A 144,179-nucleotide genomic window follows, 5' to 3' on the forward strand; every position below is an offset into this window, starting at 1 on the left:
GTATAGAATTCCAAGATCTTTCAAATGATACCTTGCAAAAAGGGCTGGCCCCTTAAATTAGGGGCTGAGAGGGGCGGAATGTTTTTCCTTTATATCTCAAAAAGTATTTAGAATTTGTAATACGTCAAAGAAGCAAAGTTGTTCAAAATGTCAAGCTTAATCTATTGGAGTCGTCAAAATACGTCCGGCGTCGTCATTTCCGGCCAAACCGGAAGTGGTCGGAAAACGCGTTTTTTGCCGTTCTTGACAGGTTTTTGGGTTACATATGTCTCTGTGAGCATCAAAAGTAGTTTTTCCGTCCGTTGTCGTCACTTCCGGTCAAACCGGAAGTAGCAAAAATGGCTTATTTTGAAGGTTTTGATGCAAAATTGAAATTAAAAAGTCACTGGAGACTACTTAGCTCATTGCTTTCTTTTGTTCCGTCACTTCCGGCACTTCTGGTCAAAACCGGACGGAAGACCTACTCGTTGCTTTGCAACGAGCTTTGCTCTAGTTATTATTATTATTCCTGGGAAAATTTTGTCCACGAGTAATCTTGTAAACTACACATCCGACTAAGGTAAATGTTTTTAGGGTCAGTAGACATGTTATGTAGATTTGCCGAACGAAGGTCATTTTGCGCGCACGTGCTTGCAAGAGTGCACACGTGCAACACGTGAAATGACCAATATAATGGATATTGCTGTAACTTTTCTTTTTTTCGATGAATTTTTTTGAAACTCATAATGTAAGGATACATTGGTAGTATAGACAAGATGGCATGGTCAGAATAGCAAGATCTCACGCGCATGCACGTGCTCTTCGCTCTGATTGGCTGAAACTAAAGTCTCAATATCTTTCTAGTTTCTTGTCATAATCTTTTGAAATTTTGAACATCGTCCTACATTATAAAGGTCTACAGCATGATATATAAAAAATTTCATGAAAGCATGCGCATGCGCGCGTGCTGCAATCTGATTGGCTGAAACTTTAAATGACTATATCTCCTTTGTATTTTGACCAAATGCTTTGAAATTTAAAATATAGTCATGCCTTTGGATATCATAAAATATGATATAGGAAAAAAATTCATGAAAGCATGCGCATGCACGTGTGCTGCAATCTGATTGGCTGAAACTTTAGATGGCTATATCTCCTTTGTTTTTGACGAAATGCTTTGAAATTTAAAATATATTCATGCATTTGGATATCATAAAATATGATATAGAAAAAAAAAATTCATGAACTCACGCGCATGCACGAGTGCTGCAATCTGATTGGCTGAAACTTGGTATGGCTATATCTCCTTTGTTTTTTGACGAAATGTTTGGAATTTTAAAATATAGTCATTCATTTAGATATCCTTCGATACGATAAAGATAAAAATTATGAAATCCCACGCATGCATGTGTGCTGCAATCTGATTGTCTGAAACTTGAAATGGCTATAACTCCCTTGCTTTTCAACCAAACAGGATGGGATTTAGAACATAGATCAATATAAGGGACTCCTACAAGAAGGTGTAGTCATTATGCACGTGCTTTCACGTGCGTGCACGTGAAATGAGTGAAATTAAAAATACACTCGAATGAGTGTATCTTAAAATACTTTTGGATTAAATGCTTTGATATTAAGAATATTAAAATTTTAGATAGTGTAGACAAGATAAAATGGTCGTTATGCACATGAACACGCGTGCAATGCCTATTTTTAAATATATTTTGTATTTTTCTGGGAAGACCTTGATTAAGTCTAGATTCCATAAAGTATTTCTTATTTAATAGAGATTACAGGGAATATGGCACAAAAAGGGAGTTGGGGAGCGTTTGGGGAACATCCGTAACGGTCCCCGTTACAATTAGCACTAGTTTTTTATGGAATTGTACTAATTGTTTTAATGACACTTTTAAATACACGTGCGCATATTAAATCTTTTTACGGTACTTGTATTAACTTTTTCGAATTACACTGCAGAAATAAGATTTGTTTCATAATTGATGTTTGTCAGTACTAATTAATATGCACAATATTGTTCAGAGATAAGAACCGCCATTATCCACAAACGCAGGATTTTCGAACATACGAAAGTTAATATCGACTGTACTAATTAACACCTATTATGATAACTCCTACACTAAAGTAGCTGACAGAGGGTCGGGGATTTCCGGTTGTATATTTTAGACGACTCGGATAACACTTTGCATCTCGCGACATGCTGTATATACCAGTACACTGACTGAAGGAATTTTCTTTATCTAAACGTAAAATCCGACACATTCAATTTTCGCATGCTTTTTCACATATTAGTCATACATTTCATGCATATGATTGTGTAAAAGAATTAACATTTTACAGGTAGACGAGATGTGTTTTCAAAACGATTGAGTATGTAGCATTAAACTACGCGTAAGTTTACTAGCAACTGTGGTACTGAACGCAGCCCTGGTATAAATCGCCGGTAGAGGTCATTGATTAAAAGTCTGAAGACACCCGAGTAAGCGCTTGCGCATGCGCGCTTAGCGCTTAATAAAAATTTGATCTTTTATTGTGTCCCTACCCCCCCCCCCCCCCCCAAGCCACCCGGTCATGATTTGAACAAACTTGAATCTAAACTACCTGAGGATGCTTTCGTTTAAATATGACAAATTGTGGTTTTGCTATTCTCCAGAAGATTATTTTTAGGATTTTTTTCTCTATATATTCCTATGTAAAACTTTCATTTTCCGTTTTAGCCCCGCCCTACCCTTAGGGGTCATATGTTTTTGAACTAGAAATATGTCTTTAGGACATGAATGTCCCGCCGAGGGAATATTAGTATTGCAACATAAAAGGAAACGTCAAGTTCAAAAAATGTTGACGCAGTTGAATAGCTATTATCAGTATGTATCAACATACAAAGTTTGATAAAAATATATTTAATGGTTCCTTAAAGACTGAGCTAAACAATAAATTAAGAAAAGTGAAGTCAAGGCCAAAGTAGAGGTCAAAGTAAAAAAAGATATTGACTCAGTTGAATAGCTCTCATCAGACATCAGTAATGAGTATGTATCCGCATGCAAAGTTTGATAAAATATCTTGTATGATTTCTTTAAAACTGAACTAAACACTTATTTAAGAAAAGTGGGGTTAAAGTCAAAGGAAAGTCCAAGGTCAAAAAGGTGATTCAGTTGAATAGTTATCATCAGTATACATCAACATGTGAAGTTTGATAACATAATCTAAAAGAGTATGTTTAAAACTGAGCTAAACACTTTTAAAAAAGTGAGGTCAAGATCAATACGAAAGGTCAAGATCAGAAAATATTGCTGCAGTTTCACAGCTCTTAGCAATACCTATCAGCATATAAACTTTGATGAAAAAATCTTGGATAGTTTACTAGCATGTGAAACTGAGCTTTTGAACTGAGCTAAACGCAAAGTTTACAGAAGGACAGGGGGGCGGAAGACGGACATGACAAACACTATATGCCCTGGATATTCATGGTTGGTCATAATAAACTTGATTTTACACTTATTGAGGATACTTCCACATAAGTTATATCTTTCCTGGCACAGTGCTTCTTGAGAAGATTTTCAAGATTTTTCCTATATATTCCTAATATGTAAAACTTTTCTATTCCTTTATGGCACCACTCTACCCTACATGGGTCATGATTTGAACAAACTTGATTCTTCACAACCTGATCCACATAAGGTTTATCTTTGCTGGCGCAGTTGCACTTGAGAAGAATACTTTGAAAGATTTTTCCTATATATTCCTATGTAAAACATTGATTTTCTGTTTTGGCCCCGCTCTGATTTGAGCAAACTTAATTTTACACTAACTGAGGATGCTTTTGTTTAAGTTTTATCTTTCCTGTTCCAGTGAGATTACTCTTAGATTTCATATTTTTTTTTTTAATTATCAATAACCTCCCCTTGGATTTGGTCCTTTAACAAACTTGCATTCTCATCACCCAATGATAATTTGTGGCAAGTTTGGTTGAAATTGACCAAGTGGTTCTTGAGAAGAATTCGAAAATGTAAAACGTTTACAGATGGACAGACTGAGGCCGGACAAAATGTGACCAGAAAAGCTCACTTGAGCCTTTGGCTCATCTACAGAAAATTTTATCAACACCTGACTATTAGACTAGACAAGACAACACTAGACTAGAATTTTTATTTTCATTCATTCTAGAATTATAACTCCACAATGGCGGCAGACAATCACCTGATAGTGGCAGCTATCGATTTTGGAACCACATTTTCTGGTTATGCCTTTTCGTTCTTGCATGAATACAAGAAGGATCCTACTAAGTGTTCCACCTTTACCTGGTCAGCGGGAAGCGGGGGCCTCCAATCACTGAAGACCTCCAGCTGTGTCCTGTTTGACAAGCATGGAAATTTCCATTCTTGTGGATTCACGGCTGAGGACAAATATTCCGATCTTGCTCTGGAGGACAAGCATCATGATTGGCTGTTCTTTAAGCGATTCAAGATGAATCTTTACAAACAAATTGTTTGAAAAAGTTTTGAATAAAATGTATTTTAAAAAAACTCACGCAGACCAAACTATAAATATGTCATATTTTTTTCACCATTGCTATGAAAGTGAAATGTATCATTTTTTGGGGAGGGGGGGGGGGGTAATGATATGAAACTGTTTTCCTTTCATGTTACATTCGTTTCCTATCATTTATTTCTATCAACGTTGGTAATGGAAATCGTAAAGGAAAGGGAAAAGATTGACTATAACGTTACAAACACAAACAAAATAAACAGAACTTACAAGCTGTACATTATATGTATGGTAAATGACGCACTATTCAACTGACTGGTAATACTGGGTACAAAAATTACAAATACTTCATGTCATTACCTAGTAATGCATCATGGTGTTGAATAATGTAAGTGAATAGAAATTTATATATGGCACTAATATCTAACCTTTAAGAATGCTAATTCACATCAGGGTTAGCGTTTATAGCGTTTCTCTATATAATCTACTGTGATGGCGGAATAGAGAACACACTATGATAAAATGATCCGCTATTTATTAGTGCCCGCAGTTATAATATATAAAATACAATAATGACGGAGCTAACAGAGACACGTCCGTTCTCTGCAGCTTGTAACACAAAAGAGAGAGAGGATAGGTACACGTCACGACAGGTGCTGTGACGTATACCATGTGATCGGAGGTAGCTGGGCAATTCGTGCCCAGTACCTCCAGGACCACCACATTCCTCCCCATTTTGAAAAAAAGGCGTCCCTGCCCGTTACAACAGGACAAACTATAATATACATCAAAATACACAATTAAATCTTAGCGGGGCTTAACATATTTAAAATCAATTATACATAATCACTAAACACATATACACAGATAAACAAACAAGCATATAATCATACAATGTCAATATTAGTTAAGCATTAATGTCCATAATAAAATCATAAAATATAAGAAATTTACAGTTAATATCACAGTTCACAGAATCTCACGTCCGTCCCTGGTCCTGGGCGCCTCTCGTCCGAGTCTTCTCGGGTCCACCACTGGGTCCTTCGGAGTCGTCCTTGTCAGATGGTTCCACGGTGACTTCTCCGGTCGGCATGTCTAGATCCGGACATCCGGGCCCAGGACAGACATGAGCTCTAGCGTGACATCACGTCCACGACTCCGTCGCGAACGCTCAATCCCGGAACTGGCTCCAATGGATCCTCTTTGGAACATCAATGTTAATTAAGGAATCAGGAACATCAAGGATCGATCATAAGATCAGGGAAATATCCCTGAATAATTTAGGAATCTGCTTCCCTAGCAGTAAGAACTAATATGTACAATCCAGCTAAAAATAGCTGCACATGACTCCGCATCCCTGCGGGGACATAATCCTCCAAACTAGTCGCGACCAACATCGACGGGACTGCATTCGGGGCAGATATATTGAGGTACTGATTTAGCATAATCCTCACTAATACCCACACACCCAGGATGAAACCAATCCCGACAGCTGTCGCACTACACCATTAGCCCATTAGGATTTAACTGTAAACAGACACAATACTGCCGGGTCTTAGTCCCCTTAGTGGCTTTAGGTCGATTAGGTGATTTGGGCTTCTCTGATTGCTCTGCCCTTTCCCGTACCCGTTTCCGGGTTCCCATGTAAGGACCTACTGTTTCCGCTGGTTTAGGGCTGACTTTAGGTTTATTCCCATTTCCAGGATCCGCAGGACTTAATCCTGAGTCCGCGGTCCCCAGCGGCCTGACCACGTCGCGTACAAGAGAACTATCCCCATCTCGGTCTACTGACTGTCCATGCAACTTATTCTGATAGTTGAATAACCATATAGGGAGTTGCCTGGCCTCGCACTTCTTAAGCTTGTCATGGTGCATAACCTTGACCTCGCGCCGAGATTTGACTACAAATATTGTGTCCGACTTCGCTTCAATTATTACCCCAGGACCCTTCCAAACTGATTCTACCTTTTTTCCCGCATTGCTGGGCCAGTATACCAAATCTCCGACTTTGAACTTGCTGGTACGGACCTTAATGTCATGCGACCTTTTCATTGCCTTTTGCGCGGCTTTCAGTTTGCGGGAAATGTTGTGCGCGCTCTGAACATTCTCTTCTAGTACGTATCTGTCCACCTCACCCTCCTCCCCATTTTTAAAAGACGTGGAAGGCGGTGGGGCGAAAATCAAGGTTGCTGGTATATTAACTTCACGGCCCAGCATTAAACGATTTGGGGTATAACCGGTATGGCGATTAACCGCCGACCGCAATGCTCCAGCCAACGGGCCTAGGTATTTATCCCATGACTTGGGCTGGCCATCGACGGAACAGCGAACTGCATCCATTAGAGTGCGGTCATAGCGCTCTACCTGGCCATTCCCTGACGGACGGTAGGGTGTGGTCCTGGCTTTATGTATCCCTAACATGGCGCAAATCTTACAGAACAGCTCGCTCTCGAAATTACGGCCCTGATCTGTAAAGACTTCGTAAGGATAGCCAAATCGAGAAAAGAAGTCATTGATAGCGGAGTGGGCAGTAACTTCCGCTGTTTGAGACGGAAGCGGAATACACACTACCCACTTGGTAAAATTATTGGGCGACTTCGATTCATACCCGAGTATTAACTCTTGGTTGACGTCACATGACCGGATGTTTACACAAACATGTGCTTTTCAAGCGAACTCATATGAGTTTGAAGGGTAGCGAAAATAAAATAAATTTCCTCTTTGAGTTTTAAAAGGCGGTCGAATAGGTCCATTTTGACATCATCTGTTGAGTTAATTTTTTCTATAGCTTTTGCTGCAGTTGAAGTGTTTTTCTTTTTCAGCTCTGAACTTTTTTGGTTTCGAATTTGAATTTATGTCTCTGCTGTTATATCGGGCAGTATGCCTGAAAAATCTAATCAAATAAACATATATTCATATAAATTATAAAGCGTTCATGTAGAAAGTGCGTTTCGAAGTTTGCTTTTAAGGATAAGCGATGCTAAACATAATATTTAGTAAAAAATAATTCCTACGTTCGGGTTTTTTTTTCGACGCCGCCATAACGAAACTCTAGTAATCCTACTGTATGGCTGGGTTAGCTTGGGTAGAGTTCATAAGGTCATATGACGTATTTTGAGTAGTAACTATGGTCGTTCGATTGAAACTCAAGTAACTCGAGTACGTACTCGGGTACGAATCGAAGTCGCCCATTGTCTACCATCATAAGAATGTATTCATTTCCGCTATCAGTTTTGGGGAGTGGCCCGAGAAAGTCCAGATATACCCTGTCCATCGGGCTTCCGGCTTGATAACTCTTAAGCTCGGATCTGTTCGGCAACGAACCTCGCTTGTTTCTCGCACATACGTCGCAAGTTTTGACATATAACTTAATGTCCTTAGTCATGCGCCACCAGTAGAACTGTTGCTTAAGACGTTCTTTAGTTCTCTGGATTCCCTGGTGACCAGAGGACGGAATGTCATGACATAAGTGCATGACCTCGGATCGAAGCCTCCTGGCACGAGCAGCCGACGGGACGCATCCGAGTCATCGGGCTCTCGCCAAACGACTCCTGACACGTCGAGATAGAAACAGTCTCGTTCCAGAAGATAGCACTTCTCTTCAGGACTGCAAATAATTAAGTCGCTTTCGGAAGGTAAAGCCCTAGACTCTAAGTACTGTCTCAGGTATACTATAGCTTCGTCATTCTTGTTTCTGAGCTGAATCTGCGGAACTGTAAGAAGATAGCGAAATTCCCGCAGTTCCTGCTAGCGCTCGTGGGCTCGGCGGCAATACCGGCATCCACCGCACGGCAAGTCTTCGACCCTAATTCTCGTCGAGTACCCCTGGCATGAGTCGGGTATGTCCAGGGACAGCGCGTCAGCATTGACGTTTCTTTCCCGGGCGGTGTACGATCCGCATATTTTACTGGCTCAGTTCTTCGAGCCATCGTGCGATTTGGTTCTGCGGATGCTTGAAGTTCATTAGCCGGACCAGGCTATGGTGATCGGTCCTGACCGTGAACTCGCGACCCAGCAGGTAGTGGCCGAATTGTCTTGTAAACTTAATAACCGCCAATAGCTCTTTTCGAGTAGTACAATACCTGCGCTGTTCTGCGGATAGCACAGCACTCCCATACCCTATTGTTCTTTCTTTCCCACCCTGGACTTGGCTTAATTCCCCGCCTACGGCATGATCCGAGACATCAGTATCCAGGATGAAATTACCTGTACTGTTCGGTATCGCTAGAACTGGAGGTTTAGTTATTAACTGAATTAGATCCTCGAAAGCATTATGCTGCTCGTCGCCCCACCGGAAAACGCTTTTTCCGGTAACCGCATAGATGCTTCACAATACAACTCCGGTCTGTCAAGTTCAAGATGCACAGCTTGGCTTTATTCCCTGCAGCGTTGTATGTCCGCGAAGCTACTATACCATGCGGAAATATGCTAGCTGGTTCCAGCATAAACTCTGGCATATCGGAACTAAGGGTACCCTCGATAACTTGGGCAGTGTGCGGGGGAATCCGCACACTGCGGACTGAAACCGCATCGAGTACTGGTACTGACTCATCAACACTCAATGCCCTTAAAGTACCGGCTTCACATGGAATTTCTACACCATGCATGCGCAGGAAATCAATTCCCAGGAGCATATCATCTTGCAGAGGACCAACATATATCGGGTGAGCAAAATCATAATCCCCGATTCTTAAGTTAAGACTCCCGAGGTACTGAGCGGTCATACCAGCTCCCTCGCCAGCTAGCCTAGCATAAGTATCGCCTACAACTTCGGGCTACGGCCTCAAAGACTTTTAAACTTCGCTCGATATTATCGTTATGTCGGCTGCTGTACGTCGATTGTTGCCCTCACTTGTTGGCCTCCTACTCTTATCGGAATACACCACGCCCCTGAAGCGATGGTTTGACTACCGGACCTAACAGACTGAATTACATAGGTTGCGTTCACATTTGGCTCATAGAACTTGACTTTGGTCTCATGGTCTGACGCACTATGTTTGTCTGTAGTTTTATTACTCGTCGACTTAAGACCAGGCTTAGGGGTCCCCGATTTACGCCTACGCTGGCGGATCGGGCAGTCGCGACGCAAGTGCCCTGGTTCTTGGCATTCGAAACATATAATAGGCATCGGCGCACGAGAACGTCCCCTATTTGATGACGGATCCCTCGAGGACCCTCGCTCGGGACTTGATCCTCGGGTGCTGTCCTCCGAGACGCTGGAATAGTATGTTCTATACGAGCCCCGATCCGGCGACTCGGAACGCCGATCGGAACGGTCCCTGCTGGCACGTCGATCCTTCATAGAGGTGCTTTTGTCATAACTTTTCGACGGTCTCATAGGGGAACTCCATGCGACGCAAAGGTCCCTCGGATCAGGTCCATCTCTGTGTGCGACGCAAAATCGGTCCCTTGACTCTTGGCACCCCCTGCGTGCGACGCAAAGATCTTGAGACTCAGAATCTGATCTGGCACAATAATGGCCCGGATTGGGCGACTGACTTCGGTCATTTTGACGGTCTGTAGATAGGGATCTTACCGCTCTCGGCCGGCGGGCTAAAGCTCTGCGACTAAGTTGATAAGTTTTGACTCGCTTAATCGCTTCTTCTAGAGTCCCCGAGGGATTATTAATTAACTGCTGCCCCGCCTCGCCGTTATTACACCCCAGAGCAAAACGGACGACTATTTGCTCTTAAAAAAACTTCCGGCGAAGTTCCGCTGCCAAACGCTTTCTGGGTAATGTCCATTACTCGGTCCCCCCATTGCTCTATAGCTTCGTCCGCTCGCTGGCAGATAGAATTAAATTCCAGCTGTGAGGCGGCTCTAAGGGAAGTTTTACCGAATCTCTCCTCCATCAGGAGAACGACTTCTCGGAAACTTAACAGCGCGCCTCGTCGTCTGAGGATATCAAAGTACTTAAGAGCTGCCCCCTCTACCGTAAGACTTAGGGCAAACAGAGAGTCGGGATCGCTCCTCTGATGATATTCGGCGATAGTGGAGAATTTTGCATAGAACGGGCCCATTCAACATCCCCATTATATCTCACCCTTTTGACCTTGGCCGGAATATTCTTACTGACACAGCTACGGGTACCGGCGGGAAGTAATCTTGGCAATTGACTCTGGTTCGCGGTGGTCATTAGCGAATGACCCTGTATGGCACCAGGCAAACCCCCATGACTAGGTACGAGCGACGGACTACCCCTTAATGTAGCTGACTGCCCAACCAACCCACTTTAGTGGCCAGCGGCCTGACCACTCGAGTAAGCAACACTAGGATGCGCGGACGCTAAGGGCACGGTCGCGGAAGTACCCACTCGGGTGCACCATGCAACATGACCCGAGACCGGTGGGCCCGTGCTGGGAAGCACTGGGTAATCGACCCCCCCCCCCTTACGCGAATGAACCCAAAGTAATAGTGCTTGGAAGTCCCGAGGCTAAACTGTCATTGCCAAACGATGATATGGAATGACCTTGAGACATGTTTACACTGTGTCCCCCAACAGAAACAGACATAGACTCTCCGCCAGGTGCGGTCACTACTGGGGTCACTGTAGGCATCTGATGTCCGGGTTGTGCGCTAGGGACCCAAGGACTCCCTTTGCTACTAGTCACTACTGGCTGACTAACTTTAATTTCCTACGTGGGTGGGGGTGACTGGAGCTGACTAGCCTTCATCATGCCAGCCAACATCTGCGTAATATTACTTAATTGGCCCCCATAGTTGTATCCATAGACCCAATGTTGGATCCCATAGACCCCAGCTGCGCTGACACACTGGTCCCCAGGGCATCAATATCCCCTCTCAGGGCCCCCATATCCTGACCTAGGGTATCCACCCTTCTGTTCACTGTACCAAGGTCACCCTGAACTTGGGAAATATTACCCTGAATCTGACCAATATCCCCTCGGAACTGACCCATTTCCCCTTGGATACGGTCAACCGCTCCCTCCAGTATATGCTGTCGTTCCTGGAGGGAATAAAATGCGGACCATCCGGGTGTGTCACCTGGGCCCTCTGAAATAGCTCCCTGAGTGAGTGACATGTCCCCCTCCCCATACTGAATGACATCCGGGGCACTCCCCCCCCCCCTGGGGCATCGGTGTGCTAGCAACAATCGGGGCAAACTTGACACTCTTGACAGGCCGGCAGCCCGCTGCCCAGACAAAAAACCCTGCTCGCAGCGCCAATATAGCGTTTCTCTATATTATCTACTGTGATGGCGGAATAGAGAACACACTATGATAAAATGATCCGGTATTTATTAGTGCCCGCAGTTATAATTAAAAAATATAATAATGACGGAGCTATCAGAGACACGTCCGTTCTCTGCAGCTTGTAGCACAAAAGAGAGAGAGGATAGGTACACGTCACGACGTGCTGTGACGAATACCATGTGATCGGAGGTAGCTGGGCAATTCGTGCCCAGTACCTCCAGGACCACCACACGTTAATCATACTGAATATTAACCTTGTTTACTTCAAAAGTACAGTCTACAAAATGATATGAAGTTAACACTGCATTCACCGTGATTGAGTATTTTCCACTCGTCCAAAAATATAAGGTAAAACAGCTCAAACTCACTACAGCTTTGGGTAAACATAGAAAAATCGTGCAAACATGGCAGGTTAACACGTCATGATTTGAAATTTCTATTCAGACAAAATGGGAAAAATAAATGAATCCGGATAAATTTTGACAATAATACAGAATCAATCTTAAACCGGCCCCTAAACTATGGTCCTAAACAGAACATATTTTTCAAATTTTGTAAGGAGCAATTAACGTCATTTAAACATGTGAAAATATTCATTCTCTGTCATCCAACTCCAACACAAGACACAGTTTTGTCATTGGACGTGTAAGAATATAAGACACAGTTTTCACTTTCACAACACGCACAATTTCATGTCTGTCCGGTTCAACCTCCCGTACTCGTCCAAGATTCCCATGATTATATTCTCCCTCACTTCGTTCGTCCGAATATAAATTAAATATACTCTTTATTCTGTATTGAAAAAATAATCAACTCATATGTATGGAATGCTGCTCGTCAGAACGTTTATTACAAATTTAACACATTTGTATTCATTTCAACACACGTTATTTTTAATCATTAAATAATACTTATATACATACATATATATATATGTGTGTGTGTGTGTGTGTGTGTGCCTAATTTACTGGTTTCCATTCCTTACACGTTCTGTACGAGCGGTAGAATAACTTTTAAAGCACGCACCTGTTATTTATATGACCATGTCACGTGACATAAAAACCACATAGATCCACTCTGTTCACACAGGAAATACCCAAAACGACAATAATAATAATTATATTCTCCCTCACTTCGTTCGTCCGAATATAAATTAATTATACTCTTTATTCTGTATTGAAAAAATAATCAACTCATATGTATGGAATGCTGCTCGTCAGAACGTAGAACAATCAAAGAGAAAAGTGTAAATAATAATAATACCTGTCTACACACACACTATATATGCATATATATTTATTAATATATATTCATTTATATTTACACAAAAAGACTATTAGACACTTTCAATTTGTTATCTATACAATCTTTAATATAATTGTCTCTGGAATAGTCAGATTTCCAACGTCCATGTATTTTAATCAGACGCTCCGACACATTTTTCTCGGCTGCAGTCGTTGCCCCTCCACTTCGCAGACTGTGCAAACCAAAGCCTTTTGAATCTATTCCCACTTTTTCCAAAGCTTCTAACAATAACTCTCGGGCTCTTGTATATGAAATCGGCTTGTTAATACCGCACAACATATATTTTCCACATGACTTGTAAAATCTAATTGCTCTGAATACATATTCCTCTGGTTTATCCTGAATTTCGGCTAGATTTAAATAATGCTTAATCCAAGATACAGGACACAGCTTCCCTCCTGCCTCTGCCAATGTCACTTCGTTACCACGCCTGTTTACGTCAGTTTTGCTGGATTCGATGCAAACATTCATGTATAAATTCTTGAAAATTATATTTTTCACTTTAATATTAGATAATTCACTAAATCGCAAAAAACCTGCGAAACTCAACAACAACATAGCCACTGTTCTTACACTTCGTAAATCACAATTTTGCTCCCGTTCCCCATATACATTTATAATCTTCTCTAACACATCTGGCGAAATTGGTTCCTTCTTCTTTATGGGCTTTGATAAAATTCGTTTTCCCCCCTCCATTAAACTATGAATAACACTGTCGTCACAGGGATTAGAAAACGCACAATGAAGATCATGATACCACTTTATACTATAGAAAAATGAACACAGAACTGCTTCAGAAACTCCTTGTTGAATTAATCCAATTAAGAAAATGGCAATCACACTAGATTTCGCGGGAAAACTTGCGACATCTTTGGAAATACACCACTGCGTAAATTTCTTGAAATACATTTCATACTGCGTGACTGTGTTTTTACTTTTTGCACTTTTCATGATGTGGAATATTGAGGAATCTGCTGATTTAAACTGCTCTTTCGTTGACATGTCTTTAATTTCCGCCCAAGTATCACTAAAAATCTGTGAATAAACAGCAAAAACATAACAACACACTCACTTCCATATTTAAACTGCTATTATATTTTTCTGAAGTCAATTCTAACAACCAAAACGTTGCTCAAAAACATATCTTGAGCAAATATACTTGACTTGTCTGAACCTGACATAAAAAAGTTTCTTGGGTTCTTATATTCAACATATTCTTTTATATAAGATTTGCAAGATGTTGTACTTTTATCCCATATCATTGGCCAAAATAAAGAAGACAACCATTTAGGAATGATTAAAGTTCCATATGCATTACACAAACGCATATGTTTTATCACTTTGTCTATAAGGAAAGGAGGAGGTACTATCCAACAATTTTCACCTGACCAATCATAAGCGAAAGCGTCAACTCCTGTAGTGCCTGGATTCCAATATTTCAAATAAAACATTTTAACTTTGTTATTCTTACAATTTGCAAAAAGATCAATTGTAAAAGGACCCCATATTCTATCAAAATATCGGAAAATGTGATCAGACACACTCCAATCATCACTGTCAAATATGCGACTGTAACTATCTGCATCCATGTGTATTCTCTTGATATCCACTGTACTTCAAGTAAAATACTGTATTGCACACAGACACCAAATATACTCAATGCCAGCTGATGCAGCTCGTCAACCATAGTACCTTTACATGCGATGCGCACGACATTTTGATTATCTGTAAATATTTTCACAAACCTTCCACTCAACACATCTGCCAGACTTGATAAAATTATTTGTACTGACTTTAATTCTCTCCAAGTTGAACTTTTACTTTTTTCACACTGATACCACATGTAATGAACTATTTTCTTATTTCTTTCACATGTAAACCCTGCGCCTGCATGAGAACTTGCATCTGAAAAAATAATTTTCTCTGGTGTCTTATTAATACATGTAAAATATTTGCAAGGGAGCTTACTAATATTGTAATGCCAAAACTCTAACTCTTGAATATTCCCATTGTCTATATACAAAATTTCATCCCAGCCAGTCTTAGAGCAAATTGTAATACTGAGACGTCTAGTCATTAACTAACATATATTTCCCAAAGATGGTTTTAATGCGATAATTTTTCCCACAATAGAAGATAATTTTCTCGCCGAAATATTGTTTTTATTCTCTAAAAGTTCTTTTAATAAAGATTTAATATTTTAATTTACTATTTTTTTAAAGGAATTTCTAGCGTCCCGCTTTTCAAATTCCACAAAAACCCTAACCACACCATACTCTGAGTAGGGTCAAGTACTGACTTCTTAGTATTTATAACAAAACCTGATCTCTGTAACGTGTCTTGTATTATGTCTGATGCAGACTTGCACTTCTCGTACGTATCACAAACCCAACCATCGTCCAAGTATACTACCACAGGTATACCGCATGATCTCCAATATTTCACTAAAACTCTCACTACTTTTATAAAATTTTGTCCTGCTGAAGATAAAACAAAAGGTAACACATTAAATTCGAAAAATCTGAATTTGTCACCATATTTCCAAGAAAAACCTAAATATTTGTGAAAATCTGGATGTATATCAATATGGTGATAACCTGATTTTAAATCAAACTTAATCATGTGCATTCCCTGTTTTGCATATTGTAAAGCCTCACTCACCCCTTCGAACTTAACCTTTTGTTTTTCTGCAAATTGATTTACATGTCGAAGATCTAACACCAACCTTTTCTTACCTGTGCTGTTCACGTAAGTGGATTAACAACATGTATTTTTTCTTCAGATATTTCGTGAATACAACCAGAATTTAAAAGATCATTGATGGCTGTACAAACAAAATCACTGTGAATATTAAAACGACCTTAGGCGGCGATTGAATAAATGGAATTACATAACCGAACTGAATAGTATTTTTAACAAATACGTTTGAAGACAATTCACCCTTCCAAAATTGTAAACAATTTTTTAACCGAAACTTTACTGAAATCATCGAACACATGTTTAACTCATATTCATAAGAATCACTCATACAGCCTTCATTTTCACTATACTCAACTTGTTCTCTACTACTGCTTGTTGGCGTTGTTGCTAGAGGCCGATGCGACCGTGGAAGCTGACACTGGAAGTTGTTGTCCTCTTGCAAATGGGCAGTCCCTGACGTAATGTCCGACCTGTCTGCAGAAAAAGCACTTCCGTTCAAAGTTCTGTTGACCTGCGCTGTATTCGATTGGTTTGGCGAATTGCTTGTACCCCCCTATAGCAAACGTTTGGCCGAAAGTGCGAAAAAAATCGTTGGGAGCAAATGCATTCTGTCTGCGGTTTTGCATGGGATATGTATACGGCTTCCCTCTGTAATTACGCTTACGAACAGCACGGCTAACAGCGCCCCGTAACTTAACAGCGTCGTCATTGTTGTCTGCTAATGGATCGTCTAAATATTCGTTGACAGTATCCCACCCGTGCCTGTCTGCTATTTTTAGAATCTTGTTTCGTTTTTGCAACTCGCCGATTTCTTTCTCAATAGTCAGTGCCGCATTCTCCAAATCTTTCTTCTCTATAAAGTTTTTTGTTTCATTCAACTTCTCTATTCTCTCTGTATTGAAGATATATTGAATGCGGTGTCCCTCGTGTTTGAAATCGAATGAGTTATGTTTAGTATCCTCCCGTGCGCTATCCTCGTGCCCGGTATTCGTGGCAGGATTATTAGGTTTACTGTTAATTTGCTTCACAATAGAACTCACAATGACCTCATTCTGCTGTTGCAAAGCTTTTCTCAATGAACTATTAAACAAAGATACTGCATCCTCGTTAGACAATTGTTCATTAGACTCGCCCAATAAAACTTCTTCAGAATATTGCACATCTGAACTAGCTGTACTGGTTTCCATTCCTTACACGTTCTGTACGAGCGGTAGAATAACTTTTAAGGTTTCGTCAAAGGCCAACATGTCCAAAAGTTTATTTTTACAGTAGCCCCAAAACTATGCGAGGTATAAAGTTAAAACTTTTACAGTTTATAAATTTTTCATTGATTAACAGATAGAAAGTATCACTTGATAAAAAAAATACTTGGAAAAAATATAAATTGAGAAAAATTCTTCTTAAAAATGCATATATTTTCAAAAAATACACCTAATTAATTTAGCGATCTTAGTGAAAACCATTATTGCAGAAACAAAATATGTTTATCAATGAAGGGCAAGTTGGACTTGGATAGCCTCTGGAAAGTTGTTTTCCCTGTTTATTTTGTCCAAATGTTAAGACTTGAAAGTGAAAGTACAATGCAAATGGCGGATTTTATAGGGGTCTTGTCTTTATACTTGTCATGCTTTCAATAACAGCCTTTCAGAGACCATTTACGTCGAACTTGCCCTTCAATGATAAACACATATTATTTCTGCAATGATGGTTTTCACAAAAAAGACAGAATAAAGCAGGTGCATTTTTCTTAAAATATGCACATTTCCTGATACAATTTTTCTCAAAAAATATCTTTTTAAAAATATTTGTTATCAAGTGATACTTTCTATCTATTAATCAATGATATATTTATAAACTGTAAACGTTTTGACTTTATACCACACATAGTTTTGGAGCTATTATAAAAATAATTTTTTAGACATGTTGACCTTTGACGAAACCTTAAAGTACGCACCTGTTATTTATATGACCATGTCACGTGACATAAAAACCACATAGATCCACCACTCTGTTCACACAGGAAATACCCATAACGACAATAATAATAATTCCTTGGGCTATTCTCAACAATAAGAACCAAATTACCTTTGCGTCCTTCCTTCAACCACTTCTGTTGATATATTGAATCTGGCATCATTTACGTCGAACATAGTTGTCCGTCTGTGAAAAAGTTCCAGGTGGGCTAGTTTCTAGAAGTAGTAGATGGTTTGGTGTCAGAGCGCTTAAAGATCACAAGGGTTATCTAACGTGGGTGTCAAAGGTCTTCCATTGAGTATATAATCGCCTCAACTACAATGAACAAAGTTGTGAGTCCTTCATCGTTCAGATGAATAGTTTGATCATGTAAGACAGAAAATATCACCTTTCTTACAGATCTGATAATTCGTTCCCAGACACCTCCAATATGTGAGGCTGATTGTGGGTTAAACGTCCAATCTATCCCTGACTTCAACAAGATGGTATGACTTTGGTTAACGTCCCACATCTTGATAGCTTCAATTAATTCCCTCTCTGCACCCACTTGATTTGTACCATTGCCTGATCGAATAAAATTTAGGTTTTCCTCTCTTTGCGATAAATCTACGAATAGCATGAATACATGAATCCATATCAAAAGAGGATGACACTTCGATATGGACTGCTCTTGTATAAAGAAAGGTAAATACCGGTGTTACACCATATTGTTTCACCATATCCCTTCCTCTCTTCAATTCAAATGGCCCAAAGTAGTCCATAATTAGGCCTTTTTTGGTGCATTGGAGGAGACTAGTACTAATATCGTCTGCATATAACACATTTCGAGATAAGCGATTTCAAAACGGATGAGATACCAGGTATTTAAAACTTCTCCTGAATGACTGCCAAAGTAGAATTCTTGCCCATTTGTCCTGTAGATCTGTGGGCATCTGTAGCAATTGTCCTAGCCAGTATGGAATTGGGGAATGCCCATCTTATACTTAGTCGTAAAAGGTGCATTTAGCTTTTATAGTCTGCCCCCCCCCCCCCACTTTGATGACTCTTTCGTGTAAAAAGTAGTTCTAGTCTATAAAGTTTTTGACAGAGCTGAAAGACTTGTGGCATATGCGCCAAGGCAGTATTATGCTCATGAATTAAAAATTCTTGGAGACAAACATGGATATGTCAAAAATAAAAATTGAATCTAGTCTTTTGTTAGCAATGTAGCGAAGTACTGTTGTACTGTCTATCAAAAATATATTTTCCCTATAGGATAATCTAACTGCTCGTCTACCAGTCTGTTTAACTTGACGGCTAAGGTCGCAGCTACGAGCCCAATCCTAGGAATTGTCATTGTTTTCAATTGTGGCACTCCTGGTTTGCTTATGACGAAGGAACAATGTACATTTCCATGCTCATCAGATATGCACAAATATATGACAACTACCATGCCAAGTGTATTTGCGTCCGCAAAACAATGTAACTGGTATAAAACAGAATGTCCAATATTCCATGACTTGCACAAGCCAGTTGTTCCATTTCTTCAATATTGTTCCATCAATTTCCTCATCCCACTTACACCATCTTGACACAACTGTTGGAGTAGGGATTTAGCTGTCAAAAGGATTAGTGCTATAATGTCGAGTGTAACGTGGTTGAGACTTCTTCAAAAAACACTTACGACCTTTCCAATTAATAGAAATTTATTTACAAAAGAAAAATAATATATTTCCATATCACACTAACATTCACACGCACTTGCACTGACCTCTCTTTCGCATATACTTATACGAGAAAATCAATAAACCTTATAACTTGACAGACAGACAAAATGTTTCTTTATAAAATTATATCTGATAATCATTTATTTTGTTGCCCTGTAACTGTTCAATTGCACAGTTTTGTTTATCTAGGTTTGCCACAATTGCGGGCGCTAAATTCTAACTCCTTTCAGATCGACTTATCTGAATCTGAACTCGAAAATTTTCAGCTTAGGTACTTCAATCGTCCAATCGCTTCTAAGGCTGTGGTCCCGGACTTATGGAAAGGCTATGATAACACTCAAAAAGCTTGTACATGTATTTGTCACATCTGGGTCCCATGCTCACTCAGCTACGTACTCGTACTTCACCAACGTCAACGTTACAATTTACAAGACTCATAAGTTTTCCAATAAGGCAACATTATATAATGGCAACACTTAATTATATTATATTTAGTAAAATAATGATATATTATTATATATCAATATATTATAATATATTATCATTTAGTATAAATGAAATATGTCGGTAATACAAAGAATTAGCAAAAAATATCGAACACAAAAAATACACCTAAAGAAACACTCAAAAGTGACACAAAATAAAGTCATTCAATATTCTATAGACAGTAAAAGAACTGGGTATTTAAAACTGAACACTACTCGTAACAAAGGCTTAGTCCGCCTATTTCCCGTTCATTAACGTTCTCCCTACAACCCTATATAATTAAGGAACCGATCTCTTAACAGTCAAAGGTATTTCGCTGTAGTGGTCAGACATATTAATCTGCCGTGCTACTCTGTCGCGATGAAATTATCAAATTTTACGCATTTTTTCCTAAGCAGGACAAAAGTATCATGAAAATACAGGTCAATACATTACTTACAAACAGAAAATGCACATAAAAACAAGGAATAAACGCAAAAAATTTGAGACCACGAATGGACTGCCACGATTTTCAAGTGTGCAATCGGGTGTTAAGAGATCGAAGGGTTTATATACCCGTCTGACGGTGCCTATTTATGAGAAGTGTTCAGCTTTAAACTCCCCACCCTACTATTGTTATTGTGATTTAAATTCAGGACACGTGGTCTAGGTTTACTTATTCAAAGGTTATAGGGTATATCCGGTTTTATAAACAAAATTGTCAGTAAACAGGAAATTGCTATAGTCGGTTTAATTCTTTTGAAAGCATGTCCTGTCAAAAATGTGTTTCCAGACCTTTCTGAAAGACTTTCATGATTTTCAACAGAAAAGGATGGCTAAAGGGGGGGGGGGGTGAAAATAAAAATATATCTTATCATAGTTGTGGCACTCATCTTTTTAGGGAAGCATTCCGTTAAATTTTTATTTTTAAATGTCAAATATAGACTGTTTTTATTTATTTATTTATTTATTTATTTATGTTTCAAGATTTCTGACTATAAATATTTGGTTATTTTTAATCTTCTGAAATTTCTTATGCTCTATTGTATGCAGTTTTCTCTTTCCGTGTTTTGATATCGTTTAATCATCATTTCGCAAAAATATTTTTAATTTTTAAAATTGTTATCAATACTAAATTTTATTTTCTTATGCTATTCAACAAAATTTTTATTCTTGATGTTGTATTTATGAATGTATTTTAACTATGTTGTACAGCGCTCAAGAGTAATTGTGTTTATTATATAAGGCGCTCTATAAATTTTGTTTAATAATAATATAATAATAGTGTGTAGTGCATTTGACAGTGTGAGACTGCATGCAATGACTTAATCTGTGATATTTATCTTTACCAGCTGGTGAGTTACATGCATGTTTAAAAACTGTAGATATTAGAACTTGGTGCACCATAAGAGTTAATTTTGTGTATAATTATATATTTTTTTTTTCTTATGTAAAGTTTCAATTATTTACTATCAATCAGTGGTGTAAATATTTTTGAAAGGCCTCTAATTAGCTAGCTAGCAATATTTATAGATCAAATTTGATCATTGTCTGTCTGAGTCCGTCATAACTGGATTTATTATTATTTTTACTGTGCACATATTGGTATTAGAACTTTAAAATGTAAGAAGAACTGCAGTGAGAGTGACTCAGTGAGAGCCTGGTAAGTTGTGTAATTAACAGTGCACATATTTCCCTCATTCCATTCCCAGTATTAGTTAGTATTTAACTGCTATCTCTTTCAACTGACATTTTACAGACGAGACAGTAAGACTGCAATAGTTGAATTTACAAGTTTATATTGGTTGTGTTCAAGTTGGTTGATTTGAGTTTGTCGTGATATTTTGTGAGGTCATAGTTGCTTCAGTGTTTATCAGTGGTTTTTGAATTGTCTGGTAGTTAATTCCAAACCTCCTATATTACCCCAAATCCCATTTGTACCTATTATTTACATTTAGATTAGAGTTAGTATTATTTCATACGTATCAATTTAGATCGGGTTCGGTTTCATCTCCGTATTTCAATCGAGTTCGGTTTTGTTTTGCGAATTCCGATCGAGCTCGAAATCCGTTCATTCATAAACCGGAAGTTTACAAAACGTGATTCAGTTTTTCTGAATTTTTTGTTTTCAGCACTTTAATTTTATTTTAAAACTTCAACAGTAATCTTTGCATTTAGAATTTGTGTTTCTGTGTTATAATCTTACAGAGTCCAAGTTTCCAGGTAAATATCTCTGCTTAGAACCTCGTATTTATCTTATTATTTGCACCTTATTCCATCGAAGTAAAATCAGCTGATTTGAATCGAAAAGTAAGTTCATATTGACAAAGTTCTTGTTTGTTTTCAGTATTGAAATTATTTGCTGATAATTTAGGCCTGTTTTTGAATCGTTTTACGTCTACCAAACTTACTCTATATAGTACAAAAGATTGAAAGTCTTCTTTATTGCAGGTGGTAAACAGTATTTTGTTTTTCAGCAATAAGATAAAATATTTTGAGTGCATTTATTAACTGGAAGTGCAGCACTTAGCGGAAGTGCATCCTACTTTCATTTTCTATTTATATTCTGACTTTGTTTATATTTTCCCAAAGATTATTAGTTCATTCTGAACTACCCTCCTGGAATTAATTCAATTTTATTTCAGCATGAGATAAATTAAACATACAAACAATTGCTTATTTTTGAATATTGGGTATTACTTTGTAGTTTTGTAAATATTTTGTAATATTATTTGTTCCTACCAAACAATTGTTCAACAATGAATCCTGAGGAAGCAGCGATGACGCAGCAGGAAGTGAAGAACATGCTCATAGCCTGGAAAGCCATGAAGTTGAAGCCCAAGGCTGATAGCCCGCAGGACTTCATAGACTGGATGACGTCTACATTCATAAAGGAAGAACCCAAAGAGACAACTGCATCTCCAAGCAAAACAACTTCCAGTAACACAGCTCAACCGCCACCATCTTCTGGGAAACTTACGCCTTATACTCCGTTCCCACGGATATCTACCTTCTCAGGAGATAGTAAGAGTGACGTTACTTATGATGTTTGGAAATATGAAGTGGAATGTCTCATCAACGAATCATATCATCCAGATACTATCCATCATGCTATCAGACGCTCGTTGAAGGGAGAAGCAAGTCGTGTGATAGTGCATCTTGGACCAGGGGCATCTACTGCAGTTATCATCCAGAAACTAGATAGCATCTATGGTACGGTAGCTGAGAAAGAGGACATCTTGTCTGAGTTTTATAGTGCTAGACAAAAGGATGATGAGGAATGTGCAAGATGGAGTTGCAGATTAGAGGACATTCTAAGCAAAGCCATACAGAAAGGACTTATTGCACAGTCACAGTCCAATGAGATGCTACGGACAATGTTCTTCAAGGGATTAAGGCCATCACTTAAAGATATTTGTGGACATCTCTTTGACAAGATTCCTGACTTTGATGAGCTCAGATCAGCAGTGAGAAAAGTTGAGATGGAGCATCAACCTCAAATCAAAGAGAAGAAATCAGCAACTGCAAAAGCCGCAACACCTGCTGAACACTCAGTTGATAGACTTGATGATCTTGAGGCAAAGATTAATCAACTGACCACTGCAATGCAAGGATTTAATGATCGTCAGTACACTTACAACAGACGACTACCACAAACATTCAGTGCACCCAGACCATCCTTTCAAAGAGGTAGACAAGGAAGAGGTTACAGAGGAGGATACAAACAGAATCCCAGGATTCCTATATCTCAAGTCACACATGATGAAGTGCTGGAACCTCCAAGATTTAGAAAAAAGGAACCACCTACCTGCTACAGATGTGGACAAGTGGGACACATTGCTGTCGGGTGCAGGGTAATGGTGGATCACAGAGGCCAAGCTTTAAACTACAACAAGTCAACCCCTGGGGACGAGGAGTTGGCTCGAGGACCAAGAGTCCCAGGACGGAAATCATAGGAACACCAAATGAGATTACAGTTGCCATCAACGACATTCAGTGTACAGCTCTACTAGATACCGGTGCCACCGTATCTACGATTAGCCAGTCCTTTTATGACCAGTATCTTCAAGATGTAGAGTTACATCCCATTGAAGAGGCCATTAATATAGAATGTGCTGATGGACAACTGATGCCATATAGTGGCTATGTGTGTGTCAACCTATCACCATTTGGTATTCCAACATTAGGGGACGACCATTTGATTCTGAGGTGGGGGCCTGGCAGATTTTGGAAATAAATAATCTGTCCCTGAAAATGGAGAAAATAAATAATCTGTCCTCCTCTGCAAAGAAAATAAATAATCTGACCTTGACTTATGATATTTAAACATTGTGAAAATAACTTTTTATTTCCATGTAATTCAACCTCAGAATCTTCAATTCAGCATTTTTTTGGGCTCGCTTCGCTCGCCATTTTAGAACCAAATAATATTTAAAATCAGATTACCAGACTGGATACTTGTAGTCAGTTGATCAACATGACAATGTGCACTCAGTAGATGTGATGAATCACTTTAAATACAAGCCAATTCTTAAACTCCACGAAAGAAGAATTTTCTTGTCAAAGAATTATACTTCCCGATAAATTAATACGAAGTATACAGTGGCGGATTTAAGGAAGGCATACATGTGTATAACCCCTCCCCTAAAATTTCAAAGTATGAAATGAATTATATTAATATTGCCATACTTTAGTACAAAACTAATATTTTTTGCCTAGTTTTACTCTTAAAATACGCAAAAACCCAAGACATTCAGGGGGCTTCACTCCCTGGGCCCCCTTCATTCAAAGTAAGATATGAGTAGGATTAATTATGTCATACTTTGGAACTTCACTAACCAATTGCTACATAATTGTGCCTGGTTTTACTCTTAAAATACACAAAAACTTCGCCCCCTGGACCCCCTTCATTCAAAGTATGATATGACCAATATGTATAATGTCATACTTTGCTACATAATAACCAATACCACTATAATTGTCCTGATTTCACTCTTAAAATACCCGAAAACCCAAGAGCTTCTGGGGAACTTCCCTACCTTGGCCTCCACCAGTACTTCGCCAAGGACCCACTGGGGGCCTTAAGGCGGCCCCAGACCTCTTGCCTGAACGAAGTTATACACGCCCCCCATCCTGAATCCGCCTTTGGTATATAAATGATTAGTCTTTTTAGAATCAATCGATCAAGGTACCGTAAGACAAAGAAGAAAATAAATAATCTGTCCTCGATAATCTTGAAAATAAATAATCTGTCCTTGACAGGCATGAAAATAAATAATCCGTCTCAAAAAAATTTGCCAGGCCCCCCCTCAGAATCAAATGGTCATCCCCTTAGAAAGACTCCAGGATTGTTTATTCCTCGTTGTTCCGAATAGCAACTACAACCTGCATGTTCCTGTGCTTATCGGAACCAACATAATACAGAGTTTGATAGATGTTACAAAGGAGGAATATGGATCTAGATTTCTTCAAGAAGCAGCCTTGACGACACCCTGGTACTTAGCTTTTCGCTGTATTACTATTAGAGAGAAAGACTTAAGTAGGAATGGGTATGCGCTAGGCTTAGTAAAAAGTGCAGAGACATCCAGAGTGATCATCCCTCCTAATAGTAATATTACCATCAATGGATACATTGACAAGAAGATTCCTTACCACAGATGTATTGTTATGATGCATGAGTCCAACAAATCCTGTATTCCAAGGGATGTCGACATTGAGGCAACTCTCCATCCTTATTTGTTTGAGGATCATCAGATAATGCCTGTAACCATCAACAATGTCACAACTAGAACCATCTCAGTTTCACCAAAGAGCATCATTTGTGAGATTCAACCAGTCGAAATACAGGATACAGGACCAACACCCAGTGAATCTTCATCAGTGTCACCAGAACTAGAGGATATTCTATCCAAGATCCACCTGCCTGAGGATATATCAGATGAAGAACGACATGCATTCAGAGAATTAGTGGAGTCGTACCAGGATATATTTTCAACAGGTGCCACCGACATTGGAACAACAGACAAAGTGAAGCACAGAATTGAACTTGCTGACTCAACACCATTTAAGCAAAAGTACCGAAGAATTCCACCTGCTATGATAGATGAAGTCCGGTCGCACATCAAGGAGTTACTGGCAGCAGGAATTATCAGACCTTCACACTCACCTTTCTCCTCCAATGTTGTACTGGTTAGGAAGAGTGATGGATCTCTGCAACTCTGCATCGATTATCGACAGTTGAACTCCAGAACTGTGAAAGACAACTATGCTTTGCCCAGAATTGAGGAGATACTAGACTCTTTATCAGGAAACACCTATTTCAGCGTTCTCGATATGAAATCAGGATACCATCAAATAGAGATTGATGAGCGGCATAAAGAACGAACAGCATTTACAGTCGGCCCTCTCGGATTTTATGAGTTTAATAAAATGAGTTTTGGCTTAGCTAATGCACCTGCAACTTACCAACGTTTACAAGAGCAGTGTTTAGGTGATTTACATCTCAAAATTTGTTTCATTTATTTAGACGACTTAATTATATTTTCTAAATCTTTCAGAGAACATATTCAGAGATTACAAAAAGTATTCCAGCGAATAAGAGAATATGGGCTTAAACTTTCTCCCAAGAAGTGTTCCCTTTTCATGAAGAAAGTTAGGTATGTAGGACACATTGTGTCTGAACATGGGGTTGAGCCAGACCCTGACAAGTTATCTAAAGTTAAAAGCTGGCCAGTTCCAACAAACGCAGAGGAAGTAAGGCAATTTTTAGGCTTTGCAGGTTACTACCGCAAGTTTATTCAGGATTTTGCAAAAATTGCCAGACCATTAATTGATATTATGGCTGTAGGAAAAAAGTCTAAAGGAAAACAGAAACCAGACCCTAAATGGAAATGGGAAAAAGAACAACAAGAAGCATTTAATTTACTTAAGGACAAACTTACATCTCCACCTGTCTTAGGTTATCCCGATTTCGACATACCATTCAAGTTACACACGGATGCTTGCCAGACAGGTCTTGGTGCAGTCTTATACCAAGAGCAGGAAGGGAAAGATAGAGTCATTGCCTATGCCAGCAGAGGCTTGAGCAAGTCGGAAAAGAATTATCCAACACACAAACTGGAATTTTTGGCTTTGAAATGGGCGATTACTGAAAAATTTTCTGATTATCTACAAGGCAAGGAATTTACAGTCTATACCGACAACAACCCTCTAACCTATGTTTTAAGTACCGCTAAATTAGATTCTACTGGACATCGTTGGATTTCTGCTTTGGCCTCATTCAACTTCAAAATTTTATACAGACCAGGAAAATCAAACACAGATGCGGATAGACTTTCCAGACTCGACAACAACACTGAAACCATCAACAGCGACTCTATCAAAGCCATATGCCAAATTGGACAGCCATATGCAGAGACCTTAGCCATAGATGATGCTATTTGCCAGATTATGCAGCCAACTTTAGAAATAGCAGATCATCTGGACATATCAACCATTCAAGATAAGGACCCTACCATATCATTCTGGAAAACTCAAGTGGAATTAGGAACCAGACCAGATAGGGATTCCTTGAACACCGAAGTCGACCTAATTTATTACAGAAATTTTTCCAAATTAAAGATCAAAGATGACATCCTACTTCGAGAAGTGAAAACAGAGAACAGCATCATCTACCAGTCAGTTATACCCATGTCCACCATACCAACTGTGTTACACTACCTACACAATAAGATGGGACATTTGGGCAGAGATAAGACCATTTCATTGGTGCGCAAAAGATTCTATTGGCCAAAGATGCAGCAAGATGTTATCAACTGGATTGATGGTTGTGATAGATGCATGAAGACAAAGACAAGTGACCAGAAAGCAGAATTAGTCAACATAAGAACATCACAACCACTAGAACTTGTATGCATGGACTTTCTAACATTGGAGCCAGCAAAGGGAGGAATACAAAATATATTAGTAATCACAGACCATTTTACCCGATTTGCCGTGGCAGTACCAACACGTAACCAAACAGCCAAAACAGCTGCAGAAGCCATCTTTAATCATTTCATTCTTCACTATGACATTCCAGAGAAACTCCATTCAGATCAAGGGACCAACTTCTGCAGCAACATCATCAAAGAACTATGTACACTTTTAGAAATTTCCAAATCGAGAACAACCCCCTACCATCCAATGGGTAATGGACTTACAGAACGTTTTAACCGAACTTTACTTTCTATGCTTAGGACTTTGGAAAACTCACAGAAAGCTGACTGGAAAAGCCACATCAACTCCTTAGTGCATGCATACAATTCCACAACCAACGATACTACAGGATACTCGCCATTTTATTTAATGTTTGGCAGAGAGCCTAAACTACCAATTGATGTCATCTTTGGGTTTAAGCATTCTGATGAGGAAGGTTGCAACACCAAATATGTTGACAGATTGAAGCAGCGACTACAAGAGGCATACAGACTAGCTAACACCGCAGTCAAGCATTCCCAACAACGACAGAAGGATCACTACAATTTAAGAGCAAGAGCAGCTACTTTACAGGTCGGAGACCGTGTACTGGTTAAGATTGTAGCATATGATGGGAAACATAAGATCGCCGACAAGTGGGAAGATGAGCCATATGTAGTCGTTGCCCAAGCTAATGAAGACATCCCTGTCTATAAAGTCAGAAGAGAGGATGGTGAAGGAAGATTTAAAGTTCTACACAGAAATCTTTTACTTCCAATTGGTTCCAAATTACAGAAACCTACACCTCCTCCATCAAAACCACCAAGAGATAGAAGGAAGCAGTGAGAAAAGAGGTACCAGTAGAAACAGTTTCTATTGAGAATTCTTTTTCAGATACTGATAGTGAATTTTCTTTTGTAGGTTACCCTACAATGCAGACAGAAGATTCCCATACAGATATTCCCAGTCAAGATGGTGACGACCATTCCTTGACTGAGGAAGCTTCAGTGATTGGTTCAGGAGAGGACGCTCTTCAACAGGATGAACCTGTGGACCATGCTGAAGAAGATGCTGATGTTGATGAAGACACTCAGCCTGATGTTGATGAAGATGCTCAGCCTGATGCTGGGAAGATGCTCAGTCTGATGTTGATGAAGATGCTGATGATGTTGATATGCCTTCACATTCTGATCATACTGATCACCAGGAGGATGAGCCTTCTACCCAAGTACCAATACCAGCACCAAGAAGATCAACAAGAGCCAAGAATAAGCCACCATGGACAAAGGATTTCGTAATGATGAACCAGAGTGTGAGGCAACCAGACTGGCTACAGAGAGCGAACTACATCACAGCTTTGATGAAACGAGGAACTTTACAGAGTGTGGACTCTAGTGTTTGCCAGTTGGCTTTATTAAATCTGGTTTCATCATCATCCAAGTAATGTTTTAATTGTATATTGTTTATTTTTAAGCTTTATATTTCAGGATTGTAGTTTCCCTTTTGAATGACGTGGACGTCATTCCGCGACCGGGGGGAGAGTGTAATAGTATTAGATTTGTATAATAAAGTTATAGAACTTGCCAGAATATTTATTTTAACTTTTATTTTAACTTATTAAAAACTTAGATCCACTCCTTAGTTCTCCCTTGCCTGTATTACCTGTACATATGTGTAAGTACCCCAGGGCATTGATCAGGTATTTTGGAAGTGGACATTGTTATTTTGGGTTTTATTGGTTATTGATTTGAAAGGTCGGATTCGATTGGTTTTCTTGGTTGGTCTGGATTTTTCCCGCTTTGTTATGACCATTCTTTGTTCTGTGGGTTGATCAGACCAGACTTTTATTTAGACCTATATACATAGACTTGAGACTGAAGATTTTCCTTCTCTGGTAAGTTACCAATATTTTCTTATTTTAAATGTTCATCCTATAGAATGCAAAAGTTATTTCCATTTGCACTTACTAAAGTGAATGAATGATTTTGAGAGAAAGTTATTTTATGATGTAAATTTATTATTGGTTACAAGATCAATATGACGTATTTTCTAGAAGTAATTTGATGCTAATCAGATTATGTGTTTTTATGATGATCAAAGATATTTTTGATTATATTGTTCAGAGTGAGCAATTGATATATTTTTAAGAGATTATATTTTTAAGTATTATTGTATTAAATTACAGATCACCATTAATTTCATATACAGACATACATTTTGTCAGTCAGACAATTTATTGGGAAAGCCTGTTCCCACAGAATGGTGAGATTTATATGTTTTATCTTGGATATCTTTTTATGATTATTTTGGGAGAAGTATGTAAAGGTTTATATATTCAAGAGTTATCTCCCTTTGACGATAATTGTGTAAACTTGGGATGATAATCTATTATCTTTATGTTACATGTAAAAGTAATGATTGAACATGATGTGTGTGATATTTACATTATATTTATTATTGTTTTATGATATTTACAGGGCTATATTAAAATTGATGTATATGCCATGTCACTCCACTGTGAATAAATACAAAGAACCCTGACAGGAGTTGTCGATCATTTCCATACCCCTGTTACAATAATAGTTTACGGCAAAAATTAGAGTTCACTAGCGACCGATACGCTGGTAAAAAAATATGTGTAATATCATCTACACTGACAAACCTTTGTTTGCCTTATATGACTATTGTTATTAATGCTCACAGTGGATCTAACCACGTGCACCTGACCATTTGGTGATTGAATACGTTTACGCCAAATGTATATTTACATTTCACTTCGAACACGTGGTTCATGTCAATCTATGATCATGTCAATGGAGTGCAAAATAAAAAAAATGTTCTTATGAACAAAATGCAAACATTAGAAACCATGAAGATATCACAGACGTTGTTGTTAACTAGAAAAAATATGTCTAATAAAATGTATATGTAGTAAGTGTCAAGTTTAGAACACCCGCACTTCAAGGGTAAGGAAAACGAGCAGCTTCTCGTATGCATTTAAATGGACAAAACATTTTTAATAACTATACTCATGGTCACGTGTTTTAGCCAGAGAATCCACCTGACAATTGTATTTACCGATAGTACAATAAAGGAATTTATCAAGCGCAAAATTCCTGTAGTATTCGTATAGTAACCCATGATGCAATTCTCCTTCAGCTTATTGGTCAGTTAAAGTCACATTTGTGTCTTAATTGCTAATCTGGGGTCAAAAAATATAGTCCCGGTTCCCATGCAAAAAACATTTGTCAAACAAGAAATTTTAATTCACGATAGCAGAAAATTGTATCATAGATAATACTTATAATTTAAATTTGAATGAATTCAAGAGAGATCAATTGAAGTACATTTCTACAGAATGATATAGGGTGGTGAAAACTAAACCGCAGCATAACTTTTCTGTTTACCATGTCTCCACGTGCTAGTCACTTCCTTGCTACATTTCCGTGAATAATTTACCCTATCTCGATGTAGTCTCGCGAACTCTCGCCATTGCCACTGCCAGAGCTACTCTGAATTCATCGGGTTTTATAATTTGTAGAACACCGAAAAATAAGAGGTTCCGAACACATTATTAGGGGTACTCTCGCTTCCGATCAATTGACTGCTCACACAGGTAAGTTAGACGAGTGAATATAAGCCAAGGTTATATTTAGGTCACTCGATAAACAAGAATACTCACAAAATACACTCTAAGACTTAGTCCAAATAATCCACCCTAAGCGCGTCCTTGTAGCTTGAGGAGATCCGCATACTACTTCAAATACACCCCTAACCATTTATTTTTCGGTGTTTTTCAAATTATAAAACCCGATGAGTTCAGAGTAGCTCTGGCAGTGGCTATGGCGAGAGCTAGCGAGACTACTGCGAGATAGGGTAAATTATTCACGGAAATGTGGCTAGGAAGTGACTAGCACGTGGAGACGTGGTAAACATAAAAGTTATGTTGCGTTTCAGTTTTTACCACCGTATAATATCTGTAGAAATGCACTTCATTCGATCTCTCGTACATTCATTCAACCTTAAATAAGAATATTATAGTTTTCTGCAGTCATGAATTAAAATTTCTTTTTTAAACAAATATTTTACATGGGAACCGGGACTATATTTTTTGGCGTCAGATTTGCAAATGAGGCACCAGCATGATTTTGACTGACAAATCAGCTGAATGAGTATTGCATTATGGGTTACTACGACTATAACAGGAATTTTACGGTTTAAAAAAAGGAAAACTTACGGCAAACGAAAGGCATTTTTATATTATTTTCATGCTCAAATGACAAACAATTCATTTGTTAAATAAACGGTGGAAGTCGAGGTTTCTCAGTCATACTGCAAAGCGTCTGTATTAATTCCATTGTTCAATTCTTGTACTATCGGTTAACACAATTGTCAGGTGGATTCCCTGGCCAAAACACGTGATTACGAGTATAGTTATGTAAAAAAAAGTTTTGCTGCTCGTTTTCCTTATCCTTGGAGTGCTGGTTTTCTAAACTAGAGAACGACTACATTTTATTACACATATTTTTTTTCTAGTTAACAACAAATCTTTCATAGTCTCTAATATTTCAGATTGACCTGAAACACGTGTTCGAAGTAGACTGTAAACATGTATTTAGCGTTAACGTTGCTATTCATTCAACGATTGGTCAGTTGCTCGTGGTAAGATCCTCTGTGCGCATTTATAACAATAGCCATATAAGGCAAACAAAGGTTTGTCAGTGTAGATGATATTATACTCTTTTTTTACCAGCGTATCTTTCGCTAGTGAGCTATAATTTTCGCCGTAAAGCGTGATAAGATATATAATTTGTTATTTTAACCACCCCCCCCTTTAGCCACCCTTTTTCTGTTTCAACTCATGAAAGTCTTTCAAAAAGGTCTGGAAACACATTATTACAGGACATACAGACTATAGCAATTTTCTGTTTACGGCCAATTTTATAAATAATACCGGTTCTACCCTATAACCGTTGAATAGGTCAACCTAAACCACGTACCTAATGTTAAATCACAATAACATTAGTATGGGTGAAATAGAGTATAAGCGTTTTCTGGGACATTGGTGCCAATAAGAACGCAAATTTCAGCAGCAACGTTTGGGATTGTTATATTCGATAAATGATGCCACTTTGAAATTTTCTCCCTTTTTGGAATATGTTCATGGGTGACAGGCATCTTGTCTTTTGTATAAATTTTCGGAAAATATATGAATTCCATCATGTTCATATCACAGAGTTGTAGGCCTTTGACAGACTGGGACGCCAACTGATATGGTTCTCCAAATGTGTTCAAAGTGAAATTACATTTCTTTCCACTGACGCCTAGTTGTCGCATAAAGTTTTCAGAACAGGAAGTAACGCTGCTTCCCGAGTCAAAGAAGGCGTGTGTAATGACGCTGTGGTTCTTGTTTTTTCAACTTAATTCTCACAGGAATTATCGCCATTGCTGATGTTTGCTCTCCGGCCCCAGTATCACAGCAAGCACCGACATCAGAACTCCCTGTGTGGATGACAGATTGATCAGCTTTACAACCTGATAAAACTGAGTTGATGTGTTCTTCCCTATTGATTGGAGAATTCAGTGTTGATCTTCATAAATCATGAAGAATGGTAGGGTGTTGTCGCCCATATAAAATGCATTTTAGTCTGTTTCTACATTTCTTGGTTACATGTCCCTTTTTCAGGCAAAGTCCATTATTTTTCATAAAGTTATATCTCTCTTGGATACCGATTCTTTGAAATCTGTAACAGTCCATCAACACATGGCAAGCACTACCGCAAAATTCAAATTTCAATACTAATTTGAGTTGATTCCTTTTCACTACTTAGACCTCCTGATGCAACTGTTCTTTTCTGGTGCTTATCAGGTTGTGAACGTACATTTTCACTCAACGATGAAACTCCATATATATATAGGATCATTAAATTTCCTTGCCTCAGTTTTCGCAAAGGTCAAAAAGTCACAAAATCCTATTCTTCTGTTAGTCTCCTTAATTTTCAAAGCTGCTGTTCTCCATCGATCGTGTAGATATATCGGAAGTCTCTTAATCTTATTACTTACAGCATAGTCCAAAACTGACACACAGTCTATGCTTTTGACGCGTTTTGAAATTCTACCAAGAGCAATGCAAAGTCATCCAACATTTTGGCATCTTTGATCACAGGCCAATCAAGAGCTTTCTTGATGAGGGACGTCACTATCAGTTAACTGAAAATTAACTTAACGAAAGTTAACTTAAAAAAGATGTCTCCGTATCTTTTTTCCTATTGCTTCACTGAAGTTTAATATTCTTTGTCTCCAGACATGTGTGTGAATTCAGATACGACACGGTTTGCTTCACCTTGCGTCATATGTTCCAAATAATTGAGACGTTGATCATCAGTATTGGTGTTCATCACTACCTTTAATTTAATCAATATTTTATTTTATTATATGATGAAATAATTTCCCCATCTCTGATTGGCTGAGATCCAATAATGTTAGAAAAATACGGGAGATACTAAAGACCTGACCTACTAAAGACCTGATTGACCTGACCAACATAAAATTCGTCAAAAATCACTATTTTAAGACCAGTTATCATATTTTTTAGGATATTTTCTTGATAATAATATGAAATTAAGCTAAATAAATATTAATATACACATTTTTACCAAATTTATTGTTATTTATCTGTTCATTTCATGGAAATGTAATGACCTGACCAAATATGACTCGACCGATTATTTCTACTTAATCGTTAAAGGCCCGACTATTTTGAAAATAACTTTATATATTTCTCTAAACTAAAAACGTAAATTGTTATCAACTGAAATGAAATTATTCTTTTTTATAGAGGTGTTAAAGCAATTGTCCTGAATTAACGTAGATTTACTGTATAATGTCCTGACTGATCATATTTCATATTTGAATCAGTGCATTTATAATAAGATATTTAAAAGGTTATAATAATAATAAAAATGTATAATTTTACAATATTATATTTTAAATTCTAGTCTATAAAACATGGCTTGAACGGCGTTAAGTCCTGACCAGTTTAACACGAGTCTTTAAATATTGAATATCTTACAAAGATCTTGATCTGACTGATATAACAAACTAGCCTAAAGAAAGAATTCATTAGCTTAAAAAGTTGTGCTCTGATTTTTATTTATTAAGGTGGGGGGGGGGGGTCAATATATGTCAAATGATGATTTTTCTGATTTGAACTGAATTTTTTACTTTAAATAAATATACTTTAACCTACTTTTATATAGATCTCTGATCATGAAATTTTTATTTGAATAAGCTTTTTGAAAGCTTGATGTATAATCATGATAATTGTTTATCATCACATTTAACATTTTCAACAATGAACACTTGTTTAAATCGACAATTTCTTTATAAACTTAGTCAATTTTTATTTATTTTGTTATATTCTGCTTTATTTGTTTGATTTCATTAATAACTTATTTTTTCCTCAAGCCATGTGGCTTTTCAAATCACATCATCTACATTGAACAGATCTATATGCTCTTACGAAAAAGAAAATGTATTTCAAAATTTAGTTGAATTTGCATAACCCCATTTTAATCAGTATAATGAAGTTTAATGTTTACTAGTATTATACAAGCAGTATACACGAGGGATATTGAAGAGTAATGGTTAAACAAACAACATAGGTCAGTGCCCCTTTTGACACTTCTTTCACAGTAACATTGGAATCAACAATGTAAACTGGGAAACAGTAGTTAATCCATTTCATTTTATCAATTTTTAAAAAAAGATTTCAGCATGAATATTATATTTAAATTATATTAAATAAAATACCCAAGAATTGTGAAAGAAAGGAAGATTAAATTAAATACTTTTACCATAGAAATTGTAAAATTTAACAGTTTTAATGTCATCATTTTTAATCTGAATTTTGAAAAAAAAATTATAATATTTAACTATTTTTGTTTCTTTCATAAATTTAAAAAACATAAATACACAGATATCACAGCCTATTACATGTAACATAAATGTGTGTTTTCATGTCTGAAGTGTTTAATTGATTAAGTATTATGCTTAATATGATATCATATATCATACAATTGATTATGATATAACATAAAGTAAGAAATATTAAAAGAACGATAAAGATTTTAAGTGATTTTTATTTGGTCAGGTCATTTCATATTAGGTCAGGACATTAAAATTCCATGATATAAACTAAAAATTGAGGTAAAAAATGTTTCTAAAACCATTTTATCGAAAGTATTAACCATTATAATGAAGAAAATCTTATAAAACATTTCAAATATTTAAAAAATATAACTATTATTGATGATTTTGGTTTTGGTCAGGTCAATTCATATTTGGTCAGGTCATTACATTTCCATGAAATGAACAGATAAATAACAATTAATTTGGTAAAAATGTGTATATCAATATACAATTAATTACCCCTTGTGAGGTCGACATGGTGAAATAAGGACCCGAGACCTGGCCCTAGAGGTGACCTGACCTGACCGAGGCCGCCTAGCGGCCGAGGTCAGGGTAGGTCATCGAGTGGGCCAGGTCGAGGGTCCTTATTTCACCATGTTGAACTCAAAAGGTGTAATTAATTGTTTTATTATACCGGTGTATATTGAAAAGTATGAATTTCTAACCGTTATCAATTCTTTCTTTGATCGGGATCGGGATTCGCTACAGACCGGATAGCGAAGTTGTTTACATTGACGTCTGCAAATCGTGTAAGTTTTTGCATCATGATTTGCTGATTAAAACAATATTTAGTTGATAGCGACAAACATTGTTATAGCTAACGATTACTTTTCCTCTACACAGTCAAAATCTAACACATAATTCAACTCTTTAAAGAGCCGCCTCTACATTCTATTGAACTGAACTGTAACGATATATTGAAACGATATATTCATAATATTGTAACGATAAAATTTTACCGTATTCTGTATGGTAATGCAAAACAGACCATGCACAATTTTAAAAACATGGTTTTTTTTCGAATAATTATTATTTTATGCATTAACTTTACTCAAAATCGAATTTTTGATTAAGCGGTAATTTTTAGCGGTCATTAAAAATAATGACCGGGTCATTATTTCCCACGTGCAATGATTCCTAGGTCAGCATTGCTGTAAACAGTACCATTTGGAGTCATTGTTGTGTTTTAAAGTTTTCTTACCAGGCAATCATATTCGAGTATTATCAATAGAGGTATATAATATTTATTTAACTTAATTTCATATTATTATCAAGAAAATATCTTTAAAAATATGATAATTGGTCTTATAATAGTGATTTTCGACAAATTTTATGTTGGTCAGGTCAATCAGGTCTTTAGTAGGTCAGGTCTTTAGTATCTCTCGAAAAAAACTACGTTATATTGACCTGCACGTGGCCTCCCAGGTCAATACAAGGAATTATTGCAGGTCAATAATATGATTGATTGTTTGTTGTTTAACGTCCCTCTCGAGAATTGTTCACTCATATGGAGACGCCACCTTTTGCCGGTGGAGAGCTGCAAATTTTGTCCTATACTCGGCACTCAGGGCCATTGAGCAGGGAGGGATCTTTTTCGTGCCAGCACCTACTGCGACACGGGGCCTCGCTTTATACGTCTCATCCGAAGGACCGGTCTCCACGTCCCGCAGTGGGATTCGAACCCGCGACGTAAGGATTGACTCTTTACTTCGCGACTCTAGAGCAGACGCTCTAACCACTGCGCCACGCGGGCGACGTCAATATTATGAATCATGTGACATTTCAGGTCAATTCAAGGAATTATTCCAGTTCCATATTTCCTGTAACAATGCGTTTTGTTGAAATTTCTCGTCAAAACTTTCAATTAAAGCAAAAACAGTCTTGTAGGAGTTTGCTATCATTTAATCATATAATAAAACAGTTATTGTTGTTTGAGGCCAAAACGATGATTTAGCCACCATCAAAGTACAATATTCACTTCGCCATTCGGGCTCAGTGAATATTGTACTCCTCAGGTGTCTAAGTCATTGTATTGACCTCAAACAACAGCAATAATTGAATAATGTAAAGTAAGATTACATAACTGGATTGGACATCAGGCATGACCTATATAAGTCCTCTCCAAGAACTACCTTTGCGTGAAACTGTCTCATGAATCGCCGATATTCCAATGGATTTTCACTTATTTTTTTTAATTTCTGGTAATGGTCTTCTAAGGTAGTTCACAACATCCTGCATTGCATTTTGTTTTTTTTGTTGTTTTTTTTTTTTTTCTTTTTTTTTCGTTTTTTTTTTAATTTTGTTTCCATTGTAATGTTCAGCACAAAAACATCGGCATTCAGATTGAGCTGTTTTTCTGACACAGATAACTGGGTATCAAGTTCTGCATCCTTCAGTATGTTTCTGCTACACGGTGATGGCTTACGTATATTTTTTGTAAGTGTAATTTCTTCTTCACAAAATTTATCACTGTCCGTATGTTCACTTTCTAGCTCGTACTTTTGCAAAATTTCATTCTTTGCTTTAGAAATTGCGGTATCTGTTTCTATATTAAATTCGTGTTCTTTAATTGCAAGTTCTAACCTGGCCAATTTCAATTCCTTTCGTTTCTTTAAAAGCTAGTTCTGCTAGCTTTTGTTTTTCCTCAAGTTTTTCGAGGGAAGCAGAAGAAGATTTCGATGTTCTAGACTTTCCACTTGTGCTTTGTTTTCACTATTCACAATCTTTGCTTCAATTTTCACAGTATATTGAAACGAAAAGAATGCCTCTACTTCTTTCTTAAAATTTGTCAAGAATATTTCATAATATTGATGATCTAACAGCAGATTGCTTTTTTCTTGCTCAACCTATGTCTGGATTTTAGAACATCAAATAAGTTTAAAAAGTGTTCATAATTATCCAACCAGAGCCTAAACCTCTTCCTTAAAAGACTTCCTTACAAGTTTAGTGTCTCTATTCTTCATTATCAAGTTCTTTAATTGTGTTACTGATGATTTTAATTTTCTAAAACTGTCATAAAATTCTTGTAATTTGTATGATCTGCCGTTTCCTGTACGTTTTTTTGTTTTCATTGCTTGGTCGTGAGTCTCCGGCCTCCACCTTCGGTAGTGTACGATCCTCTTTCATGACTGCCATCCGTTTCCGATACTAGAATAATCACGTCAAGGATGTAATGATATGAAGCTGTTTTCCATTTATGTTTCTCATAAATAACTGTCATATTCGTTTCCCATCATTTTTATTCATCAATGTCGGTAAAGAAAATCGTAAAGGAACCCTAAAGTTTGACTACAACAAGCAAACTAAACAGAACGTACAATGCTGTACATTGCTGACAGGTTAACACGTCACGATACTGGTGATACATAACGTTACGCTTATAACGTCACAAAAACGTAAAATGATGCAACAAGTGCAACGTTATATTTTTACAATGTAACCTTTTGATTAATTTTTATTCTTCCATCAAACAACTATGTTTAATTTTTAAAAAATATAAAAGGGGGGTAATACATGTTCACATTGTACCATTACAAGTAAACTTGTACATATTTACAATTAATTTATGTGATTAAAAAACAAATACTTTCAATTTTGTCTACATGATGCAAAGAAATTGGCGCCCAGGAAAAAAATTCAACACACAAAAGTCTGAAATCGTATTCCGGGCTTTTTGTGATTTGGATATTTTACACGCTAGGAAATCCAATAACAGAAAATAATATCTATACCATAAAAATTTAAATATTTTTGTTTAGCTTTATGTGTATGCTACATGTAGTTTGCTAGTAGTTCTGCGTCATATTTGACGAGAATTGAGACATGCTCAGATCTAGCAGGGGTCAAGAACAACCCCTCCCCAATTCTTCAATACACACAATTAATTTATACATGTATAATAAAGTAACCAATATGACCATGGAGCGCCATTAGAAAATAAGTACACTGTACACCATCATTATAAAATGGTAAGGAAAGTCCTATTTATGACGGAAAGTTATTTATTCTTTGCCCTTATACCCCGCACTCAACAAGCTTAAGTTATGTTTTTCTATAATGCACACATAGACAATTTTGTAACTTTGAAAAGTGTTTTGATATACATTTCACATGTATACCTTTATTGCTCAGGAATCTTTAGATATTCAATGACACTGTATAATAAGACTACAGATTTTGTTTCAATAAGTTTTACAACATAGTACATGTACATTTATATTAATATCACCCTCATAATTATGGGTACATTTAAATTGTTCGTTGAGAAACAAGTTGATCAGTGCCCGAAAAAAACTTCTGTAATTCATTTTTTTTCAAACAATCACATTTAAAATTTCCAAATGGAAGAATATTTAATAATAACTACTTGAAGTTTTTCTTTGTACTATAAACTTAAAATTTTCCTGTATGTTCATTTTTTTTTTTTTTTTTTTTTTTTTTTTGCGAATGGCGATTTTACAATCGCCTAATGGTATACGTCTATAAGTATATGACAATCCAAGTGGTAACTTTAAGTAAAAAAAATAAATTTTGTCTTCGGCAAACATATTGTTTGAAATCAAGCATCGCACATTTTTATTGATTATCCCCAGGGGGCAAGTGGGGGGGGGGGGTGCCCCATCCCCACTTCTTTTCCCAACAATACATATACTATAGAAAATGTTCATTGGAAGGTTGCCCCCCACCCCCAACTTTTAGTGATGTAAGGAAAATGTAGTTTAAAAATTGGTACTGAAAAAGATTGGCATTGAAAAAAGTTGGCCTCTACCACCCCCACCCCCCACCCCCGTAGGATTTTTTTTTTTGCTTGTCAACTTTTTTTCAGGTACGCAAGTAAACCTTTTTTTCTCTCTGGTTGCCCCCCCCCCCACTTTCAAAACGATGCTACGTGACCACTATGGTGTACGTAAGTGAGGGTATGTATGTGTGTTTGTGAGTTCAGTCGTGCGAAACACAAATGAAATAATTTGCATCGGTATCAATGATGAATGTTCTTTTCAAGGGGAGGTAAAAATAAGTAAGGATCGAAGCCTTGTACAACTACGTACGAAACAAAGTGCCTGTGCTCTCAACTCTTGGATCATCCTTGCTTGTGAGAAATATTTGATAGTACTTTGATAGGACTCTGTTTTATACTTTATTTCAGCTACTTTGATAGTACTCTGTTTTATACTTTATTTTAGCTTTTTATCTTCCTTGATGACTTATCCAATTTCTATATTTTAATATCTAGTGTTTCATATTCATATCATTGAACTGGTATAGATTTAAATTGGACTACAAATGAACTTAATTTTCAACTATACATGCACATCCAGTAATATTTTTTTCTAGAATGACTCGAATGTGGGCAGTATAAATTTCTTCGAGAAAACAAATGTTTAATTAAAAGCAATGTTGCTCTCATATAATTTCATTTCACATACTTGAACTTTCTTAAAAATTTGCGGATTCAGGGATTTTAAAACGGTTTTTCTATGAAAATATCTTCCAAAGATTATTGTGTCTAGGTGTCATCCAATGAGATAACTAAAGAGCAAAACTTAATATATCAAAACATGTTCAATATTTGTGAAAAAAAGTTAACGGTATTTAAGGCATGTGAATTGATGTGTAAAGATGTTTTGGGTTTCATTGAAAAAAATATTAGTATAACTGCAATTTTAGAAATTTTATAGATTTTATAGATAACTGCAATTCTAGATGAAAATTTAACGATTTCCCCATAAAAAGATAGTACATAGTTTTATTGAAAAATAATTTTAGCTATTTCACGGGCGTCGGAAGCAAATTGAAAGGGGGGGGGGCTAATCCGACAAAAAAGGTAAAAGGTAAATCTCAATTTTCAATGCCTATATAATGTCTATTTTTGCAAAAAATGGGGGAGGGCTAAGCCCCTTCCCTTGATCCTCGGTTCAGACGCCTATATGTATGTTTAAATGCTCACTTAAGAAGTTACGAAAATTTGGAAAACACGCAACTGATTGTTAGAAGTATTCAATTTTTACCAATCTCAGCACCCTCTTTAATTATGCCAAAATTAAATCGCTAAAAATTCCGCTCATGCGGGTATATCCAAGATTCATGCAAGTAGTAGTTTTACAAACCGATACATGCGCCATTCAGCGGTGTCGTAAGTGTCTTTGCTCGAGAAGGGGGGGGGGGGGGGCTCTTCTTTATAGTCAATAATTTTAATAAAATTGAGGGGGAGGTTTGAATGTACATGTACTTCAATAAAAATTGCATGAATTGAGGGCTGCATGAATTGAAAAATATTCCATACGGTTTCAGAATATTATCTTGAATGAAAGGAGGGGGGTTACAAGCATTGGTAAGTGCACATAAAGACAAGATATGGGGTAGTTTAATTATTTTTATTTATGTTAAAATACAGAAGCACTAGTATTAGGTACTAGTATTTCCAAAAAACATGTGACAGTAGTTTGATTAAAACTTCAAGATTTCTGACAGTGAAGTGCAGATAAACTGATTAGAATGAGCCCTCGACTATCGCTCGACAAATGACCTGTTCTTCGACTACAAGGCTATCCGAGTAAAATTGATATCTCTAGTACTTACAACAATATGTGAATTTGATGCTAGTTTTACCTCTTATGATATTAATTACTACATGTAAAGAATGGAGTATATGGTATTTGTGGACGCGGAAAAGACTGCGATATAGCTTTTGGTATTCACAAAAGTAGCGTATATTTTAATTTTAAAAGACTCTCACATTAAACATATACTTCTACTGCTTAGATGTAAAATACATAGTATATAAATGTATTTTTCATTTGGTTCTTTTAAGTGCCTGTCCTTTTTGTCCCCCGCTTGAAAAGTGGGGGATATTAATTTGGGTTTGTCCGTCCGTTCGTCCGTCTTTCTTTCTGTCTGTCTGTAACGCTTTCGTTTCCACACGATATCTCGAGAACCCTTTGAGCTTTTGCAACGAAATTTAGCATAGCAACTCCCTATGGACTAAAGAAGACCGCTATTGATTTTGAGGTCAAAAGGTCAAAGGTCAAGGTCATCAATAAGCAAATTCTGTCTGTTAAAACACTTTCGTTTCCATAAGATATCTCTAGAACCATTTGAGCTATTGCAATGAAATTTTATATAACAACTCCCTGTGGCCTAATGAAGACCCCTATTGATTTTGAGGTCAAAAGGTCAAAGTTCAAGGTCGTAAATTTATACATTCTGTCTCTGTGTAATACTATCACTTCCGGGCGATATTTCAAGAAGATTTTGAGCTTATGCAATGTAATTTTATACCAAAACTCCCTAGGACGTCTCTCGCCCCTCTCAAAGTGTCCCGCCCCGTTTGTTTTATTAATATTTATAGTATTACATGTCGCTATTTTTAGCGCAGGGGCATGAGGAGAGTTATTGCGTATAAAACAGGTTCTCGGCGGACTTTATGTTCTTATTATATCTATTAGAACTGTTTAATAAAGGCTAAATAAATCAAACACCATGGATTGTGTAAAATTTTGAGAATACCGAACATGAAAACATGAATATATACATGTATGTGACTTCAGTTCTGCATATACTTCACGCTCATGGAAAGCGATTCCGTGGTCTCGTGGTTAGTGGTCTAGTGGTGTCTCTCGCTTTAAATGTGAGAGGTCTCGGGATCGAACCTCGGTCGGTCCTTTCTTTTTTTTTTTTTTTTTTTTTTTAAATACTTTTTTTTTACTAAATGATAGTATTCAGCATGTGAAATGAAAAATTTATGAGGTTATAAAATCATCATTACAGTGTGATAAACATTCCACATAAAAAAATCTTCTATACACATAATAAAGAATAAGCAATCAAATCTTTATATGCATATTGACATACATGTATTTTATTTGCTTCAGTATACATGTATACATTTAATAATTCTACAAATTCAGTCAGGGGGAGCCGACTTTTTCCCTAAGCGGGGGACACGAATTCTCTGAATTAGCTTGTTAGATTTGGTATTGAATCAGGATCGACTCAGGATACATGTAACTATGATGTCTAATCTGTGCTACATGTACGATACTTTACTTATATTTTATGTTGTTTGTTTCAGTTTTCGAAACATACATGTGGGCCCTATATATCACTGTGCTGGAGCCCGATTTCAATTTGAAATTATTTTTCTCAGAAAAGAATGTTAAAGACCCAGGTTATATTTGTTACATAATAATTTATATTGTTTTAGAATTAACAAAGGTGAGCTAGGGGACCATGCAAATTTTGACGAGTAGCCTATTGCACATGTATGTTACGTCACGTCACGTTACGGCGCGTCAAGCGAACCTGGGACAATTCTTTGGACATTAAACTTCTCTTACCTTGTAAAAGTTGATGCGGGATAACCTGAAAATTTGTATATTCTCTGCCGTAAATTTTATGTACTTTTTGTAGGTTATACGTTTTTAAGTATTCATGTTGGTATGTTACTCGAAATTATAAGATAAAATGATATAATTGCTAAAAAGGCGCGATATTTTTATAGATGGGACATTCCACTGGACACAGAAAAAATCGACCCGCTTAATGGATATTATCGGAATTATATTATATTGGTAATTGCCGTGTTCTACAATGCATGTACATTATAACTATACCAGAATTTATCATCTAACCCATATGTTAGGCGTGGTACTCATGACTTAAAGTTTCGTTCCACCTAAGTCTACAAATAATGGGACACGTGGGTCTACGACATTTCTTGTGTCGAAATATCATTTTTGTCCTCCGAGAATTTAAATTATTTATCACATCCTTTTTGGATACAAGTGATATAATCATATACCAATGTATATTTCATTAAGCATAGGATTTAATTATTATTTTAACAACTTTTTAATAAAGCGCATGGACATTTTATGTAACGCTGGGACATCATAAAAATGACAACATCGTGGTATATCTAGCTATATTTTTACAAATAAAAACATCTAAAATATATTTTAAGTATGATATTGACATTATTCATATATTTTCCTTGCCATTGATATATAATACTTGATATCTTTAAGCAAAACTATCTCTACACACCCACACAAATGAATTTTCCAATGCTCTGTATGAAAGTAACACCAGTATCGTGCGCAAAATGGGAGAAATAAATGAATCCGATACTGTCCTCGTATCTTTCTATCATGTATCGTAGTCTTTTCTTCATTATTTACGCACAATTTGGCTAGATATGTTATGACTTCACCTGCTTTCCTCTATATCCCCTGAATTTTGGATAACTTTGAAAATTTTCACTGCGATGAATATTTTGGGATCTGCGTCTTGTGTCATTCTTTTGAAATCCCGTGCCATTCATATAGACTTCCTATAATCTATACACATTCTCAACTCGTTCTTCTTCTTTCTAACCAGTAAAATATCGCTGGAGAATGGGGATTTCGATGGTCAGTCAAAAGCTCATTAGAGCTTGTGTTACTTTTTAACTACCATACTGACTTTAAATAAAGCTTATCTTATCTTACTTGCCTAAAAGTTGCTGCAAATGATCTTTAGCTGGTGGACTTTTTCTAGCTCACTGTTCAAATGTTTGACTATCTTAACACAGTCAATATCAGTAGGACTCCGTGTTTTGTTTCTGGTAAATTCCAAGTTTCTTTGGCTTGTTCCCTTGTTAAATTCTCTGGTGAGATATTCAATGCAATTATATATAGTTGTAGATTGTTTTCTCTTTCCTTTCCATATAGTCTTTCAAAAGAAACTGTCTGAATTTCCGCTATTGTTGATTTCTTGGTTGTGATAATGCTAATTATGAGAGTCTCTGTTTTTGGAAGTCATGCATGATGGCATTTGGTGAAATGTCTAGGTCAGGTATTGTTCTGGAATTGTTGATCTGTTAAATAATGGCAATGGTGTTATCATCCATAAACCTTTCAATATTCACTTTTGTATTTGGTGAAACATATGTAACATATATATGAAACATGTAAAAGTTGACAATTGTATAGTTAAAGTCATCACGTTTATTATAGAGCTTAGTTGTTAGATTACCATTACCGTCTTTTTCAAGTAAAATATCAAAATATAAAACAGATGTGTCTGACTCTGTGGTCTTATTTATCTCAAGATCACCGAGATATATATCGTAAGGGGATGACCATTTGATTCTGAGGTGGGGGGGGGGGGGCTGGCAAATTTTTTTTTGAGACGGATTATTTATTTTCATGCCTGTCAAGGACAGATTATTTATTTTCAAGATTATCGAGGACAGATTATTTATTTTCTTCTTTGTCTTACGGTACCTTGATCGATTGATTCTAAAAGACTAATCATTTATATACCAAAGGCGGATTCAGGATGGGGGGCGTGTATAACCTCGTTCAGGCAAGAGGTCTGGGGCCGCCTTAAGGCCCCCAGTGGGTCCTTGGCGAAGTACTGGTGGAGGCCAAGGTAGGGAAGTTCCCCAGAAGCTCTTGGGTTTTCGGGTATTTTAAGAGTGAAATCAGGACAATTATAGTGGTATTGGTTATTATGTAGCAAAGTATGACATTATACATATTGGTCATATCATACTTTGAATGAAGGGGGTCCAGGGGGCGAAGTTTTTGTGTATTTTAAGAGTAAAACCAGGCACAATTATGTAGCAATTGGTTAGTTAAGTTCCAAAGTATGACATAATTAATCCTACTCATATCTTACTTTGAATGAAGGGGGCCCAGGGAGTGAAGCCCCCTGAATGTCTTGGGTTTTTGCGTATTTTAAGAGTAAAACTAGGCAAAAAATATTAGTTTTGTACTAAAGTATGGCAATATTAATATAATTCATTTCATACTTTGAAATTTTAGGGGAGGGGTTATACACATGTATGCCTTCCTTAAATCCGCCACTGTATACTTCGTATTAATTTATCGGGAAGTATAATTCTTTGACAAGAAAATTCTTCTTTCGTGGTGTTTAAGAATTGGCTTGTATTTAAAGTGATTCATCACATCTACTGAGTGCACATTGTCATGTTGATCAACTGACTACAAGTATCCAGTCTGGTAATCTGATTTTAAATATTATTTGGTTCTAAAATGGCGAGCGAAGCGAGCCCAAAAAAATGCTGAATTGAAGATTCTGAGGTTGAATTACATGGAAATAAAAAGTTATTTTCACAATGTTTAAATATCATAAGTCAAGGTCAGATTATTTATTTTCTTTGCAGAGGAGGACAGATTATTTATTTTCTCCATTTTCAGGGACAGATTATTTATTTCCAAAATCTGCCAGGCCCCCACCTCAGAATCAAATGGTCGTCCCCTAAAGACATAGGAATGGGACTTTTGAACATATTCTTCTTCATTTGAATACAAAAAAATATCTGCTAATAACGGGGCACAATTGGTACCTACGGGAATACCAATAGATTATTGGAAACCTTGTCTCCAGAAACCACATAGATATTGTCAATAAGATACTCAGGCATCTTTTTGATGTCAACTTCAGAGTACTTGTATGTAAAATCAGAATGCTTTTAACAAAATAATTTTGCAAATGACCAATGACAAGATAAGTAAATTTAAGAGTTCCATTTTTATTGAAAAAGCAGCTGTCAATGATATCTAAAATCCTGGACTTTAATCAATCGTACGGAATGGTTGTGTGTCAAGTTTAAAAGTCGTAAGTTCTCAAGCTGTTGATTTTAGCAAAATGTTGTGATTTCAAATTATCCAAAAGTTCCTTACAATTTTTAAGTATCCACATCTGATTTTCAAAATCCGTCGACAATCTAGTGTGTAAATATAATGGTGTCACAATTAGTATGAAAAAACGTCAGTCAGCATATAACATAATGATGGAGTGTATTTGCTGATATGGTCATAATTGTATCAACCACAAAATGACGAAACTGGGGTTTTTTTTGTTTCAGGAACTTGTTTGTCAATAACTGATTTCGGTTTAGAAATTGTTCATACATAGAGCATCCAGCGTATCGAATCAACTGAAAGATTAAAAAACCGTATGCAGGGGATGGAGGTAGATTGCTGCATAAGTAAGCAAAAGTCATCAAGTTTATCACAAAGGTTTTTGGCGTCTTTTTCTAGTAAAATATCCAACTTCATAAGCAGAACTAATGACATATTTTGAAATAACGAATAGTATTCAGGTTCAAAAAATCAATTAAATAATACAAACTATGAGCAGAGCAAACTGAAGTGTATAATATAGATTGTATTAAGTAATCTGGAAATTATATGTTTTTCCGCGTTCTAGAAATCCGGATAGAATACTTTTGTGCATGTTTTCTCTGTTAGTTAAGTAAACGATGTAAATACAACACGTGTCTTTCCTGTCTCAACGACATTCTGCAATTTCCCACATAGATCCTGCACCTATTTACAATTACAACAACGTAACAACTGGCGACGGAGAGTAAGTACGTGATTTCATTAGTTTATAATGCCACACATCGGTAAAATTGAACAATTTGACGACTCGGGAATCGTACGAGGAGAGATTACAGGCATTTTTAAATGACATTGATAATAACCACAAAGTACCTGCCTTGAGAAGCTTAATTGGTCCAAAGACTTACACACTTCTGAGGAACTTAATTGCTCTGGCCAAGGCTACAGATAAAAGCATTAAGGACATTTTGAAGGCATTGCGTGAGCACTTGAGCCCTAAACTATCGGTCATTGCCGAGCGGTTCCGATTCCATAAGCGCAATTAACGCCCAGATGAGTTGGTTGTGTTGTATATGACAGAGCTCCGTGATTTTCCAACCCATTGTCAGTTTGAGGCAGCCTTGAGCGACACATAAGGTGACAGACTAATGGTTGGTTTACGCCAAAAACTATGCAGAACAGGCTACTCTCAGAGAAAGACCTTGATCTTAAAAAAGCTATCAACCTTGCGGTAGCCATGGAAACAGAAGCGAGAGATGCAGCTGAAGTATAGGGTGTAAAGAGTGAGAATGTTAACAAGATCAGCACACGTCCTAAACCCCAACAATTCAAAAAGAAGCCTAGATGATAAACGTAAACCCTCCATCTCACGCACGATCAACACACAGAAACAATCATGCTATTGTTGTGATGGTGATCATCCAGCATCATAGACACATTGAGCGAGCCTGTATGAAGAAGACACATGACAGAAATAAGGGACGCAACACTTCCCTATCCTATAATGAGGAGGACTTTCACTCCGAAGACCACTATAAGGAGGGTAATTGATAACCACTTTTACATATCGCAAGCACTTTCCACGTGAAATCACATCATAAACCATCAATAACTGTGCAACCAATTATTGAAGGAAATGTCATCAAGATGGAGCTCGACACAGGAACAGCTGTTTCCGTGATTTCTAAGAGTACCTAGAGCAAGGTAAACTTGAATAAACAAGTGTATTACTACATGCATATTCAGGAGACACAATTTAATCCATAGACAAAATGAGGGTGTCGTGAACTTTCACTTTGCTCACCTTGAATTACTTGTTGTTCCACATGATGGACCAGCTTTTCAAGGAAGAGACTGGCTTAAAAAGCTACAGCTCAACTGGCAGGAGATCAAGACTTTACTCTCAATGATGCAACACCCATTATCCTTGAAGGATCTACTTGACTCGCATAAGGAGTTATTATCACCTGGAGTAAAAACTCTTGAGCACATTAAGGGAACATTTACAGTTGATATAGAAACCAAACCTGTGTTATTTAAAATCATAACCGTTCCTTACTCATGATGTGCGTCGACAAATACCATCTTCCCAAAATTGAAAACATCTTCGCAACCCTAGCTGGAGGAAAGAATTTCTCAAAACTGGACTTAACACAAGCATATCAACACATGGAACTAGATGAAGATTCGCAGGATTTCCTCGTCATAAATACTCATGAGGGCCTGTTTAAATACAAGCAACTTCCGCACGGATCTGCATCCGCTCCAGCTCTAAGGCAATGCGGAATTGAGCAAGTACTACAGAATATACGCAAGTGATCATTGGTGACATTATTGTTACTGGTGATGACGAACACTTACACAACTTAAAATTCGTACTGGACTGTCTACAATCCTATGGACTACATCTAAACCTTCAGAAATGTGATTTTTCCAAAGCTAAAGTGATCCATGTTGGACATGAAATCGATGCTAGTTGCCTACGATGCTAGTGGCCTACACAATTCACCTGACAAAACTGAGGCTGTCAAAGATGCCCAACGCCCCGGGAATGTTTCGCAACTTAGGTCATTTCTAGGCCTTGTGAATAATTACCACCGATTCTTAGACAAACTCTCTAGTAAAGCAGGACCATTACATGAACTCCTTAAAATGATTAAGTGGGAAAGGTGTCCTAGGCGATATAGGGCCTTCAATGAAATAAAGGAGTCGATTTGCTATGACAAAGTTCTGTACCACTATGATGTAAAGCTACCTATGAAACTACCTGCAAATGCTTCAACTTATGGAATCGGGTCTGCACTTTCCCATATGTTTCCAGATGGCTCCGAACGACACATAGCATTTGCGTAATGCACATTGAACCAGGCAGAGAAGGCTTATTCACAAACTAACAAAAAGGCTTATTCACAAACTAAAAAAGAGGCGCTTGCACACTACTGGGGTGTGATAAAGTTCAATTCATACCTTTTTGGATATAATTTTACACTTGTCACAGACCACAAACCTTTGCTGAGAATTTTCAATCCGAAGAAGTCCCTTCCTGTGATGACAGCAGCACGTCTCCAGCGCTACTCTGTATTCTTATCAGGATACCAGTACGACATTGAATTTCGTGGTACCAAATCTCATGGTAATGCTGACGCATTGTCGCGTGTACCACTACCCAGGGTTAATCAATCACAGAATGTAAAGGAACCTATTGATTTGTTCTACAACAGACATTTTGTTGACTTACCTGTTACCTGTGTGCAAATTCGTAGGGAAACACAGCGTGACCCAGTTTTGAGTCAAATTTTAGACTTCGAGGTACGAAATATTTTTTATAACTGTGATGAACAATTAGAGCCCTACTACACTCGCAGAGATGAACTCAATGTTTACCAAGGATGTACTACCTGGGGAAATCGTGTGATCATCCCAGAAATTCTACCTGAAAAAGAAATAACAGAGCTTCATTCTGGCCACAATGGTATTGTCAAAATGAAGACAGAAGCCAGATCTAATGTTTAGGCCCAATGTTGATAAAGCCATTAAAAAATCTACAAAGCTTCCGCTGCACCTGTGCACTCATAGAATTTCCTGCCAAAGGCATGGTATCGCTTACACATTTTTTTCGCCGGACCTTTTGACAACGCCATGTTCCTCATAGTTGTGAATGCGTACTCGAAATGGCCAGAAGTTTTTGAAATGAGAAGTATCAGAACCAATGCGACAATTAACACCTTAAAGACCTCATTCGCACGACAGGGAATACCGGCAGTAATAGTGTTCAATAATGGACATCAGTTTCGTTCGGAGGAATTCCATCAGTTCATGCAGTCGAATGCCATGAAACATATAACCTCTTCTCCGTTCAATCGCGTACGAATGGCCAAACTGAAAGGTTCGGTCAGTCCTTTAAAGGGTAATCAAATCCGCATCAGGAGATTCTGCGTGCATCAACAAGAAACTGATCTCATTCCTACGTAAATACAGAATCACACTACAAAAAACTACTAATGAATCACCATCCATCCTGTTGTATGGTCGAATTATCCATACCAGGCTTGACATCATGAACTAGATCTAGCCACTACAGTACTGCACAAACAATATGGTTCTACGGCAAAACACTGCTGAAATGTGATTGGATAATTCACAGATGAGGACTCTGTAAACACACGTGATTATCGCACCAACTCGGACAAATGGGCAAATGGACGATTCGCGAACTGGACCGTTATCGTACAAGGTGGATGTTAACGAAACTCTATGGGAGAGACACGTTGACCCGATTGTCCGTACCTCGGATACCGCACATCCAGCTCCAGTGGATATTCTTTTTGTGCCATCCGTGATAGCTCACTGCCTCACCGACAAATCTCAGGAAAACTTGAAGGGTTCAGAAACCAGTACACCAGTACCAGAGCCGCGCCGAAATCCGCTGCGAACTCGTTACAATGCGGATAAACTGAATTTGTGAGATTATAATTGTGAACCGAGATTAACCAAACTGTAAAGTTCATTTTGTGTTAAGTTATTCTTAATTTTATTTGATTGAACTGTTTGTTGCAATAAAAATTTCATTTTTGTTTTCATTTGTGATTTTTATACTGGTCAGGGAGGAGTGTAGTGTATGTAGGTTGAATTAAGTAATCCGGAAATTATATCTCCGTGCTCTAGAAATCCGGATATTATGCTTAAGTGCATGTATTGTTTTCTCTGTTAGTTAAAAAAAACAGGTAAATACAACATGTGTTTTTCCTGTCTCAACGAAAGTCTGCAATTTCCCAGATCTATCTACCATTACAACAACGTTACACAAACACAGACCTCCAAAACATCAGAAATGAGATCAGGTGCAAATATTTCAGTGTAGGTTCAATATGGTTCAAATTATACCCATCTCCCTTTAAGGGGTAGGTTGGGACCACTTATCAATTTAAGCTTTTCAATACTTGTGCTTGCTTATTTCAAAGCCACAGTGCTCAGGTGAGCAATGTGGACCATGGGCCTCTGCCTTCTTCTAATAGTTGTCAAAGACGCACTATTAAATGACTATTACTACAGTAAAACTCGATTATAACGAAGACATTGGGACCTGTGAAATTACTTCGCTATATCTTTAATGGTAACCTAACAACCAAGTCATATGATAAACGTGACGACTTTAAATTTTCTATCGATAATTTCCCTTACTTATGCAGCAATAAACCTTCATCACCTGCATACGGAGTGTATATATCTCAGTTGATTCGATACGCAAGAGCATGCTCTACGTATGAACAATTTCTAAAACGAGGTAAATTATTGACAAGCAAGTTGATGAAACAAGAATATCAACAGTCTCGTTTAAAGTCATCATTTCGTAAGTTCTATATAATGGTCGATACAATGACCTTGTCAATGCAATTTATCATTAATTCAAATGCGGACTGACGTTTTTCATACCAATTGTTAGTCCATTATTTATAACTGAATTGACGACGGAATTCTTCCGTTATTTCACGCTCATGATAATGAGCACACAGCGGGTGTGACTGGTCAGCAGGGGATGCTCACTCCTCCATGGCACCTGATCCCACCACTGATGTTTCGTAGGTCCGTGTTTACACTGCTCCTATTTTGTATTGTTTTATGGACTTTGATATTGAATACTGTTCGTTATCTCCATATCCGTAATTTGTTATATCCGTATAAGGATTCATTAGATTTATATAACTGGGGATCCAAGATAACTTCGCTATATCCGTAAATTTGCAATATCCGTGTTTGTACTAAAGGCCTGTTACTGTACTAAGTTTGTGGAGCTGAAGGGTCATGTTTACACATGAAAATTTTTGTGTAACAATGTGCAAGCAAGCGTTATGGCGTCGTTGTCCAATATATTATTAACATATTATCGAACAGCTCTAGCAGTTTTGCTCTTAAATTAAGTTTGCCTTTAATTATACATTCAAACTTTTTATAAGCTAACCCCCCCCCCCCCCTGACAACTTATATCTAATGTGGTGTGTGCTTTTATAAAATATAAAGTAATGATTACTTATAATTTTTTTGCACCGAATTTAAGTTTGACTATAAACATTAATTTCAAAATTAATTTAAATACAATTTGTAGATTGAAATAATAGTTTTGGAGTTTTGTTGTAGGGAATCAAGAGAGATTTCAAGCTGGAAGCTGATAATGGTAAACAAATGGATGCCATGAAAGTTTTTTCCAAAGTTATTGAACATTTAAAAGATCACCTTGTAGAGAAATGTAAGAGTCAGCAAACCTCCCTGGACGTAGACGACATTCTCTTTGTGATAACTGTTCCCGCCATTTGGACTGACCCTGCCAAGCAGTTTATGAGGGAAGCAGCCGAGATGGTAAACCTCATTATTTACTCCTCACTAAAATATTAATAGCAGTACTTTTGAATGAGAAACTTCAGGAGTACTTATACAGCAATATATATTTAACAACACGTTTTTTAGCAAAAAGTGGAGTAAACCAAATATAGAATTAAAGGAAACGTCGGGTCTAGAATCACTTTTCGATATTTCATTCATTTCATGGTCATTAATGAATTTTACCTGATACTGCCATTTGTTTTACTTAATTATAAAGTAATAAGACACCAAAGTTATTAGTGAACTGGCTGCTGGAGACTGCCATGTTGAGAGATAAAGTTATCGCGCTTGCTAAATATTTCCCACAATCCTCAAATTTGAAATTACAAAATTTTACTAAAATCATTAGCATCAAAATATACAACTTCTCAACCATTTTCCATGATAAATGAAAGTCAAGGCTTTTTGACATCAACGACAAATGCTTTAACAATTAAGATATACTTCTTTTTAAATAAACTTGCCTTTTCATTGGTCATTTGCGAACAAATTGCATGATTATACACAGAAGTTCGTGCTTTGAAGATCTTAAAAAGATATTTACATTCTGATTGATAATATATATGTAGTTCTTGGAGATCAGGTCCTCAAAGATTGATTGCACATTATTTAAAGTCCCTCTCGAGAATTTTTCACTCATATGGAGACGCCACCACTTGCCGTTGGAGAACTGCAATTTTTTTCAATACTAGGCACTGAGGGCCACTGAACAGGAAGGGATTTTTTCGTGTCAACACCTACTGCGACACAGGACATCAGTTTATACAGTCTCATCCGAAGGACCGGTCTCCACGTCCCACAGTGGGATTCAAACCCGCGACGTAAGGATCAACTCCTTACTTTGCGACTCTAGAGCAGACGCTCAAAAATGGAGACACTTGGTGTTGCCTTCAACTCGACATTTTGATATAGCAATGACGAATTATAATCTAACTATTTGGTCGATACAACGACCTTGTCAGCAAATACGATCTATCATGAAGTCAAATGCAGATGTTTCTTATATTACTTGTTAGGTAATTATTTACGAGGACTGTTCAATAAATGATTTCCTCTGTGACATACAGCACAGATATCATATTGAAAGATTAAGTCTTTAATGAATTGATATCAGTTTATGTGACTACTTTTCATCTCATATTTTCATTGTGAGAAGCTGAAAAACGGACTATTCGAGATACTGCACTAAAATTGAATGGTAAAGAATCAGTAAACTAGAGTGAAAATGAAACGCTTCTCTAAACATTTCTTAAGTATCCCAAAGAAATATTCACCAAAATTTGTTATACATGTATTTACAGCAACCATTATCTGTTTTATAGTCATATGAGCAGGTGGATTTCAATGACAATAATGATATAATGGGCATCAAAAATGGGTACCGTCCATGTTGACAAGGTTTTACAGCAACCAATGTTAAGTTTGCCAAAATTCAACAAATTATCACTTACGATGTTTTATTGACTTTAAGACATATAGCAAAGAAGAAGGTATGGTTTTAGCTTTATTGCGCCCTAAAATGTAATGACATCAAAAAGTTTTGAAACTGGTTTAAATATTAGTTAAACAAATGACTCTGATAAATCAGGAAAGAATATGGCATGAAGGTATACCATTCTGCAAATATGACGTCATTAATGTGAAGCATTTCTCTATTTTCAACAGAAAAAGCCTCAAAATGGCACATTTCAAGGGTGATTTTCCTTTAGAAAACAGTGTCCACAGCCGTCGCCCACGTTAATTTTTTGATATTTTGTGCAAAATTCAATAACAAATCACATATCTAAAAATCTTTGTGGGCGATGCCTGTGGACAATGTTATCTGAAAGAAAATTCCATTGAAAATTGGTGTCTTCTGCAACTTTTTAAGAAAATACGGGAAAATGCACATGTTTATGACGTCATAATTAGCATTTAAAAACAAATGTGAGAAAAATGACTTGTATGATTTTTCTGCATTGAATTTCAAATATTTAAAAAGCATGGATTTTCAACTTTTACACCAGTTTCATTTTTTAAAATCACAGGGCAAAATTTGTATGGAAACCATACCTTCTTCTTTGATGGGCATCATTTTGGAGGTAGTTCACATTATTTTAAAGAAACATTTTACAGTAGAAAAGCTTAGTACACAATCGTCACCCTATGTTTTGAAAAAAAAGTTAAAAGAACAGTGTGAAAGAATTATATATAAAAAATTAATTTAAAAAATCAGAAATTATACTTATCCACGTTTGTCTGAAATTCAATTAGATAATGAAACTTGAATCTATTGCTTTTTATAAACCCTCAAAACATATTTACAATAAGATACACTTGACAAAAACAGGAAAGGTCTGAAAAGAGCAAAGAACTGCACGAGGACATAGACAGTTTTATATGCATTTTCTTAAATATTAGTAGTCTTGCTGTTCAAATTCTTATTCGGGGAGGCAGTTCAATTTCCGGAGGAGTCTAGAAAGCAAAATTTTTGCAAAAAATATCAAAAGGTTTAAGAGAGGAAGGAACCAGAATCAGGAATCTTCTATATTAAATTTCTTTATGACAGCGTCCAAACCCACACTTCCTGAAGAGTAAAGGTGTTCGGGGGATAAACAGAAAATTGATGTTTTGTCACGCCAACAATGTTCACCAAATCTGTTACCCTCTGACTTGGTTAATTTTCCAAACTTGAAAAAACATCTTTCAGAAAGAAGAAACAAGTAAAATCATAGGATCTGCCATTTTCCAGTATTTGAAGCGTCATACTAAAAAATGAGTTCTAAAAAATCAGGAATTGGATAAAATTTTAAAATGTAAATGTAAAAAAAAATGTTTCAAACATATGTTTCAATTAAAAGAGAATATTTAATTTAAATCATGACGACTAAATCGTTGAATAGCGTCTTTTGCTTCTTTTCAAGCACCAAGGACATTATTTATTGAACAGACCTCATAAACACTGGATTCTCCACATTTTCCCGTTAACCCGATCATAACAATGAGCACGCATGCAACGGGTGTGACCGATGGAAGGGATGCTTACTCTTCCATGGCCCCTGATGTTTTAGAGGTGTTTGCTCTACTCCTGATTTGTATATTTTCATTGGATTTTCGAGTTTGATTATTGTTCATTATATCGCTATTTCAATTCTGTTAACTGATCAATACAGAGGGCTCACAGGAGATGTTTACTCCTCCGAGACACTTGATCCCACCTCTGGAATTTCCAGGGGTCCATGTTTTATGTAATCTTCAGATATTTGCATTGTTTATACATGTAGATTTTTAGATTGATCACTGTTCGTTATCTTCATGTTGTACATTTATGAGTTTGATAGCTGTTCGTTAACTTGATGTTTTACATTTAGGCTGGAATCGTTGAAAATAATTTGATGATAGCACTGGAGCCAGAGGCTGCTTCCCTCTTTTGTAAACATGTCCCCATTGAGATGATGACAGGATCTTCTGGGAAAGGATTCAACGCTTTCTCTCCGGGTTCGGCATATATTGTACTTGATGCTGGAGGTATATCAAACATGTCTAGTCTTTATCTTTCTTTGTTTCGTCTGACAAAGTGCATTTTGTACAGTAAACAAGTTAGTATGTATATTCCAATGCTTGTTGTAGGCGGAACCATTGATATAACAGTACATCAGGTGCAGCAAAATGGCACCCTGAAAGAAATTCATAAGGCAAATGGGGGAGACTGGGGTGGAACAAAAGTTGATGAAGCTTTCACAGCACTGCTAGAGGACATTGTTGGAAAGAAAGTTATGGAAAAATTTTGTAGGGATCATAAATACGACATGCTGGAACTTTATAGAACTTTTGAAGTAAAAAAGCGCACGATTACCCCAGACTCGGACGAAAAGATAACATTTAAGGTGCCAATTTCTTTGAATGAAACTTTTATGGCTGCAAACAAGTGTGAAATCAAGTATTTTTTGAAGAGAAATCCAAAATACAAAGATCAAATAAATTGGCTGGGAGACAAACTCAGAATGAGTGCAAACATCGCTAAAGGTCTTTTCAGCAATTCGGTGGATCAAATCGTTGAGCATCTGAAAAATCTTACACAGATTCCGGCAGTCAAAAAAGCAAAGTATATTTTAATGGTAGGCGGTTACTCGGAATCGCCAATTCTCCGTGATGCAGTAATTGCAACTTTCAAAAATAAAAAAGTCATCGTTCCAAACGAGGCTGGATTATCGGTTTTAAAGGGTGCTGTAATATTCGGTCACCAACCGTCCACCATTCGATACAGAGTAAGCAAATACACGTATGGTATCAATTCATTGATTGATTTTGACGAGAACGAGCATGATTGGTCCAGAAGAATTGAGACTAGTACTGGAGATGTGTTGTGCAGGGGAATATTTAGTAAACACGTGGAAATCAACCAACAAATAGAAGTTGGAATCCCGCAAGTAGAAAAAAAATATTCTGTAATGGAGCCAGACCAAACAAAAATTACAATCCAAGTTTATATTTCAAAAGATCCAGATCCAATGTTCGTCGATGAAAAACGTAACGATGACAGCAGCGATGGCGAGGATTGGTTTGACAAAGAAGAAAAATGCATTCACCTTGGTGAACTGGAAGTCAACATCCCAGGCCATGGCTTAGGGCGATCAGCAACAGTTGCAATGACATTTAGCGGCACAGAACTCAAGGTCGAGGCCAAAAATGAAGACGGGGAATATACTGAAGCGTCATTCAATTTGTTGGAGTAAAGAGATTGGAAGACAACAAGAAAGTACCTAATGTTTTTGTCAACAACGAAAACACCAAAACAGTTTAAACTTTGTTCTCCTTTTGTGCGAATATTTTGAAATTTGAATGGTTTGAAATTTTTATGATTCTCGGTGATAACTTCTTGTATTTGCAAATTATCATTTATTATCTTATCTTAATTAAATATATTAGGAAATAAATAATCCTCATCATAAGATTTTTCTGTTCTGTGAATTAACTAACCGCTACTAAGAGGTTGAAAGTCCTGAATACGGAAGTTTTCCGTCAAACAGGCCGATAATCTATCAAAGTGAGTACATTTTTAATTTCTTATCTTGTTATAAAGTCATCTAACTAGTGTCAAACGGATCATTCGAAGACAATATGTCCATGACTCTACGACGCTTTATCTTAACAGCAGGTTTGTTTTGTCTGGGAACCCAAATTTGGCTTTCCAATAAATTCCGATTTTATTTAATATGTTTATAAACCAGCAGCCTCTCCTCCTAATCAATTTAATGTCTATTTGCAGGATTCCTGGTATCCTGTTGTAGTTCATCTTTAATAGAAAAGAGGGGTGAGTGATCAGTTTAACACTTAATGGAAATTTCTAGAAAAAATCAGTTCGACCTATTTGTTTAAGATGGTCACTTTGGTTCAATCAATCATAATAAGCCAGTAAAGGACGGAAATAATTTTTAAAGTTTTTATTTCTTTTAGCCTCAAAATCCTGTTATGAATGTAACAATATAGCCGATCCTTCCCAGTGTACCCGAGTGGTGACATGTCAGGCTAACGAAGTAAGAAAACAAAGGTCTTCAAAATAAAGACTGGTTTATACTTCATATAAAAAGAGAAATACTCTGTAGTATATCAGGCATTTGCTTTTCAATAGATGATATGATAACCTTACCAATTTATTTAAATATTTCTCGAAATATAGTTTTTTATTGAATAAAGATACACAAGGTTTTAGATGAAAGATATAAAGATAAAAAACAATATTCAATATCAAAGTCGGTAGAACAATACAAAGTAGGAGCAGAGCAAACACGTTTCTTAAAACATCAAATGTGGGATCAAGTGCCATGCAGGAATAAGCATCCCCTGCCGACCGGTATCACCCGTCGTGTGCTCAATGGTATGATCTGGAAGTAACAGAAAAATCTGTCGTCAATTCAGTATATAAATTAATGACTAACAATTAGCATAAAAAACGTCAGCATTAGACTCAGCGATAAATTGTATTTGCTGACAAGGTCATTGTAATGACCATAAAACTTACGAAATGATGACTTTAAACAAGACCGCTGATATTCTCCTTTCATCGACGGGTTTGTCAATAATTTACAACATTTTAAAAATTGTTCATACGTAGACTGAGCATAATCTTGCGTATTGAATCAACTGAGACATATAAACTCCGCATGCAGGTGATGAAGGTATATTGCTGAGTAAGTAGGGAAGTTGGGCAATATAAAAAGTCGTCACGTTTTTCATAGAGCTTCGTTTTTAAATTACTATTAACGTCTTTTTAAAGTAAAATATCCAAGTAAGAAACAGATGTGTCTTACTTGGTTGTATTTTCTTTCTCAAACTCACCAGGATATATCGTATCGACATAAGAAAGGAATTACTATTGCTAATTGAAAATACGTCTGTTACAACGCACTTTGAAAAATTACGCACTTTGAAAAATTTTTTCAAAGTGCGTTAAAATTTGGGACCAAGCTAACGCACTTTGAAAAAAATAATTTTTTTTCAAAGTGCGTTAATATCGACCATATTAACGCACTTTGAAAAAAATGTTAAGATTGATCAATATTCCTTCGAAAAATCGGTATGATAAATAACAGATCCTGGTTTGATAACTTTTTTATGATAAAGTCACTGTAGGACCTGAGATATTGACGTTTTAAATTTTAAGGTTTTGATAAAATAAAAGGGAAAATTAAAGGGTCTTATAAAAAGAGTGACGATTGTTTAAGTTCAGTAATTCGTTTCTTTTTTTTTTAATTCTAGTTCTAAATAGATGTAAAGGTGTATATGGGGCACTAACAGAGGACAGCTTCAAGCAACTTAGCATTTATCATAATAAAAAGGGGCCAATTTGATGGTTCAATTTGATTGTTGTTGTTATAAAAACTCTTTCTCTCTCATATGTTTTACTGTACTTTAAAATTTCTAGTTTTTCATCTGTTTTAATTAACTCATTTATTATTGAAAGTTTTCAACGTTATACCAGTTAGGTAAATACATAATTTTATGAATGCTTTGAGTATAGCATAGACATCGAGACTGGGCGAAGGGCCAGGGGAGGGGACAGGGGGCTAAGTCTCCCACTTATTTTGGAAAGAGATATACATCGTATAAGCATTGGAAATGCAGCGTACCCTTTTTAGGTTTATTGCTCCCCTCCGCCATTTGTTACCGACACCTATGTATTGGAAAGATAAAGATTTGGGGATCTTATACCCGTCTTCTCCTCTTTTCGACGGGAGTAAAAATCAATTTATTTTAGGCTTAGGATTAGGGTTAGGCTTAGTTTTTTGAAAGATAAATAACAAAAAAAATCTTTCCATGACTAAAATATGATTTTTTTTTTCAAAGTGCGTTAAGTGTCTCCATGGTAAAATATATTGATGTAGACTCTTAACGCACTTTGAAAAAAATTTTCAAAGTGCGTTGAGTAGGTCCTAAATTTAACGCACTTTGAAAATTTTTTTCAAAGTGCGTTGATTTTTTCCTAATTTTAACGCACTTTGAAAAATTTTTTCAAAGTGCGTTGCCACATACGTCGTTATCAATCCAAAACTGTATTATTGATTAGCTTCGATATCTCAAAACGAAAAACTGTAGCTAAATTCATGAGTAGTCATATCTACGGTATTTCTTCATTAATCTGAGGTAACTCGATTTTGTAGGAATGTTATACGCAGTCTCATTCAACATCCTCTATATTTCAATCTACTGTGTATTCTATGGGATGTCGATCTACATCGGTAAGTGTATTCTTATTCCTTTGGCCTAAAGACTATAAATTGAGAACAACCTTACGTCAAAATTTTAAATCAATATAATTTTTGGAATAATTTTGATAACAGAGCAGTTTTTTACCATATGTATAAATTGGAATATGTGTAAATCCTGCATTTTTATAACGTATGTATTATAAATGACAAGGTATTCAAAATCGAAAATTTGAATTAAGTCTGTTCTCAGTGTATGGTCTCCAGGCTTAATATCTTGATCAATATTTAATTAACCAAGTCCTTTTACATAAACGTTGATTCTGCTGCAGTTATGTAACGCCCTGTCAGGAGGCGGACCTGTGGGAAGAAGAAATACTCGTCAACTGAATACAAATTGTAACCAGTGCTGTAGAACAAATAATTGTAACAGGAATCTATGTGGAGGTAAGTAACAAATACAGTGGACCTTCAGATATCCGGATGCCAGATATCCGGATGCTTTTGACTAGAAACTAAAGCGTCCGGATAAATGAGGCTCCACTATAACTGTAACAAGAATCTATGTGGGGGTAAGTAACAAATAACTGTAACAAGAATCTAGGTGGAGGTATCAAATAACTGTAACAGGAATCAATGTTAACAGGAATCTATGTGGGGTAAGTGACAAATAACTGTAACAGGAATCTATGTGGAGGTTGGTATCAAATAACTGTAACAGAATCTTTCTGTGGTTAAGTATAGAATGAAATATATGGAGATAACGAACAGTATTCAATCTCAAAGTCCATTAAACAATACAAAAAAGGAGCAACCATGGACCTCTAAAACATCAGAAGTGGGATCAGGTGCCATGGAGGAGTGAGAATCCCCTGTAGACCGGTCACACCTGCCGTGTGCTCCCTGTCCTGATTGGAAAATGATTTTTAAAAATCCGTCTACAATTCAGTGGAATATGTGTATTGGTAAAAAGCCAAAATTTGCAATGGTTTGATTGGCATAAAGATTTATCGAAATGTCAGAAGTCGTTCGTTTGCATTACAAGGACATGGATTTAGTGCAGTGTCTATGACCTTGGTGGTTAAAGTACACTTCTACGATTCCTTAGCTTATCTATGTAATGTAATTCAAAATACATTGTTCTATTATGCAAGAATTATGTGAGACCAAAACCTACAGTAAAACCATTTCGGGTAAATAAACATTTTTTCAAACCGGAGTTCCTTTATGTGCTGAGTGTTTTGATAGTTGAAAAGGTAAGGAAAGAGGACGAAAAAAATTACCAGTGTTAATGGAGTAGCCGAGGATTGGTAGGATCAAGTGTCTAGGATGAGTAAGCATCCCCGTCAAAAGCCAACGAATATTATTATTATTCTTTCTTTATCTTGCAAAACTAATTATTAATTTAGATATTTACAAAATTAAGCTTCGGATCATGAAATAATCAAATTCATTGCGGATCCTGACAAACCATCAATAAATCAATATGGTCATTATAAAATCATTTTAATATCTCATAGGGTCAGGAACCACCAATCCAACCGTGTCATCCTCTAGTCCCACTTACGTTCGTTTGATCGGGGGATCCAATGCTTATGAGGGGAGAGTTGAAGTTTTCCATAATGGAATATTCGGTTCAATTTGCGATGACGGGTGGGGTGGAAGCGAAGCCCAGGTTATCTGTGGTATGCTGGGATATAGCAGGTACCTTATGACAAAGTTGATTAATTTCTGTAGTTAATTCCCAAGTTCCCAAAGAAAAACTATTACAATGCTCAATTTTGGCTAAAATTGCTCTTAGTCTGTAGAAAGGTGTTTTGATTTCTAGAAGCGGATCTGGTGGCGCACAAGGCACAGTATTCGGTGGAGCCCCACTGTATGCTAAGATATTCATGGACGAAGTGAATTGTACAGGGACAGAAGCAAGCATTGACCAGTGTCACTTCAATGGCTGGGGAGTGCACGACTGTGGGCATGACGAAGACGCAGGAGTTATCTGCAACTCAGGTAAGACACAGGAGTTATGTGTAACTCAGGTAAGACACACAGAGTTATCTGTAACTCAGGTATCTGTCACTCAGATATAAGTATATCAATTCCGACTTCTATGTGGGGACTTCACAATATGTCCTTTATACAGATTATTATGCTACGCTACCTCGTAAGAATTACAATAAATATGATTTTTTTTTCCCTTTTAATCCAATTGTGCTGAAGACCATTATATAACATTTTAAATCCGAAGATATTTCCCTGGTTTGTTTCGTTTTTAGCAAGTCAAGAGGATAACATCATCTTTCTTCTGGATACTGGTCTTGGTGGAGTGATTTTCAGAATGGATCTGAACACCCAGAGTTATGTGCCCATTCCTATGAACAGTCTGTACACCCCCACAGCTTTTGATTATGACCCCACAGACGGAAGGATCTATTTTGTGGATTACAAACTTAGACAGCTGATGAGCGTACATTTCAGCGGAACTGATGTCAGAGAACTCAAACAATTAGATGCAAGTACGTACCTGATTCATAAAAAGTATAAGTTACAAATGAAACAGTTGTTTAAAAGAAAGATTAGAGTGGGATATGATATTGTTCTGAATTAATCATTTCAAAACTATTTTTATTACCTATACTCATTTTTATTTTTTGTAAAGTGCATAGATTTCTTAAAAAGCTGAGTTGAACAAGCATGGCATCATCTCGGGTAGATTTAAGAATTGTGTTTTTTGGTATCAGATGGTTTGAAGTTTGTAAACTTCAACTGAAATAATTTTATTCCATAGTTATTGTCCTTTTCAGATGCTGATTTAGAGAAAATTCAGGTGGACCCAATCAACCGAAGGCTTTTCTACGCAGACACCGGTAATAATCTTATTGGTACCATTAATTTAGACGGCACCGGATACAAGGTTATCGTGAACCAGGGTCTGGATGAACCACGTGACTTGGCTCTTGTTCCCGCCACACAGTAAGATTGATGACTCTACATTTATTTCAATGTCTGCCAAATCTGTTTATTTTACTAAAGAGACATTAATGGTAAAGTGATTTCCTAGTTGTATAAAGACGATCAAATCACTTTGGATAAAAATAATGAATTAATTTAAAACAATTGATTAGTTATATTACAAAATCAAGGAGCTCTGGAAATCATGGCCTGCACCCAGCTTGGCGGAAACGCGGGAAGAGAGAGATCGATGGGCTCCCGAGCCCGATCCCAATTACAAATTAAAAACACCCCCCAAATACACTACAATGGTAACCTAACAACGAAACTTTATGATACCTCATTGTTTGACTTAATTTTTCAATCCTCAACTTCCCTTACATATTAAGCAATATATCTTTATCTCCTTCCTATGGGGTCTATTTTTCTGAGTTAATTAGATACGGAAGTACATGTTCTACGTATGAACAATTTTTAAATTAGATACATATAACCTGTAAAATGACCTCGTTAGCAAATAAAACCTATCATTAAAAAATTCTGACCGACGTTTTTCATGCTAATTTATAGGTCATAATTTGCACACTGAATTGCCTACGGATTTCCCGTTTTTTCCCTAATCATGACGAGGCACACGGCGAGAGTAAACATCGGCAGGGCATGCTCACTCCTTCAGAGCCTCTGATTCCACCTCAGTCTGTTTTTGGAGATCCGTGTTCACTCTGCTTCTGACTTTTTTTTTGTTTATATGGATTATGAGCTCAAATATTGTCCGTTATTTCCATTTTACACTTAAATAATTTAATTATGTCTGTATTTAGCCTCTGATTGGTTAATATCCAAAAGGAACACAAATTATATTTGTAAAACCTGGTTTGGGATGTGGACATACCCCCTGACATGCAACCAGCTGTATTCTGTATTCATGCAATTCTCTTCATGCAATCTTCTAATTTCTACTCCTCGAGATCCATGAAACATTCCACATTTAATAAATTCAAACCGAAAAATCTCATTGTGTTACCACATGTAAACATACATCATGGCTGCAATGTATAAATATCAGTTTCTAGATCCCCTCACTTCCCCTTGCTTTCGGCTACTAGAGTTGTATTATTGAGCAGCAACATTCTACAACCACAGCTGTTTAATCATTTTATTATTACATTATAAGGAATGACTGTAATTCTTGGCAAATTATTCGAGTTTAACCTGGTTCTACGCTGTTTTTTTACGAATTGCAGATTGTAAAGCGTAAGCCGACTCATACCAAGTTATATTCGAGTACTAGAATCATTCCCGAAGTGAAACGGTCGATGTCATTAACTTTTGCAAAACACATTCCAGATTTTTTTTTCGAGCTTGGCTGAATGATTAAAGAAATTACATGTAGGGAAGAAAAGCCAAGGTCTTCAAAATGTACAGTCTTGGAAGTGAAGAGCTGAAGTTACTGGCAATATTGGTACAATTTAGACGAGAAAACAACTTCAGAGGAGTCGGTTGTGAAGTCAATGTTATTTTAATATTACCCTACTGAAATTGGGAATTCGCATACAAGAAAACAAGCTACTAATATCGTAATATTGCTAGCGTTCAAGAATTGCAGGGGGAATTCGATCAGAAATGCAAGTTTGAACATGTGCTTGCTTCTCTAAATTTCACTTCTATTATATTTAGAACAATATACTGGACAGACTGGGGGTCAAGTCCAAAGATCGAGAAAGCCAACTATGATGGAGGAAGCAGACAAACTCTGGCATCCACCAATCTAAAATGGCCAAATGGTCTAGCATACGATTATGAAGGTAGATATCCATGTAAATGGTTTATTTTATTTAGTTTTATTAATCAGAGATGTGATGGCATCTATTTTAATCACTTTTATTTACAGAGAATAGGCTTTATTTCGTGGATGCCGGTACGCATAAAATCGAAGCTATGCAGCCGGACGGAAGTGCCCGCACCACCATTTTAACCGACACAACCGCCCACTTTTTCGCTTTGTCGCCTTACAAACAGTACCTTTATTACACCGACTGGAATCAACAGTAAGTATATCTACTTATATATTGTCTTTTATATCTTAGCGAAGAAGTAGGCCTCGTGTTTATTAATTTTAAATTCGCTCTTCAGTACGGTGATGAGAGTAAATAAGGACGGTACTGGTAAGACCAATGTCGGACCTACCGGTTTCCGGCAGTTAGCGGACATTAGGGTCCACAAGTATGGATACGGAATGCCAGGTAAAATTATTTTAAAGAGCTATATGCGGTATATTGCATATATTTGCCCCCACAAAAGTCATATTTTTAAAACTTCCTTAAATGTTCTGAATTCAATAAATTGTATGAGAAATATAAATTAACAGAAAATATTATAGTGTCAAAGCAGTGTATTCACAATTTTTGTTTTTATGACGTCACAAACTAGTCCGATTTAATATCCTTTTTCAGAAAGAGGACAAAATGGACAAAATTTCAACAATTTTAGCTTTAAAATTTATAGAGCGCAAGTTTGTTCAGGAACAATATTGACATATTTCATTGATATTATCATTCTACACATTACATCAAAATATTGATCCTGAACACACATGCGCTCGGTGACTTTTGCTCAAAATATCGACGGAATATGTACATTTATCTGTAAAATTCATAAAAAACTAAAATTTACGTCATGTTTGTGACGTCATTACGTACATATGGCGTCATTACTTATAAAAATATTCAGTGCTTTGAAGTCAGCATAAAAATACTCCCCTGTTTAAGAACTTAATAAAATATATCTCCATCAAAGTTTGATTTGGGGGGGGGGGGGCAAATATTTTTTATTACCGAATAAAGTTCTTTAGCATTTTTTCAGAAAAAAATGGTTAACATATATAAAAGCAGTTGTCAATCATGCAATGGTGGCTTATTTCTAGGTGTGGTTACTCCCTCACCTATTGTGGTAGACGAGAGCCATATTTTTGTTCGTCTCGTGGGTAAGGGGGAGCATTACGAAGGTCTAGTTGAGGTTTACATTAATGGAGAATGGGGGACCATTTGTGACGACATGTGGGACGAAAGAGAGGCTAAGGTCGTCTGCGAAATGTTGGGATTTGGAAAGTATGCCCCGGTTTAACTAATTAATTATGTGCGCTTTGATGAGCTACTATACTATATTTTTGAATGAATACTTGGAAATTTTACCAGGACCGGAGCGAAGGCCGTTTCTCGGGCGTACTACGGGACAGACAGTTCTGTTATCATCTTCCTGGATGACGTGAATTGTACAGGTGAAGAGTCTCACATCGCTCAGTGCACGAAGATTGGAGACTGGGGGCTCCATAACTGCCGACATAATGAGGACGCGGGGGTCAACTGTACATTCAGTACGTCTTTACTGGTTAAGCTTTTGTATCCTTTTTGCTTGATATTCTAGTGACATTTTTGCATGATATTCTAATGACTTTTCTGCATGATATTCTAGAGACCATTGAGGCCAAATGGCTTCTTGTAAAAAACTTATCTTAATTAACAAGAGTAAAATTAAGCTCTACATCTTTAAATTTAATATGTTCTGAAACGATTGTATTTACTTCAATGGAACACAACTTCCGTATTATATCTTGTACTGAATAACTCTGTTATTCGGCGTTTTAGATGCAGCCACTATTCGTGACTTTGTGTTGGTGGCCGATTCCTATGTTCAGGAGATTTACAGAATGGACCTGGAGAGTGGTAGTTACTCCGCTATCCCCCAGTACTCTGTGAACACCCCTATAGCTATAGACTATAACCCCCTCACTCATACCGTCTTCTACACAGACGTAGCTCTTCACCGTATCAAAAGCACCAGTTTAGACGGAACCAACGAAAAAATCCTGAAACAGCTCAACGCTGGTGGGTTATTTAACAAATATACTAATTTTTGTCCAGACACAAAATTATAATTTTTAGTTCACAAATCAGAGTAAAATTCTTTTATTTTAAAGTCCTTATGAAACAACTTAACATTATTAAGGAATGTTGATAGTAATTGACTTGAAGACTTGAAGGTACTTGAAAAGGCATACCAGGCTTTAGATTTTGTTTGTGGACTGAAAAGAAATTTAGATCTGTTGAATTATAGTTACATAAATTGTAAAAAAAAAAAAAAAAAAAGAAACGATGTAAGTCCAAGTGCAACTTTGTTATAAAATCAGATCGTAATATACAGTAGTTATGAAATAAGAAACCTGATTGAAAATCAAATTTTGATATCTTTTCTTGCAGTTTCTGTACCAGATGGTCTAACTATTGACGTACAGAACCAATTGTTGTTCTATACTGACACCGGAAATGACGTCATAGTGAAAATGAATTTGGATGGATCAAATGTGGTTAATGTTACCAATGCAAACTTGGATGAACCTCGAGCTGTGACTCTGGATGTTGCTAATCAGTGAGGAGTTTTTGTTTTATTGAGAATGGCATGTATGGGCTGCGTGACCCGAGGCAACCCTTCACTAGAGGGTGCACTATGCAAGCTTTTCTCTGTTTATAACAAAGTTTATTGGTTACCTAGTACCTTCAACGCAAGGTTTTCTGCTCACAGTTGAAGATATATTTCGCCTCTTTCCAGCATTGATCAATTAACTACATGTATCTTACATTCCCTTATTTTAAAAATATTCTAAAATCTACCTGTACATTTAATTCAATTATGTATCTTTTAAAGTCGTCTCCACAGATCAATCAAATTTTGCTCGTTATATCCGACAACAGATTCACAACAAGAAGGTTCACTGGTTACTTAGTACCTTCTTAGCTACTTATTTTGTATCTAGATTAAAATTACTATATCAAAAACAAAGGCTGCATGACGCAAACTTAACATCGTTTAATTTCAAGTTTAATTTTAACTAGAGTTGTATACTGGACGGATTGGGGAGCCCATCCGAAGATTGAGAAGGCTAATTACGACGGCACTAACCGACAGACTCTGGTCGACAGCGGATTGAAATATCCTAACGGACTAGTTTATGACGGAACAAGTGAGTGTTTTCATCAAGAATGTGAAAAAAGAACGATCGTGTATTTTTTTCTGAGTTTTTCCCTATAAATTCTTGGCATTCATCAAGAATGTGAAAAAAGAACGAATGTGTACATATTTTTTCAGCCAACAAGTTATTTTTGTGTGATGCGGGCACAAATAAGATAGAGAAGATGGACACGAATGGCCAGAACCGACAACTCGTTTTCCAGGACGCTGGGGCACATTTCTTCGGAATCGACGTGGACTCTCAGTATATTTATGTCTCCGACTGGACTAAAGAGTGAGTGTGACACAAAACATTGTGAGACAGAGGAAAGGTTATATTTTTGAAAATCAAATATGTCAAGTTGCAAGATTAACAGAAACATTGAATTGAGGAAATTTTAGGCATGTACTTTTTGCAGATCCACCTTACATTGTACTGTTATAAGGCGGTATCTATGAAAACATGTTGTTGTTTTTTCTATTTCAGTGGGGTTGTGCGATTGTTAAAGGATGGAACAGGCGAGACCCCTGTCGGACCCCCATCCTTTGGTAAACTGAATGGTGTCGCACTCTATCATCAGGGAGGTTAATCAAGCTTTCCAGCCCTTGTTCTGTTAAATAAATGGATTTTTTTCCAAGAAATATAACTATTTTAAAACAAATGTGTATTGCTGTTTTTATTAAACATTAAAATTGAATTTACAATGTCAACATATTTTGCATATATAAAAGTCTATACATTCAGTTTCCAGTTGTTTATTTACAAACATATAAATTTTCAGTTCTTGTTATCGCAAAGATTATAAAATACAGAAAATGAGTATTTTGTATTCCAAACAGCTGGCAGTTTTAGCGATCTTATAGTGAAAGTGTAAACATAAAATTCTTCAAAATTATTTTCCATGCAGAATAATTTTTTAAGAAATTAAAGTAGGCAAATATACCCCGGGTAATGTAAGAAAAACTTAATTTTGGCAAAAATAGTTGCAAGCGAAACTTGAACAAAAAATGTTGCTGCAATAATTTAATTTTAATGCTAAAGTTAATAGATTCGGGAGGGGAATGTATTTGATACTTTTTCGAACAGCCGTGCTGTTTTCAATTCGTTAAAAGAGCCAGTTGTTTGGTAATTGTACGGGTATAATTATGCGGTGTTTCAAGGCATTGAGATCACCAGCACCCCGATTGTAAGGTTTTATGATAAGGTAAATTCTGAGTATTTAATCCTAAACTCTCGGCGTATTTAATGGCGGCGTTCTCCTCGTCAGGGGTGAGGGTGGGGTTTCGAGACAGGATGTGGATGCAGTAGTTCGTAATGAGGCCCAGAAAGGAGCTGCAGTCATACTCAATTGCTACATTATCTGTTAGGTAGATTATAGTGTAATCTGCCTGAAACAAAGAAAACAATGCATTTGAACTTTAATGAATTCCCCATTTTTTTTCCAATTTCCATAATTCGAGAAAGAATACAATGAAGGTAAATTAACAAGATGTGTAAACTGAGAACAACTTTTGTCCAAAACGGATATAAACAGATTTCTAATTAGATTGTATATTTTATGCTTTTTCTAAACGCTTTTGAAAATTTCGCGCTTTGATTTGAAAGCAACAAAAGTCGATAAAGCTTACTTTAGGTGCTCCAGGGAAGAAGCCTTCTTTCCAGTGACCCAGCGGACCCTCGTTTGTTAGTGATCCTACAACAATTGATAGATTCAAATAATTTTAGAGCGAATCAGACTAACGGAAACAAGAAGAGACATTTTAAAAAGTAAAAAAATGAAGCATTCCCTGATGTGCTGTCATTGAATATGAAAGGCTAAATCTTTAACATGTTAATAAAAGATGTAAACCTGTGGCGTTCATAAAATCTCCACTTGGCGCCAGTTTCCTGCAGCTGTTGATGGCCTTGGAGTCCCCGGATGTTGAGGAGGGATCTGGTTGGACGTCTATCGTCGTACACACGCAGTCTTTCTCGAAGAACCCTCCGCCAGCGGTCTGTGCTTTAGACACTTCGTACCATAGTCCGTTATATCTCTCATTCCGAAATCCAGAGGCCACAGGTGGGGACTTGCAGGAATTGGCACCTAATATAAACGCATTGCTAATCCCCAGTAGGAAAACCTTTAAAGTAAACAGTTAAATTTTCCTCCTTAAGAGAAATGGAACATGTGATGAATTTCTTTCATTTCAACTTTTAAAACATTTATTCATATTGTCGTGTTCATTTAGAACTCTTTGGAAAGCAACTGACTGATTTTTTATACAATCATGTATTTGCATAAAAAATTATTAATTAAATTTGCTATGTCTTAATTGCAGTTTTTTTCTTTTTTGTAAAATGGTGATAAAATATCTCTGAAACAATGCATAAGAATAATCTTTTACCAATTACCAGCGTTTATGATTACGAAACTTTTTATCATTAGCATTAATTTACCATAGCATAAAGATCCATCCTATCCAGAAACCAGTTTAAATTTCTTTTAACCGATTAATTGTAATAAATGGTATTTATATTAAAAAATAATCTACCTGCAATAGAAATACCGCTTCCATATTTGTTCTGTGTATAGGAATAATTATTTGATGCCTATTTATATACTGCGTACTTCTCACATGTACGATCACGTTACTTAGGAGTTCGTTATCAGTGTTTCATAAGAAAATTTATGTGCAAAGGTCTTTGTTGTCTTAGAATTTAAAAAAAAATTTAGAATGAAATACATGGAGAAAACGAACAGTACTTAAGCTCAAAACAATAAAACAATACAAAATGGGAACAGAGCAAACACGATCTCCGAAACATCAGAGGTGGGATCAGGTGCAATGGAGGAGTGAGCATCCCTTGCCGACCGGTCACGCCATGTGCTGCTTGTCATGATCGGGAAAAACAGAAAAATCCGTCGTCCATTCTGTGTGTAAATAATGGACAAACAATTGGTATGAAAAACGTCAGCATTTGACACAATGATAAATTGTATTTGCTGACAAGGTCATGTGTCGACCACAGTACTTACCAAATGATGACATAAAACGAGACGGCTGATAATCTTGTTGATTCAACTTGTTTGTCAATAATTTACCTCGTTTCAGAAATTATTCATACTTAGAACATTCTCTTGCGTATTGAATCAACTGAGAGGTATGACCCAGTTTGCAGGTGATGAAGGTATATTGCTGCATATGTAAAGGAGGTAACTGTTGTTAATTTACATCGTCGATATATGTTGAAGTTTAGCTGAGGTAATTGCAAATTATGCAGCAATATACCTTCGTCACCTGCATATTGTAAATTACGCAAATTTGAAATTGACTTTCAAAGTTTTCAGATTTCCATAACCTAAATTTAAGTGGAAATACTTTATCTCCCTCTAAAGAAGAGTTTGAGTATCACACGGACATTTGGGGGGGGGGGGGTCTGAAAATTTACAAATTCAAGATGTGTAAATTTTTAAGATTATTTGTAAACTATTTAATTTATAAAAATTTACACATTAATCTGTATATTTTACAAATTAATATGTATATTTTATAATTAATCTCAATTGGTGAAATCAATACTTGATTAAATCTATTCATTTCAACATTAAATCTGTAAATTTTACGCTGAAATATGTAAAATGTTCATTATCTATCTGTTAGTTTTACACTTTAATTTGTATAATTTACACTTTAACCAGTAAGATTTCCTTTTTTATTTTGAAAAAATTTACATTTTTGTTTTAAAATATACAATTATACATTTTATTTTCTAAATTTTACACAATTATTTGTGTAATTTGTAAAGAATAATTCCCGTGAATATTCTAAATTCCATTTGTTGAAAACATGATTATAACTATTTAAAAATTCCATTTATTGAATTGTGAATAATGCACTCATTGAATTTTTTTTTTTTTACAAGTGTCATTTTATCATTTTGTTGCATTGATAAAACTCTAATATACACGAATCCATTGTTCTGTACAACTGTGAAATATACTTCAGCCATGTAACAGGAAATCACTTTATATGAACGCACACAATACACAGGTAATCAACAGAGAGAAGTGATTTGATATATAAAGCAGTACAATGTAGTCAATTTCAACAGAAAACTGCATAGTTACGGTGCTGCTTAATATATAAAATGCATGTTTTTTTTTTAATTAAAATTTGAATAAACTATTATATAGGGTTTTTTATTTGTTTTAAAAATTAAATCAGTTATTAATACATTTTTATTTACATCATATTGACAGTATACTCAAGTAAATTGAACAGCACTAATTAGGAATTCTGAAAAGAATCCAATGTTTGATTTTTTTGAAAGTGTTTAAAATTGCACATCAGTTGTATCTTAGAAGTGCAGCTTGACTAAATTAGTTGAAAATGCATTTAAAAGACAACTTGAAGTCAACTGCTTGTATTCCTAAAATTGTCAGATGTAAACATTTTTTAAAGCAAAGTCTAAAGTCTTGTGTTAAAGTTAAATTACATGTAATTTGAAACAGTTTATTTATCTAAATTCTTAAATATTTGTGATGATTGGTCTTTAAAAAAGCTACATAAAGTACAAGAAATGCTGGAAAATGCACCATTTTAGAACTATTTAAAACAATTTTTTTTTGGGGGGGGGGGGAAGAAGCCCCCCCCCCCCCACTTCATTTTTTTAAACAAGGTCTAAAGTCTTGTGTTAAAGTTAAATCAAATTGAAACATTTTATTTTTCTGGATTCTTAAAAATTTGTGATGATTGGTCTTTAAAAAAGCTACAAAAAGTACAAAAGAATGCTGGAAAATGCACCATTTAGAACCATTTAAAACAAAATTTTCTCGGGGGAGGCCCCCCGAACCCCCACCTATGGGAGTGGGACACCCCCTCCCATGCCCTCCCCCTTCGGCCCTTTGGGCCTCAAAACCCCCCCACATGAACTTCTGGATCCGCCACTGATTGTGAATAATGCATGTAATATTTTTTGGAAAAAGATGTCAAAGGTAACATAACAGCAACACTTTTTTTACAATCGTCACTTATATTGCAATAAAGTATTATCACCTTTATATAAAGTTTGCCTCCAAAGTGATTTGATACTATATATCACTTTTATTTCGCGAGAACTTTATTTTCGCGTAATTACGCGAGACAGTGTGCTCGCGAAAATTTAATTCTCGCGTATAATAGTATTCCTTAAGATTATATAGAGCAATAACCGCAATTCGCGAAAATTTTGTCTCGATAATCAAGAGTCAATTACTATCTCGCGAAAATAAGGTGTCGCGAAAATTTAATGATCTACATTATACTAAAGCATGTTCCACGAAAGAACAATTTCTTGAGGGAGGCAATTTATTAAGAATATAAATGCTTTCTTTTAAAGTTAAAATATTGCAGATTATATGGTTGAAACAATGACCTTGTAATCAAGTACAATTTACTAGTATCTCTTAGCCGATTGTTGACTGTCATATTTCATAAATATTGTTAGGCCATTATTTCTTATCATAACCGGTTTGACCGGTGGAGAGGAAACCTTACTCCTTCATGGAACCTCATCCTGTCTCTGATGTTTTCAGAGAGATCTTCTTGTTTGTTCAGAAGTGAAAAAAGAGTTAGATAGATTACATGATCAGTACGTAAAGCAGGTAACAACATTGTCTTCGTTTGTAAGGCCCATTATATAAATTGTATTTTAAAAGAAGTTGGATTAAATTCTACAAGTGGAAATCCTACTTGTACTCATACTTCCCTTTCTAAGGAAGAAATTCTTCAAAATCATATGTCAGTTTTAAATATTTCTAATATTCCAGAGAGCCAAAATGAATCTGAACTACCCTATATATATTGGATTCCGAAACTTCATAAAACTCCTTACAAACAGATACATTGCGGGTTCTAGTAAATGTTCAACCAAGCCTCTTTCGTTACTCCTCACTAAGATATTGACAGTAGTGAAGGAAAATCTTCAAGAGTACTGTGCAACAAAATATTCAAGAAGTGGTGTGAATCAGATGTGAATACTTAAAAATTCCAAAGAACTTTTGGACAATTTGAAATCACAAGATTTTACCAAAATCAACAGCTTAAAAACTTACAACTTTTCAACTTTATACACAACCATTCCGCATGATTAATTAAAGTCCAGGTTTTTCGATATAATTGACAGCTGCTTTTTCAATAAAAATGGAACTCGTAAATATACTTACCTCGTCATTGGTCATTTGCAAAATTATTTTGTTAAAAAACATTCTGATTGCACACACAAGTACTCTGAAGTTGACATCAAAGAGATGCTTGAGTTTCTGATTGACAATATCTATGTGGTTTTTAGAGACCAGGTATTCCAACAATTTATTGGAATTTCCATGGGTACCAATTGCGCTCCGTTATTAGCAGGCGTATTTTTATATTCATATGAAGCAGAATTTGTGCAAAACCTTAAAAGAAGAAAACACTTGCTGTGGCCTTCAACTCGACATTTAGATATATCGACGACGTATTGTCAATTAACAATGGTAATTTCCATTCCTACGTCGATATAATATATCCTGGTGAGCTTGAGATAAAAGATACCACAGAGTCTGACAGATCTGTTTCATACTTGGATATTTTACTTGAAAAAGACGTTAATGGTAATCTAACAACCAAGCTATATGATTCGTGATGACTTTAACTTTTCTATCGTCAGCTTCCCTTACTTATGCAGCAACCTTCATCACCTGCATACGGAGTGTATATATCTCAGTTGATTCGATACGTAAGGGCATGCTCTACGTATAAACAATTTCTAAAACGAGGTAAATTATTGACAAGCAAGTTGATGAAATAAGAATAGCAGCAGCCTCGTTTAAAGTCATCATTTCTTAAGTTCTATGGTCGATACAATGACCTTGTCAGCAAATACAATTTATCGTTGAGTCAAATGCTGACTGACGTTTTCCATACTAATTGTTAGTCCATTATTTATACACTGAAATGACGACGGATTTTTCCGTTATTTCCCGATCATGACAAGGAGCACACGGCGGGTGTGACCGGTCAGCAGGGAATGCTCACTCCTCCATGGCACCTGATCCCGACTCTGATGTTTTGGAGGTCCGTGTTTGCTCTGCTCCTAATTTCTATTGTTTTTATGTACTTTGAGATTGAATACTGATTATCTCCATATTCTTCTTCTGCTCCAAATTTGTATTGTTTAAGTGGACTATTGAGCGTATTGCATCTATTTGCGTTCTGGTGCTACATAGCTCTTGGGTTGCTCAATCGCCTTTTTGGTATGATATACAGACCGGGTATTCTTTTTATTAAAACAGAAAAAGTCGCAGACCTGTCTCAACTCAAGACATAAGAAAGCCAGATCTAAGAGTTTTTTTTTAAATGGTAGCTTAAAAATAGGATGTAAATACAACTCGATAATTACGCACATAAACATGTATCTATGACTTTACTTTAGATATTTCTCTAAAGAATCACTATTAATATTTCATTGTTTCGGTAACAACAAGCATAAGAGTTTTCAATGATCTATTTGAAAGCAGATTATGTTGTAAAATATTTATTAAATAAAGCATTTATCCGACAAGCCCGCCAGGAGAGAGTGTAGAGGGAATAAGCACGTGAGAAATAATGTGGACCACTCCATCCTCGGCTTCGATATCAGCCTGCAAAACTGTGGCTACGTTGTTCAAAAGCGTATTGTTGTTGGCTGGAAATATGGGAAAAAAACCTTCGTAAACAAATTGTTCAAAAGCCGTAAAGCTTACCTGACTCGCCTGTCTTGAATGAATGTATACTTCACATATTTTGCACGTAAAACTTAATATAAAATAAGGGCCGAATATTTCATTAATGTTTTTCTTTGCAAAGTTTAAAAAAAACATATCAAATACCAAAGCAAGGTCACATTTTAATTTTTTCAGCTGTTGACTTATAGTTCTCATCTTTAAAACTGTTTTATTAGGCGGATATCTCTATGTATATGATTGAAAATTTCTCAAAAGGGAATAATAAAAATAAATTTAAAAAAAGATAACAACATACAACTATTTGAAATATGCATATCTTTAAAATTAAGTATTTCGACTTGAAGTTTTATTACAAAGCTGAACAGCAATTTTATTTCATAAATCTGCATGCGGTCTTTTTTGAATCCTTATTTCGCAAGTTTTTTGTTCATTACAATGACCTTGTCAGCAAATACAACCTATCATTCAGTCAAATGCCGACTGAATTTATCATAGTAATTTTGGTATATTATTCACACTCTGAATTTCTGAACGTCTACTTGGTTTTGTTTTTCCCGATCATGATAGGGAGCAAACACGTCGTGTGACCGTTGGACAGACGATACTCACTCCTCATGGCACGTGCACATGTTCCCATCTCTGGTTTTGAAGAGTTACGCGTTTCCTTTGCTACAGAAATGTATTGTTTGAATGGAAAACTGTTCGTTATCTCCATATTCTTAATGTAAATGAATTTAGAGACTGGATGTTTTCTTCCTTTCATATAGGTGCATATATAATAAGCTTCAATTTTCTCATCTACAAATCTTCATTGCAAATCACGGATTTTGTGTACTTTTTATATTCATAAATCAGCATTGAAGTTCTATGAAGTAAAATATGAAATGGAAACAAGAAGGTGTAATTTGCAACCGTGGTTTGATTAACAAAAAATAACTTTAAGATAATAGTTGGTTTAGTTTTAATGTTTTAACATTCGTTTATGGTATCTCTTTCAATTTATAATGACTTTTATAAAAGGTCAGCTGAAGAAAAATTCCGGTCTGAAATATTTTTATAAATATAAGAAAATGCAGCCTCTATGTATTGGTAGGGTAGGAAGAGGGTATTTGTACTAACCGTCTTGTGAGAGATTAATATAATGTCCCCTGTACATTGTGGATAGACGCCCGGGGCCGTGAATACTCTTGGCGTGCAGAGTTCCAGGATGAACGTGGTAGTCAACTAAGCCTGCAGATAAGGAAGATATCATATCATTCGATGAACAATTAGAAAATTTATTTCATTGAAACCCATGTCAACAGAGCATTGAACTTACGGCGAGCGTTTGAGTAACTGCTCTTAATCTGAGCCAGGAATCCTGGGTCCAGAGAAGCCAGGGCTTGATTACTGGGAACAAACATTGTGTACCTATTACCTGAAAAAATATTTATATATATGTAATGAAAAAATGTAGCCGCAGAACTGCATCGTTATAATTTTATGATATAGGCTTTGACAAAAGACATAACGCTAAAAATAGACAGCTAGAAAAAAATGGATCTTTATTATAAATAATCAAAATTTATCGTTTTAGAAATAATCTCTCTCTCTCTCTCTCACCAACAGTCCTGTTGAATACAGTGGTTAGTCTGGCTTCCTTGATGAAGTCCATGAATTGGTCAATGTTGTAGTCGGGGTTCAGGATGATATCGTCAATGGTCCCCTCCGGCATGTTAAGAACTTCGTCAATCAGGTAAAGCACGCCATTGGATGCTTGTAACTCTGACACTATAACTTTTGCTTGGTTGAAATAAGTTCTCTGAGGAAGAAAAAAACACAAAGATTAAATTTTATTCGATAATAACACCAGTAAGCAGTTCTTTATTTTGTTAACGCTGGAAAACAAAGCACGAAAAGGCAGCAAAACAAAGCGACACGCATGTTGAGTTGTTTTGTTGCTGTCTCACAATCCTTTCAGTGTGGGCATACCTGGGCATTTGAACTTGATGCGACATAAACACGAATTGAGTGTCCATTCAAACTTGGAATGACTTCGTGGTTCACAAGATCCCACTCGAAAATCTCCCCTTTCATCACGTGGTATTTCAGTACTTCCTGTAGTTGCGCATTGTCTGCCTTCAATGCCTGAAAATCAGCGGCTGGAACTCTGGCAAAGGCGGCATCAGAAGGCGCTAGCAGAGTGAACGGACCTGTGGCATTGAAGGAAGTATATTAACATTTACGTTATATTTTCTCTGGATCCTGATTTTTTCCCCAAACAATATTGCTTCATCATGGTTTGAAACACTTGAAGGAACAGGGATACATGTAAGTGGGGTGGCATTGGAGCGCTACGGTACCATGCATGTAAATATGTGGAATAACTATCCTTTTTTATAGTTTTAAGATGCTAATCAAACATTTAACTCCCTTGATTATTTATGCGTAAGTTGTTAATAATGCTATTTATCATACAAGCAAATTGCTTGATTATTGCATAAAACCAACAATCTAGAGACAGTTATTCCTTTCATACACAAGCCATGTAGATATAATTAGCCTCTAAACCAGCTATAGCCGGTTTTTGAAGTTATCTGTATGAAATGTCATAGGTCATCATGTTTCATATGGTAACGATAAAATATTTCAGATTCTCAACCCACTTTATATGAATAGTTTTTAAAGGTTTTTCTTGGTTTATCTATGCTGGACATGGAAGAAAAAAATATGCAAACCAAATACGTCAGACATATTAACAAAGACAGCTTTTAAAAGTCAAATATATGACACCGTTAGTTAACGAAAGCACGTGTAATAACAGTATTCCTTGATACATACAATTAGATATTTACATGTTATGCTGGTGTCCAGTACGATACAGATTTGAAGAAGACTCAAAAATGCAATTCCTTAGGTTTTGAGAACAATGAAACTTTCTAAAAGCAGAATAATCGACTTTCATTTTCCAAGTAAACTAAGTGTATTAAATAGAAACTAATTCAAAAACACTCAAGTAAATTGCACTATACAATAATAAAATATATTATTATCTTAAATATGAACTAGAGGTACTACTGGAAATTCGCTCATTAAATAATACCCACACCTCCATATTATTATAATGGCAAAGTCCATGTTTTGGTCTTGGAAACCCTAAATAAGTGTCAGATGAAAAAGTAAATATGTACCAAAGCTTCTGTGAGAGTCTCATTAAATTTCATTCAGTGGTATAGGAGGAGTTGCGGATAAGAGATATCCCAAAACGTAACAGACAAACGGACGTACAGACAGCAAGACGGACGGACATTTGATCACTATATACCCTGCCCCTTTTCAAGAGGTAGTATAATAATAAATTGTGTTGAGATGCTTTTGCATTGAAAATAATACAAAACTTTCTAAATGGTATTCGGAATACTTTATCAGTGTGTATTTAAACTTAAGAATGTAAATAACGACGGCTTAAGATTTGCAAAAATATATTGCAATCAAGCTAAAATAATTTACTATTATGATAACAATTTCAGACTTGTTTATCGCTGAAAATTAACACCCTTCTAATAATTCCAATTAAGAAAACCACTGACAGTAGTTTCAGTACCTTGGCTGGGGTCTTTAAGAATGTCCGCTAATCCAGCGCTAGTGAGGAGGGACACGAGTTTTGTAGCATTGTTAGCACTGGCGAGGTCCACCAGGTTGGGGTAGGCTGAGGAAACAGCCAGACACACGGATAACAAGATGAACAGCTTCATGGCCGGGAATTGTGGTAGTGTAAACGTCCTATCTGAAGTCCTGCCTTATCACGCACGATTCTGATAACGTCACAGATCTTCCCAAATCTTCTATTATTTGACCTCTAGCAGAATTCTTAATTTACATAAGGTTCACATTATTCCATTTTTTCAACTTATGTACATTCTATGTACATTCTTTGACTTCGTGTTAATATCAAAGATTTTTTTATATCAATCATCCCGAATTAAAATGTTTTGCACATTCTTATTCCTAAATTTAAAATAATCTGCCCAGTTTTAATTGATAATGTACTTTTATTCTTCATTGGTAAAATATTAGTATAATTAACGGGCAATTCAAACAATTTCATGGTCTATCTTGGTTTTTTTTTTTTACTTTTAGAAATGATGCAAAGATATTCTTGAGAGTTTGACTAAACATGAAAACCAAAAGCCAATTTTACTTGACCAAGAATTTAATTATGAAATGATAAAATACTTTAAAAGACTTCAAAATCAGTGATCTGAAATATGGGTAATTAAGAGAAGTGGAATTCTAGGAAGGAATGTATAAAAGTACAAGACTCGTGTTTCGTGTCCATGCTTGTTATCAGCTCTACCACGTGACCTTAATCTCTCCGGTTCTCGTCTGGTTTTAACCAAAAGCTGTCACATTCTTTCTTAGCACATTTCTGGGATGAGGTTCCTCTTTATTTTCCCCCTGTTGGGTCTGACCCTGGGACAGGATCCCACAGCCCTGGTTAACCTGGTGGATACCTTGAAGACCAGTTCACTGGAGTCTATACTGGTGGACCTTATAGATGCTGCGGGACTGACGGAGGCTCTTTCACAAGGAGGTTAGAAGGGTTGTTTTTTTACAATTAAGTTTATGGCTTAAAGAATCCTAGATTGATAAAGGATTCTATAAATCAGTAAGATAATTACATGAAATTTGAAAAAATCCTAGTAGTACCTAATTTAAGAATACTTTATTTTGTCCAAGTTTTTATATAGTCCATCATTATCAAAGGGACCAGATGAGCTATGCAGTATTTCCAGTAATTGTAACTTGCATGATGTGGAGGGAAATATCAGAATTTCTTTTAAAGAATTCAAGATTTATTTAACAGAGTATAATATTATTATTCTTTATTCAGGAAGATATACTTTTGTCCCTTTAGGTCCTTTCACTATATTTGCTCCTGACAACCACGCATTCAATTTACTTGGCAATGATACACTGAACAGTTTGAAAGCCGATCCTGCCAAACTGGCTGACATTTTGAAATACCACGTTGTTAGCGGCTTATACCATGTTAAGCCTGATCTGCTCGTAAACGAACTCATGCTGGACAGTCTAAAGGGAGATAAGCTCCGAGTCAACTATTACTATGCTGCTCGTGTAAGTACTCAAACGAAGACTATATAATATTCATGTTTCATCATCCTGAAAAGCTGGCTGGCTTAACGTGGAGTGCTCTTTTTTCGATAAAGCGGTTGGTACACATTATTTCCATCCTGACCGCGTTCCTTGCTCAGACCACCTGTTTATATATTTTTGTTCTGATTGGTCATTGTAGCACACACTTACAGTCGAAGGAGCCCGTATTACTTACCCCGACAAGATGGCTTCCAATGGTATCATCCACCGAATCGAGAAGGTGCTGATGCCACCAGTTGGAAACATCGTTGAGGTTTTGACTCAGGATGGATCTTTTAACACTCTTATTGCTGCTGCCAAGGCAGCTGGTCTCGTTGAGGCTCTAGGTGGTAAGTTTTATCCCTCTTTGTCTAAGAAATATATGAACAAATTGATCCCTTACAGTCTTTGCAATGATTTATTTTCGATAAGACCTTCTGCTCTGGAAATGTCATTAAAACCAAATCTGTTGTCAATTTGCTGAGCCCAAGACGCATGATCAAGTTTTGAACAGGATTTTACGACGTTTTTGGTAGATGCCAGTTTTCTTTGTGATAATATGATATTTTCGAGTGCAATATCTTGTATGCAGTTCGTTAAACTGAATGTATTCCTGTCCAAATAAGGACAAAATAAATAAGTGCAACAATCATGGTCACATTGTCAGGACTGGTTCATTGTAGATAAAATGAGAGGTCGTGTTGAACCTGACTTTGAATCTTATGTTAAATTGAAATCAACTTAATTATGGGCGCTGTTTTGTTTTTTATTTAAAGTACCAAACGTTTAAAGCACACCAGGAAGAAATAGCTTGTTTTATCATATTAAATTTAAGGTCATATCTGCCGTTCCTCATCTTTTATGAATAATAATTGTATTTTAGCAGTATTGGTCATTCATACCAGGTATATCTGTGTATATTAATTGTCCTGTAATGATAGATGTGTTATAAAAGCACTCCAGATATCCTTTTTTTTTCTTTTTCCAAGATGGACCAATCACTCTAATGGCACCAACTGATGCAGCTTTCAACAGACTTGGCAACGACACAGTGAACAAACTGCTACAAAACCCTAAGCTTTTAGGAGGTATGTTAACTCTTTACAACTTACTGAACTGTTAGGCAACATACACTTAATGTTCACATCATAGAAATATGACGTTACCATTTCCCTGCAAGCACTTTATAGTGCGGTACAAGTTTCTCAGTCTAAAGTTTAGCATAAATAATGTTATTAAATAATATTTTGATAAGAAAATAACTTTTCTTATTTTATGAGATTTTAGCAAGTAAAAGTTTGAAGGAAATTGGCATTAAATTGAAGATTAAATGAACTTTTAAAAGTGCGTGAAAATGTGTGATTGCGAGGAAACGGTATATGTGTGATTTTGCGTTAGAAATAGGAAATGGTATATGCGTTAAAATGCGTGACTGCGGGGAAGGGGGTTAAACAGCTCTGCGTGAACTTGAGCTGTTGCAAAACTATGCATTAATTGATTGAAATTGTACAATAAATCAATAATCATGTCAGTAAATACGATCTATATATTAAAGTTAAAAACTTTTATTATTGTCAGGTCATTATTTAGGCATTGGATTGTCTTATTATTAATTGTTAGATCATTATTTACACACTGAATTGTCTATAATTCTTTTTGTTATTTTCCAATCATAATAGAGAGCATATAACAAGATTTGGCCGGTCGACGGGGGATACATACTCATCCATGGCACCTGATCCCAGCTTTTATATTTTTGAAACCCGTGCTTCCTGCACCTGATTTGTATTGTTTGAATGGACATTTGATCTTGGGTGCTGTTTGTGTTTCCATATTTCATAAACACCAGTAGCATTTGTTCCTTTTTCTGCTATTGGTACCTTCAATGAAATATATGATTGATTGATTGATTGTATACTGTTTAACGTCCCTCTTCAGAATATTTCACTGAAATATATGAAGATAACGAACAGTACTCAATATCAAAAGCTCATTAAACATTACAAAATAGGAGCAGAGCAAACACAGACTTCCAAAATATCAGACGTGAGATCAGGTGCCATGGAGGAGTGACTTCCCCTGCCTACCGGTCACACCCACCGTTTGCTCCTTGTCATGATCGGAAAATACTGGAAAACATCCGCCGACAATTCACCGTGTAAATAGAGGCATTGTGAGAAAATAGTCAGTATTTGCATGAAAAATGATTATGACAAAAGCGTAGAACTTAAGAAATGATGACTTTCACTGTTGATATTTGACAATAATTTAGTTTTGAAAAATTGTATTTGCTGACAAGGTGCATGATGAAGGTATATTGCTGCATAAGTAAGGGAAGTTGACGATTGAAAAGTTAAAGACATCACGTTTATCATGAGCATGGTTGATAGATTACCATTTACTTGTATTTTTCAAGTAAAATATCCAAATATGAAACAAATGTGTCGATGTCACATGGCATGGTAGGCAATGGCACTAATAAAGATTCCTCATTGCCAGATTTTCTTCTCAAGAACCATTCTGTAAGAAAAGCAATAACAAAAATATACTTTAGTTAATTGTAGTAAATCAAAGTTTTCAAAGTGATCACTGTAGTATCAACTTTATCACTGTAGTATATGAAAGTGTCAAAAATATTACTATGGTTACTATAGTAAACTATACATAACTATAATATTTTTGTTAGGGTTAAGTGGGAGCATTCCGGAGTTATGTAGATTTAATTGTTCAAATCATAACCCCCGTGGTAGGGTGGGGCCACTTTAGATATTACAAGGGGGGTCTGGTGAAGAACAGAAGGGTCAGTAATCTAAGTGAGCATTGTGGCCCATGAGCCTCCTGTTCTTGAATTGTGCTCGGCTACATTTGAACATTAAGCTTATGTATTAAAAAGGGATAGTCATTGAAAAGAAGTTGAATTTTTGGGGATATGAAAAGCTCATGCAAACAATTATTTGTTCAGTAACAAGTTTACCTTTCGAAAAGCCAAACATTGAAGCATATCAGAAACAATTGGTTAACTAATGTTTAGCACGTCATCAAAGTATTGCAGTGATGTGGGATGTTTGATTGTCATTTTCAAAGAAAGACGAATTTAACATAACATCCATCCAAAACTTTGTTTAGTAAAACATTAAGTTATGTTTTTTCTTACTCAACAGATGTGTTGAAATACCACATTTTACATGGCACCCTCTACTCCAAGGGAATGCACTCTGGTAGCTTCCACACCCTGGAAGAGGCTGACAGACTCAGAATTTATCAATCATTCTTCGGTCTGTACCTTATTTTTATTTCAATTTAAAATCATACACAGCAATAGCTGCACCTTTTCTCCAAGATATGGACCTTATGATTAATCTTCTTTAAATCGTCTTTTTATCAGGTTCAGTGATAGTAGGCGGTCACCGTGTCACCAAACCCGACATGAGTGCAACCAATGGCGTCGTCCACAAGCTTGACTATGTTCTCGTCCCTAGTTCACTCAGTACTCAAATAAAAAATCTGTAATTTTTTTTTGTTTTAATAAAACTTATGCCTAGGTCACATTTAAGACGATGGTCGGGCGACTAAATTTTTCTGGTCTTGTCGGCTGAAAGAACATGATCGGCCGACACAGTATCGGGCGACACGGAGCAGTCACATTATTTCCTAGGGACACCGATGACTTGGATAAATAACACAAACAATCTTTTTCTTTAGAAATCAGCAATATTTTTTCATTGATCTATATTTAGATAGGTGACACGAGTAATGTTTGCAAGGCAAAGTGGCAGAATCTTATAAAATTGTGACTCAACGTTGAAAATGTGTGCAAAATTTTGCATGGAATTGCATAAAAACAACAAATGGCGCATATCTAAGCAGCAAAGAATATTTAAGATTTCTTTATATCTTATGGAATAATTATTTATGTTATTTCCGTTTAAAAAATATATATCAATCCATGCATCAAAATTTTGTTTGTGTTATGTATCCTTAATAGGTTAAATATTCACAAGTCGGCCAATTGTCGCCCGATCATCGAGCTCTGAGCTACAGTTTGATTTTAAACGTCGGCGGAAATAATGAACACCTTTATTGTCGAACGACGGACGACCGTCTTTATACACTGATGGTCGGACGATGATCGAAGGTTGGTCGACGGATAACTTCAATTGGAGAATCGGCCACCGACGCAGAAAAAAATATATCTTGGACCGATGGACACAAAATTGATCGGCCGCCAATAAAAGAGGTCAAAATCGGGCAAGACATATATTTTTTTTAAATTTAATTTTTAACATATCTTATAAATTCAATCAAATAATCCATTTGCTCATCCAGGAGAAAGAAGCATAACGTAATTCACGAAGTCCAGGTTTTTTTAATGGTCTTTTCAAACAAACAGTTTTTAGTTATATTGTAGTCAGAGGGCATCTTCATAGAACAGCTTATTGCTGTCTTACAACCATCAGTTTGCCATTACATTTTTTTTGTACAATAATTTGTCCGTTTATATTTTCTAGAATATCTTAGTAATTAAATTTCAAGGTAAGGACACCAGAATTTTAGTAATAATGACAGGCTATTCTAAAAACAAAGAACAAAAATTCAAATGCAAAAGATATATCATGGTATTATGAATTTCTTGATAATAGGTGCTACTGGATAGCTTCGCCGAATCTGGCAGAGCCCATTATAATTTCACACCCTATTCTAGCTACATTCTTTTGATATATTAAAAGTAATTCACTGAGACTGTTCAATATACTACAGCGTATTTAAAAAGAAAATACTATAATTATATTGTCAACTTTCCTTACTTACTCGTATGAAGCAAGAGACCCTTATCGTCTGCATATGGCTTTATATCTATCAGTTGATTCGATACGCAAGAGCGTGCTCTAAGTACGATGATATTTTTTACATCATGCAAGCTATTAACCAACAAGTTCATAACACGAGAATATCAACAATTTTGTTCGACAGTGGATGCCTATTCTACCTCATCCCTTTAATATTTCTTAAGGGGGATGTACAGGCCACATTGGATCTAGTCTGGTGTAAAATAAGAAATACCAAGAATGCACTTAATACTCTACCAAACTAGCCTAAAGTTATTCAAAGTGCTAATGCACTCATTACCTAATGTTACAGACCAAAATTATTAAATAATTAAGTTTATTTTGTTTTAATTAGGAGGAAATTAATCATGTTAGAACTGCGCAGCTACAGCATTCAGGAGATGAAAAATGCATTGAAAATGATGTCAGTTCGTTTCATTGATAATATGACTACAACTATTTGTTTCGCTTTTTTCTTGTCATTGTTCATAACTCTTGAAAATTTGATTTTTCATATGGGGGTCTTCCTGAGGCTATGTGTTCATTACATCCGGCATACCTCTGTCACGCAGAGTTCAAATAACATATTAGAAGAAATGTGACCATAACAACATCAAGACAAGAATTACTAAGTAATAATCCTTAGGTTATTTAACTTACTTGTTGCGTCGCACCGTCTGATAATGAAAAAGCGCAATTTTAACCCCATTCGCAAATCGGAAAAAACAACTGTTCTGTTTATAGCTCGAGTTTCCTCGCTCATATCATTCCACTGAGCACGTTGTTTGCATGTGCATATATCTGCTCTGGATAGATGCGTTTCTACAAAACCCTCAGCTTTTAGGAGGTATGTTAAACAGTTCTATATGAACTTGAACTGTTGCAAAACCATGCATTTATTAATTTAAAAGTTTAAAATGAAACAACAATCTTGACAGAGAATACAATCAATGATTAAGTTAAAGCTGATGGACGTTTTATATTGATTGCTAAGTCATTATTTGCACACTGAACTGTCCATATTGCTTTTGTTATTTCCAGATCGTGATAAGGAGCACATAGCTGGTTTGGCCAGTTGGTAGAGGAAACACATTCCTCCGTGGCACCTGATCCCACCTCTGATGTTTTGGAGGACAGTGTTTGCTCTGCTCTTGATTTCTATTGTTTGAATGGACCTTTGAGCTTGGGCGTTGTTCGTTGTTCCATATTTCATAAACTACAGGCCGTTTTCTGTCTCTCTTTCTTCCTAAACCCCTGTTATGTTTAACAGTTCCTTCCATAAAGAGAGGGTTCCTACATTTTCTCATTTTCATCCTTTCTCAAACATGGTGATAATTCATTTTTTTTCCAATACAAAAATGAAATTGACCGCGACTGATCTTACAGAAATATAAGTAGCAACTGTTCCTATGTCTGCTCTTGGTGCCTTCAATGAAAAATATGGAGATAACCAACAGTATTCAAGAAAATTCCATTAAACATTACAAAATAGGAACAGAGCAACCAATCATCCATGGACCTTCAAAACATCAAAGGTTTGATCAGGTGCCATGGAGAAGTGACATGGCCTGTCGACCGGTCACACCCGCTGTGTGCTCCTTGTCGTGAACTGTAAATAATGGAAAAAATCTATTGATAATTCATTGTGTAAATAATGGCCAACCAAAAAGTATGAAAAACGTTAGTCAGCATTTGAAAAAAAAAGACTCTAAATGAAGCTGTTGAAATTCTTGTTTCATCAAGTTATTTGTCAATAATTAATCTCGTTTTACACAAGTAGAGCATACTCTTGCGTATCGAATCAACTGAGAGATATAAACGCCGTACGCAGGTGATGAAGGTTTAAGCAATGGAAGTTGACGATTGAAAAGTTAAAGTCCACATACGATTTTCAGAAAAGGTAAAACTTATGTGGGAGCATTCCGAGGTTATGTAGATTTTTTATTGGTCAAACTATGACCCCAGGTATACGGTTGGGCCACTTTAGGTATTACAGTGGGGGATCTGGTGAAGAACAGCATGGTCAGTTACCTAAGTGAGCGTTGTGTCCTCTCGTTCTTCAATTGTGATTGGCTACATTCGAACTTTAAGCTTATGTATGGAAAAGAGATAGTCTTAACAAGACGACGGATCAAAAGGCTATGTGAAAAGCTCATTTAAATAATGATTTGTTCGGTAACAAGTTTGTCTTTCGAAAAGCCCTTCCGTAAAGCATATCAGAAACAATTAGTAAGCTAAGGTTAAGCATGTCATCGAGGTTTTGCAGTGGTATGGGATGTTGATTTGTTACTTTCATAGAGACGGATTTAACTTAACATGCATCTGGAACTTTGTGTAATACAACATTTAGTAATGTTTCCATCACTCCTCAGATGTGCTGAAATACCACATTTTACACGGCACCCTCTACTCCAAGGTAATGCACTCTGGTAGCTTCCACACGCTGGAAGAGGCTGACAGACTCAGGATTTATCAATCATTCTTCGGTCTGTACCTCATTTGTTCATTTCAATCTTAAATCACACACAGCAGTAGTGCACCTTTTTCTCCCACATATGGACCTTATAATTATCTTTTTTAATCGTCTTTTTATCAGGTTCAGTGATAGTAGGCGGTCACCGCGTCTCCAAACCCGACATGAGTGCAACCAATGGCGTCGTCCACAAGCTTGACTATGTTCTCGTCCCTAGTTCACTCAGTACTCAAATAAAAAATCTGTAATTTAATTTCTTTCATAATAAAACTTACTTCTCTCTGTTTTTATTTAAAAATACATTGTATAATATTGCACTTTTAGGAAGTATCTAATAAATTCAAATCAATAATCAATTTGCTCATCCAGGAAGAATGAGCATATCGTGATTTACGAAGTCCAGTTTAAGATAAGGGTCTTTTTCAAACAGACAGTATCAGTTATATCGTAGTCAAAAGGCATTTTCGTAGGACAGCTTATTGCCGTCTTACACCCATCAGTTTGTCATCACAATAATTTGTCCGTGTATATTAGTGGTTTTCTAGAATAATTATTAATTAAATTTCAAGGTAAGGAAACCAGAATTTGAGTAATGATGAACATTCAACTCTAAAAAAAATAAAGCAATAATTCAAATGAAAAAGATACTCAGTATATCGTGGTATTATATAGTATGTTATGAATTTCTTGAGAATAGGTGCTACTAGGTGCTACTGGATAGCTTCACCGAATCTGGCAGAGCCCATTATAATTTCACATCCAGTTATAGCTACATTCTTTTCATATATTCAAAGTAATTCACTGAGACTGTTCTGTATCCAATATACTATAGTGTATCTAAAAATATACTAGATATATTGTCAACTTTCCTTACTTACTCGTATGAAGGATATGGAGATAACGAACAGCATTCAACATCAAAGTCCACAAAACAATATAAAATAGGAGCAGAGCAAACACGGACCTCAGAAACATCAGAGGTGGGACCAGGAGCCATGGAGGATCGAGCATCCCCTGCCGACCGGCCCCACCCGTCGTGTGCTCCTTGTCATGATCGGGAAAAAACGGAAAAATCCGTCGTCAATTCATTTTATAAATAATGGACTAACAATTAGTATGAAAAACGTCAGTCAGCATTTGACTCAATGATACTAGTACATTGTATTTGCTGACAAGGTCATTGTTTCGACCATAGAACTTACAAAAATGATGACTTTAAACGAGACTGTTGATACTCTTGTTTCATCAACTTGCTTGTCAATAATTTACCTCGTTTTAGAAATTGATCATACATAGAGCATGCTCTTGCGTATCGAATCAACTGAGATATATACACACCGTATGCAGGTGATGAAGGTATATTGCTGCATAAGTAAGTATAAGTAAGGGAGTCGAAAAGTTAAAGTCATCACTTTTATCGTATGAAGCTTGGTTGTATGAAGCAAGGACCCCTTATCATCTGCATATGGGTTTATATCTATCAGTTGATTCGATATATAAGTACGACGATATTTTTTTCACCATACAAGCTATTAACCAACAAGTTCATAACACGAGAATATCAACAGTTTTGTTAGAAGTTATTATTTTGGTCGAATCAACGACCTTATCACCAAAAACAATCTTTGGGTAATTTTTAGCTCTACTGGTCAGAGACCAGAAGAGCTTATGCAATAGTAATGCGTCCGGCGTCCGTCCGTCTGTCCGTCTGTCTGTCTGTCCGTCTGTCCGTCTGTCTGTAAACAATTTTTCAAAATGCTACTCCTCCTACAGTTCTGGTCTAATTTCAATATAACTTGGCACACAAGTAGACTACACTAAGATACATAATTCTGTGTATCGGTTTTTGATTTCGATGAACGGTGTTGCCGTGGTTACTAAAAATAGAAATTTCTGTGAAATTCTTTCAAAATGCTACTCCTCCTACAGCTTTGGTCTGATTTCAGTATAACTTGGCACACAAGTAGAATACACTAAGATACATAATTCTGTGTATGGGTTTTTGATTTCGATGAACGGTGTTGCCGTGGTTACTAAAAATAGAAATTTCTGTGAAATTCTTTCAAAATGCTACTCCTCCTACAGTTTTGGTCTGATTTCAGTATAACTGGACACACAAGTAGAATACACTAAGATACATAATTCTGTGTATCGGTTTTTGATTTCGATGAACGGTGTTGCCGTGGTTACTAAAAATAGAAATTTCTGTGAAATTCTTTCAAAATGCTACTCCTCCTACAGTTTTGGTCTGATTTCAGTATAACTTGGCACACAAGTAGACTATACTAAGAACATAAAGAGACTTTATCAACGATCATTATTCTATTTATTTCAAATCCAAGCTGCTTAAGTACTTTTCTCTTCCTTTGCTATAAGTTCAAACCAGTAGAGCTTCAGTCTCGACAGAGACTTCTGGTTTTTTTACGTTTTTCAAACTCATTTCTAGGCTTTGTTATATACCGAAATTTCTACGGATTTTGGCGGTTACCTGATTATGACAGGGTATGCTTTCTCTTCCAAGGCACCTGCTACCATCTCTGTTTTTGAGGTCCATATTTGCTTTGCTCCCGATTTTTGTTCTTGAAATGGACTTTCAGCTTGAATACTGTTCGATATGACAAGGAGCACACGGCGGATGTGTCTGGTCGACAGTGGATGACTATTCGACCTCATCCCTTTAATATTTCTTAAGTTTAATACCCTCTTTACATTTTTGTATGTTAATTTTTATTAGATCGATCACTGTAAGTTACCTTCGCCTTTTATGATACTTAATTCATTTCATATAATACTAACTTAATTGAATTGAGAACTAAACTGAGTGGAAAATTTAACGCTTGTTGTCACGTGACATTTACACGACTACACTGTAACTTCTACCACATTGCTCATAAATAGCTAGAACCAGTCTATGTAAAGAGTGTATTACCTGAGATACTAGTACTGTCCCGAGGTTAAGTAAAGGTATTCACGAAAATGTGTATCGGCCTAAACAGAATCTCTGGCGTTTAAGGATTTTTTAAAACTGTTATTTGAGAATTAATTGCTCTTGTTTCGATTTTAATGCCCAGAAATAAATACTTTATTTAATAGTACCAGCAAGTATTCTCTAGACGTACTTGTTCAGCAAAAAGAAGTCTGAGAATGCAAAATTAAAAAACACAGGAATATTTATTTTGGCGGGGTAAGAACGTCATCAATCACGTGAAGGCAGCCATTTGCAAGAGGAATATCAGCATCGATGACCTGTGCAGTCTTCACATAAACACCTGAAACAGGACAATTATAATCAGTAACATAAATCTTAGATTTCACGAATAATACGGATCTAAGTTGTCGGTATATATGTATTGAAATATTTGACTTTATTACTTATTTCTCCTTTTGTTGTCTCGGCTTGCGGTGGTGCTTATTTCCAAGTTTTGGCTTTTATTTCATAAATTCAATTATTTATTTATTCTTTTTTATGAAATTGTTACACATAAAAGATGTAAGTGGTTATCATGTGTACGACATTTCAGCAGGAAACACAGATTAGCTTTGTGCCACTTAATAATGTAACAAAATAAATTTGTCAAAATAAAATCGTTGATCGTTGGCTCCACTTTTTTCTTTCTAATTCAAAACAATGGTTTAATTAGAAAAAAAAGTGAAGCCAACGATTGGTAAAATACCTGATCCGGGTAAACTAATTGTAAGGTTTGTTCCAGCGAGAGTGGGAAGGGTCATCCCGTCCGTCAGTCCGGCGGAGAACCACACCCCCGGAACCACGTGGTACATCAGGATCTCTGTGAAATAAACATAATTTAGTTACAGGTTCAAATACAAATATGGCTTTAACAATATTTTTATTAGGTAAACATACTTTTGAAATATGCGTCATCAGCGGTGATACTGGGTAAATTGGCCAAAATCTGGGCAAATGCACTGTCCTTAGGAGCAAAAATAGTATAGGTACCCGCTGGAAAATAGATTGATTATGTATATATAATTCATCCTTAAAGCAAGAAGCGTTATATCTAATGTTTTATTTTTGTTTTGCTGTTTTGAATCAAATCTTCAGTAGCGACTAAGGAAACAATAACATCGAAGGTCATTGTTTGATAATGAATGTATGAACCTCCCGCAAAGAAGTAGCTAATGAGGGAGAAAAGCAGACATCTCAGGAAATCGAGAGGATGAAGAGACTTATTATTTATAATCTTCGTAGTTTAATCAGGTTATAAATTGATATTTACATTTGCAAATATCTTTCTTAGATGAATCTGTTGAGGAGAAAATACGTTCAATTTTGTGTGAATTTCATTTGGGGGTCAGAGGTCATAGCGCGACCGGATCACAGAGCGTGGTGATATTTTGACCAAACAACTTCTAGGTCATTGCGCGGCACTACATACCAATACGTTGGCCCGTTCATGTAATAAATACAATTTAACTTGAAATGTATTCGTTTCAAATGTAAATATAAGTAATAAACAACAATGTTAAAAAGTTCACTGGGAAATGAACTTTTAGTTGGTACATTATCAAATCTACCGAGAAGCCCTTCGGGCTTCACAGGATTTGATCACGTGACCAACTAAAAGTTCATTTCCTAGAGAACTTTTTAACATTGTTGTTTATTTCTTAATTAAATTTTTTTACTTCAGCATTTTGATTATGTCATCATATAAATGTGGCAAAAAAACTTGTATCATAAGCTTACTATCCTGTCAGAAACTCAGACCCAGTAATTATTTATCTCTTGCCTAACAAGTTCAAATTGTCTTCTTTCAAAAGACAATCAGACACAGACATGACCCACTTTCTAATGGTTTCTCCAGTCCTTCCAAAACAAGTGCAGCGTATAGGTCGGAGAACTGAGTCTCGTGTGTACCGAGGTATTCAGAAATGGTGACGTCCGCGGGCATCAAAACACTGTTTATAGGATGAACTACTCCGTTCAGAACAATCTTGTCTCCACCATCGATCTCCACGCCTTGGATGACAAATTTCTAAAAAATATAAACGTTAAAGATGCTTACCTTTATGGCAATTTATTTTAGAGTTTAAAAATAGAAATATCTTCCAACTTTTAAGAGATTTCTCTCATTTTAAAGAAATATCTCTATGAGAAGGAAATATCTCTTAAACTTAGAGAGATATCTCTTATACGTAGAGAGATGTCTCTTTATATAAGAGAGATATCTCTTCCATTTGAATAGATATCTCTTTTTCCTTTAAAGATATCTCTTTCGCGAAAAGAGATATCTCTGAACGTTAAAAAAGATATCTCTGAATGCTAAAGAGATATCTCTTTCACCTATAGAGATATCTCTTTTACTTTTGGAGATATCTTTCCAAGTATAAGAGATATCTCTTAAAGTAAAAGAGATATTTCTTAAAGTAAAAGAGATGTCTCCTTATTGCAAAGAGCTATCTCTCTTCATTATTTTTATTTAAATCCCATTTGAAATTACTTTTCTCCTTACCGGAAGTAAGCTTTTAATTCACGGAAGTACATTAAAGTATTTTAAAATTTCGACATATACATGATATTCTACATTATAGCTTTACTAAACATGAAAAGTACTTCAGTGTTTCCTAGATTTCAAATTAGTAATTGTTTATTATATCATAAGCTGAGGAAATTCGGTCCATTGCATTTAAGATTTTATGCTTACTTTCGTTTTACTGAATATTAAACTTTTAGCATTTTTATCAACGAAGTTGCCATTATTATTTGTTGTTTCAAACAAGGGATTTATAGCATTTTTGTCTAAATGGTACATATATTCGGGATATTGCATGCTCAGTCTTTTTTTATAACAGCAAAATTAGTACAGAGATTTTACTACCTGTTTCGCTTTCGTTTTAAAGAGGAGAATTGATTATTTTATTTTAAGGATGACTGGAAAAGACATATCTCTTTCATTAAAAGAGATATCTCCTTAGCTTAAAAAGATATCTCTTTTTGAAAATCTAAAGAGATATCTCTCTAACTAAGATAGATATCTCTTTTAACCTTTTTAAGAGATCTCTCTCTCTCGCTTAAAGAGATAGCTTTCTCGCTGAAAGAGATATCTCTCAAGCTGATAAAGATATCTCTCTTAGTAAAAGAAATATCTATATTACAAAAAGAGATATCTATTTTGTTTAAAGAGATATCTCTTTCGGATATAAGGATACCTCTATTAGTCAAAGTTAAAGCAATATGAGCTGCATTTTTGAGAATTTTATTTTGCTGGTAAAATGTGTTATTATGATTAATTTGTATGTAATTTAAACCTTTCTGATCAATAAGACCGAAATAAATTTTAAAAATGTCTCAGAAGAAATGTTTCTGTACGATCGAATATACAGTATTATATAAGGTATCATTATTGTACAGGACGACAATAATGCAATTTTGCTTCAATCGAAGCTTATAAAAAGGTCTTCCATCGCAAATATGAACAACAGAGGTTCATAAATGCTCTATTTTTCGGTCATTGAAATAGTTAATTACAAATTTGCAAAAAAAAATTTCGATGTATAACATGCAGCTCATATTGCTTTAAAGATATATCTCTCTATGCTAGAGAGATATCTCTTACTGAAAGATTTTTTTTAAAATTTCATGAATAGTAAAAGGTCTTGCCATATATCTTGGTTATAGTGAACTTTCAGATAAATTCATGTTAAATTTTTGTTGTGATGTTGAAGGAGGCCATGTATTTTAACCAAGCTTAACATATTTTTCCGAAGAACGAATTTATTTTAATATGTTTTTTGGTTAGGAATATGAGAATCCTTTGCACTCGGGTAAGATAAAAGGGAAGACTAAGCAAAGCCTAAACATACTCTAAAATTAATAATTAATTATTCTTTATTTATAATCGAACATTTTCAAGAATAAGGCATATAGCAATTATATCTAAAATATGACCATATGTAAAATAATTTTTGACCTCTAAATGATCATACCAGTTGCACTTATATAGACTAGACTTCCAGCATAGCTCTTGTAAAGATGAAAGTAAAATACTGTCAAAACAATACATGGACATTGAAGTCAGATCATTTCATCCTAGAATTTGCAAGAAGCATTGTTTTCTTAACATTTTAACATTTATACAACAAAAAGTGAATAAGTAGTCTGTACAGGAATATCAAAACATGTCATTAGACTTGATTATTGTGATTATCATTAATTTGAAGCTATGAAACATCTTTAAAACTCCCAACCTGATTATCGTACCGATGAGCGGTCAGATTTTTTCCAGACAGTGTTGTGAACACTTTTCCGTCCTGTAGCATGGGTGATATAACAATTCCACTAGTCACGTGGAATTTAAGTGTGTCTGCCAGAGCCTGGGGGTCTCCACTCAGTCGGTCCAGTACACTCTGGGGGAGCTTAGCAAAGGCGGCATCGGTGGGGGCAAATATGGTCAGCGGGGTCGCTTAAGCAATATAGGGTGATTGTTTTAGGTCTATATCAGAGATGTTGAACATAGTACACGAACTTTAAACTGTTCTTTAACTTATTACAGGTAAATTCAAAATTTGATACAAACCAATTGCTCTAGATTTGAATATTGTACAGAAACAAACCTGATGTAGCTAAGGTTCCAGCCAAACCCGATTGCTTTAACAATTTAACTAGTGTCGTAAAGTTTCCTTGGTTTTGCAAGTAGGTGAAAACATTTTCCAATTGTCCATGAACAAAAAGACTTTGGAGGGAGAAGACTGTGACTAATAGGGCTAACATGTTGACGATCAAGTGCACTCCCAGTTTGTAGGGTTGAGCCTGATAACAGAACTGTATACAATAATCTCCCGCGGAGGTCACGATCTTATTCCACATTACGTATGTAACAGACGACTTCATGAATTTCATATTGTTCTGCTCTCTTAACCTTACTTTAATGTCACGTTATTATGAAATAATAATAGCTCGAGAAGTTTTTTTTCTAAAATCAGCTTTGTACATGATAACATTTGCTATTTTACAAATCCTGATATAAACTTTAAAAGTACAGTTAAGGCGCACTTTTTAAAAAACTCAAATTAATTCAAATTAACGTCACATTGTTACATTGCAAAAGTGTGTAACGAGGTAACAAAATATATTTTAGAAAAGATTGTTTGGGTTACTTTTAATTTATTTCACTAAATTAAACATAATTCGCTCATAATAATTGGTAGGACTTTGATATGCTCATGGCTGACATAACTTGTTATTTACAATATCACTAGGTTAAAAAGCATTCTAATTCTACACACTAGAACTCTGAAGTTCTTTGAAGTTCCTCCTTGACAATATATGTTATGTTTATTACTAGGTTTTCCAAAAACTTGGAATTCCGATGACCTTATGTTTCTTTCAGAGACGATCGTTTTTGTAACTTTTACACGAGAAAAACTGCTAAGGCCTTTAGTTTTAACATATCTTTATTAATTAAATATAACAACGTTTATGTGTAAAATTGAAATAACCTTTTTGAATTCGAAATAAAAGTCACAACACAGCCTGTCATATCTGTTCCATGCTTGATTGATACTCACTGAATATGTTAAATGTAAAAACTATACCATTATTAGCTATTGCAGAGAAAAATAAATTAAACCGAGTTATTTTTTTGTTACAGTTGGAACATTTATTCAAATACATATATAAATTTTATGATTCGGTATTTTCAATTATGCCAAAGTGATCTTTGTCAAGAATCTCTTGTGAAATAAAAGATTTAAGAAAACTTATAAAAAATACATAAAATGAAAATAATAAATACTTGTAGATATTCGATTTAAGGTTATCAAAATATATCAAAAGTCACGTCTTTAGATTGGTTTGTAATTATATCACGAGCGGTCACCCTCAACTCTGTCTCCCCAAAAAAGAGTGTTACCTCAACCTCGGAGCGGGGAGATTCCGGAGTTTTTCTTGAAACAGGTGCCCTGAGTGTGCCCAGCAGTTCACATCCAGGGTCATCGACGAATTTTGGATCTTTCTCAGTCGAAATATAAACAGCACATTAAAGTATGGTATCGTCATCATGAAGAGGACGGAATATTGAGACTTAGAAAACCCGAGAGGGATCTGCTGTCCCTTCTGAACGAAGGGGAAAAAGACATCCTTACACCGATTCATTCCGCTGACCTCGAATTTCTTCGATTGTGGATGAATGGTCGGCTTAAATTCTGGCCATGTTTGAATGCCGTATGTAAACCTTGCCACTCTTCGAGAAATAGAATCTGGCACGTGACCGAAGTACACGGCTCGCTCCCTTGACAACGGCAAGCCCTGCTTCGGTCGGTACAATAACTTTTTTGTTTGGAAAATTGTCGATAATGGCCTTTTGAACAAGTTTACACTCGGAAAAAACCACCTACCATTAGAATATTATGAACATCTCTCACATTTTCTTCTTCAAATAATTCGTCAACATGCTTTACTATGCTTTCAATAGTTTTTAGAAAAAATGTCTTTTTAAAAAAGTTGAGATCCCACTTTAATTTTCCCACAAAATATGTCACATTGTCTTTTTGAGGTGAAAGTTCTATAGCAGAAGGAAAGTCCTTAACATTTCTGCTTTCTTTGCAAAATTCAACAAAAGACAAGGGTATTCTTACATGGATTTTCCCCGTCATATCGGGATAACGCTACGTTTTGTTACTTCGAATGTTCGTAAAATATCTAAGTAATCCTCCAAACTTTGCTTTTTGTATTTTGACATTGTTCCGTCCCCGCTTATGTCTTCCAAAAAGCGAATGAAACGATCGTCGACGGATTTTCCTCCCCATGGCCCCCACTTGCTGGACTTATTTCTTCTAAAGTGTGGTCCTCACATTTCTTATGTACAGTAATATCAGCAGTACCACCTAAAAAGGAAACCATTCAATTCAACTTAATCTGGGTTCATAAAGTACGTTGTACCTAGAAACTGAATGTTCGTTATAAGATATTCAAGATTTTTACCCCCAAGATCTACCACCATATACTTTTGTTCAGAGTTCAGTACCCCCAGAGTGGCAGATAATTGTTCCTCGTCGTTTGTGAGATGTTGACAATAAATAGATGCTGCTTCGGGCTCCAGTGCAATTATAAGTCTCTTTTCTATTCCTGCCTACATTCAACAGAAAACTCATTCAATTAATGGAATAGACAGTGTAGCAATAATTTTCTTATTAGAAAATATTATTTTTTCTCATAATTTAGGTGGGAAAAAGAAGGGGGACTTTTTGTTATATTGTATGTACCTTTGTAGTTGCATCTCGCATGAAGCGTTTGGCACGATCACCCCAATTGGCGGGTACCGTCAAAACATACTCTATGGCGTCTTCTTCCATTCCGGGGTCACTTTTCTTAATTTCTTTATATAAATGATCCTTCAGATAACGTATACAATGAGTAAAAACTTTAATGGCCGGTAGTGATTTTCCTGATTCATCTTTGCAAAGAATATTATTATTTACTCCCTGAAAAAAATTATATAGACAATTGTTCGATTGATTTAATATAATTCAGCTATTACATGTATTTAGAAAAAGCAAAATGAAAGTACGTAGGAATACTATACCGGATCTTTGTGAAGAATCATCTTAAACCGTAGGAAGAAGTAATACTTGTCCTGCTGTTTCTTGGCTGTTAATTGAGAATATTGGTCTTCTGCATCGTAACCAAAGGCCACAAATTTCTGTCTGGAGTCCAGTAGTAGAGCAGTGGGGGCCTTGTGTGACACCAGTCCCGCACCCTGCCAAAGGTACGTGTACAGCTTCTTCCATTCTTGTGTGAGAGAAAACGCGTATCCAGAGTACGTCGTCCCGAAATCTATGGCCGCCACAAATAGGCTTTGGCTTTTGCTTCGGGTGCTCACATCCATTTTAGTGTCATTCTCGATCTCTTCCTTTTTCCTACTTTCGTTTTTGCTACACTAAATGTGTGCGTTCACAATTCTCCCATTGGTTGGTATTGGTGGTGTAATTTACCAATGGCAAAACATTGGTACCAATGTTTACTATTGGTAACTTTTATTGGTTACCAATTCTGCAGGCCAACCACATCTATGGCAGATTGGTAACCCAGATTTTTTTGTTTATTAGAGTCACCCTTAAGATGGCTACCTGGACAGTTCCTGGTAGCACGAGTGAAGTTTTCTCACTAGTAATAACACTTCATATGAATTCTACTACAATTTAAGGGAAAATATTGTTATCTCTACATAGTATTGCAAATTTCAAACAAATGATCACTTGTTTTGGCAAAAGAATATCATCTGAAGACAAGTTTTCATATAAAGTTATGTCCATAAAAGTAATTTTATTTTGATTAAGGAGTGCAATAAACAAAATTCTTTTTGAATTTATTGTATCTGGAAAATGGTGAAAACTCAACATTTGCCATTGGTAACCATTGCTTACCATTGGTGACCATTAGTAACCAAGTGTTGCCATTATTCACTTTTGACAACCATTGGTACAGCCTTTGGTTGTTTTGTCATTGGTTTACCAATATGCTGTTCACAGTTTAATGGCAACCAATTGTACCATTCTTCAACATTGGTGCCAAAGACAAGCCAATGGAAAATGGATACTTGTACCAATGGAAGAATTGTGAACGCACCCAATAGTGTGTTTATCAATAAGAATAGGTAAAATGTACCTAGACATTTAACTGGTTATGACCCAGAAAAAAATGTGGTACGAAGCCAATATTCATATTAGCAATATCAGCCTTAAAGTGTACATATGTCAACATATAGTTCTTTGACTTTATAATAAGTACATTTTATAAATGAAAACTTGTATATGAATATGGCTAAGAGTGGATTTAATACTACAGTTTTAAAGAGATTCACTAAAAACAACAACCTTTTTCAAACCGAAAGTTGATTAATGATCGATGAGTTATGGACCTTAAATCTCAAAAAGGAACGTATAATGTAAGTATGTGTTAACTTAATATTTATACAGTCATTTTTTCCTGGATGTATATTCAGGACTTCATCGATACTCTTTTTCATCTTTATGTTTTCAGAGTAATACATTTGGCAGAGTATTTTCAACCGATTAGCGTACTACATTTTGTAACCGATCAGTGTATTACATTTGGCTGTGTATTTTGTAACAGAGTAGAATATTACATTTGGCTGTTTATTTTGTAACAGAGTAGAGAATTACATTTGACTGTGTATTTTGTAACCGAGTAGAGTATTACATTTGACTGTGTATTTTAAAGGTACTTGGACACAGATTTGGAGGTAATTTTTTCTTTATAATATTACGACTTATATATTTTAATAGCACTTCACACAAAAATTAATTAAAAATCTTATTTCATTTAAAAGTTATTATAACTTTAAATTTTTTGGCGGGTGTGATTGACACATCCTTGCACTTTCACAAATTTTAAGTTTACTCTTAATACTTAGGGAAAGTGGCAGCCTTGTTGTGTGTAGCATGATTATTTTTTTAGCTTTATTATGTTCTTACATTTACTTTTCTTAATCAGTAGATTTGTATGTTTTTATTATTTTACTTTCATTCGTAGACTAGATTGTTTATCAATGTCTTAACCCAGACTGCGAACAGGTCATGGGGAGCTGTTAATTAGGCTAGGAGGAGGCTTTATACAATAGTAGTGATTTATAGCATTTAGATCTGATAGCTTGACCTTAGTTTAGTTCAGGGGTGATTAAGAGGAGCAATGAGAGGAGTCATAAACTATATAAGCAGGGTATTTTTAGGATGATTAGATTTTATTGGGAGTAATTTGAAAGAGTATTTTAATAATGGGAATTTAACTTGAGTTATTTTGGGATAATTATTCTAAGTGCCTTTCATTCAATTCTTTATAACATTGATTGGATTATATTTTACTTTCATTTGGATTTAATAAACAAAATACTACTATTTTGTGTTTTATTACAAAGAGGAATTATTATCAGGAGCTACCAAAATATGAATGTGAAAAGGATTTACTCGTAAACGCTACAAATGGTGGCAGCGTCGGGATTCTTTGGATAATTTGTGAATTTTATTGTGAATCAAAATGGATCTAAACGGACCTTAATTCGCAAATGTGTTGGATTATTGTGATTCTGAAAATTTGATTTTCATTGGATTTATTTCATTCATATTACTGGATTATTACAAGTGACTTGTGTATCATACTTTTCATAGTTATGAATGTATACAGATTCACAAATGTGTATGACTACGATGACAATGGAAACTTAGTGTATATTGGAAGGATTACAATTCATGATAAAAAGGAGTGTTAAAACTGTTATTGTATGTTTAAAGTGAGTGAGAACCGTTTTTCACTTGTCACGGAAAAAGGAGAAATCAGTGAATTCTTAAAGTGTCCGTTTTGTAACTGCAGGATTAAAGCATATACAAAGCAGCGTACCATTGAAATGTAAAACATTTTGAAAATGGATGAAACTTCGCATTCTTTAATTGATATGGAAATGACAGACTGTGGCAAATCTCCAAACAAGCAAACTCCTGAATTATTTTCAAGCCCAGCTAGAAGTCCTAAATTACGAAGTACAAACATACGTCGTCGTTTGGAAGATTCATTTGAGAATAGTGAAAATTTCGCTCCAGAATTTCCACACATGGAACAGCCAATGAATAGTTATGAACTTCAGGAGGAAAAGTATTTTAAACAAGGATCCAGAAATTTAGTTTCATTATTTTGGATATCCGTGTGTATTATTGGATGTGTTGTTGTGTTTGCTTTGTATCGCTATTTTCCGGGATTGTTGTGTTTGACAAAGGAATTCATCATGTCTGGAGGAGCATTTGTAGTATTTTCCTCAATCATTGGAATGATGGTGAAATTGGCAAAAAGTACTGAAAGCCCATCTAAAGGGATGGAAACTCAGAGAAATTATCCAGGGATAGCTAGAGTGAATGGTAAAGGGAGCCAGGATTCATCCTATCAAATTAATTTTAAAAGAACTTTCAAGGGAGATGGAAATGAAATTTGGTGTGAATTCATTCGTTATTTTGAAAATATTGCAATTCTTAATAACTGGAGCTTGGATCGTATGAGGAGAGTGTTACTTACTGCTTTACGTGGTCAGGCTGAAACATACGCATATGGTTTACCAGATGACAAAAGAAATAGCTATGATGAGTTGAAACAAGCCATGGAGTATAGATTTGAACACAAGTCAATGAAGGAAAGTTGTGTTGCAGAGGCAAAACTACGAAGAAAGAAGGAAGGTGAATCGTATAGGGATTTTGCTCAATGTCTGGAGGATTTGTATCGAAGAGCACACCCTGAAAGCCGAGAGTATGTTCAAGAATGTAGTCTAAAGACTTTCCTTGATAATTGCAGTGAGGTGGAAAATTTTAGGCTTGCAGTTAGAAGAACCAGACCTAAGACATTACAAGAAGCGGTAACGGCTGCAATGCAAGAGGAATGCATAAGGATTAGTGAACAGCAAAACAGAGATCCGAAAACCTTGACAAAGCCCAGAATTTATCAAGTTAGCCAGCCCAATGATGTGAGTAATGGATTTGACAATATGAGACAACATGTGAAGAAGGCTTGCTTCAAATGTAATTCCACACAACATGTTCTAAGGAATTGTCCTATCAAAAACAAGGGGAAAATAAGCAGTGCAATAAGTGAACCCGTTAAACAGTTAAACAGCGGGAAACCGAGGCAGTAGGCCGTGCGTTGGTCGCTGATATGAATATGCCTTGTACAGAAGAGATAACTCACAGTGATTTACGAGTAATTAATAACAGAGCTCATGAGGATGCGTGTAATACCGATTCTGTGGATATGAAGCTCAATGAAAGTGATTATTGTGATGTTTTTGAAAAGAATACATCTGACATTTTAATTCCAGGAAGGAATGGATTTTTGGTAAATGGTTTAATTCAGGAAACACCATTAACATGGAAGATTGACACTGGAGCGAGGAAAACTTTCATCACTGAAGAAACATTTTATAGCATTCCTTTGGATAATCGTCCTGTACGAGAGCAAGTGAAAAGTAAATTCTTATCAGCTGATGGACGTAAACTAAAACTTCTGGGTACTGCTAAAATGATTCTTACTTTGAAGGATGTTGATATTGAATTTCGTGTTTTTGTTGGAGGAGTCACACATGATTTATTGGGAGAAGATTTTATTGTGAAGTTCAAGTGTAACTGGAACTATCAACGATGTGCTTTGAGTTTTACATATGATCAAGAAAAGGATTTGAATGAAGTTTGTCCAACGAGAAAAATTTATAATCAGGATTCTTTGACCATACCAGGGAGACATGAATTTGTTGTGAGATCTATGGTAATGAATGCTGATGGGACAATTGCAATACCAATGCCTTTGAAAACTTTCATTAGTTCGTATAAATTGGGAGTTGCCAGAACACTTCTTGATTCAAGCAATACAGAGTTTTACATTCGATTATATAACTCAGAGGACCATGCCATTACAGTACCGAAGCATACTGAAATAGCATTACTTGTACCTGTTACATATGTGAGTCAACCAATTTGTGACAAAGGAAAAGTTATATCCACAAGTAGCAAGGGAGAGACTCAAGAATTACCAGAGTACCTGAAAGCAGTCTATGAAAATGGAATCATAAATTTAAATTCTCGAGCGTCTGAAAAGTTCAAGGAATTTCTCATGGAAAGGAGAAATGTGTTTGCTGACCCAAATGGAGTTTTACATAGAACCAACATTGGTGAGCACAGGATAAATTTGAGTGACGGAACGCCGTTTAAGGAGGCGCCGCGGCGGGTTCCATTGTTTAAAAGGGAAATTTTAGATCAAGAAATAGGGAAACTACTTGATCAGGGAATTATTGAGAAATCCAGCAGTCCATGGTCGTCGCAACTTGTTCTTGTTCAGAAGAAGGATTAAAGTTGGCGAGATTGTGTGGATTATCGTCGTTTGAATGCGAAGACGATAAAGGACGCATATCCGATACCTAGGATAGATGATAACTTGGATGCATTGGCTGGATCTGTTTGGTTTTCGTCTTTGGATTTGAATATGTCTTATCACCAAGTGCCGATGTCAGATCAGGACAAGGAGAAAACAGCATTTGCTACACCAAGAGGGGGGTTATATCAGTACAATGTTATGCCTTTTGGATTATGTAATGCTCCAGCGACTTTTCAGAGAATAATTGAAAGAGTATGAAGTGGTCTACAGTGGAATGTAGCTGTATTTTATTTAGATGACATCATTGTCTATGGAAAAAGCTTTGATGAGCATTTGGAGAATTTAAAGCAAGTATTGGATAGACTGGAAGATGCTAATTTGAGGTTGAAAGCAATGTTCATTTTTCGTGAAAGAGGTGTCATTTCTGGGATATGTTGTTTCTAAAAGTGGAATCAAGACAGACCCTGCTAAAACTGAAGCAATAGAAAATATTTCAACACCAAAGAATGTCACAGAATTAAGGAGTTTTCTAGGATTAGTATCTTACTATCGGAAGTATATTAGAGATTTTGCTTCTATTGCAAAGTGTTTGCATTCTTTGACTAGCAAAAATAGCAAATGGATATGGACAGAAGAGTGTGACCGAGCTTTTATTGAATTGAAGAAGAAATTACAAAATGCGCCAATATTAGGATATCCAGATGTCGATGGTGGAAGTTTTATATTAGACACGGATGCAAGTAATGAAGCCATTGGATGTGTTCTTTCTCAAATTCAGGATGGGAGAGAAAAAGTTATTGCATATGGAAGCAGAACACTGAGCTCAGCTGAGAAAAAATATTGCGTAACGCGAAAGGAAATGTTAGCTCTTATCTACTTTGTGAAATATTACAAATATTATCTACTAGGAAGAGAATTTATCTTAAGAACAGATCATGGATCTTTAACGTGGCTTCATAAATTCAAAGAGCCAGATGGACAAATTTGCCGATGGTTGCAACAGTTAGGACCATATAACTTTACAATTATACATCGGGCTGGAAAACAACATGCAAATGCTGATGCACTCTCAAGATTACCAAAAGAGGAGTGTAATGAAAATGTGTGTAAACAGTGTAAACAAAAGCATTGTATCTATGATGGTGATTTAGTGACGCGTGTGAAAGATCTGCGTGAAAATTCAAAGGAGACTATCCAGGTGGCAAATGACATAATCTGTGACATTTTCCAGTTATATAATGTAACAAGTGAGGATGAAGAGAAAAGTGATTCTGAGCCTAAAACAGTACCAACTACAAGGAGAAAGCGTAATCGTCCAAAGCGTGCTAAACAACGAGAAATACCAGATTTAGAACTTACATATGAAGAAATTCGTAATCAACAAGAAAATGACAAGAATTTTACTCGGAAACGCTACATGTGTATAAATGAAAAATATTAATACTATAATCCAGAAAAATCTGAGTAGACATGTTCGAATGCAAAACAAACACACAATATATTCTCAGTCCGTGCAGTTGTGGTGATTAGACTTTGACGATTGAACGCACCCGGTGAATCGTTAACAATCAACAATAACAAAGCCCCTGCCCTGTTTACAAAAACTGTGCACATAACACGAGTGTGATCGATTTGCACACAAGACTTAGTTCGGAATGACGGTACTTGTGAAGGAATTTTGCTTTGTAACATTTCTACTCTGAACAATTTTTTTTCTGGATTTAAGTTTTTATATTTTTTCAATGGGTGGCTCTGTAGCTCTCCGGTCTATCAATATTTTTTTTCGGAGAGCTACAGATCTGCAGCTAGGTAATACATTGTTGGATGCTATATTTTCAAAAAATTACAATTATTAAAGGATAACTGGAGAAATAGGAAAAGGATACAGTTCTTCTGAATATAGAGCAATATCCCCTAGCTGCAACAAAATAAAATAAATTCAATAAAAGGTTGTATTTCATGTACCTTTTGAAATTTATTAGCAGTTGAAAAATTTATCTACTTTACTATTTTCCAGTTTTTTTTAAATGGATCAATCTATCAAGAGTAAAAGCAAGAAACTGTTTGTGTCAGCCATTGATTTCGGAACGACGTACTCCGGATATGCCTTTGCCATTTCCCAGAACTGGCGTAAACTCATGGCTTGTCATTGGCAGGGAGGTGGCCTCATCTCTCACAAGGCCCCGACTGCCCTACTCCACAAGAAGGCTGGGGGATCAGATCCAGTCTTCGAGGCCTTTGGTTATATAGCTGAGGATCGGTACGCCACGTTGACGGCAAAGAAGGAACATAAAGATTACCTTTACTTCCAGCGTTTTAAAATGATCCTACATAAAGATTTTCTATGTAATTGCTTTTATGTATACATTTTTCTCTCGTTTATTATGCCCCCCTTCGAAGAAGGGAGGGCATATTGCTTTGCTGCTGTCTGTCGGTATGTTGGTCAGTCTGTCGGTCCACTTAGTTTCCGTTCATTTTCTTCACAACCGTTGCACAGACTGAAATGAAATTTGGTATACAGATATATCAGATGAAACAAGTTCTGTTTTGGATACGATCGCACCATTTTTGACAGAGTTATGCCCCTTGGACTTAGAAAAATTCCATTATTTGCAGTTTCCGTTCATTTTCTTTGCAACTGTTGCACATACTGAAATGAAATTTGGTGTAAAGATATATCAGATGAATATCTAAATCAAGTTTTGTTTTGGGTACGATCGCACAATTTTTGACAGAGTTATGCCCCTTGGACTGGAAAAATTCCTATTATTTGCAGTTTCCGTTCATTTTCTTCGCAACTGTTGCACATACTGAAATGAAATTTAGTGTACAGATTTATCAGATGAATATCTAGGTCAAGTTCTGTTTTGGGTACAATTGCGCCATTTTTGCCCTTTTGGACTTGGAAAAATTCCAATTTGGGGGGAGGGGGGCATAAGTGTTTTACAAACATCTCTTGTTTGATATATTTAATGGCATTGATATTACGATAATGTTGCAACATGACAGACAATCCTGTTCTCCACCTCCCTGCCTATGTGTAGTTTAATGTTATTTTCAGGAAGTCAACAAATCCATAGAATGTTCAGATATTACTGGTGAGAAGTTAGAGGCCACTCAAGTTTTCACACATTGTATAAGGAACCTAAAGAACCACTTAATAGATAAAATCAACGAAAAGTTCGCAGCTACCAGTGATAGAGACATTGAGTACGTGTTGACAGTACCAGCAATCTGGGGAGACAAAGTCAAGATGTTCATGAGGGAGGCTGCAGTCAAAGTGAATTGATTTTTGGTACACCTTGTTCTGTATTGAATGTACTAAGTACTAGTATTTAGAAATAAAGGATGCATTGTTTTGTTTTTATTTTTGAAACTAAATGCAGTGTTTTACAATTAAAGTATTATACTTACAGGCTGGAATAGAGAAGGACCACCTGATTATGGCTCTAGAGCCCGAGGCAGCATCTATCTATTGTCAACATTTACAGATAGAAAATCTGAGGGACCCTAACGCCAGTGTCCTGAGGACAGTCGGTACTGACACCACATACATGGTAGTTGATTTAGGAGGTGTGTAGAGATGCATTCTTCACTGAAAGTTTCACAACGAAAATGATGATTTTTGATTGTCATCATGGCATAAGAATTCATACTTTATTTTGTTAGGTGGTACTGCAGATATAACAGTTCACTAGAAATGCATTGACAATACATTGGAGGAAATCATGCCAGCCAGTGGGGGCCCTTGGGGTTAAAAGTCAGTAGACGACAAATTTATTGATTTCCTGAGTTAGGAGGCAAAGAAGTTTTGAAACTGCTGAAGGAAAGAAATATGAAGGATTATGTAGACATTTTAAGAACATTCGAAAGGACAAAACGAGATATAACGCTTGAAAAGAAAGGAAATATCTTTTTCCGTATACCACTTTCCTTCATTGACCCGTGCAAAAAAGAGAATAACCTAGATGGTTTTAGCCAAGTAATTAAGAAATCAGCCCACAAAGATAATGTGAGTTACGGTCCAGGTAAGCTAAAAATGGCTGCAGACTTTGTCAGGGGGTTCTTCAAGAAAACTTCTGATGGAATCTTAAAACATATTGAGGATTTGTTTAATGAGGAAGCCGTCAGAGATGTCAACCACATTCTCATGGTGGGTGGATTTTTTGAATGTAAGCTAATTCAAAAGGCTATAAAAGATAATTTTCCAGAGAAAAATGTCATCATTCCAGAAGAGTCTGGGCTTGCTATTTTGTATGGTGCCGTTTACTTTGGACACATTCCAGATGCTATATCTAGGAGAGTTGCAAGGTTTACCTACGCAATTCAAACATGGCCTAAAATAAAAACACCTACTATACATTTTCCCATTCAAAGAACTATATGCGGTATATTGCATATACTTGCCCCCACAAAAGTTACATTTTGAAAACTTCATGAAATGTGCTGAATTCAATAAATTGTATGAGAAATATAAATTAACAGAACATATTATAGTTTCAAAGCAGTTTATTCACAATTTTTGTTTTTATGACGTCAAAACCTAGTCCAATTTTAGAATTTTTTTCAGAAAGAGGACAAAATGGACAAAATTTCAACAATTTAAGCTTTTAAATATATAGAGCGCATGTTTGTTCAGGATTTATATTTACATATTTCATTGATATTATCATTCTAAACATTATATCAAAATATTGATCCTGAACACACATGCGCTCGGTGACTTTTACTCAAAATATCGACGAAATATGTACATTTTTCTGTATAATTCATTAAAAACTGAAATTTACGTCATGTTTGTGACGTCATTACGTACATATGACGTCATTACTTATGAAAATATTCAGTGCTTTGAAGTCAGCATATACTCCCCTGTTTAAGAACTTAATTAAATATACCTCCATCAAAGTTTGATTTGGGGGGGCAAATATTGGTTATTACCGAATAAAGTTCTTTGATAAATTAACACATTTTAAAAATAATTAAAAATCATAGGTATCCAGGCTTTTGAAGAAATTCCACAATTTTTTATACATATAATGTACGTTAATTTCTGTTATTTACTTTGAACATTTGAAAATGCAAAGTGTCTAAAGGTTCTCCTGTCATTGCAAAGCTCCATAAATGACGTCTAATTTCATAATCATGTCAATAAACATTGGTATCTATGGTTAGGTTAAAATGAACATCAGTTTCTTGATATATGTAATTTTAAAATGCTTTTACGGGGTTAAACATTCGACTTTTTATTAGTCCTTTTTAAGAACTTCAAAGAACCTTGAAGCACATTAAGAGATATATAATGAAAATTGTTGCATGAAAAGATTTGATTTTCAAGATTCAGTTTGAGACTTTTTGAATTAAATTATGAAATAAAGAGTCGTCCTTCCTGAGGATCGGGGTCCCTTCACGTAAAACTATGCCATTATTCAATATTGCAGAGAAAAATGCATAAATCGAGTAATTTTATGCTACAGTTACAGTTGTAACATTTATTCAAATACTAGTATATAAGATTTACTATTCAGTATTTTCAACTCTGCCAAAGTGATCATTGTCAAGAATCTTTAGTGAAATAGAAGACTTAGGAAAATTTATAGAAATAAAAGGATAATGAATAAATAATAAATACTTGTACATATCCCATTTGAGTTTATCAAAATATATCAAAAGTCACGTCTTTAGATTGGTTTGTCATTATATCACGAGCGGTCACCCTCAACTCTGTCTCTCCAAAAAAGAGTGTCTCCTCAACCTCAGAGCGGGGAGATTCCGGGGTTTTTCTGGAAACAGGTACCTGAAGTGTGCCCAACAGTTCACACCCAGGGTCATCGACGAATTTTGGATCTTTCTCACTTGAAATATATACAGCACATTCAAGTCTGGTGTCGTCATCATGGAGAGGACGAAATATCTGAGACTTAGAAAACCCGAGAGGGATCTGCTGTCCCTTCTGAACGAAGGGAAAAAAGACATCCTTACACCGATTCATTCCGCTGACCTCGAATTTCTTCGATTGTGGATGAATGGTCGGTTTAAATTCTGGCCATGTTTGAATGCCATATGTAAACCTTGCCACTCTTCGAGAAATAGCATCTGGCACGTGACCGAAGTACACGGCTCCCTTGACAACGGCAAGCCCTGCTTCGGTCGGTACAATAACTTTCTTGTTTGGAAAGTTGTCCATAATTGCCTTTTGAACAAGTTTACACTCGGAAAAACCACCAACCATTAAAATATTACGAACATCTCTCACATTTTCTTCTTCAAATAATTCGTCAACATGCTTTACTATGCTTTCAATAGTTTTTTGGAAAAATGTCTTTTTAAAAAAGTTGACATCCCACTTCAATTTTCCCGTAACATATTTCACGTTGTCTTTGTGAGGTGAACGTTCTATAGCAGAAGGAAAGTCCTTAACTTTTCTGCTTTCTTTGCAGAATTCAACAAAAGACAGGGGTATTCTTACTTGGATCTTCCCCGTCTTTTCGGGCGAAACGCTACGTTTTGTTACTTCGAATGTTCGTAAAACATCTAAGTAATCCTCCAAACTTTGTTTTTTGTATTTTGACATTGTTCCGTCCCCGCTTATGTCTTCTAAGAAGCGAATGAAACGATCGTCGACTGATTTTCCTCCCCATGGCCCCCCACTTGCTGGACTTATTTCTTCTAAAGTGTGGTCCTCACATTTCTTATGTACAGTAATATCAGCAGTACCTCCTAAAAAGGAAACCATTCAATTCAACTAAATCTAGGTTCATAAAGTACGTTGTACTTAGAAACTGAATGTTCGCTATAACATATTCAAGATTTTTACCCCCTAGATCTGCCACCATATACTTTTGTCCAGAGTTCAGTACACCCAGAGTGGCAGATAATTGTTCCTCGTCGTTTGTGAGATGTTGGCAGTAAATAGATGCTGCTTCAGGCTCCAGTGCAATTATAAGTCTCTTTTCTATCCCTGCCTACATTCAACACAAAACTCAGTCAATTAATGGAATAGACAGTGTAACAATAATTTTTTTATTAGAAATTTTTTTTCTTTTAATTTAGGTGGGAAAAGAAGAGAGGTTATTGTTATATTGTATGTACCTTTGTAGCTGCTTCTCTCATGAAGCGTTTGGCACGATCACCCCAAATGGCAGGTACCGTCAGAACATACTCTATGGCGTCCTCTTCTGTTCCGGGGACACTTTTCTTAATTTCTTTATATAAATGATCCTTCAGATAACGTATACAATGATTAAACACCTTAATGGCTGGTAGTGATTTTCCTGATTCATCCTCGCAAAGAATATTCTTATTCACTCCCTGAAAAAAATTATAAAAACGATATGTTGTTTCTCTAAATATATCAGCTATTACATGTAGTTACAAAAAGCAAAATGAAAGTACGTAGGAATACTATACTGGATCTTTGTGAAGAATCATCTTAAACCGTAGGAAGAAGTAATACTGGTCCTGTTGTTTCTTGGCCGTTAATTGAGAATATTGGTCTTCTGCATCGTAACCAAAGGCCACAAAGTTCTGACTCGAGTCAAGTAGTAGAGCCGTGGGGGCCTTGTGGGACACCAGTCCCCCTCCCTGCCAATGGTACGTGTAAGGCTTCTTCCAGTCTTGTGTGAGAGAAAATGCGTAACCAGAGTACGTCGTCCCGAAATCTATGGCCGCCACAAACAGGCTTTGGCTTTTGCTTCGAATGCTCACATCCATTTTAGTGTCATTCTCGATCTCTTCCCTTTTCTACTTTCGTTTTAACTGTATGCACTAAATTTGTTTATCAATAAGAATAGGTAAAATATATATCTAGACCTTTAACGGGTGTTGCTAAAACGCGGAACGGAAAACGGAACGGAACGGAAAACGGAATATATTATTTTGGATTAAATCACTTAAAATACACAAATTTATCATAAACGATATATCTTGTACATATTCACCCCCCCCCCCCCACTATTAAATACAAGCTGATATTGTCATGCTCATTCTCTTATTTACGAAAATCGCTAACATAGCAGTCACCTAGATTCGAATTTGAAAAGAGGGGAAGGGGGTAAACGAACTTGAAAAGTATTTCACAAGCAAGAACACAAAAAGAAGACAATTGTTTGATTCGGGAGGGGGATAAAACAAAAAGAAGACAATTTTTTGATTCGGGAGGGGGGATAAGTTCCAACTCCAACATCTTTCATTACTTTTTTTTACACTAACTTACTACATTAATTACATTCACAAAAAGTGTGAGGATGTCAACTTGAACGAACATTTCCGTAGTGAAAAGGTTATGACTGGGGGAGCAAATATTTGATATCTAGATGAACCATGGAAAGAGAAATAAATTGTAAAAAAAAAATTATTAATATTACCTTTAGGGCAAACCTTTACGGCAAGCTCGATTAAACATATTTTGTAAACACTGGTTGCTAACATTTTATTAAGAATATAAAGTTTGTAATATAGAGAATAATACATACCCTTTTCTCGGTGTCTCGGGCTGATACAGGATGTGATATGGAAAAGGGTGTATGTTTTATTATATTTATTACATACTAGTAATAAAATACAGAACACATTAAGTTGAGAAAAAAATAAGTAAATAATCATGCACGGACTTCTTAAAATGTACACAGTCTATTGTCTCATACAGTTTCGGTTTGTTTCTGCATGTACTTCTATTTCAAATGTCCCCGATCTGTAATTTTAAAATAATCTATTATTTATCACTTAGATTATCATTACATTCAAAAAGTTTAAATTAAGAGAATTATGTAACCCCCAAAATATGTGTATGATCACAAGTACTGTTTTTTAAGGTTTAATTTACTAGGGGTGTGGTATTGATCCGTATCAGCCCTGCAGGGCTGATAACCTATATCAGCCCCGCAAATCCATATCAGCCCTGTAGGGCTGATACGGATATTGTGACGTCAGCCATATCGCATATACAAAAACCCTGTATTTATTACTAAGTGTGTAATAAAACTGCATATTATTCATTTACACTATTGTTACTATTTAATGGAACTACAGTCTATTTCTAATTGTGTAATGTTAGACCTTATCAATCTCTAATTTCCCGCCATTATTCCACATGCTTTGTGTGTGCGTATTAATATCATCGTACATTTAATAAATGTCAGCATCCAGTAAACACGTGTGTTTGGAGTGTCTCGTATATTTAAGGCCTACCCAAGCATTACAGATATGTTTAAATTCTGGATAGACCAAGTTGGAAAACTTTCATTTGGTAGATATAATGCAGAATCTTTGCAGTCAAAGAAGTTAAAGTTTGTTTGTTTGCGGTACATGTGTGTGTATGTTTGGGGGGGGGGGGGGTATATGAATGACCCCGAAAAAAATGAGTTTGCTTTCCCGCTCATCGGAAAGGTCTGGGAAGTTGTAATAGGTCTGCCCCCCTTTTTGTGTCCAAAATATACATAAGGTTTAATAAATCATTTTTTAATGTGGCTGTGGGCCCCTACACAGACCCGAAACTGCCACTCCCCCATTCATGATTGGCGAATTCGACACTGCGTGCATAATCTGAATATCATAACTAGTTATTTTTGTCTTTACAGACATTGACATTGGAAACAAATTGAAAGAGGGGGTGGGGGTAAGTAAAAATATTCGAACATACAACAAATTTGACAAGCAAAATTAAAGGGGGGATATGTCCTTTGCCTAAACACGAAAATCCTATTTCGTGTGTGTGTGTGTGTGTGTGTGTGTGTGTGTGTGTGTGTGTGTGTGAGGGTATGTGTGTGTGTGTGAGAGAGGGTGTGTGAGGGTGTGTGTGTGTGTGTGTGAGGGGGTCGAATTTCTTTCAGTACCATTTTTTCCGCGGAGGGTGTGTATGACTCAGAATATATAATAGTTTACAATAAATTTTTATTAGAAATGCCTTTTACAACAAGAATATTGCTCTTTTATCTGATTTATATCGAATCTATGTTATTTGTTTGACAAAATTTTTCCGTTTTCCGTTCCGTTCCGCTTTCAGTTCCGTTTTCCGTTCAGGGTTTTAGCAACACCCACCTTTAACTGGTTATGACCCAGAAAAAAATGTGGTACAAAGCCAATATTCATATTAGCAATACCAGTCTTTAAGTGTACATATTTCAACATATTGTTCTTTGACTTTATGATAAGTACGTACATTTTATAAATGAAAGAAAACTTGTATATGTTTATGGCTAAAAGTGGATTTAATACTACAGTTTCAAAGAGATTCACTGAAAACAACAAACTTTTTCAAACCGAAAGTTGATTAATGATCGATGAGTTATGGACTTTAAATCTCAATAAGGAACGTATAATGTAAGTATGTGTTGACTTAATATTTATACAGTCATTTTTTCCCGGATGCATATTCAGGACTCCATCGATACTCTTTTTTATCTTTATGTTATTAGAGTAATACATTTGGCAGAATATTTTAACCGATTAGCGTACTATATTTCGCTGTGCATTTTGTAACCGATAAGTGTATTACATTTGGCTGTGTATTTTGTAACCGAGTAGAGTATTACATTTGGCTGTGTATTTTGTAACCGATTAACTGCTTAGTCAGTAGAAATGTTCTCTTTTGTAAGTTGAATAATTGCTTTGAAGTACGGTAATTAATATATTGTTGGATGCTATACAGTGTATTTTTATTTAAACAATTACAATTATTAAAAGATAACTGGAGAAATAGGAAAAGGATACAGTTCTTCTGAATACGGAGCAATATTCCTTAGCGGCAACAAAATAAAATAAATTCAATAAAAGGTTCTTTGTATTTCTTGTACCTTTTAAAAATCAATAGCAGTTGAAAAATTTATCTACTTTAACTATTTTCCAGTTTTTTTAAATGGATCAATCTATCAAGAGTAAAAGTAAGAAACTGTTTGTGGCAGCCATTGATTTCGGAACGACGTACTCCGGATATGCCTTCTCCATTTCCCAGAACTGGCGCAAACTCATGGCTTGTCATTGGCAGGGAGGTGGCCTCATCTCTCACAAGGCCCCGACTGCCCTACTTCTCAAGAAGGCTGGGGGATCAGACCCAGTCTTCGAGGCCTTTGGTTATACAGCTGAGGATCGGTACGCCACGTTGACGGCAAAAAAGGAACATAAAGACTACCTTTACTTCCAGCGTTTTAAAATGATCCTACATAAAGACTTTGTATGTAATTGCTTATATGTATATAACTTTCTCTCGTTTATTTAATATATTTAATGGCATTGATATTTCATTAAAGTTGCAACATGACAGACAATCCTGTTCTCTACCTCCCTGCCTATGTGTAGTTTAATGTTATTTTCAGGAAGTCAACAAATCCATAGAATGTTCGGATATTACAGGTGAGAAGTTAGAGGCCACTCAAGTTTTCATGCATTGTATAAGGTATCTAAAGGACCACTTAATAGATAAAATCAACGAAAAGTTCGCGGGTACCAGTGATAGAGACATTGAGTACGTGTTGACAGTACCAGCAATCTGGGGAGACAAAGCCAAGATGTTCATGAGGGAGGCTGCAGTAAAGGTGAATTGAATTTTGGTTAACCTTGCTATGCATTGAATGTACATGTATTTAGAAATCAGTAATTTTTTGTTTTTATTTTTATTAATATTTTGGAATTGAATGCAGCCTTTTACATTTAACTGACGCAGCTTTATTAAACTTACAGGCTGGAATAGAGAAAGACCACCTCATTATGGCTCTAGAGCCCGAGGCAGCATCTATCTATTGTCAACATTTACAGATAGAAAATCTGAGGGACCCTAACGCCAGTGTCCTAGGGTCAGTCGACAATGGAACCACATACATGGTTGTTGATTTAGGAGGTGTGTATACACTGTAGATGCAGTCTTTACTGGAATCTTCACAAAGAAATGATGATTCTTGATTGTTATAAAGGCATAAAAACTCATACTTTATTTTGTTAGGTGGTACTGCAGATATAACAGTTCACAAGAAATGCATTGACAATACATTGGAGGAAATCATGCCAGCCAGTGGGGGTCCTTGGGGTGGAAAGTCAGTAGACGACAAATTTATTGACTTCCTTTCAGAGTTAGGAGGCAAAAAAGTTCTGAAACTGTTGAAGGAAACTAATATGGAGGACTATGTAGACATTTTAAGAACCTTTGAAAGGACAAAACGAGCTATAACGCTTGAAAAGAAAGGAAATGTCTTTGTCCGTATACCACTTTCCTTCATTAACCTGTGCAAAAAAGAGAATAATCTAGATGATTTTAGCCAAGTAATTAAGAAATCGCCCCACAAAGAAAATGTGAATTACGGTCCAGGTAAGCTAAAAATGACCGCAGATTTTGTCAGGGGGTTCTTCAAGAAAACATCCGATGGCATCGTAAAACATATTGAGGATTTATTTAACGAGGAAGCCGTCAGAGATGTCAACCACATTCTCATGGTGGGTGGATTCTCTGAATGTAAGCTAATTCAAAAGGCTATAAAAGATAATTTTCCAGAGAAAAGAGTCATTATCCCAGAAGAGTCTGGGCTTGCTATTTTGTATGGTGCTGTTTACTTTGGACACATCCCAGATGCTATATCTAGAAGAGTAGCAAGGTTTACCTACGGGATTCAAACTTGGCCTAAATTTGATTCTAAGACACACAGAAAGGAAAAACAAGTTGATATTAAAGGAGAAAAGCGCTGCAAGGATGTTTTCTTCAGTTTCGTACGAAAAGGTGAACAAATATCCAACAGCTTTTCTAAATCGCAGATCTTTCGACCTCTTCACACAGAGGACGCCATACTTGAGTGCGGAATTTTCGTTTCTACAGAAAAGAATCCGGAATATGTAGATGATGCCAGCTGCCGTCGCCTTGGTACGCTACGAGTTTCTCTCCCAAAAGTTTCGGATGCAACTCAGCTAGAGATAGAGGAAACGTTCTACTTCGGCGAGACAGAGCTTCGTGTCGTTGCTCGTGACGTCATCAGCAATTTATCCCAGGACATTGTCGTCGAACTATTATAATAAGACAAATATGTTATATTTTAAGTAATTCATAGCTAGTTTTAGCAGTTTAAAGAAGAGGGTACTTAGTGATGAGGATCTCCGTCCCTCTGTTACGCTTTATATCCTCAACTCCTCTTATACCGACCTATCGATGAAATTTAATAAAACTTTTACAGAATCTTTGTTCCATACATAGTGTCATTGTGCACCTCCTATTTTACTTTTTGATCGGGTTTCCTATAGCTAAACATAGACATGTCCATTTTTTCTATAATATTGAAGGAAATCCATCTTGTATAGCCCTGAAAAAAATTAAATGATACTTTCATTTTAAGTCATCATTTCTTAAGTTCTGTGGTCGATACAATGACCTGGTTAGCAAATACAATTTATCATTGAGTCAAATGCTGACTGATGTTTTTCATACGAATTGTTAGTCCATTATTTTTACACTGAATTGACGACGGATTTTTCCCGTTATTTCACAATCATGAAAAGGAGCACACGGGTGTGACTGGTCAGCAGGGGATGCTCACTCTTCCATGGCACCTGATCCCACCTCTGATGTTTCGGAGGTCCGTGTTTGCTCTTCTCCTATTTTGTATTGTTTTATGGACTTTGATATTGAATACTGTTCGTTATCTCCATATCCTTCTTTCATAGATTATTAATTACATAATCCCATTGTACACCTCAAATTTACTTTTTGCTCTTACACCTATTTAGGCTCTCCCAGAGCAAAACATTGATTTAGCCGTTACATCATATGGGAGAATATAATTTAGTGAGCTCAGTGCTCAAAGTACATCTAGTTTTTTAGTGTTTGTCTTCCAATCTTTTTTTTTTGGGGGGGGGGGTTGGTTCATTGTACCTTGATTTTATGTCTTTTCCAGTGCCGTTGTCCTTACTTAGGATACTGCAGAGGTAGGTCAAGTCCTTAGTTTCCTCTAATAACTCTCCATTTAATGTGAAAGGTTCTGCTGCTGCATTGATTTTCATTACCTTGGTCTTCTTGGCATTAATTTAAGCCCAGTTTGTTTGGCAGATGAGTTCAATTCATTAGTCTGTTCTTGTGGGTATATGATGTTTCCTGAAACTTCTGCAAGATTGTCAACGAAGTCAACTTCTAAGTGACTGGACATTGTCCATTTGATATATCTCTTTTTGTCACGTATAGTGTTTCTTTGGATCAAGTCAATGGCTATAAGGAAGAGAATTTGTTATATTATGCACTCTTGCCTTCCTCAAGATTTTATGCAGAGTGAATCTGAGACTCCATTTTCCAGAATGATACTTCATTCGAAGTTTGTGTAGAATGTTTTCATGGCTTTGCAGATCTTTACTGGTATTCTATATGATCCTTCCCTTTTCCAAAGTTTTTGTGTACACTCTCAAAAGCTTTCTGAAAATTAACGAGGTTGATGTATAGTGGCATTTCTCATTCTGTACACTTTTCTGTAATGTTACGAATTGCAAAAATTTGGACTATGCGCCCTCTTTCTCTCCTAAAACCAACTTGTTCCTCTTGCAGTTTCTTTTCAATCACTTTATTCTAATCTATGCAGCAGTGTTTTACAGACCACCTTTCTGGGGACTGAGAGCAGTGTTATGCCTCGCCATTTGTCACAAATTTGGAAATTTCCCAGGGGTTGCATAGGGTTACATTTTTTTTATTAGATATTAAACTTTTCTTACCGTTATTGGGTGAGATTTAGATTGAAAAATGATCATGTAAATTATTTCTATCGTTTTTCTATTTGCCCAAATCTTGTGAAACATCAGTGAACAAAATTGCTGATACTGACACTAAACAGCAACGAAAATGACTTTAAGTTCTGTTAAGGTAGGACTCTTGTCTGCAATCTGCCTAGACATCGTTGCAAACCACGACCAAAACATACGATCCTCTCCAAGTCTGGGAAATATTCAAGATTACGACACTTTTTGTGACCAGGCAGCCAAGGGTAGAAGAGAGCGGAATCCGAATGCCTTAAGACGATGCTGACTAGATGAAACATATGGAGATAACGAATAGTATTCAAGATCAAAAGTCCATTATACAATTCAAAATAGGAGCAGGGCAAACACGAACATCCAAAACAATAGAGGTGGGGTCAGGTGCCATGGAGGAGTAAGCACCCCATGCCGACCGGTCACACCCGCCGTATGCTCCTTGTCATAATCGGGAAATGACGGGAAATCTGTTGTCATTTCAGTGTATAAATAATGGACAAACAATTAGTATGTATTAGTCAGCATTTGACTCAATGATGAATTGTATTTGCTGAAAAGGTCATTGTATCGACCATGGAAATGACTTTAAACAAAACAGCTGAAATTTTTGTTTCATAAACTTGTTTATCATTTACTTACATCGTTTTAGAAATTGTTTAAAAAACGTAGAGCATGCTCTTCCGTGTCGAATCAACTGAGATATATTAACTAAGTATACAAGTGATAAAAGTATATTGTTGCATAAGTAAGGGAAGTTGACAATTCTTTTTCACGCGGGTTTAGGTACTACGTGTTGTATATTGTTGTTATCCTGGTCCGTCTGATCGTCTGTCCCACTATTTTCTTCCTAAAACTCCTCTTACATTTCATGAAGTTGCCAACTTTTGGTACGTGACTTGGGATGCCACGAACATCATGGAACAAATATAAAAAGATCTTTTAATTATTTTCATTTTCACCTTTGGCCCAGATGGGAGTAAATAACGGCATTTTTCTATAATAAGTCTGGATCCCTTTACTCCTAACATGTATTTTGCAGTGGCCAACTCATATTTTAGTGTATAATTTTGAGTGCCCTGTAGATGTGCAATAAAAACAACTTTGATGGTAAAATCGACTTTTTTCTACAGACACTTGGTCCCCCTTACAATTTATGCAATAGCCAGCTCATCTTTTGAAATATAATTAGTGGTGTCCTGAATATTTAAATTAGTCTTTACTAAAAGAATGGGTAACTTCAGGAGCACTAACGCTGAGAGACTTTTTCTTATTTATAGGCCAATATTTATATATATACTGAGTATTTCTCGATAATGACAAGGAGCACACGACCGGTCAGCTGGGGATGCTCACTTCTCCATGGCACTTGAATCCCCCTCTAATGTTTTGGAGGTCCTGTTTACTCTGCCTATAACTTATATTGATCAATGGACTTTTGAGTTTGAATGCTGTTCTTTCTCCACTGTGACTCCACACATTTCATTCATTAAGGTTTTGTATTTTAAATTTTCACTCCGGAGAGGCAAATGTTGGGACAAAAAACACTTCCAAGTTTTCTGAACTCCTTAATTTATCTTTTTTTCCGCCGTAGCCCGTTATTTGGAAAGTCATGTAGATGTGCAATAAGGTTTCAGAATTTTCATTATCTCAAGGGTGGCGATTGGAAGTTAGAAAACGATATACAGATATCTGGTTCATTGAACTTCCCTTCACTGTAAAACAAATGTTGTTCATTCTAGGATGTGTTATCTTTATATTCTTCTTCCGTTAATAAATCATATCTCCTCTATCCTTAGTTTTCACTTCCTCCGAATATATCTCTCCGTATCCTTTTTTTCCCTTCCCTTTTATTTTTTTCTCTCTCTCAAGCTAAAGGTGGCAGTTAAAATTAAACATATTTAAAATAGATTTTGAAGAGGTGATTCCTGGCAAAGAGTAACAAGGAAATCTCAAGGAAATCATATTTTTCAGTAATTCATATATATTAGTACATGTTTTTGACCTCAGTTTGCAGTGAAAATTCAATTCAATCCCCATCCTAATTATATGTTATGGACCAGGTAATATAATCAAGATCATGAGAAATACTTTCGAACACTTTAGTATAACCTATTAGTTTAAAGAAATCCAGCTAATTTTTTCGAGGGCTAATTGTATTCGGCGCGTCGGCGCGCTCGCGCAACAGATTTTGTATATAAAATTTATCGCTTATACAATATTTGTCAGCATCGGGCTCGATATTTCACTCGATATTCCTATACTAATCAAAGTACTTAAAGTACCGATAGGAGTTGATTTTGACGATTTTCAATAAAAATTTAATGTTTGATACTTTGTTCACAACTTTTTCAAATTATGTTCATTTATGCTTCATAAGAAAGATGTGAGAATTAAATGAAAAAAGATTCTACAGAGTCACAAAGGTAAGGTTGTTTTGATCACCATAACCTTAGAATGATATGCAAAAAAAAGTAAGACTTTTCCTCTGTTCTATTATTTTCAATAAATTTTAAAGTATTTTTCTGAGAGTATAAAAGGGCTATTAATAGCAAAACCATTTCTGTAACTAAAGTTACTCCCCATCCTCTAATAAAGACAAGTTAATCTTTAATAGTACATGTATTATTTTTAAAAGTAACAAGGCATCTTGTTCAAACACTTATACCAATGTATGGTAGCTTATTGGCATGAAAATCAACAAGTCTTTAAAAGGAGGTTAAACTAATCATTACATACACTCTGTAAACAATATTAAGACTAGTTAAAAAGTAAAGGAAACAGTTAAGTGAAACTTCACATTCACAATACATGTACCTACATCTGACCCAGGGTAAAATAAATTAAGTTTCTTTGACAGCTAAGAGGATTTTTAAAACGGATGTATGAATTCTTTTTTCATTGACGAAAAAGTACTGACATGAATGACAAATGTCGGAGATGAAAACTTTTAAAATATAAAAACTTTAAAATGTCGGAAATTATAGTTCAGAAAGTTCCGGAAATGAAATGCGGCCTACTAAATAATAATTACTCCGGGACAAGGTAAATGCATGGGGTGCGTATCATTACCGCTACATTTTCAAAATTTTCATTACCGCTACAGTCATTACCGAGGACGGACCTTTTCTGATAACTGCGTTTTACGGTCCGCCCTGTCTATTTTTCTAGTTTTCAAGCTACAAAAATAAACCCTGTCCAAAAATTTCCCTTTATGACATGAATATATCTGAAATACAGAGGGCGGACCTTTTCTGATAACTGCGTTTTAAGGTCCGCCCTGTCTCTTTCTCTAGTTTTTTTAAGCTACGAAAATAAACCCTGTCCAAAAATTTCCCTTTTGTAACTAAAAATATCTGAAATACAGAGGGCGGACCTTTTCTGATAACTGCGTTTTAAGGTCCGCCCTGTCTCTTTCTCTAGTTTTTTAAGCTACGAAAATAAATCTGTCCAAAAATGTCCCTTTATAACATAAAAATATCTGAAATACAGAGGGCAGACCTTAATTATATTATACTGCGTTTAAAAACTTTTAAAGTCATATAAGGCTTTTTTTTATTTATAAGTTTAGACTAAAAATATGAAAAAGATCTTTCTATTTGTTTTGGTACTTTATATAACACTGTAAAGATAGGACTGCTGCATTTCATTTCCGGAAATCGGCACGGTATTTCCGCCTTTTCTTTATTTCATTTCCGACAATTCGTCTTTTCTTTTCCGACATTTATTTCTTTTCATTTCTGGAATTTTTGCAACGTACCTCTCCGGCAATTTAATGTTTACCAGGTACATGTATGTAGAAATGGAATTTTGAAAGAATTTATTATACACAACATTTTTAATATAAAAGTTCTGTATACATGTATATACATGTACATCTGTACATGAAGCACTAAGTCTAGTTGACAGAGTTTATTGAACATGCAATTTTTTTTTTTATCGTATTTAATGTTCACTAAATTAAATGTCAAAGACTGCGCCGAACATTGATTTACTCAACAGTCTATGATTTATTCTTTAAAATTTTTCATTACCGGAAAGCACTTCCTGAAAAATGTAGGAGATGAACACTTTAGAATGTCGGAAATGAAAGCTTAAAATGCCGGAAATAAAAAGTTTAAAATTTCAATAACAACAAAAGAAAAATTCGAAATGGAATGCAGACTGAAACATTTAATGAAAATCAAACAATTTAAATCAATCGCGTTTCATAGATATCCGAGATTTAAAACAATGGCCGATTCTTATCGACTAGGAATTTAAATTAATATCAGACACAGTTTTAATTCAATTAGTTTGAATTTAACTAATAGAAACGTGGGGATATTTAAGTTCAATATCGGTGAAAATTTTAATTTGAACATAAAAACCAAATCTCATGTAAATCTACGCTTAATCTTGTATTTTTAATTTTTAGCTCAGATACGCCATATTTAGCTTTATAAAGGTTATACATGTATGGTTATAATTATTATAAACGTCGCAGTTTTGAAGTATACGCCTGAATATTTGGTTCCTTGGTATAATTTTTTTTAAATTAAGAAAATAAGATCTGTTGATATGTAAAGCTAACACATGACCATTAGGTTCACCGATCATTCAATGACAGCGCCATCTGCCGCGGGCTCTACCTGTGGGTACCTGTCAGGTAAACAAATACGTCACACACCCATTGTTTTATTAGCTATACACACCGACAGATTTCACACCTTTAATCGTACTAATTTACAAAAAGCAAATTCTAAGAAAAAACAAACACTTGCAAAATAATTGTGGCATGATTTTTAAAGAAATCATGACCCTTGACGGCACTGCTCAAAGCACACTATACGAGTAGATTCTTGTCTATCTAGAGATACATGTATGTTGTACAAAAAATAAAACACAACAGGGTTAATCCTTCTTTAATCATATAGTATAAACAAACTACCCGGTAGCCTTAATTTCATATGTTAAAGTCAAAATTAAAACATTTTGCACCACCCGGACCTTAAAACGCAGGGGGACCTTTTCTTATACGGGCCGGACCTTTTCTTATGAAAGGCGGACCAAATATGTTATCGTATTAGGTCCGGCCGGACCTTTAAACGAGGCGGACCAAATATTATGCGACACCGGCCTAATTGTTTACACACTATTTAAAATGGACTTTGAACTTGACTATTGTTCTGTAGAACTAAGAGAGAGAATTGAAAATTCAAAATATGAATATATATCCCATTTACAGCATGGTTTTAAATAAAAACCTTCATGCTTGCTTGCTCTGACCTCAAGTACTTGTTCCATTGGCGCCGCGCTCTAACTGGCGACGCAACATGCCCATTTCCCCAAATTGCGTGTCGCATGTTCCCATGCTCCGCTATTGAAATCGAAAGTAGATTAGAAAACCATGGATATCATTTTGTCCATAGACTGAAAAGAATTTTGTGGTAGGTAAAATGTTTGGTGGATTCATTATGTATGAGTTTTTAAGCAAACAATGTACATGTACATTATATATTTACATATTACCTAACTTACAAGACTGAAGTTATACGATGAGTTTTTTTAAAAACAAAATGAAACTAAAATATCCTGATGATCTAAGTGTGTATTGTATTTGATCTTCTGTGGTTTTTTTTTTTAATATTTACCTTGTATCAGCCAAAAATGAGAGCTTAGTAAGCGGTATCTGCAAAGGAAGCATGTTTAGAAAAATAGATCAAAAATACATCATGATCGAAAAGATATAGAGGATAGGGTTCAATCTTGTTAATTATACGAAAAAAAAACATGTTATTTGCAAATTCAATTCGTTGATTGAAAATGAGGATATTCAACAATTGCGTTTGTTTTTCTTTTTTCTTTTTTGAGAATTTGGCTCAGCTTCAGCATGCAAAAAGTTCTAGTAGACAGTGGTAGAGGGTGAAGAAAAGAATGGGGGTGTTATTTTCAGTCCTTGACTATGTCTACAACAAACAACACATGCAATTTTAATATGTATATTGATCAATGGATTATGTTCAGTAGTATAATATTTAATTCTTATTCATGATTTTAATAGATGACAATAATGGCAGGAATCCATAATCCATGACCACCAGCATGGAGAAATCAATCACTAGCAAATGTAAACAGCTGATAGTGGCTGCCATAGACTTTGGCACCACTTTCTCTGGGTACGCCTTTTCTTTTCGAGACAACTGGGGTAAGGTCCTGACAAATAACTGGCAAGGCGGCTCACTGATTTCTCACAAAGCTCCCACTGTGCTTCTACTGAACAGTAAAGCGGAGTTTGTGGCCTTTGGGTATGATGCCGAGGATAAGTACGCTGGTCTGACAGAGGATGGGGAACATGAAGACCACTACTTGTTCCAGAGGTTCAAAATGATTCTGCATCAGGACCAGGTACATTTGTACTCATACCACCAAAATATCATTGCTAATCTGGATTATTTCCAATTTTTACTTTGAAATTAACAGATATTACTGCAATGAATTAAATGAAATCTTTATAGAGCTTTTCATTTTTGGTTTGGATATGTTTAAAACAAAAACCATACATATTTAAGTTGAAATGCAAATATCTTTTTAGGAATTGAATAGAGGAGTAAAATGTCAGGATGTGAGTGGGAAGGAATTAGAAGCTAGTCAAGTGTTTGCTCACTGCATCAGATATTTAAAGAAGCACCTGATGGACGAGATTAACAAGAGTACGCTGGGCACCACAGATTCCGATATCGAGTTCGTATTGACGGTACCCGCAATCTGGGGGGACAAGGCCAAGATGTTCATGAGGGAGGCTGCAGTAAAGGTATGGATTGGAATCAAATTAGTCTTTTTTTACAAGTTATCACAAATAGATTTATCTCAAAGCAAAATTTCGAAATATTTAATGAAATATTTCTTTCAGATACATTAACAATTTTAATGATTCATAAATTTTGGTGTTTTTTTTTCTCCTAAGAATGAAGTAAATGCCTTTTTTCTTAAAGGTATAATGTTAAATAATATGCCTGGTGGTTGCGAATTTTTTTTTTTTAATATTATAGGCTGGAATCAAGGCAGAACATTTGATAATGGCCCTAGAGCCAGAAGCTGCTTCAATATATTGTCAACATCTTCCTTTTGAAAAGCAAGATTTATCTGCCACAACACTAGGAGTTGTCAAACCTGGAACAAAATACATGGTGGTGGATCTAGGAGGTGTGTAAATCTGGAAATATAAATAAATATGGATAAGTATGATAAGTTTGTTCCCATCTTATCATAAAGGGCATGCAAGTTTAAGGATAAGGTGCATTTATGGATACCTTTGATTTTGTGATATTTGGAATATCACATTTCTATGCATATCTAAGTCTTTGTCAATATCTGTCATTAAGTAAAGAGCACCTGTATCTTTTCTTGGGAAATGGACATCAGACTGGAGTCTCTGCGGAAAATGTTCAGTTCCAAGTGTAATTCTGTGACCTTTATTTTATGTCTAGGAGGAACAGCAGATATAACTATCCATCAGTATAATTCTGTGACCTTTATTTTATGTCTAGGAGGAACAGCAGATATAACTATCCATCAGTATAATTCTGTGACCTTTATTTTATGTTTAGGAGGAACAGCAGACATAACTATCTATCAGTATAATTCTGTGACCTTTATTTTATGTCTAGGAGGAACAGCAGATATAACTATCCATCAGTGTAATTCTGTGACCTTTATTTTATGTCTAGGAGGAACAGCAGATATAACTATCCATCAGTATAATTCTGTGACCTTTATTTTATGTCTAGGAGGAACAGCAGATATAACTATCCATCAGTGTAATTCTGTGACCTTTATTTTATTTCTAGGAGGAACAGCAGATATAACTATCCATCAGTGTAATTCTGTGACCTTTATTTTATTTCTAGGAGGAACAGCAGATATAACTATCCATCAGAAAGCAGAGGATAATACCCTAGAAGAACTAATGCCGGCTAGTGGGGGTCCCTGGGGGGGAAAGTCAGTGGACGACGCCTTCATGAAATTTCTCACCGACCTGGCAGGTGAAAAGGCCATGAACAATTTAAAGGAAGAAAGCATGGAAGATTATGTGGAAATTCTCAGAAGTTTTGAAACTAAGAAAAGAACTATTTTACCTGAGAAAGAAGGTAACACAACCATGACAATTCCGCAGTCGTACTTTAACCATAGTAAGAAGTGTCATAAGGTGAAGGACTTCAAGGACATAATAGACAACAATTCAATAAGTAAAGGGAGGGTGTCATGTGCAGCAGGAAAACTCAAGTGGAAAAATGAACACTTCAGGGAATTTTTCAAAAAAACAATTGACAGTATTATCAAACACATAGATGAATTATTTCACGAAAAACTGGTCCGAGATGTAGGTATTATTTTAATGGTTGGAGGCTTTTCAGAATGTGAACTTGTACAAAAAGCAATTAAAGACCATTTTAAAGATAAACGAGTGATAATCCCAGAGGAAGCAGGGTTAGCCGTGGTGAAGGGGGCAGTATATTTTGGTCACGTACCTCAGGCAATCTCCCGCCGATCAGCAAGGTACACTTATGGAATCCAGACTTGGCCAGAATTCAATGATAAAATACATCCCCAAAACAAGAGAATTGTTATCAATGGAAAACCTCGATGCAAAGATGTTTTCTTCAAGTATGTTAAAAAGGGAGAGCGGATCACCCCAGGTTTCTCGAAGTCGCAGATATTCCAGGCCCTGGGTGCTGGTGATGAGGGACTTGAGTGTGCCGTGTTTATCTCAGATAACCCCGACCCTAAGTTTGTAGATGACAAGGACTGTAGAAGACTTGGAATCCTCAAGGTCCCCATATCAAAGAGAGATACATCGTACTCAGACATGCATGTAGAAATTGAGGAGACTATGATATTTGGAGAGACTGAGTTAAGAGTGAGAGCTAAGGATCTCTATACTGGTACTGTACAGGAGGTCATATTTGATTTGTTAAAAGAGTAGAACCTTCTTAATGAATAAATCTTTATAGTTTTAAGAAATCACTACACATATAACTGTTATATTATGTGAAAATGGAATTGATTTCAAATTTTACCAGCAAGCACTCATATCTATTTTATACTATGCACTGTATTTAGAGATTAAACCAATTTTGTTACCTGATTGAATTATGTTATTATTAATGTTGTAAATTACATGTTCATTTATTTATAATTATGGTATGTTAATTGTAATAAAATTATTCGTAATTGGTTGAGAGATAAATCTGCAAGAGGTGCATATGTTGACTAATAGACATTCTTGTATCCATGCAAAGGAGGATTCATTGGCTAAAAGTAAGAATTGACAAGTGTTTTATGTTTTCCCCAATCTATTTATACAGTAGTGTATTTTACTTATAATGCATTTCTTTGTAGTTACTGAATATCCCTTATAACTTTAATAAATGTTAAGCATGCAATAAAAAGTTTTTAAAAATTATTTCTTCTTTATAATATATACTGAAAGTACATAGTAGTTTTATTTAATGTGATATTTCCAAAACTTTGATCCTTTTTTCAATAAATTGAAGAAGGTTGAGGTAAACTATTAAAAGCAAAACGTCAGTTTAACGTCACTATTGATTGATTTTTTTTCCTTTATGAAATATCAGGGAACACCAGTTATTTTAATCTTGGAACCAAAAGGCACAAGGTGCTTGGAGATGGGACTCCCTCCTCCAACTCAATTTTAAGCTAAAACCAGCCTTTTAAAAAATAATCATACTCTCTGCTAGCTGCAGAACTGTAGCTTTCCGAAAAAAAAATATCATATTGATAGACCGGAGAGATACAGTGCCACCCACTGAAAAAAATCTGTATATTTATTGCGCACAAAAAAGTGCGTTGTTTCCCAATTTATTTCTCCATGTTTCTAAAACTGCCATCTCAAGATATTACTAACCGTGTGTTCCTAACAAATTCTTAACTGTTTCCACAACAAAACATTCCTTGTGATTTTTTTTAATAGCCCTCCTGGCCCTGAAATTGAGATCATCGAAAATGTCTCCTACTAGTATCTATACTGCCATTTTGATTTGCAAGATAAATTGAAGTAAGAATTTGGAAGAATTAATCCAGAACCGAGCGCACTTTTTTGTGCGCAATAAATATAAGGTTTTTTCAGTGGGTGGCACTGTAGCTCTCCGGTCTATCAATATTATTTTTTTTTCGGATACTACAGATCTGCAGCTAACTCTCTGCATGATACTAAGACAGAACTCCGTGAATCTTTATAAAATAATTCAATTTTTGGATTTTTCAGTTGTTATATTTAGTGAAAAAAAAATTATTGAAAAAAAGGTCAAAGAATCCTTGGGGTACGGAACATGAGAGTGGGGTGTCGCGTCCCGGTCCCTGCACCTTTAGTAAGGAAGAGACTGTTCATATTGATGAGGTTCGATTTAAATGGTACTTACCTCACCCTCCTTCTCAGAAAAGAAATTGAATTGAGTTTTGGAGCTGTACAGTTAAACACTCGGACATTCCAGTATTCAAGTTTTCAGAAATGTAATAATGTAATAATGTAATATCCCGAACCCGATGATAAATATAACAACGTACTTCTAAGCGGCTCACTTGGATGGTAGATTCACACTGGTAATTAATTACTATCAGTTTCATAGCTGGCACAAGACTAAAGAACATATTGCTTATTACAAAAATCTAGCAGTTTTTAGGATCAACACTATGCAATCCAGGTATTTCATTTAAAAGTCAATAATTCTAAAACAAAATGGCGTCCGTGTACCAAACACGTGCTTCGACCGGAGTCAAGCAACCAAACAAAATGTATGAAGAGTGTATAACTGGAAATGAACTTGATATTGCTTGTGATAATGATGCCACTTTACACCAACAATGTGATGGCAAAATAAATAATATTACTTTCAAAACAAAGAACATCGAACTGTGGAAAACTGTGTTACAAGACTTTTTTGAAAACACATGCGTATCAAACCCGAACAAAAGCAATTGTGTTATCAAGGTCATGTATGAAGAAAACAATTCTGTAAAATTCAACTTCTTCACTACAGGGAAGGTAAACATTCAAGGAGCAACATGCTCATCTTTTTATGATAAATATTTCCAACAGCTTGAACACATTGTCATGTCCAAAAGGTCAGACAGCAGCGACAATACTCAACCCAAAACATTGCACAATGACTTAGACACCCATATTGACGAAACAAGCTCTACCGACAACAACACTGATAACCCAGAAAACAAAATTGTTAACTCCGAAAAGGATACACATGAACGTGAAGAGATGAACTTACATGACACAAACACTGACAAAAATAACAACGAACCAAGGCATGCATCAATGGCACAACCCGAACAGGGAAAACCCGAGCTGGAATTAATGGAATCTACACTTGTACAGGCTACAGACAAAATCTACAAACAGTTGACCAACATGATTTCAACCAAATTCCACGAGATCGAACAACGGCTAAACACAACTTGTGACAAACAAGAACATTTCCTAAAAACAAAAACGGACGAACTTAAGCAATCAATTGTGCTCCATGAAAAAAACGAAAAACAGAAAACAACAGACCAGCAAAAAATGGAGAAAGAAATGAAGCGTCTTGAAGAAACAGTCAACAAACTCCAAAAAACAAATGCTGACCTTACAAACCAAGTCTCTAATCTTCAATTTCAAAACGCTCTCCTTGAAGACAAATACAAAGGTGAGAAACAATCACATGAAAACACCAGATCTAACTTGAAGATCTCGAATGAAAGTCATCTAAAAGAAGATCAATATCTAACATTGAAGCTAGAAACCAAAAACAAACAAATTGAAGAACTCGAAGCATCTCTTAACCACCTCAGGAAAATGCTTGACCAGAAAGAGGATGATATTTACAAGATGAAGTTACATATGGGGAGTTTAGCGGATACACAGGCAGGTACTTTTATTGAAAAAGGAGGAGTCAGTCCTAACAAAGGAAACCAGGCAGGCAGTCCTATAGATAAAGAAGGAACCAGCCCAAAAAGAGGGAACCAAGCTAATGAACAAAGACCAAAAAGAAAAACTGACAAAACTTCTCTTGTCTTGATTGGAACATCTAATACTAAACACATTGAACTTCAAAGATGGTCTAAGTATTCTACAAAGAAAATAACTGCATATACCATTGACGACGCTATCAACTACATTGGAACGGTGAAAGAAGAACCAGATGTCATGATATTCCACTCTCTTACAAACGACATCAAACACATGACTCCAAATGAGTGTACTGCCAAAATGCTAGATTTGATCGAGAAAACTAAAAACAAAATTCCGGACACCAAAATCATTATTTCCCTGGCCACACCTAGAAGCGATCGTGAAGAATGGAACATCAAACAGGAAATAGTAAATGCCATGCTGAAACAAACATTACGAGGAAAAGAAAAAGTATACATATCCGAGAATAATAACCTTGCATACTATGGAAATCCTAAACGCGGATTAATAGAAAAAGACGGTGTACATTTGACAAGGGATGGGGCAGCTATTCTTGCATCAAACCTGAAAAGATCAGTGGACAAACTATTTGACATGAACTCCGGAAACAGAAGATACCACCAGCGTGACTACCTCTACTATCCATGGAGGGGCTATTACTAAGGATCGAACCTCCGCCTCTTGCAGAAACGACTAACTTTTTGCATTTATCCTTTTTCCCTAATTCAGGGATATATTTTCTAGTCAATCGTATTGTTACTTTTCTATTATTATAATTTTACTTTATTATTATTATTTTTTTTTTCAGTCATACACGCTATCCTTTATTATGCCTTTTACACAGGCAGTTGAAAGTTATCTCAATATATGTACGTGGAATGTAGGGGGTATGATCTCCGATGGTTTTAATAAATCATTTGATAATCTATTCATCAAAAATGTGAAGGACCATGATTTAGTTCTACTTACTGAAACACATATTGGCTATGAAACATACATTGACATTGATGGTTTTTTGTACTATCCCATAAGTAGGAAAAAATCTTCCAACAATAGATACTATGGTGGTCTAGGCATTCTAATTAAGAAAAATATAAGAAAAGGTCTTGCGATATTACAAAATACATCCACAGAATTTCAATGGCTTAGGCTCAAAAAAGAGTTTTTTAAATTTAAGAAAGATGTTTATCTATGTTTAGCATATATATCCCCAGAAACATCATCTTTTAACAGAACACAAAATATAGACGTATTAGAAGAGATAGAGAATGACATCATTAATAAATATAGTAAGCTTGGGAATATTATATTAACAGGTGACTTTAATGCAAGAACAGGTACTGAACTTGATTACATTAGGGGAGATTCAACCTCTTACATTCCTATAGACGATGACATGTATAATATTGATGTAGACATTGGTGTAAGACACAGTAGAGACAAAACACTAGACTGTAGAGGCAAAGATTTATTAGAAATATGTGTTACAAATAAACTAAGAATAGCTAATGGCAGAACATTTGGTGATTGTAGAGGAAACTATACATGTCATAATTATGCAGGATCTAGTGTTGTAGATTATTTTATTGTTTCAGAGGAACTTTTAGAAGATATTTTATATGTTCATGTAGCAGATTTTGTGCCACTCTCAGATTGTCATTGTAGGTTATCTATGAAATTATGATCCTCTTTTGAACGTGAGAATGTTTGTGAGAATATGATACAAATGCCTAGTAGATACAAGTGGGACAATTTTTCAGAAGAAAATTTTCAAAAATCTTTTTCTCATCCTACAATTCAAAAAAATATAAAACAATTTTTGGAGAAACCTATTGAACAAAATGTAAAAAGCATAAATGATGCCACAAATTTTATTCATAATATCATTGATTCAGTCGCAAAATTATCCCTTACACACAAAAAATCACATAAAAGAAACAAAACAGCAAATAAAAAGTGGTTTGACCATGATCTCAAAAAGAAAAGAAAAATATTAAATGAAAAAGCATTACTCCTTTCAAGATATCCTCAAAATCCACTTATTAGAGGCTCCTATTATAAATTCAATAAAGAATATGCTAAGCTAAGAAAATACAAAAAAAGAGAATTCAAGCGAATCATACTTGACAGGTTAGACCAGCTTAACGAAAATAACCCTAAAGAGTATTGGAAGTTAGTGAATTCCCTTCGCGAACTGGAGGACAAGAAAGACAGAACTGAAAAATCCATTGATGGTGACACTTGGCTAGATTATTTCCACTCCTTAACAAAGATACCAGAAAAATTTAAAAATAACATTGCAACTATTGAAAATAATATCCTGAAATTAAAAAACAATCAACTACATACTTCTTTCACCCAACTAGATTTTAAAATATCATCTGCTGAAATTCATAAAGGTATGAAATCCTTGAAGTCTCAAAAAAGCCCAGGGTTAGACAATATTACAAACGAAATGTTGAAAGCATCACATGCATACCTTAACAGCTGCCTACTGAAGTTATTTAACACAATATTTAATACTGGTATATACCCAGAGAAATGGCTAGAAGGATATACAACACCAATATTTAAATCTGAAAATCCAAGGATCCCACAAAATTATAGAGGAATAACAATAACAAATAGCATTGGGAAACTTTTTAATACTATCTTAAATAATAGGCTTGATACTTTTCTGATTGAAAATAATATCATTCACGAAAGCCAAATCGGATTCTCAAAATCATCAAGAACATCAGATCATCTATTCGTTCTGAAGTGCCTCATAGACAAATACATTAACTCAAAGAACAGACAATTATATGTCTGTTTTGTGGACTTTCATAAAGCTTTCGATACAGTTATCCACGAAGGTATAAAACTAAAACTTCTTCAATTAAACATCAATGGTCTTTTTTATAATATATTATGTAACATGTATAGACACTGTAACATCCGAATTAAGATAGACAATAAACTTACAAGTCCTTACTCTCCAGAAATTGGCGTACGTCAAGGGGACGTGTTAAGTCCAAATATATTCAAAATATTCCTAAATGATCTTTCTACCCTACTTGAAGAAGATAACTCATGTACCAATAATGTTTCCTAATCAGGAAAGAAAATTTCAGCTCTTCTGTATGCAGATGACCTTGCTTTAATATCTGACAACCAAATTGATTTGCAGAACAAACTAAATATATTGAATAAATACTGTAAAAAGTGGTGTCTAGAAGTAAATTGTAACAAAACAAAAATAATAATTTTTAACAAAAGTGGCCGTCTAATTCAGGAACCTTTTTTTCTTGGAAATAGAGAAATTGAATGTGTCAAAAGTTATAAATATCTGGGAATAGTACTATGTTCATCCGGCTCCTTTAAAGAAGCAAAAGAAACATTATTTAAAAAAGCTTTGAAAGCCTCCTTCAAAGTGCACAAAGATTTGAAATCATCAGAACCATCTATAAAAACTCAGCTACACCTCTTTGACCATCTAATCAAACCAATATCATTATACAGCTGTGAAGTTTGGGGCATGTTATCTAAATGTAACATTGAAAAAAACAAAGACATTTACACTATATACAAAGATTGGGATGCAGAGAAATTGAATATCAAATTTTGTAAATTTATTCTTGGTGTTGGTAAAAAGAGTACAAATATTGCTATTCTATCTGAACTTGGCAGATTACCCATGTTTTGTTCAATCATTATTAGTTTACTATCTTATTGGCATAGATTAGAAAATATGTCGGAATCATCTTTACTATATTGTGCATATAAAGAGTGCAAAAATCTTAGTCAGTCTGACATCAATAACTGGTATGACACTGTCAAATTTTTATGTAACAAACTAGACCTTAATTTACCCATTTGTAAACAGTTAAATATGACCACATTTAAAGGACTACTGAAAAAACTTATCAAAAAGCATTTTTACCAATATTGGCTTAAAATACATGATGAGGGTCAAATACATGGCAAACTTGATAAATATTTTTTGTTGAAGAATACTTTTGCCATTGAGAAATATTTATTATCTTTAAAGTCTTTTGAACAGAGGAAAATACTGTGTAAATTCAGAATAAGTGCACATGAACTAAGAATTGAACGTGGTAGATATGAATATACAAAAGATATTAATGGGAAAAAGATCCCTCTAGAAAGAAGTCAACGGACATGTACTCTTTGTAATTCAAATTGTATTGAAGATGAAATTCATTTCCTTACAAATTGTTCTTTATATAATGAAGAAAGGAAAGTTTTATTTAACTTTTTAAGTGACAATTATAAAAATTTCAACACTCTGTCCAACAATCAAAAATTTTTATGGATTATGGCAAATGAAGATCACAGTATATTATTTAAACTATGTGACTTTTTAACCAAATCTTTTATGAAGAGAAAAAATCTCATTAAAAAATGATAAAAGTAAAAATGTTAGGATATACATAATTATTCAATTCATGTGTACTTCAGTCTCTACTACTAATGTACTTTGCATTTTTTATTTTTTTTTTATCTATCTGTCTTATAAACATCATAAACTCAAAAATGCATGTACATTAATTAATTGCCATTAGGCCTAAATACTAATGCCTCATACCACAATATGATATATATGTATACATTGAAAAGTCATATGTCTATTTTATGTACATGTTTGTATAGGTTAATCATGTATGTCTAAATGTTTTGTTTTGTTTCCTTTTTTCTGTCAACTATATATTAGGCCTTTCTCTTGTAAGTTTGTACTCTTTATGCTCATTTGGGCACTGAATTAGTAATAAAACATATCTTATCTTATCTTATCTTATCTGTAATTTCCTTATCCAACATAATAGATTTTGTACAGTTTAACTATTTTGTTTTGTTTGTTTTTTGTAAGAGGGGGGGGGGGGGGGGGGGGCTAGTCTACTTTTTTTCAGATGTTGCTCCTTTAACCCCCACCCCTTGGACCACAGGCATCCGACGCTACTTATTTTTCTTTGAATAAAAAATACATACTTACCTAATAATATTAGAAAAATAAGTAACGTTAGGTGCCCTGGACCTGAACACAAACTGGCTCCAAAACCATAAACTGAGAACAGACTTTAGTCAAAAATTTAAATCGACACAACTTTCGAAAGGATTTCGATAATTAAATAAAATTTTCAACATATGTTTGAATTAAAGTATTTTGCACAGTTGCCAATTTTTAAGCTAATGCATCGAATAGAACTAAAAATATTAAAGTCTATTCTCAGTTTATGGTTTTGGGGCCAGATCTTAGACCTATTCTAACAAAGGTCGATGTTTTCCCCATTTTTTGGAAATCATTGGATCCACCCCAGAACAAGATATTAAAGAGCAAGTAACTCTTTACAGGCAACTGCGTGTGGACATGACAGAAATTATTGTCCGGTAAGTATATGTTTAATAATTATGAAACGTGAAGCCCAAGTTGATGTCTACTAGAAAATTACTGTATTGTTTTGTGGAAGATTTTTACTATATTTTGTTAATGTAACGTTATATCTGTAGATTGTGCATTTAACATGTATACAATAAATTGACAGATAAAACGAAAGTAGAAACATTTTATTTTATCCATTCACAGGACTTTGCTACTTTGAGTTAGAAATGGATGCTAGTGTTAAAAAAATTCCCAGTAAAAGTGGGAAGCTTTTTGTTGCCGCGATTGACTTTGGGACCACTTATTCTGGATACGCCTTTTCTTTAAAACATGACTGGACAAAAGTATTAACAAATGTGTGGTCAGGGGGATCTCTTGTTTCTAACAAGGCTCCCACGTCCTTGCTGCTGAAGAACGATTACTCAGAAGTTTTGTTCGGGTATGAAGCAGAAGACAGATATTCGGAATTATCATCAGAAAACAAGCATCAAGACTTTTATTTTTTCCAAAGGTTTAAAATGATTCTACATGAAGATATTGTAAGTAAAATGTCAAGGAATATCTTCAACTAGATACTTTTTTTTTTCAAATAGATAAATATTTTGATAAAAGATACGAAAGATTCAGTCTCTGCAAAACTATGATATAATGGTACACCAGATTCACAAAAACTATTTAAACCATAGGCCTATAAAAGCTGTAGACCTATGTTTAAACATAGTTTAACAGTTGACAACAGGGTTAAAATATAAACTGGAATAGGGCCTACTCATATGTCCTGGACGGTGGGAAATACTTGTAACTAACAGGCACGTAGCATCGTTTTTGAAAGTGGGGGGGGGGGGCATCTGAGAATTTTTTTTTCACTTACCTGGAAAAATTGACAAGCAAAAAAAAAAAAAAAAAAACGGGGGGGGGGGGGGGGGGGTAGTGGCCAACTTACTATCACCTCAAATTTTTCCCTTACAATCCTTGCTATCACTATACTATGGTTATAAAGTGGGGGGACCATCCCATCTATGAACATTTACTATAGTAAAAGTTATGTTGGGGAAAAAAGTGGGGGGGCAGCCCCCCCCCCCCCCTTGCCCTCCCCCAGATGCTACGTCCCTGACTAAAGAAGGGTCATAGAAAATTGAGGATGATATCACATAAGTTTCATCTTTCCTGTCTCAATGGTTCTTAAGAAGCAGATTTTTAAAGGTTTTTCCTATATTTTCCTATGTAAAACTTTAAACGGCCTTTTTGGCCCCACCCTAGCCCCGGGGATCATGATTTGAACAAACTTGAATCTACACTTAACCTGACGATTTACCCAAAAGGACCCAAAAGGAAATAAAGAACGACCAAAAAGACTTGAAATAAAGAGAATAAATTGATATATAATAAATACTTTTATATTTTATTAAAACTTAAACTACTTTTTTTAGGGTAAAGTTAGTGTTTTGGGTTTGGTTGGGACTAGGTCCCCCCCCCCCCCCCCCCCACACACCCACCCCCTATACTACATGCCTAGAATATGTCATTAAACAAGTTGCTGTCCTTTAAAAAAGGACTGCAATACGTAGACCTTATGCGTGTTTTCAATTAAGAAAATTTCTAGGTGTAAGAAATATTCATGTAAGGTTTGTTCACTTATTCTAAAATTATCTGCCTCTTATACTAGTAACTGATCGTTGTCTCCAAGCACAAATGTGACATTTCATCTCAGATTAGCGATCTTTAGTTTTGTCAGTTTTAATATGTTTAAAAAATCGGGTTATTTTGACATGTGTAACACATACTGGCTGGGACTTGACACCTGTTCTCGATTTATATAGAAGAAATTTATCATGGGAAAAATGAAGATCTGATGGTTCACGTGTAGCACACTTTGATTTCTTGGTTCTTCTGCCCTGCCTCTCCAAGTGTAAAGCAATTCTAATGATCAGCAAAAATTTAAACATTAGATATTTTCTTGATTTAAAAAGGAGATACAGAACTTAAAAATTCTTCATAATGTAAACAAAACTTGTGCCTTGTTTTTGTTTAGTTTAGATATTAGAAATTATTATGTACATGTACATTATTATGACAAAACTAAAGGAGATTCAGCAAATCATTGGAAACTGTCTAATCATATTAAGGATTAACTTCTTTATTTAAAACAAGCATATTTTAGTACATTAAATCTTTGTAAACAAAAGCATGACACGGACCTTGTTTACATAACAAAGTATGGGAGCTCAGTCATGTATCTCAACAACTGAAAAATAAATTTTTGATGATCATTAGAAATACCTTAATAAAGTTTTTGTAAACATGAAAAATAAAATTTGAAAATTTTTTAGCAGAAACTGTGTCCATGCCTCTTTAAAACATGAACCAAATTCAATTGTTGGAAAGTTGTTTTATGATACTAGTACTCTGGTTATATATCTATAAGGCCCATAGACCTCTCTAGATAAATTATGACTTACTGTTTTAAAATCAGTTAATTTTAAATGATACTATAAAATCACTTTTGTTGCATTTTTTAATTAAAAAATAAAATTTAAAGAAAATTGCCCAGGATGTTGGGTTTTAGATATGAGAAGAAGAAAATATTATATATAATAAGAAAAATTGCACCCATCATTATGTAAATGCAAGTTATTAGTTACACCAATGTTTTTTTTTCTCCCTGAAAGTCTGTTAGACGACATATTTTGTGTGAGGATATGAGCGGCAAAACACTTGAGGCTGGTGTCGTCTTTTTGCACTGCATCAAATACCTGAAGACATACCTTCAAGAAGAAATACAGAAAAGGTTTTTGAATACAAAAGAGGAGGACATAGAGTATGTGTTGACTGTCCCAGCCATTTGGGGGGACAAAGCAAAGATGTTTATGAGGGAAGCTGCAACTAAGGTAATAAAATATGATTTTCCTTTCCTTCTATTATTATACATACATAGGAGTTTGATGATATCAATTCCTAGATATATAGACCTTGGAGAAAGCATAATGACCGAGCACAGGGGTTATTTTCGTCCCTTGTTATTTTCGCTCTTTCACACTTCCAAACACGGTTCTTCGGATGAGACCGTGTAAACCGAGGTCCCCTGTCGCAGTAGGTGCTGACACAAAAAGATACCTAGCTCCTTGCTCAATGGCCTTAAGTGCCGAGTATGAGACTCAATTTGCAGAGCTTTCTCCACCGGCAAATGGTGGCGTCTCCATATTCATGAGTGAAAAATTCTCGATAGGGAGTTCAACAATATGCAATCAATCAATCATCACACTTCCAATCTTTGTCTCGTTTTAAACTCCCCCAGTTATTTTAGTTCTGTTTAATCAATTAAACTGTATTCTTTGCATTCACCCCAATATAGATAGGGCGAAAATAAAACGGGGCGAAAATTTCCCTGCAAACAGTTAGTTTATACGTGTACCCATTGTTTAATCATATTCAATTGTTAAATGTTTCTGGGAACTAAAAATTTGTATTTTTGCAGGCAGGAATAAAGAAGGAGGATTTAACCATAGCATTGGAGCCAGAGGCAGCATCTATATACTGTCAATATTTACAAATGGCCCAGCAGGACCCATCCTCGGAATCATTGGGCGTTGTCAAACCGGGTACAAAGTATATGGTCGTTGATCTTGGAGGTAGGTTGTGAACACTTAAATGTTTTCAAAAAGGTTGTCTGAAAACATGCTTTAGCTCTACTGGTCAGAGTCCAGAAGAGCTTATTCGATAGTAATTTGTCCGTTGTCTGTCTGTCTAGCTGTCTGTACGTCTGTCTGTAATCAATTATTCAAAATGTTACTCCCCTACAGTTTTGGTCAAATTTCAATAAAACTTGGCACACAAGTAGACTATTTACTTATATATACATAATTCTGTACATCGAACTCTGATTTTGATGAACGGTTTTACCATGGTTCCTATAGACATTTTTGTGAAATAGTCTCAAAATACTACCCCTCGTACAATTTTAGTCTGATTTCATAACTTAACACATATATCTCTATATTCATCTTATATTTACATTTTTTCCCCTATACCTATTTTCTGCAATTTTTAGCTCTACTGGTCAGAGACCAGAGCTTATTCTATAGTAATGCGTCCGGCGTCCGTCTGTCTATCTGTTCTGTAAACAATTTTTCAAAATGCTACTCCTCCTACAGCCCGATTTCAATATAACTCGGCACAGAATTAGACGACACTAAGGTACATAGTTCTGTGCATCCGTTTTTGATTTTGGTGAACGGTGTTGCCATGGTTACTAAAATTAAAATTTCTGTGAAATTCTTTCAAAATGCTACTCCTCATACAGATTTGGTTCGATTTCAATATAACTTGGCACACAAGTAAACTACACTGAGATGCATAATTCTGTGCATTGGTTTTTGATTTCAATAAATGATGTTGCCATGGTTACTAAAAATAGAAATTGCTTTGAAACTCTTTCAAAATGCTACTCCTCCTACAGTTTTGGTCCAATTTCAATATAACTTGGCACACAAGTAGACTACACCAAGATACATAATTCTCTGGATCGGTTTTTGCTTTGATGAATGCAAGGATCATATTTCTGTTTATTGTTGTTTCATAGTTTCAAGGCGCAACTGCTACTTTTATCTTCCTTTGTCTTAAGTACAAACCAGTATAACTTCTGGTTATATTTCTATTTAAAATTATACTTCTTCTATTTGCCTGCTTTTAGAAAAAGACACAGATGGCAAAGTTAAGATAAAACATCTTTTGTCAATGATAATCCTAAATTCTAATTCTAAATTTGATCTTGTACTATACATGCATCTGAACACCTGCAGACATAAATATTTCGCTGTGTTTATATAGTATGAGTTTTTCACCCTATCTTTGGACTTTCAATAGGGCGTGACTTTCGCGGCGCTACGTTAAAGCAAATACTAGTAGATTCTTATTGGTTACGAAATTAATAACATCAGGAACTTTAAATTGTTGTTGATAACGATGAGACGACTTAAGCCCCACTTCTGGCTATTTACTACATTCGACCGCATCTCTATCACATGTATATTTCAACAGTGATGGGAAGCTGTGTAAATTTCAGAAGCTAATTAGGTAACGTTGCGAATGCCACCCCTTACTGAAAGTCCAAACTAAGCCTGAAATGGTAATAACTACGCAGTCCCTGTATCCATACGCCAGACGGACTTTGGTGATTAGGTCTTGTGTGTTATGTGCATTTATCACTTGTAATTTTATAATGTTTTTATTAGGGTAAAACAAAGTAAAAATAATTCTATTTTGAATTTAGAGGTTCGATTTCAATAAACGAAGTGTAGCAATATGATTTTCATTTCATAGAAAATTCATTTTTTAGTAACCATGGCATCACTCGTGTGCAAAATGCTACTCCTCCTACAGTTTTGGTCTGATTTCAATATAACTTGGCACACTAGTAGACTACACTAAGAAACTTAAATCTATTCATCAGTTTTCAATTTCGATGAACGATATTGCTATGGTTACTAAAAATAAAAAATTCTATTGGCACACGAGTGGATTATACTAAGTTACATAATTCTGAATATTGTTTTTTTGATTTCAATGAATTGAGTTCCTTTGGCCTAAAGTAGAAATTTTTGTGAGGTACATTTAAAAAATGCTTCTCCTCCTTCAGTTTTTAAAGTAATTTAGCACACAAGAAAACTACACTGTCCGAGAGACATAATTGTATTTAATGTTTTTTTTCTTTTTAGATTTTGGTGATTTGTGTTGCCATGATGACTAAAATTGAAAATTCTGTAATATTGACTCAAAGTTACTCGGACAATTGTAGTCTTGTCGCAATCTTTCTACAGAAATAGACTTAAATGAGGAGCATTATTCTATTTATTCTGTTGTAAGGTTTCAAGTCCCAACTTTTACTTTTATCTTCCTCTGTTATAAATACATATTAGTAAATGTACAGTCTGAACGGAGACTTCTGACCTGGTTTCCTAAATGTTTAATCAAACCCCTGATTTTTAATTATAGGTGGCACTGCAGATATAACAGTGCATCAGAAATGCGAAGACAATACATTGGAAGAAGTTCTTCCGGCAAGTGGGGGCCCATGGGGTGGGAAGTCTGTGGATGATCAGTTTATGAAATTCTTATCAGAATTAATGGGTGAAAGTGTTATGGCTGACTTGAAGAAAAAACATATGGAAGATCATCTTGAAATTTTGAGAACTTTTGAAACAAAGAAAAGGACTATTAAACCTAACAAGGAAGGAGTCACAAATATGGTTATTCCACATGTACTTTTTGAACTATGCAAGAAATATCACGGTGTTAAAGACTTCAAGGAAGTCATTGAAAGGAATGAATTGCACAGAAATAATGTTAAATTTGGACAGGGAAAGCTTAAATGGGAAAACAAATTTTTTAGAGGATTTTTCAAGAAAACCATCGATAGCATTGTAAAACATATGGACGAATTGTTCCAAGAAGATGCAATACAAAATGTTGACATCATTATTATGGTTGGAGGCTTTTCTGAGTGTCTGCTCGTTCAGGATGCCATCAGAAAGAATTTTGACAAAAAAAGTATCATTGTTCCAGAAGATGCAGGATTGGCTGTTGTCAAGGGTGCTGTGTATTTTGGTCACGTTCCCGACGCCATCTCGCGAAGGTCAGCACGGTATACGTACGGAATCCAGACATGGCCAGA

At 35.7% G+C, this 144,179-nt stretch overlaps 10 protein-coding genes and 2 pseudogenes across 13 annotated transcripts in view; 7 read left to right on the forward strand and 5 right to left on the reverse strand.

The window, feature by feature from the left end:
• The first annotated feature begins 4,164 nt into the window (after positions 1–4,164).
• LOC134244012 (heat shock 70 kDa protein 12B-like) lies at positions 4,165–58,496 on the forward strand. The gene is made up of 4 exons (XM_062726262.1): positions 4,165–4,479; positions 53,539–53,757; positions 57,132–57,288; positions 57,391–58,496. The coding sequence occupies exons 1-4, from the start codon at positions 4,174–4,176 to the stop codon at positions 58,494–58,496; spliced, it is 1,788 nt and encodes a 595-aa protein (XP_062582246.1). The 5' UTR covers positions 4,165–4,173.
• Positions 58,497–62,138: 3,642 nt separating this feature from the next.
• On the forward strand, positions 62,139–70,142 carry LOC134244032 (low-density lipoprotein receptor-related protein 5-like). Its single transcript, XM_062726284.1, has 15 exons — positions 62,139–62,163; positions 62,987–63,170; positions 63,295–63,473; positions 63,740–63,979; positions 64,268–64,436; positions 66,093–66,220; positions 66,307–66,463; positions 66,549–66,658; positions 67,339–67,522; positions 67,610–67,788; positions 68,060–68,299; positions 68,672–68,840; positions 69,305–69,432; positions 69,558–69,714; positions 69,907–70,142. The coding sequence occupies exons 2-15, from the start codon at positions 63,154–63,156 to the stop codon at positions 70,007–70,009; spliced, it is 2,160 nt and encodes a 719-aa protein (XP_062582268.1). The 5' UTR covers positions 62,139–62,163; positions 62,987–63,153; the 3' UTR covers positions 70,010–70,142.
• Positions 70,143–70,547: 405 nt separating this feature from the next.
• LOC134244020 (apolipoprotein D-like) lies at positions 70,548–71,975 on the reverse strand. Its single transcript, XM_062726272.1, has 4 exons — positions 71,952–71,975; positions 71,270–71,540; positions 71,049–71,113; positions 70,548–70,808 (listed from the first exon to the last, which is right to left on the reverse strand). The coding sequence occupies exons 1-4, from the start codon at positions 71,973–71,975 to the stop codon at positions 70,590–70,592; spliced, it is 579 nt and encodes a 192-aa protein (XP_062582256.1). The 3' UTR covers positions 70,548–70,589.
• Positions 71,976–76,937: 4,962 nt separating this feature from the next.
• Positions 76,938–80,944, reverse strand: LOC134244021 (periostin-like). The gene is made up of 6 exons (XM_062726273.1): positions 80,727–80,944; positions 79,115–79,335; positions 78,746–78,944; positions 78,462–78,560; positions 78,263–78,373; positions 76,938–77,103 (listed from the first exon to the last, which is right to left on the reverse strand). Exons 1-6 carry the CDS (start codon positions 80,875–80,877, stop codon positions 76,970–76,972), a joined length of 915 nt encoding a protein of 304 aa, XP_062582257.1. The 5' UTR covers positions 80,878–80,944; the 3' UTR covers positions 76,938–76,969.
• Positions 80,945–81,482: 538 nt separating this feature from the next.
• On the forward strand, positions 81,483–89,848 carry LOC134244022 (transforming growth factor-beta-induced protein ig-h3-like). Of its 2 annotated transcripts, none has more exons than XM_062726274.1 (6): positions 81,483–81,716; positions 82,041–82,261; positions 82,440–82,629; positions 83,269–83,367; positions 85,441–85,554; positions 85,665–85,975. In XM_062726274.1, exons 1-6 carry the CDS (start codon positions 81,557–81,559, stop codon positions 85,787–85,789), a joined length of 909 nt encoding a protein of 302 aa, XP_062582258.1. In that variant the 5' UTR covers positions 81,483–81,556; the 3' UTR covers positions 85,790–85,975. The 2 variants fall into 2 exon arrangements, with proteins under 2 accessions (XP_062582258.1, XP_062582259.1); XM_062726275.1 differs by lacking the exons at positions 85,441–85,554; positions 85,665–85,975 and adding exons at positions 89,478–89,591; positions 89,702–89,848 and having other exon boundaries at positions 81,484–81,716.
• A 2,882-nt stretch (positions 89,849–92,730) lies between these two features.
• Positions 92,731–97,353, reverse strand: LOC134244024 (transforming growth factor-beta-induced protein ig-h3-like). The gene is made up of 6 exons (XM_062726276.1): positions 97,151–97,353; positions 96,785–96,999; positions 94,383–94,572; positions 93,444–93,539; positions 93,253–93,366; positions 92,731–92,847 (listed from the first exon to the last, which is right to left on the reverse strand). Exons 1-6 carry the CDS (start codon positions 97,305–97,307, stop codon positions 92,750–92,752), a joined length of 870 nt encoding a protein of 289 aa, XP_062582260.1. The 5' UTR covers positions 97,308–97,353; the 3' UTR covers positions 92,731–92,749.
• A 619-nt stretch (positions 97,354–97,972) lies between these two features.
• On the reverse strand, positions 97,973–101,136 carry LOC134244035 (heat shock 70 kDa protein 12A-like; annotated as a pseudogene).
• A 6,345-nt stretch (positions 101,137–107,481) lies between these two features.
• LOC134244037 (heat shock 70 kDa protein 12A-like) lies at positions 107,482–109,990 on the forward strand (annotated as a pseudogene).
• A 939-nt stretch (positions 109,991–110,929) lies between these two features.
• On the reverse strand, positions 110,930–115,561 carry LOC134244036 (heat shock 70 kDa protein 12B-like). The gene is made up of 5 exons (XM_062726288.1): positions 115,493–115,561; positions 112,869–113,264; positions 112,551–112,769; positions 112,276–112,423; positions 110,930–112,178 (listed from the first exon to the last, which is right to left on the reverse strand). Exons 2-5 carry the CDS (start codon positions 113,169–113,171, stop codon positions 111,115–111,117), a joined length of 1,734 nt encoding a protein of 577 aa, XP_062582272.1. The 5' UTR covers positions 113,172–113,264; positions 115,493–115,561; the 3' UTR covers positions 110,930–111,114.
• On the forward strand, positions 112,873–118,762 carry LOC134244033 (heat shock 70 kDa protein 12A-like). Of its 3 annotated transcripts, none has more exons than XM_062726286.1 (5): positions 112,873–113,051; positions 116,305–116,628; positions 116,771–116,989; positions 117,135–117,291; positions 117,394–118,762. In XM_062726286.1, exons 2-5 carry the CDS (start codon positions 116,314–116,316, stop codon positions 118,449–118,451), a joined length of 1,749 nt encoding a protein of 582 aa, XP_062582270.1. In that variant the 5' UTR covers positions 112,873–113,051; positions 116,305–116,313; the 3' UTR covers positions 118,452–118,762. The 3 variants fall into 3 exon arrangements, with proteins under 3 accessions (XP_062582270.1, XP_062582269.1, XP_062582271.1); XM_062726285.1 differs by lacking the exon at positions 112,873–113,051 and adding an exon at positions 115,423–115,778; XM_062726287.1 differs by lacking the exon at positions 112,873–113,051 and adding an exon at positions 115,879–116,048.
• A 6,808-nt stretch (positions 118,763–125,570) lies between these two features.
• LOC134244038 (heat shock 70 kDa protein 12B-like) lies at positions 125,571–129,140 on the forward strand. Its single transcript, XM_062726290.1, has 5 exons — positions 125,571–125,593; positions 126,208–126,551; positions 126,739–126,957; positions 127,196–127,349; positions 128,054–129,140. Exons 2-5 carry the CDS (start codon positions 126,237–126,239, stop codon positions 129,127–129,129), a joined length of 1,764 nt encoding a protein of 587 aa, XP_062582274.1. The 5' UTR covers positions 125,571–125,593; positions 126,208–126,236; the 3' UTR covers positions 129,130–129,140.
• Positions 129,141–137,467: 8,327 nt separating this feature from the next.
• The window catches only part of LOC134244025 (heat shock 70 kDa protein 12A-like), a 7,445-nt gene continuing 733 nt past the window's right edge, over positions 137,468–144,179 (forward strand). The window contains exons 1-5 of the mRNA XM_062726277.1: positions 137,468–137,517; positions 137,714–138,048; positions 140,179–140,397; positions 140,985–141,138; positions 143,501–144,179. The exon at positions 143,501–144,179 is cut by the window's right edge and continues 733 nt beyond it. Coding sequence (XP_062582261.1) covers positions 137,737–138,048; positions 140,179–140,397; positions 140,985–141,138; positions 143,501–144,179 — 1,364 coding nt within the window. The 5' untranslated portion in view covers positions 137,468–137,517; positions 137,714–137,736. The remainder of the gene's footprint in view (positions 137,518–137,713; positions 138,049–140,178; positions 140,398–140,984; positions 141,139–143,500) is intronic.

Source organism: Saccostrea cucullata, unplaced genomic scaffold (assembly GCF_032062105.1).
Source record: "Saccostrea cucullata isolate Sc308-1 unplaced genomic scaffold, CSIRO_AGI_Scuc_v1 ctg108, whole genome shotgun sequence".
In the NCBI taxonomy this organism is placed as follows: domain Eukaryota; kingdom Metazoa; phylum Mollusca; class Bivalvia; order Ostreida; family Ostreidae; genus Saccostrea; species Saccostrea cuccullata.

Bases quoted from the DNA above. Each gene is read 5' to 3' on its own strand.
- LOC134244012 (XM_062726262.1), top strand. From the start codon at position 4,174: ATGGCGGCAGACAATCACCTGATAGTGGCAGCTATCGATTTTGGAACC. The intron at 4,480-53,538 runs GTTTGAAAAAGT...GTTTTGTTGTAG, and splicing joins TGAATCTTTACAAACAAATT to GGAATCAAGAGAGATTTCAA. The intron at 53,758-57,131 runs GTAAACCTCATT...TTTTACATTTAG, and splicing joins TGAGGGAAGCAGCCGAGATG to GCTGGAATCGTTGAAAATAA.
- LOC134244022 (XM_062726274.1), top strand. From the start codon at position 81,557: ATGAGGTTCCTCTTTATTTTCCCCCTGTTGGGTCTGACCCTGGGACAG. The intron at 82,262-82,439 runs GTAAGTACTCAA...TGGTCATTGTAG, and splicing joins ACTATTACTATGCTGCTCGT to CACACACTTACAGTCGAAGG. The intron at 82,630-83,268 runs GTAAGTTTTATC...TCTTTTTCCAAG, and splicing joins TCTCGTTGAGGCTCTAGGTG to ATGGACCAATCACTCTAATG.
- LOC134244032 (XM_062726284.1), top strand. The intron at 67,523-67,609 runs GTATGCCCCGGT...AAATTTTACCAG, and splicing joins GAAATGTTGGGATTTGGAAA to GACCGGAGCGAAGGCCGTTT. The intron at 68,841-69,304 runs GTGAGGAGTTTT...AATTTTAACTAG, and splicing joins ACTCTGGATGTTGCTAATCA to AGTTGTATACTGGACGGATT.
- LOC134244033 (XM_062726286.1), top strand. From the start codon at position 116,314: ATGGATCAATCTATCAAGAGTAAAAGTAAGAAACTGTTTGTGGCAGCC. The intron at 116,990-117,134 runs GTGAATTGAATT...TTAAACTTACAG, and splicing joins TGAGGGAGGCTGCAGTAAAG to GCTGGAATAGAGAAAGACCA. The intron at 117,292-117,393 runs GTGTGTATACAC...TTATTTTGTTAG, and splicing joins CATGGTTGTTGATTTAGGAG to GTGGTACTGCAGATATAACA.
- LOC134244024 (XM_062726276.1), bottom strand. From the start codon at position 97,307: ATGTTAGCCCTATTAGTCACAGTCTTCTCCCTCCAAAGTCTTTTTGTT. The intron at 97,000-97,150 runs GTTTGTTTCTGT...ATATTGCTTAAG, and splicing joins TGGAACCTTAGCTACATCAG to CGACCCCGCTGACCATATTT. The intron at 92,848-93,252 runs GTATTTTACCAA...GTCCTGTTTCAG, and splicing joins AATTAGTTTACCCGGATCAG to GTGTTTATGTGAAGACTGCA.
- LOC134244021 (XM_062726273.1), bottom strand. From the start codon at position 80,877: ATGAAGCTGTTCATCTTGTTATCCGTGTGTCTGGCTGTTTCCTCAGCC. The intron at 79,336-80,726 runs GTACTGAAACTA...TCAATGCCACAG, and splicing joins TCTTAAAGACCCCAGCCAAG to GTCCGTTCACTCTGCTAGCG. The intron at 77,104-78,262 runs GTTAGTACAAAT...CCATATTTCCAG, and splicing joins TATTAATCTCTCACAAGACG to CCAACAACAATACGCTTTTG.
- LOC134244038 (XM_062726290.1), top strand. From the start codon at position 126,237: ATGACCACCAGCATGGAGAAATCAATCACTAGCAAATGTAAACAGCTG. The intron at 126,552-126,738 runs GTACATTTGTAC...ATATCTTTTTAG, and splicing joins TGATTCTGCATCAGGACCAG to GAATTGAATAGAGGAGTAAA. The intron at 127,350-128,053 runs GTGTGTAAATCT...TTTTATTTCTAG, and splicing joins CATGGTGGTGGATCTAGGAG to GAGGAACAGCAGATATAACT.
- LOC134244020 (XM_062726272.1), bottom strand. From the start codon at position 71,975: ATGGAAGCGGTATTTCTATTGCAG. The intron at 71,541-71,951 runs GTAGATTATTTT...TTTACTTTAAAG, and splicing joins AAGCGGTATTTCTATTGCAG to GTTTTCCTACTGGGGATTAG. The intron at 71,114-71,269 runs GTTTACATCTTT...CAATTGTTGTAG, and splicing joins AGATTTTATGAACGCCACAG to GATCACTAACAAACGAGGGT.
- LOC134244036 (XM_062726288.1), bottom strand. From the start codon at position 113,171: ATGGATGTGAGCATTCGAAGCAAAAGCCAAAGCCTGTTTGTGGCGGCC. The intron at 112,770-112,868 runs GTATAGTATTCC...AATTTTTTTCAG, and splicing joins TGATTCTTCACAAAGATCCA to GGAGTGAATAAGAATATTCT. The intron at 112,179-112,275 runs GTAAAAATCTTG...TTTCCTTTTTAG, and splicing joins TATGGTGGCAGATCTAGGGG to GAGGTACTGCTGATATTACT.